The 133855-nt window shown below is 40.6% G+C and overlaps 4 protein-coding genes across 4 annotated transcripts in view; 3 read left to right on the forward strand and 1 right to left on the reverse strand.

The window, feature by feature from the left end:
* Positions 1-38001: 38001 nt before the first annotated feature.
* On the reverse strand, positions 38002-92987 carry rai14 (retinoic acid induced 14). Its single transcript, XM_085358168.1, has 21 exons — positions 92708-92987; positions 91395-91476; positions 66184-66314; positions 63783-63871; positions 63514-63578; positions 62144-62201; positions 61832-61902; positions 49863-49969; positions 49525-49709; positions 49013-49038; positions 48564-48650; positions 46846-46935; positions 46541-46666; positions 45924-46025; positions 41583-42290; positions 40893-41371; positions 40090-40258; positions 39812-39979; positions 39578-39736; positions 39144-39209; positions 38002-38906 (listed from the first exon to the last, which is right to left on the reverse strand). Exons 2-21 carry the CDS (start codon positions 91428-91430, stop codon positions 38820-38822), a joined length of 3009 nt encoding a protein of 1002 aa, XP_085214294.1. The 5' UTR covers positions 91431-91476; positions 92708-92987; the 3' UTR covers positions 38002-38819.
* Positions 92988-100065: 7078 nt separating this feature from the next.
* Positions 100066-121231, forward strand: scarb2c (scavenger receptor class B, member 2c). The gene is made up of 12 exons (XM_085359743.1): positions 100066-100268; positions 102443-102600; positions 105222-105366; positions 106466-106663; positions 106773-106864; positions 107633-107752; positions 108803-108981; positions 109767-109885; positions 112100-112173; positions 115007-115058; positions 115894-116046; positions 118299-121231. Exons 1-12 carry the CDS (start codon positions 100146-100148, stop codon positions 118335-118337), a joined length of 1452 nt encoding a protein of 483 aa, XP_085215869.1. The 5' UTR covers positions 100066-100145; the 3' UTR covers positions 118338-121231.
* A 3272-nt stretch (positions 121232-124503) lies between these two features.
* LOC146628893 (liver-expressed antimicrobial peptide 2) lies at positions 124504-125437 on the forward strand. Its single transcript, XM_085358170.1, has 3 exons — positions 124504-124602; positions 124702-124841; positions 125113-125437. Exons 1-3 carry the CDS (start codon positions 124537-124539, stop codon positions 125144-125146), a joined length of 240 nt encoding a protein of 79 aa, XP_085214296.1. The 5' UTR covers positions 124504-124536; the 3' UTR covers positions 125147-125437.
* Positions 125438-127186: 1749 nt separating this feature from the next.
* The window catches only part of LOC146628894 (AP-4 complex accessory subunit RUSC2), a 14615-nt gene continuing 7946 nt past the window's right edge, over positions 127187-133855 (forward strand). The window contains exon 1 of the mRNA XM_085358171.1: positions 127187-127395. The gene's annotated coding sequence lies outside the window, so the exon portion shown is untranslated. The remainder of the gene's footprint in view (positions 127396-133855) is intronic.

The following is a 133855-nucleotide window of genomic DNA, read 5'->3' on the forward strand; positions in this document are numbered from 1 at the left end:
ATAATAATGAATTACAGTAGTCCAGCCTGGAAGTAATAAATGCATGAACTAGTTTTTCAGCATCACTCTGAGACAGGATATGTCTAGTTTTAGAGATGTTGCGCAAATGGAAGAAAGCTGTTGTTTAATATGTACATTGAAGAGCATATCCTGGTCAAAACAACTCCAAGGTTCCTCACAGCGTTACTGGAGGCCAAGGTAATGCCATCCAGAGTAAGAATCTGGTTAGATACCATATTTCCAAGATTTTCAGGGCTGAGTACAATAACCTCAGTTTTATCTGAACTAAGAAGCAGAAAGTTAGCGGCCATCCAGGTCTTTATGTCTTTAAGACATTCCTGCAGTTTAACTAATTGGTGTGTGTTATCTGGCTTCATGGATATAGAGTTGGGTGTCATCTGCATAGGTGTGGAAATGTATGCTATGTCTTCTGATGATGCTGCCTAAGGGAAGCATGTATAATGTAAACAGAATTGGTCCTAGCACTCAACCCTGTGGATGCAGGTCTAGACTGCTGGGAAAATTCTCTTAAGTGTTTCTTGTTCAGTCACCTTTTTCACTCGATGTGTGTTTATACACCTCTCTGCATTTAACTATTAGTTATTATTAATCTCTGGCTCTCTTCCACAGCATGTCTTTGTTCTGTCTTCCTCCCCTTACCAATATCCATTTTTGGCTGATGGCCTCACCTCCCTGAGCCTGGTTCTGCTGGAGGTTTCTTCCTGTTATTAGGGAGTTTTTCCTTCCCACTGTCACCAAAGTGCTTGGCCATAGGGGGTCATATGATTGCTGGGGTTTCTTTGTGTTATTGTAGGGTCCTACAGTGTAAAGCACCTTGAGGCAACAGTTGTTCTTGTATACTGCTATATAAATAAAATCTAACTGAATATAACTTGAAAAATATTGTTTTTTCTGAGAGAATTTAGCATTACCAAATTATCAATAGTAGATTCAGTGACAGAGACACCAAGTCCCCTCACTGACTGGATCAAGGCTTTTGGGTTTTTATCATTTTAATCATTGGTCTGTACAGTACTTTGCAAAGTGGTTTATAGAAATGTGCAAACAAACATAGATATCAGCTTTAAACACACTGGTTCAGATTTCCAAGATAACTTTTCACCCATGAAAATGATAGTAGGCAACACCTACCTCCAGACATATGTTTTGTTTTTTGTTTTATAATCATTCATGATCAACAGTGTCAAAGGCCTTTTTTAAGACAATAGCCCCGTTGCTTAGCCTATATTACTGTTGTTTTTAATCAACAAACTATTAGTGCATATGCTGCAGTTCTGTTGGGTCTAAACTCATATTGCTGTTAGTGTAGCACATTATTTGTGACAAATACATTATACAGTCTCCTGCAGAATATTTTTTAATTTTCTGAGAGAGTAATGAAATAGATCTCTAGCCTTATAAATTGGTACAATCTGTGTAGCTGTTTTCATTTTTTTTTAGCAAAAACACCACTATCTAAAAACGTGTTACAGATGTAAGTAGATTCAAACCAAGTCCAATTATTTCTTGGCCTTAAATAAGTTTACTCTATCAATGATTTTCTTTTCATCGGTATCCCTCATAAAAACAACCCAATTACTTGTTAGTGTTATTCCTTTTTTTTTTTTCCTTTTTTGCTTCAGTGATCTTCCCTCAGTTTTGCAACTTCTCTGGCCAAACCGGGACCAACACTGACAATGGAGCCATTAAAACGATTTATAATTTCATGTGTCATTGGTAGCTGTGTCTTTTATTAGGAAATTATTTTCGCATTCTAGTTTTGTTTTTTTGGTTCTGTTGTTAAAAGTGTCAATTAATACTTCCCATGTGTTCATATTATTTTGTTATCCTTTAGTAGTAGTAAAATAAATTGATAGTAATCTATTTTAAAATTTCTCACAGTTTTTCAATTTACATTTTAATTTTTATTGGTTTGATCAGGTTTTTTTAATTCTTTACACAGCAGAATTGTTTTTCTTACATTCATGTTGCATTCTCTTAGTCAGCCATGGTTTCTTGACATTATCAGTATAAGTTGCATTGTTATCTGTAGACAATATCGACACCTATGTGTTTGCATAAACTGCAAAAGGCAACCTCCTTCTTCCGCAAGGTCTTTAACCTGGTCATACCTGGAGTATATAAAGAAATCTAACCAGTGAATGTAAAAGACAGTTAACCTGGAACATCAGCTAACAACAGCTAATGAGGGGGGGACTATCACTGTCACTGGTCAGTATCAGGCTCTTTTCAAAACGTTTTACAGCCTCTTCCAGAATAATGGATGCTTCTCATCGTGCATTGACAGCTGAGGTAAACAGTGAACTGACAGCCTTCAACAGATAGCGAAAAACTCTGGGACACATCCATTTATCTCCCATGGCTGACTAAAACATGACTAAACATGACTAAACATGACTAAAAATTTGGAGGTCTAAGAAAGCAGATCTCAGCTGACTGCAATCTGCAATCTACATCTAACAGTGAAAATGTTACACTGTAACTTTAAATATTAAAAACATGCACTTCTTGAGTAAAAAGTTCATGGTTCTGTGTCACTTTGGTTCCAGTCCACATAAATGCACAGTGCTGCTGCTTTAAGTCTTACTAGAGTGACAGTTGTCAAAGTGTGGCCCACAGCTTTTTCATATCTACAGAACGGAAGGAATTGCATCTGCAAGACAACCATATTGTGTCGTTTACTGCAAATAATGTTATTTTGGGTCTGTGAGAAACTATTATTATAGCAGATCACACTGCAGTAATCTATTAGTACTATAAGGGGAACTTTTGTTCTCCCTAAAGCAGATTTGGGTAATTAATTTTCCCAAGGGGCTACATTAAAAACTAGTTCTGTTGTGGAGGACCTGCATATATTAATTGTATCACTTTATAAGCTTATTGGTGTGGCCCTTCACAACAGTCCCAGGTTCTTATGTGACACCCTTGGGAAAATTAATTGGCCACCCCCACTCTAAAGGATACACGGCTTTAAAAGGTTTAAACTCTTTCACAGGAGGATCAAATTGGGATTGTGCTGATTTGGTGTGTAGTCTTTCTGTTGACTTTACTTTATGTAGGCTTTAAATGGAGCTGACTATAGTTTATAGTTTTCTGCTTCACACTGTACAGCAGCTGTAATCTATTCTGCGCTATACAAGATAATGGTATAAAAAATATTTCTTGAATAATACTATCAGTATGCCATAAGCTGTTTCATGTCTGGATGCTCTTTTACAAATATGACAGTGACATACAGTATTTGGAGCTCTGACATATCTGTGTAAATATCAAAGGGGCTCTTCATATGGCGACCAGTGCAACTGGCAAGTTGACTTCTCAGTCCTAAACATCAGTATGTGTCAAGTTTGTCCAAGTCACTCATATGGAGGCAACAAAATAGAAACGACGGCATGAGGTGGACTGCCAGTTTCTGTCCGTCTCTCATACACACTGAGTGAGTCGGCAATATCCTTTTGCAGCTTGTAAAAAAAGGTGTCCAATGAAGCCAAATCCCTCATATGGAGGCAACGACAGAGAAGAGACGAGATCTTTGATGTCTTAGATGCAGACCCAACTGAGGCCACATGTTTCCCAAAGAGATGATTAATGTCTGATAGAACCAAAGAAGGATTAACACAAATGACTGCAGTACTTGTCGTGAACTTTCTGCACAACAAACAAACATGTCGTGTGACATTTGTTTGCATAGTGGTTTGTTTGTCGGTCTCCTCTGAGCTGCTGATGAGTGATGAGGTAACAGGAGCATGTACAGGGAGAAATGTTGTAGTGATTGTCTGTGGTTGTGTGTTACTTCAGAATTAGCTAAGTAATGCACTACCTCTAGTCTAAAATACATACAGAAATCCTTGTTTGGTAAAAACCAGAGAGGTTATATAATAAATAATCAGGTTCAGGTTGTTTCCTTACCAGTTTTTTGGTTCTTTGTACTCAAAGTGCACTACAGTGGTGCCATTGCAAATAAAATATTTAAACTCCACCCATATTATTTTCTAGTTGCAGTTTTTACACCTAACAATGAGTAAATATGACTTAATTTTACACCAAGTCCATTGATGTTTGCAGATTTTGTCCATTTGTTTATAGCTTGATATTCTCTCTTTAGCTTTGTGTGTGAGCAGCAAAACACAAAGTACTTTCCAGACCTCACAAACACAGATAGTTTCCTACATCAGCTCAACACATTCTCTAAAAACGTGGCATGATGATAATAAAACAACAAAAAGACTGGATGCTGTCAGCACTGTCTTTGATGTGATCTGTCAAGCATCTGTAGTAAGTAAGGCATATCATCATGTGAGGGCACATATTTACAACCCTCAGAAAACGGTCACGGGGTTGTTTACAGCCTGAAGCAGCCAAGAGGGAGTGACGTAGCGTGAAGAAGACGGACATGCGCAGTGGGAGAGAAGACGAGCGGAACAAAAAAAAAGCACACGTGTCCGGATGAGAAGAGACGCTAGGAAAGGGCCGCGGTCAGGAAGAGACCCGAACAAAGTATAAACGGGAGGCTAGCGAGACAGTATACGGTACCGCAGCGAGTCTAGGCTGGGTTTCCGTCCGTGTATGCACTCTGACTCCGGCTACAGCGGCCTTACGGGTGTAACGTCGGGGCGAAGTGTCGGCGGAGATAGCGCTAGCAGAGGGGCTAATCGAGAGCTAAGGCTAGCGGCCGCTCCCCTCCAATCGGCCTCAGTTTTCCCGGCGTTGCCAGTAGAGTTTGGCGACAAGAACGTTTTAGAAAGCGAGACAGCACGGCTGGCTGTCTGGCGAAGGACCAGCGAGTTTCCGGGAGAGGAATTGGGCGGCCTCACTTCGCACGGCCTGGGGACTGCCGTAGCTCCGTTAGCCCGCGGGACCGCCATCTTGGGCCCCGATGTCGGCGGTGTTTGGAGTACCCTGCCACCCAGACGACGCTCCGGTTGTTCACCCTGCTTCAGCTGGCTGTGTGTAAAAGTTTCACCTACCTATGGGTTCATTACGCTCCATTTCAGGAGGGGCAAAGGTACAGTTCCTGTGTTTTATTTCCTTGCTTTGATGTGGACCAGAGAATGAACATTCTATTCCGGCTGTGGAAGTTCTGGACAGCCTAACAGACTGCAACTCCGGTTAATGACACATACCCCTAGAACTATCTGTCCGTCCCACCCCAGAGACAATTTACTGGAGTGAACTGTAAAGACTGAAAATGTTCCTTTGGTGTGTCGGACATTGTAAATGATGTGATGAGACTGTGTCGACCATTTTAGACAGAATATTTGCTGTGTTAACTTTTACTGTTCTGCTGTGTTGTGAGTGTTTTTCCTGTGACTAGGGTGGGTTGTGTGGAGTCGAGGACTCCCAACTCTGGGTCTCACCAGTCTGTTTTGATTTATTTTACCTCATTTTATTTCTTTCATTTCTTTGGTCCTGGGGAGGCTCCTTGCTGTTTTCCCTTTGCTCTCCAGGGCCCTGTGGACATTGTTAACCAAGTTTGGTTTTTTTGAGGGCTCTCCAGATAAATAAAAAGAGCCACGTGGTTTAAAAAGTCGTTGTCGAATGCTTTTGTCCGACCCAGGTTGCCTTGGAGTAGGGGCACCCGAGTTATTTGGTTAGGCACAGGACGACGGAGTTAAGTGGGACCGTGCTAGTATTCCGTGTGCAGGCGCTGCTATCATTGCAGGTCCGGGCCTGGAGTCCTCCTTTTGTGCCTACTGTTGCCAGGTAACTAACCCCATTCTTACTGAAGTAAGCGTCCGGGTCAATCGCGCTAGAGGGGGGTACGGACTTAGATCCCACCACCCGCTAGTCGTTCAAGGCAGCCTGTGCGCCCTTCTACCCCTACATAGCAGGGCTAGTAGCCCCTCACAATTGGCGTCACGAACAGGATTCACCCATTGGCTCGGGGTCGTTATAGAGGAGGAATAGAGTTAAGGCAAACATGTCTGAACTAGAAGATTTGAAAAGGAGCTTTGATGAACTACAAGGGAGGCTTGCGGAGCAGGCGGGTGCCTTACAGCAGGCACGAGAAGAACAGAGAGAAGCTCTTTCTCTCGCAAGGGCAGTGATTGATCAACAGGCCCAAGCTTTAAAAGCCCCGGCGGCAATCTATGTCCACCGAGACCGCAAACTGGCAGATTTTAGTGGTTGCCCTGGAAAGAGTGGAGATGATTGTGTGGAAGAGTGGATCGCGGCAATGCGGTCTGCGTTCCAAGTCATGAAGGTGCCAGAGGCGGACCGTGTAGAGCTGGTCAAGCAACACATAAAAGATGAAGCCAGGGCAACTGTTAAGTTCATGTTGGATGGGGCAGTAGAGTCTGTCGAGGGCATATTTGAGGTTCTCCTTCAAACCTATGGAGACAAGGTCCCCATAGGTACTAGGTTGAAGGAGTTCTATGAGAGAAGGCAGATGTCCAGCGAGACGGTCAGAACTTATGCCTATGACCTACAGGAGAAGCTGGCTTTGATTAAGAGGCGAGAACCCAACCGCGTTCCCGACTCAGAGACGGTGTTGAAAGAACAGCTAGTGCTGGGTTTGCGAGATGACCTTTTGAGGCGAGAGATGAAAAGGAGGGTCAAAGAGGAGAAAGGCCTAACCTTCATCGGGCTGCTGCAAGCCGCAGTTGACTGGTCCGAGGAAGAAGAAGCCCAGTCCTCTCTCGCCTCCCAAAGTAGGCTCAGAACTAGAGGTGCGGTGAACGCTGCAGTACCGGCCGAAGATAAACCATCCCCCCTCACCCTGGAGATGCTCCACGAGGAGGTTAGGAAACTAGCTGCTCGTCAGGAAGAGCTGTACTTAGCACTACAGAGCAGGGAAAGAGGGAGCAGCCAGCAGAGTGCACAGCGCAGGCGAACACCCCTGAGGGACAGCGAAGGGCGATATATTTGCTACAGCTGTGGAGAGCCTGGCCACACTAGCCGGCATTGTACCAAAAAGCTAGACGCAGGGGCTCTGGCCCCTATCCCCATAGACCGGGCGCAGGTGGCATTTTCTGGCAATCCAAACGCCAAGGGTGGGGCCAAGAAACACCCCACCACACCGGCCATAGGCCGCCAAGCAGCCGAGTGTCTTCTGACAGAGGTGGAGGAGAGCCTCCAAAGGAGTGCTCTTGGGAGGTGTCGCACCGTCCACCTTAAGATAGGGGGGGTAGACCCCACCTGCCTCTGGGACACGGGGTCAAATGTGACAGCTATTACGGAGTCCCATTTCCGTAGGTGTTTTGGGCCACAGGAGTTGAAGTCAGCAGACTGGATTGAGCTCACAGCCGCAAACGGGCTCGATATTCCTGTCTTGGGCTGCTTGGAGGCCGAGGTTGAATGCGCCGGGAGAGTGGTTGGTAAGAAGTGCATTTTTGTACTCACCGATACTCACCCCCAGGTAGACAAAGCTAATGGGCTCCCAGGGATTGTGGGGATGAATGTTATAGAAGACCTCGAAGCACTCTTTATCGCAGATGGGGGTCGCGTCCACATGGACCCCCACGCTCCAGACGAGACAGAGGCCACCATCCGTCGGTTGATAGCCCGAGCGAGGAAGGAGTTCCCGCGCACGGGTCCGGGTGGCAAAATCGGGTTCGTCAAGGTGGCTGGCAGGGAACCCGTCATCATCCCCCCGAGGAGCGAGAAAGTGGTGGAGGGTCGTTGCGGGGTCTCACCTAGGGTTGAGTGCCAAGTGCTGGCAGAGGCGGCAAAAGAGATAGAGCTGCCGCGGGGACTGTTAGTTGCCAACACTATTGCGACAACCAGTGGTGGAAGAATCCCTCTCAGAGTGATGAACACAAGCGAGAGGGCTGTCAAGCTGATGCCAAGAGCCAGGCTTGCCGTTGTAAGCAAACCACGAGCTGTGCTCCCCAAAGAGGTTGTATGGGTAGAGGAGAGAGAGGGGGCACTCGTGGTTAAACCGCTGGGTCAGGGTGAGAGTATAGCGACAGGGGGCGAGGTTGGGCAGTTGCCGGTCCCTGTACAGGCTAACACCCGGGACCTCACTGAGCTACAGCGTCAAAAGCTTTGTCGGCTGTTAGCCCAACACCAAGACGTATTCTCGGCAAGCGAAGTTGATTACGGCTACACCACCACGGTGACACACAGTATCCCCACCGAGGCACCCCCAATCAAACAGAGGCACCGAAGGGTCCCACCCCATGTCTTTCAAGAGTTTAAGAGGCACGTTCAGGAGCTCGTTAGCCAGGGGATCCTTAAAGAGAGCTCCAGTCCTTGGGCCTCACCTGCGGTGGTGGTTATTAAGAAAGATGGAAGTGTTCGATTCTGCTGCGATTACAGGCGGCTGAACGAAGTGACGTGCAAAGATGCCTACCCACTTCCCCGCATCGAAGAGTCGTTGGATGCGCTCGGCAATGCGCTGTTATTCTCGACCCTGGACCTGACCGCAGGCTACTTCCAAGTGGCCATGAGCGAAACGGACAGGGGAAAAACGGCGGTTACAACACCATTTGGCCTGTTTGAATGGACTCGGATGCCATTTGGCTTGTGCAACGCCCCAGCCACTTTTCAGCGGCTGATGGGTATGGTACTGGGGGACCTCAGTTTTGATATACTCCTTGTCTACCTGGATGACATTATAGTCTTCTCCCGGGACTTTGATAGTCACTGCGAGAGGCTTGAGACGGTGTTCGAACGTTTGAAGCAGCACGGGTTGAAGTTGAAGCCGACCAAATGCTTCCTTCTGCGGCCGGAGGTTAAATTCCTTGGCCACGTGATTTCTGCTAAAGGCGTCCAGGTAGATCTAGAAAAGGTCAAGGCCCTGGAGGCATGGCCGGCTCCAAGGAGCGTGCGAGAGGTGAGGCAGGTGCTTGGATTCATGAGCTACTACAGGCGGTTTGTGCCAAGGTTTGCACAGTTGGCCAAGCCTCTGCATGCCCTGGTTGGGAAAGGGTTGAAAAACACGTCGAGGGGCACCCAGGCGTTTGTTTGGACCGGCGAGTGCCAGGAGGCCCTGGACGAGCTGAAACGATGCCTGGTGTCCCCTCCAATCCTGGCATATCCCAACTTTGGCCTACCCTTTATATTGACCACAGATGGGAGTCTGCACGGACTCGGGGCTGTGCTCAGTCAAAAACAGGAGGGCGTAGAGCGTGTGGTAGCCTACGCGAGTCGGGGGCTGAGAGGCTCCGAGAAGAATGACAAGAATTACAGCGCATTTAAACTGGAACTTCTGGCGCTTAAATGGGCTGTCACAGAGAAATTCAGGGACTACCTGATGTACGCCAGATTCACAGTGGTCACGGACCATAACCCGCTGCGCTACCTGGCAACGGCTAACCTGGGGGCTGTCGAACAGCGGTGGGTAGCACAACTCGCTGAGTATGACTTTGAGGTGTGTCACAAGCCTGGGCGACAAAACACGAATGCAGACGTCCTCTCCAGAATCCCCGACCAAGAGGAACCCGAGCAGGAGGACACAGGCAAGGACTTTATCAAAGTGGGCCCGGAAGAAGTGCGTGCGTGTCTGTGGCCCGCTAGGTTGGAGAAGGATGGTAGGGCTGATCTGAAAGCCAGAGTACAAGCGACTGCTGGGAAAGCTCTCGGTGGGCACAGCTGGGAGGAGGTCGAAGGGGCTCAGAAAAGCGACCCGGTCGTCGGGCCCGTGTATCGGGTGGTTGAGAGGGGCACGGAGATGAGCCATGCCGAGCTCCACGCGTTAACACCGGACGCGAGGCGGCTTCACCAACAGCTCGACCGCCTTAGGCTTTATAAGGGTGTGCTGTATAGGCATGTCAGTGACCCTCGTGATGGGGAGGAGATCAGGCAGCTCATTGTCCCAGAGACCTTACAACGTAAGGTATACGAGAACCAGCATGAGCATGGGGGGCATTTCAGTGCAAAGAGCACCCTCGCGGTGATGAGAAGGAGCTATTACTGGCCTACCATGAGTAGAGATGTTCAAGATTGGGTTCAGCAATGCAGGAGGTGCGCATTGGCAAAGGATGTCTTCCCCAACCACAGGGCCCCCATGACCTGCAGCAATGTCACCGCACCCCTGGAGGTCCTCGCTATGGACTATACGGTGCTAGAAAAGTCTTGTGGGGGTTACGAAAATGTCCTTGTCCTTACAGACATGTTCACCAGGTTCACCGTTGCCGTCCCCACCAGAAACCAAACTGCTGAGACGACAGCAAATGCTTTGCTGAAACATTGGTTTACCTATTACGGGTGCCCGGCCCGGTTGCACTCCGATCAGGGGAGGAGCTTCGAGGCTAGTGTGATAAAAGAGCTGTGCAGGGCCTACGGGATTGCCAAGAGTCGCACCAGCCCTTACCATCCGCAGGGGAACGCGCAGTGTGAGAGGTTTAATAGGACCATGCACGACATGCTCAGGACACTGCCACCAGAGAAGAAACGGGATTGGAAAACATACTTGCCAGAGTTGGTTATGGCTTATAACTCTCGTGAGCACTCCTCCACGGGTTATGCGCCCTTCTACCTCCTGTTCGGGAGGGATGCCAGAATGCCCTTGGACCTCCTGGGAGGGAAAGACATGAGGGAACCAGAGGCGGACAATCTGGACGACTGGGTCCGGGACCACCATGAGAGGCTTAGGACCGCGGTGGAGGTAGCAAGCTCGGCTACTCAGGAGGCCTCTAGGAGGAGGAAGAGGATCTACGACCGGAAGTCCCGCGGCGCCCTGCTTCAGTCTGGTGATCGGGTGCTGTTGCGCAACCACAAGCCCAGAGGCAGGAATAAGATCCAGGACAAGTGGGAACCCAACCCTTATTTGGTGGTGAAACAAAACCACCCCGACATTCCTGTGTTCACGGTCAAGCCAGAGAAGGGTGGCTCGACGAGGGTCGTGCATAGGGATCAGCTCAAATTGTGCACCTTTCAAGCGCCGACATGGCAGCCGAAGCAGGCCAACAGGCTGCCAGCCGAAGTGGAGTCCGATACCGACTTCATGGAGGGGGTTTGTGTTCTACCACTCCCATGTGAGTCGGACCCGAGCGCTCTCGTTGCCCCAGGGGCGGACGAGATCAGCGACTATGTCGCCCAGGGGTTAGAGCCGGATTTAGCGGGGGAGGTACAACCAGTTATGGCCCTAAGTGAGCCAGAGGACAGCGATGGGGCCTCAGAGGCGAGTGATGAGGTGCACGAGGAGCGAGGGGAGGTTTTGCAGTCTGAACGCCCTTTGAGGCGAACCCGAGGGGTACCTCCTGCGAGGTATAGAGATTATGTTACGAAATGAAGCCATGGATTACTGTTATGCTCATTTGCAATGTAATGCGAGTCATATGTGAATGGTATAGAGTGTTACTGAACATGTGAGTTAATATGTGTTATTCTGTGTTTGTTACAGGGATGAACTGCTTGAGTCGTCGCTGGTGTGGCAGGGTTTAGCTGGGGGGAAATGTGAGGGCACATATTTACAACCCTCAGAAAACGGTCACGGGGTTGTTTACAGCCTGAAGCAGCCAAGAGGGAGTGACGTAGCGTGAAGAAGACGGACATGCGCAGTGGGAGAGAAGACGAGCGGAACAAAAAAAAAGCACACGTGTCCGGATGAGAAGAGACGCTAGGAAAGGGCCGCGGTCAGGAAGAGACCCGAACAAAGTATAAACGGGAGGCTAGCGAGACAGTATACGGTACCGCAGCGAGTCTAGGCTGGGTTTCCGTCCGTGTATGCACTCTGACTCCGGCTACAGCGGCCTTACGGGTGTAACGTCGGGGCGAAGTGTCGGCGGAGATAGCGCTAGCAGAGGGGCTAATCGAGAGCTAAGGCTAGCGGCCGCTCCCCTCCAATCGGCCTCAGTTTTCCCGGCGTTGCCAGTAGAGTTTGGCGACAAGAACGTTTTAGAAAGCGAGACAGCACGGCTGGCTGTCTGGCGAAGGACCAGCGAGTTTCCGGGAGAGGAATTGGGCGGCCTCACTTCGCACGGCCTGGGGACTGCCGTAGCTCCGTTAGCCCGCGGGACCGCCATCTTGGGCCCCGATGTCGGCGGTGTTTGGAGTACCCTGCCACCCAGACGACGCTCCGGTTGTTCACCCTGCTTCAGCTGGCTGTGTGTAAAAGTTTCACCTACCTATGGGTTCATTACGCTCCATTTCAGGAGGGGCAAAGGTACAGTTCCTGTGTTTTATTTCCTTGCTTTGATGTGGACCAGAGAATGAACATTCTATTCCGGCTGTGGAAGTTCTGGACAGCCTAACAGACTGCAACTCCGGTTAATGACACATACCCCTAGAACTATCTGTCCGTCCCACCCCAGAGACAATTTACTGGAGTGAACTGTAAAGACTGAAAATGTTCCTTTGGTGTGTCGGACATTGTAAATGATGTGATGAGACTGTGTCGACCATTTTAGACAGAATATTTGCTGTGTTAACTTTTACTGTTCTGCTGTGTTGTGAGTGTTTTTCCTGTGACTAGGGTGGGTTGTGTGGAGTCGAGGACTCCCAACTCTGGGTCTCACCAGTCTGTTTTGATTTATTTTACCTCATTTTATTTCTTTCATTTCTTTGGTCCTGGGGAGGCTCCTTGCTGTTTTCCCTTTGCTCTCCAGGGCCCTGTGGACATTGTTAACCAAGTTTGGTTTTTTTGAGGGCTCTCCAGATAAATAAAAAGAGCCACGTGGTTTAAAAAGTCGTTGTCGAATGCTTTTGTCCGACCCAGGTTGCCTTGGAGTAGGGGCACCCGAGTTATTTGGTTAGGCACAGGACGACGGAGTTAAGTGGGACCGTGCTAGTATTCCGTGTGCAGGCGCTGCTATCATTGCAGGTCCGGGCCTGGAGTCCTCCTTTTGTGCCTACTGTTGCCAGGTAACTAACCCCATTCTTACTGAAGTAAGCGTCCGGGTCAATCGCGCTAGAGGGGGGTACGGACTTAGATCCCACCACCCGCTAGTCGTTCAAGGCAGCCTGTGCGCCCTTCTACCCCTACATAGCAGGGCTAGTAGCCCCTCACAATCAGCAGACCAATAAGCCAGCGTTAGCATTGTGTGTTTTTTAGCCATGTGGGCTGAATGACTGAGACAGCTGAGTAAGCTACTAAGTTAAACCTCTCTTGTCATTAACCACCTGCTGCTCTTATGGACAGGGCTTTTCTTCAGAAACAATCTCTGCAGAGGTTGTATCCTTCATTTCATGCTGTAAGTGTTGTGTAATTTTCCCTCAGCTCAGTTGACTCACCGGGAACACGTGCATTACTGCTGCCTGGAGACATTTTCACACTTACAGCAGGCCTCGAGGGAAACAAGTGTATCCTGCAAATGTACAGGCAAGCTGTAGACTGGTGGAAAATGCTCATTGAGGGTAGAATGCTGTGTGCATTTTTAACAGTTTATTGACAGTATAAAAATGAAAAAATGACTAGTTTTCCCTTGTATGTTAAATATGGACCTGCGAGGCAAGACCACAGAGATTATTTACAGATGCAGTGAAAGAAGGGATGTAGAGGGTTGGTGAGACAGAGTAACCAAGGGATAGGGTAATGTGGTCCAAAAGAAGAAGGGGGAGATGTAATTGCCATTGTTCATTTTTAAATGATAGTTACATACAGAAGTTCAAACACTAGTTGCACCTTCATATGCCCAGTTGGACAGTTTTTTGCCTTCATGGCTGATTTAATTGTTCATGGCACAGATTCAATAAAGTGCTGGAAACATTCCTCTGAGATTTTGCTTCATATTGAGATAATATTGCAGCTGTTGTTGCAGCTTTGTGACATTCTGCATTCTCCTACTCAAAGCAACCAGTAGAAGATGGGTACACTGTGGTCATAAATGGTCACTAACAATAATCAGGTGTTCCCTGTTAGCTTGTAGCTGTCTGGCCATTCTCCTCTGACCTCTGACCAAGGCGTTACTGTGCAATTGAACACGTCCTGATGAATTTATGCCTCAAGTAACCTAAAGGCATTAGCTTTCAAGTCACGGGCATTGCAGACAATTCCCATGAGCCAACACTACTTCAGGATAATGGTCATCTGAAACAATCGTGTTTTTGCACATAGCACCTTGAACTGACAGCCTGACAACCACTCAGCCATTCTCCAATTGTGGACTTTATAGCTCTGTTGAGTTTGTTCCAATATTTCATATATATTGGAACAAACAACCAATGTGACCGTTTACACAGAAATATCAGATATATATATATATATATATATATATATATATATATATATATATATATATATATATATATATATATAAAACAACCAATGTGACCGTTTACACAGAAATATCAGATATATATATATATATATATATATATATATATATATATATATATATATATATATATATATATATATATATATATATATATATATCTATCTCTTTGGATTCTTTTTTACATATTTGATGTATACATGTGAGATTTACTTGTTTAAAGGGCAACAGGGTAATCATAGAAAGTACATTATTGGAGTCCTTAGTCGCTCTCCCACTGAGCCTAAAACAAACACACGTGATTTCATGACTACTCAACCTTTCAGTGGTGGAGACTACAGTGCGCTGTCCCAGTGGGCTGCTGGTTTGAAACCTCATTATATTGTGTCTGGTTATGGATTTAATCTCAGACCTGACATTGACTGGTCCACTGCACCGAGACAAGACTTCCGCTGTCTCAACAGGAGGGGCATGAATATTAGTCTCACATTCAGACATTTTTTCACCTCTTTCCACCAGATGATAGGCAGCTGTTCTTCTGATTTATCAAAGTAACACTTTTACCTAACAAGGACATGTAAAAAATTTTAATGGCATAGTTTAAAAAAAGAAAAAAGAAATTAAATTTATTATAAAAACAATGCCCATGTCTGTTTAGAAAGTCAAATGCCAAGGAGGTTTGCAGTGAACCCAAGTGTGACATTGGTAAATCAGGCATTCATGGAAGGAGGTTAAAGCAGAACAGTAGAGTCAGTGGAGGAGGAGAAAATGTTCAGAGCTTTTCCTCTGCAGAAAAAACTTTCACATAAACACAAAAAAGTAACAAAATGCATCTAAAAGCCTTGATGGGCATCTCTTGGTGTTTTAAAGAATATGGCCATCATATGTTTTCTCCTGAGTCTAAACGGTGCAATGCTCTTAAAGCAAGGATTGTTACTGAAAGTTTGATTGCTAATCCTGAAAAGTCACCTGAGCTCTCAATGGCAGCATCAGTTGTGAATTTTTTGTTTCCACCCAAAGGACTCAGCCTACTAATGCCTGCATCACATGTCATACATCATCTCTCTACTGAATAATTAGTAATCAGTGAAAAAAAGGAAAGACTGAGAAAATACTGTATTTTGCAAGAAAGATATGCAACACAATCAAAGTCATGGACAAATCATTTTGTCTTGCTTGTCTTGAACATGAAGTCATATGGGTCCTCTACACAAATAATGGAATTCTTTGGTTAACTAACAAACAGTGCAGGTGTTTCTTTGCTCAGATCGAATGCATACACACAATTTCACATTACCAAACTTGTATTGTGAGTCTGAGACTGAGCTTTTTTTCATCTTACTGTCACTCTCCAGTTTTCCATCCTCCCTAAAAGGGTCTGTTTTTCCACTCTTAAGAACTTTTTGTTTTCCTTGCTGGCAGTGAATTTTATCCATTTTTCTGTATTACTCTAGCAGACAGAATTGAAAATGCTTGTCAGGGGCAAGTCATGAATTATGTTCCCCTCTGGTGAGTGGTTGAGGTAAATTTCTGTCTATGTGCACGTGTTTACCAATCAGGATTGTTGTGGGTCTTCAGTGATTTGGTCACGTCTCTGCAACCTGCAGACAGAGGGAGCCCGGACCCTGTGTTTTGTGGACATCTGTGGCACAGGGCTGGAAATGCTCATTTGGAAAAATGCAAAATAAGTTAGATAACGCTTTTTGACTGAAATCAGACTTATCGCTCAGATGCATTGTTATACAGCTGCACCCCATTTATTTTGATACTAAAATGTAAAACAGCAAGTGCATATTTGAAATGAGCTTCAAAGTTATCTGGATTAATAATAGTTTAACAGCTTTGTTTGGCTGTGTGCAGCCTATTAAAGGCTTCTAAGAGCTGCTGTCACTTCAGCATGTGAGGACCAGCAGGTCATGCCAGTTAACTCGGTAAGAAAGAATGACCCAAATTCTTTTTACATTGCCTGGATTTCAGGCCCTCTCCAGCCTAGTATGTTGCTTTTGTTTCTTTTCTATATACATATTTTTCATGTCCCTAAAAGGTTACAACAGCATTGTTTGGAAGTGGTGTCAAACTGCCAGCCTTAGTGAATTCAAAGATACTGGCGTACACACCTGTTCCACTGTAACCCCAGCAGATGCGGTGGCCAGTGTGGTGGTAAATCTGTCAGTGCGTCTGGCATCATATACGTCTGTCCGAAACTTCTAGCATATCCAGCCACTAGCGTGAAATCAAGAGGAGTCTGCTTGATTTGGGGAAGTGGGAAAATGATGCAGATGATAGAGAATTCGCAATCTTGTGAATTTTTATTTTAATCTACAAAGTTACCGTTAGTGAACTCAGATCCAAAAGTAGGAAGCAACTGTTTGATCTCAGGTGTAAGTGAATACAATGGGTTATTCATGCTGAAACATGGCATTATTATTATAATCATTACTATTATTTCTCATTTAATCACTTGATTGACACTGCAACTTTTATACAGTGTTTACAGATGCATCTATGAGCATATAAGGATCTACAGGCAATTTTTTATGGAGTTCCCCAGTTTCAGAGGTTGGAATTCACAATTGCCTGACAAACCAAATGCAGCCTGGTGAGGCTAGTTCCCCAATGACTGTGGGGAAATAATTATTTGATCCCATGCTGAATTTGTAAGTTTGCTGACTTGCAAAAAAATAAACTAGACTAAGTCTGTTGTTATAGGGTAGTTTCATTTTAATGGCAAGAGAGCAAAAAAAAAGATTACATAAAAGTTATAAATTGGTTCATTTCTTTGTAAGTGAGGAAACTTGGAAATTCAGTGGGAGATCAAATACTTTATCCGTCCACTGTATTCCATGACAAATTAAGAAGATAAAAAGATCTGGAGCTGATTCCAAGTACTGAACTTGCATTTGGTTTCTGTTCACTGGAAATCTCAGTATGAGGTCCACATAGATGTTGATGCAAGTGAAGGAGGCAATCATTAGGCTGAAAAAATAAACCTATCTGAGAGATAACAAAAATGTTAAGAGTGGCCAAATCAACAATCTGGTACATTCTTAAAAAGAAGGAAGGCACTGGCGAGCTCAACAACACCAAAAAGATCTGCAAGTGTGATCACACAGTGCAGTTTATAGCAAGATGTGAAGACACTACTGAGGGTTGTACTCTCTGGTCAGATTTAGTCAAATGCTGCAAAACTGACCTCACAGTGAAAATGAGTAGCGAGCCAAAAGCAACCCAAGAGTTCCTCAAGTTAAGTCAGTCACAACTCAACAGAGCATGCTTTTGAGTTACTGAGGAGAAATGACCAGTCACAGTCACATTTATGGGTAATTTACAATCTCAAATTAATCTAACCCCACTAACTGCATGTCTTTGGAGGAAGTAAGAGTACTCAGAAGTACAGGGTCAAAACTATAAGAACTGTATTTCTGCACATAACACATGTGCACATCTGGCTTGCCCTTTTCTGTGCCAGATCATTGTATTTGACACCACACACAGAGAATGTCATTTGAAAACAACTTATTTGTGTAATAATACTGTAGTAGTCTCTTTTCTTATTTGAAAGGTAGAGGCTGAATATTGTTTTGGCAATATGTGGCATTTGATGTAGACGGTGATGTCACATTTCATCACATACTGACCATAAATACAGGTGTATGGTCCCTTCTTTACCTGCTAGGAAGATGAAGTCACCCTGCTGCTATTTTTCTTTCTTTCATCTTTTACTTTAGTCACTCAACAAGATACGTTTGTGCTCAGGTAGCTATTTGATGAGTGCTTTTTAGTTGTGACTGCGCACATATTTTCACAAACACGAACTAACAAGGATGAGAAGTGATACTGGGCAATGAGCTGAAGCTTTGGGGATGTCAGCTCTCGGGGCTATTTGTGCTAAGAGGGGGAGTATCGAGATGAGTGGGTGGGCTGTGATATATGAAACAGCGAATGATGTCATGGCAGCAATTTGTCTGGGAGATAAAGACAAGTGGTGAAGCTGTTACCAAAGAAAGATGGGGGAAGAGAGAGAGAGAGGTTAAATGACAAATACATCACCACTGAGATACATTGTAAGAAAACCTCAAGTCAATACTTTATGGGCCGAGAGGAAAAATCCATGTTTTAGAAAACCCGATACAAAGATGGTTTTGGTTTTCTGGGTTAATTTTTCTGCTTATAATCCGTGTGTTTGTTAATAACGTCATCGCTATTAATAACTTTTGTCCTCCAGTGTTGTATATGGAGACATGTCATCAGTGCTCTGCAGATAATGCCGCTGCCCAAGTGCTTTTCAAACTGTTGCAACACTACAGCACGCTCCTGCATTTCTTCATTTGCAGAGCAGAGAGTTCTTGTAAAAGTCCAGCTGTGAAGACAAATTCCAAAGCTTCCAGGAAAAATGCTATCAGACAGCATAAGCCGAAATAACACTGCTGATTAATCATTTACTAACACACTCTGACGTCGCCTCATAAGAGAGACATCCAAAGGCTAAGGCATTACTCACACCGCCTGGTGTTTCTGGTAACACACACATACACGCACACATACATGCATGACATCCATGAAGGAGCGCACAGAGCAACAATAACACCACTTTCGAGCTTGTAGGTGTGTGCGCGCCGCTCTCAGGCTCTTTTGGCCTGTTACCTGACTGCAGCTCGCACACCAAGTTTGGTTTGTAATTCAAACCTAAGCAAATCTCCAGCAGGTGACAGAGACAGAGAGCGCAACGTGGACAAGACGCTGATTTGAGGTGGGCTTTTGTTTTTTTCCCCCGGTGAGAAATAAACTTCAGCCAGATAAACGGTGATTAATTTAACTGATCAGAAACACATGCTTAAGCTGCTGTAAGCCTCTGATGAGAAGTGAAACTAAGGGCCAGATACTCTAGATCCAATTCATTACTGTATATACATCTAAATTCATTCCCTCATTGACATGAGCGGATCAAAGCAGCGCCGTATCTGCAGATTGGATTACCTGATTTACATTAATGATGATTGTTTTTTACAGCAAGACAAAGGGGAAAAGGTAGGAGCTAATAAACAGCAGAATTTGATATCTCTGCCTCAGTAATCCTTTGTCTGATGACATTATTTTCATGCTGGTGTTTCCCACATTACAGTAAACCAGAACATATGTACGTGGTGTCGTTTGTTTGTGCTTGTAATTAAAGACCTGTCACTTAGCGACTTATAGGCCAAGACACACACAAAGGGAGATGTCTGTTAAATAATAAAACTAAATGAATCATTGTAATTATTGTCAGACGGGGGCTGGAAGGAAGCACCTCAGAGGCCAAGACTGTACTGTCATAAAGCCATTGGCACTGCTTTAGTATCAAAGCTCACTCCAGTAGTGGAGTGTGAATGTGTGTGGAGAAGCGCAGGTACCAAGCAAATACAATCAAGTTTTGAAATACTTGTATAAAATAAAGACATAGTGCAAAAAACTCAATATTTAGGTTAATAAAAATAATTTGCCATGAAAAGAAAATCTGAGACAAGCTGAGTCATTCTGAAGGAAAGATCAGGATCAGGTCAGCACACTGAGGAAAACAGTAGTGGAGACCATGGTGTTGACCAAAAGTGTACAATGAACTTGTAATCTTGTTGCCTTTGCAATGGTTGCTTTAGACATGGAGACCAGGTTTGCTACCACTCACAGCAATCTTCAAAGCAACTTTGGTATGCCATGATGGTAATAAAACAACAATAAGATGAAGTCATTGGGGAGACCCAAACATGTGGAGAAGATCTGTCGAGAGCAAAGTGAAGGCCGCTGGAATGATGTGGACCCAGCTGAAGAGAACGGCCCAGAACAGAGTCCGTTGGCGTGGTGTTGTTGCGGACTTATGCTCCACCAGGAGTCTACAGGAAAATTGATTGATTGAAGATGAAGTCATCTGCTCTCTGCTTGCAGTTGAATGGGGTCAGACTGGCAATTGGAATGCAATCTATTTACAGTAACACAGTAATTAACGGATAAACTGGCAAAAAACAAAAATCTCTTTTCCTCTAGATACACAGAAATTCACAGTAACTACTTAAATTCAGAGTCCAGCCACAACTTCATAAATCTGAATTCCTCCGTGAACAGTGATGTAGTTACGGCCTTGCTTTTATATCGAAGGATAACAGAATACAACCAGCCGAGTCGAGTCTTCTACCACAAAGAGACACCTCACAGATTTCACTCACCAGCACACACTGACTCAGACTCATTCCCAGTCTGTCTGTGTTGATAATTTAGATGGCAGTTACCTGCAAACCTTTACCAGTCTGACAGAGTCAGACAAGTCGCAGGTTGAAAAGTTGTGAAAGCTTGTTGTGCACTTAATCTCTGGGTAACCAGTTGATGGTCTGGTCAGTGGAACTACTTGCTATTGGACCAAAAATAAATTCTGTCCAATCACCCCGAAACCACCAGTTTTTCCTAGTAACACGGAGATTGCTGTCCTATTTTTACTCTGATGTGACTGAGCGATTAAGGACTGTGTGGGCAAAACTGTAAACAGTTGGAGGTTTTAATTATCTACATGAAAACATAATCAATGATTACAGTCAGTAATAAAATAAACAATGGCAATGGCCTAAGCTAAAAGCCATGATTAAATGGCAGTGATCTTCAGTGCCTCAGGTCACACTGCATAAAGCACATCAAACTATCTAACTATCTATCATGCAAATAAAAAATGAAATTAAATATTAAATTACAAGTCTCTGAATACCTTATTAATAATCAGTGATATACATATGCAGGTTCTAGACCAAGCTCCATTAGCTTTCATTTCAGCAAGACAATACCAAAGCACATTCTGCTCACATCCCAACAGCATGGCTTCATGGTGGTGAACTGGCCTACCTATAGTCCAGTTCTACTAGCTATTAGAAATATTTTGAGCATTATGTAACAGGAAACAAGGAACGGGGGAGGGGGGGATGCGACATGATTGTAAAGGTTTATGTCTATCCTCACATTTCTTGTGATTGTGGCACTTTCAGTTAAAAATAGTGTTTAAATATCCTACATACTGTATTTATTTACATTTTAAAATGTTTCGCAAGTCATTTGGAAAAGCATTTTCAGCTGAATACTTTGAACTCCATGCTCTGCGTTGTCTTCACATACCCTGCTAGCATGTCATTACACAAAACAAATAGTTTAAAGAGCAATGAAATATGTTTTTTAACTGTGGGGGGAAAAGAAAAGACCAAAGGGCCGTGGGCCAAGTTGATTCAGCTACAAATTACATTTTCATTTTTTGGTGCTGCGGTTGGGTAAAATCCTCAGTGCAACTGCTGCAAAGCCATCTGTCCAACAGGAGTGTAATCAGTGTCAGGTGAAATAACATGGATGGACTATGAATCAGTGGAAATTCTAAAGCTGATTAAAAATCTGTTCGGGAAGTATAAGCAATGTTTTGGACTTTCTTCTTGGACAAGTGTTTTATTTTTTTCCAGGGTTCTAACATCGCTTTTCTGTGTGATCTGACTCCAGCTATTGTCCACCTGTCGCTGTGTGCAGCTCTCTGCATGTGGCTTAAACACCGGGAGTTACCTGAGGTCATGCGTTTGCCGTCACAAGGTTTTCCATTTACATACAGCACATTTATGGATATAAACTACACATTTACACTGTTATAGTTGAGTTTAGGTGGTGCAAACCTCCAGTGCTTTATTACTGCCAGAAGCTTGATCTGTAACTAACACTGGAGACCAAAAAGGTTTTTTTACCCGACAGCAGCAGTATCAGAAAATATGAATCTGTCTCCTCTGGGTCTGGAGTGTTTAGTCTGAGAGCTGCAATCTGCCATCTGCTTTACAGCTGCCTGTCAGAAGACCTAATTGCAACCATGATAATGTCCAATTGTCTATGTTATATTAAATTAACATCTAACACAACCAATCAGAAGGTCAGTTTAAAACTCACCAGAGAATCAATTACTGTCATGTTTTAAATGAACAGTTTTGGATACTGATATAAACTTCTGAAAACTTTTTCTTTTGTTTTTGTCATTTTATTGGCGACTAAGTATTATTTTTACTTTTGCTAATGTGAGAAGTACATAGGTGACATGTCTAATGCTCTTTAAGTGTCCGTAAAGTAAGGTAAGGTCAAAACTACTCATTCTAAAATTATTAGATTATTAATTGTCTGGCTCTTTGATTAACTCCTGATATTCTAGGCCATCTAGTAGATTAGATACAAGGACAGACAATGTAGTGTTGGGCTAAAGGATCACCAAATCCATTATACAGAGAAATCTTGGGTGCACGTTTTTGTGGGAATTTGGATAAAAGATCAAAACACTGACCTGCTGGTTGCATTAAAAAAAATAGAAAGACTCCAAAAATCACTGGGATTATGAATGTCACATTTCATGCCAATCCGCCTATTAGTTGTTGGGACAGTTCTCTTATCTAATGTTCATCCATCAAATATTTACTTTTAGCAATCCCATTACCCAAAAAATACACCAGGATCAGCTACAGTGCGTTACCGCTTTTACGCAGCCGTTGGAGCTGATAGCAGCTGCCTACAACAATGCTGTACTACAATGCAGTTCCACCAAATGAGCTGCTATTTGTCCGCATCACTCAAAAAAGCACCGGGTCTACTTTTGACAAAAGCCATGCTGGTCCAGGGCTCTGTTTGAATTACCCATCCATCCATTTTCTTCACCACCTCTGACTCTGAACTGGAGAAGCTGTGACAATCATGTCTTTGAAGGTTCTCAGTCATCCAGGTCATCGTAGTCTAAGGAGCTTGGAAAGAAAAGCGTCTGGACTTCTTTAAGTTGCTTGAAGACGTTTCACCTCTCATCCGAGAAGCTTCTTCAGTTCCAGGGTCACATGGTGGAGAGTCCCAGATTTAAGCCCTATGGGAGTATATCCCCAAGAGGGACATGGACCCCCTGTTGATCCTATTGTACGATCTACTGTAAAATATAAAGCGCCTTGAGGCGACTGTTGTGATTTGGCGCTATTAAAAATAAAATAAAATTGAATTGAATTCTACCTAATCACACGAGACAAGGAGTGAAAACGGGTGTGGGTCCCAATCAGCCAGGGTTTCGGATGAACCCACTGTGAAACCTGGCCCCACCCTATCATGTGATTTCCTGAGGTCAGTAGGCCCAGGATGTGAGTGGGCGTTAAGGCGTCTGGGAAGGGATCTCAAAACTGGATTATAGATGGCAGAGAGTTGGTGTCGTAAACCCCCGCCTCTGTTCAAAGATGGTCGCTCACAGTGGACATAGATGGCTTCTTTCACTCCTCTTTCAAACCATCTGTCCTCTCTGTCCAAAATGTGAACGTTGGCATCCTCGAAAGAGTGACCTTTATCCTTAAGATGCAGATAGACAGCTGAATCTTGACCCATCGAGGTGGCTTTTCTATGTTGTGCCATACGTTTATGAAGTGGCTGTTTGGTCTCTCCAATGTAGAGGTCTGAGCATTCCTAGCTACACTGTACAGCATACACAACGTTGCTAAGTATGTGTTTAGGAGTTCTGTCTTTTGGATGAGCCAGTTTTTGTCTGAGTGTGTGGCTGTGTCCGAAGTACACTGGGATGTCATGCCTGGAGAAGACTCTCCTGTATAAGCTTCTCAGATGAAAGCTGAAACGTCTTCAAGCAACTTAAAGAAATCCAGATGCTTTTCTTTCCAAGCTCCTTAGACTGTCATGATCCTTGGTCATCTGACCCAGTGTTTTGAGTTTTAATATATTTTGATGTTTATGGTTTATATTTAAGTTCTTTAGGTTATCTAAGTTCATTTCTATTACGCCGAGGTTGCCATCATAGTTCTTAGGTTTATTAGATTCCCCTTGTGTCCTCACTCCCCTGTGTTTAAGTCTCCCTCGCCCTTCATGTGTTTCATGTCTGCGTGTACCTGCATTGTCAAGCTCGTGTTGTCATGTCTGCGTCTCCTGTTTCCTGTTTTATTTTGAAGAGGTCTGGCGTACCATGTTCACTGTTTTTAGTTTCAGTTCCCCTGCGACGTCATTATGTTCATTCATATCAGCTGTTTCCCCATCTGTTTCTACTTCCCCTGATCGCCTCCTGTGTTTATTTAGTCGGTGTGTTTTCATTCATTCCTTGTCCGATTGTTATCCTACCTTGTTTCCGCTTCATGCCATGTCTCCAGGGTTATGAATTCATGTCAGGTTTCTATGTCTATGTTCTTGTTCTAGGGTTTTGTTATGTTTAGATCACCCAGTTTTGGTTATGGTTTAGTTTTGCCTTTGCCTTTTCTGTTTCACCAGCCTTGAATAAACGGCTCCTTTTGTTGCACTCAGGTTTTGTCTATTTTATGTGTCCGCACTTGGGTTCACCTCCTCACTCCACACAGCCAGCCTGTGACAGAAGCTGAACAACATGGATAGATGGATGAATTGTGCTTGAATTGTCACACACCAACAAGCAGTGTACAGAAGCTGTATACTGCATCCATCAACAAAGCCCATCATGCATTACAGCCCGTCTTTCTGTCTTCTGCAGAATGGCAGCTAGATATGGAGCTAATGGGATTTTGTTACTGGTGAGTCTCAGTCTCAGTCGGACACTGGCTCGTCTTTTGAAAAGGAAAAAAATACAAATAATTAGTTGTTCTGTCCCATCAAAAAAAACAACAACATTTAATCACTAATGTGTGATGATGTTTTGTGCAAAGTTTTGCTCACATTGGCCCACCCATTAAGGAAGAGGTAGGGTACATGCATAGTGACAGCTATGACAGCTGCAGTCAGAATTAAAAATCAGTTCCGACATATAGTTTTACAAAAATGGCAAATGTGGCCATAAATGTGCCACAGCCATCAGTTTTAGTGGCAGACAGTTTCGAGCAGCCAGAAATAATTGTGCAGGAGTGGCACATCCCAGTAGATGTACCAGTGGTTCGTACTTGTTTTGGACTTGCAGAAACTATTTGGTGAGTGAGTGAACAAGAAGACAGAGCCCTAGTCTTCAACAAGTGATGAAAGCACAGCAAGCCCTCCATCTGAGCAGTGGGTCTCTAAATTTTTCTAACATGCAAATTGATGATATAGATTCAAAAGAAAATCAGAATTTTGAACTTAAAAAAGCTAGCTTAAATATTCAACTCTATGTTTTTACCTAAACATTCACACTCACCTGCAGTGGCTCTTTCCCCGAGTTTAAGAACCAGTAAGTGTCATGGTGCTGGGTCGTTGACCCAGCATTTTGTGTTTTATGATTATTTTCCTCTGTTCGGGTTCTAGATTTCCTGTTTTATTCTGAAGGTCTCTGTCTGTTGTCATTGTGTTCAGCTTGTGTCCTCCAGTCATCATGTGTATTAGGATCAGCTGTTCTTCCCTCCTGTGTGTGATTACCCGATTACCTTGTGTGTGTATATTTAGTGGGTGTCGGTCTGTGTTTGTTGTTGGCTCGTCTGTGTTTCTAGGTATCCTGTGTTTCATGGTGTCCTCGGCCTCGTCTCGCTGCCTCTCACCCCGTTCATATGATCTCCGGTTTGTTATTTAGCTTTCCCAGTTTAGGTTTGTTCTGTAAATTCTCTTCCCTCACTGCCTGATTTTGCCACTCCACCACTTGTAAATAAACGTCACTCGAATCATCAGTCACTGCCTGCATTTTGGGTCCTCCTTTTCCTCCAACACCACACGGCTCGCCCCGGCAGCTTTGACAGTAAGCTTAAGAATGATATCTCAAAACTACTGTCAACATTGACCTGGGAGACCTTTTATTGACTGCATATAAATGACAGAAGTAGCAGCCATGATGTAACATTTCTGGTCAACTAGAATCCTCAAGTATGGCACTTTGGCTTTTCCATCTTGATTTTTCGGTTAATTAATCAGAACATATTTGAATGGGTGGGCAGCTAATGAGTTATCAGCTAAATGTAGGTCTGGGTGTTAATCTGTGCTAATTTTGGCTAGGAAAAAAAACAGCCTTAAATGAAACATACTTACTAGAGAAACTGATCAGCTGAGTGAGTTTCTATAATATCAAAATGCTGAGGAAGCCCCGCTGCGCCTGTCTTCAACCAAACAGCAGGTTACTTCAAAGCGTTGAATGCTAATTTTTCTTCTCATTGCTCCTGTTTCTTGATGGAAACATCTCCTCTTTACATTCTTTCCTCTGATTTTCCAAAGAGCCTCCAAACATATCTGAAAATCGTGTCTAAAAACATCTAAGAGAGGTAACACTGAGCAGAGATTGATTTTTTTTATTGGTTTTTTTAATTAACTGTGACTTTAAGGGGTTTTTTGTCCTCAGGGAATTTCAAAATGATTGGTATAACCTCTGTCCTACGAATTCCCCTAAACCTCCAACATCAGTTACTTTTTCTTTTTTTTTCCTTCCTCCTCTTCATCTTCATCCTCTCACTCCTCTGCCCCTCAGCTCTGACACCAGCCTCGCTTTGAAGTCCTCTTTTAAGAGCACAATTAACCCCCTCCTCCAGACACCGAACTCACTTCTCACCTTCTTAATAAGGCACTCATAGACAAGTGTTGGACCTTTTTATTCTTGCTCGCTGTCTCAGACGCTGTCTCACACACACACGTGCACATTTACGGCCACAGGTTCATACAACGCGCCTGTAAATTTTTGGTCACTTGGCCACAAACTAAGAGACCCCTTCCTGTGTGCATGCAGAGGTACTGTAAGCATGTGAGTGTGTTTGTGAGAGAGTAGGCAAATGAAAGAGAGACAGAGGTGGTTCCTGGAGGTTTGACTCAGCGTTAATGTAGTTTCCGGTGCTTTGATACAAAGTGAATCAGAAGTGACCGGGGGTGAAATAAGTCATTAAGGCAGTGGACCACCTAATTGCCTCTCAGCATGTGCCCTTTATTTTTGTGCATAATTTGTGTGGAGTTCTGTTCAAGACAGATCATTTGTCTGTTTATTGCACAAACATACACAAAAGTATGTGGATACCCAAACATTATTCCAAATCGAAATCAAGCTACCCCCACTCTCGCAATTTGCCCCCCACACCACCACCACAATCTGTACTTGCTCAGTGTTTCCTGCTCTGGTGAGACACACAGCCTTGGGCTGCTTGAGTAATTTGGTGCAGGTGAATCTGGACTGTGTGACTCAGCTTCTAACAGAGCTCAGCTTGTTTCCTTTGTAATCCAAAATCAGGGCACTGAAGTGATGCACTGCGTTTTAGCCACTTCTTCTCGATTGTGCAGAACTAACAGTGAAAAGTGTGATCAGTAGGTTTTTTATTTTCTTTCAATTTACAGTACTTTGCCTTATGTTTGAAAGCTTCCTCTGTTTACTTGTGGTGCCTCCATTTTTCCCACAGTAATATGCATCACCTGATAGTTTGAGACATAGTCAAACAATATCAAAATGACCTATTCTTTATCCTCTTTTTGTTTTCTGGCTTTCATTGTTGTGTCTCCAGTTTGTTCAGGAAACTGAATGGACAAAGATAGGGATGCATCAAAAACCACCAGCACTGGGAAACAACACTTTTGTTCCAGCACCTTTGTTCCTCGGGCATACAGTCCGGAGGCAGTTTCACAGAGATCCAAGCTAATCTCTGTGAAACTACCTTTTAGCCACACAATATTAATATTATTATTGTTCTTTAATTGCATTTTCTTTCTTTCTTTTTTTGTAAGGCTATGGTGGCTAAATGCGCTCACCTCAATAAACTAAACACCTGACTCCTTTAATGGCTCAGTCACAATTGACGGAAACTTCTTTGTGACTGAAAAATGTGCGGTTGCTCAGTGATTGCACTGATTTATTTTGCTTTGCAGTTAGTTGTAGCAACAAAGTGGTGATCCAGAAGTCAAGCCAGCAACACCGTCAACCTCTGTTTGACCATTCACCAGGTGACTGCAAGGTGATTTCCACAATTTACCTGGTGGGAGGCAAACAATTGCTGTCTATCTTGAACTAATTGCAATCACTCTCAGACAGTTTGGTGAATTTTTGCAAATAACTGTCATCTAATTTATAAGTCTCCTTGCAATGAGGGACTCAACTAATTATTTTATAAAAGCAGGGTTGCTGAGCAAGGTTTGCAGTTAAATTGCCATCCTGCAGCAACTACATCACTATTTATTGAGGAATTTTTTTGAATTTCTGCTGCAAATCTATCAAACTCTGACTGTTAATGTGAATTTCTGTATATATGTAAAAAGCGAGAGATTAGAGATTTTCACCAGTTTGTCACAGTTAATCACTAGCAGACTGCATATAATTGCCTACGCATTTAAACTCAAACTGATAGCAGCATGACTCCATCTTATTGTTGTTGTATTGCTGTCCTAGCACATTGCACATTCGAAGACAGCTGCAAGCGGTTGCCAACCTGATTCCTGTCTTTGAAGCAACCATATCAGAGGCAACAAGACTGGAAAGTCATTATACTGCTGTCTCCATTTACCAAGTCCTCTAGTGCGACTGCAGAATGATTGCCTGTGAGTGCAACCAGAAGGCGAACAAGACAAAGGTTTTGAGTGAAAATGGCCAAGCCTCTAATTATGCATAAAATAACAAATTTTTTGTTTTTGTTTTTGCTTTTTTGTTGTTTCTTCTTAAAATTTGGATATTGTAACACTGGAGTCTGAAAAATAGCCCCTTTTGGAGCCAAATTCAAGTGGCCAATCGAGGAACTGCAGGTTTTAAATGTTTTTTTGTCTTTAATTTGCAGCACAGAAAGTTGTCACTGACAGTCCTTTTATTGAATCCTTCCAAAGTCACTCTCTGAAGCATCAGCTAAAAGATGTCCATGTTACGGGCCAATAGAGCATGTGCATTAGCTGCCTCCTCAGCTAAGCCATCTGACAGCATCCGTGCGCTCTGCTGGCCGTGTGTGCTCACTTTCTGTTGCTTTCCCCACCCACTTGAAAGAGATCAAATAAAGTGACCCTTTGAATTTACAAAGTGGATACAGAACGATTTGTATTCAAGTGTCATTTCTCTCAGGCACACACGTAATTTCACTGAAAAATAGATGAGCTCTACAACAAAAGTTCAAAGAAGGCTACATATATTTGAAACACACACATTTTCCCAAGTCAGTGCATGAACCAGGGTCCATCCAGAGTTCAGCTGCTTTATAATGAGTGACACGGGGCTAAGCCTGGTGAGCACTGAGTTAAATTGAGAGGATATTCCATATGCAAACACAGAGGTGCTCTTTTCCTATAATAACTTCCTCAGAAGCGTCAGCAGCTCAGCGTTGAGCTATTTAAGACCAGAAAGCCTTTGAGGAGGGTGGATTTTCCTCCTCCACTCCCCCCACCCTGAACACCACCCCACCCCACCCTACCTCTCTTCCTCTCTCTCTCTCTCTCTCTCTCTCTCTCTCTTTCTCTGTGTCATTAATAATATGATTATTGTCCCATCTGTCGGGGGAGCCAGCGTGGAGCACGTGTTTCCAGTTAGACTCATCAGAACCTGATGTGTGGAGGCTGGAGTGAGCGAGAGGACCTGAAACTGGGAAGCCTGGTCTAGAGTGAGAATGGCGGGGCAGAGCATGACAATTAAATCACCAGGCATCCAGAATGTCAGTGCATAGATGAACACTAAAGGGACACGTACAAGCTGACAGTCCCGTTAGAGAAAAGCAGCCGATGGGCTTCAAAAGGTGATTCTCCTGCTTTCAATTAATAGTTGTTACAGAAATGTTGTAATTGTGTCCTCTTTTACAATTTGAAACAGCATGCTGCACTTTTTTTTCCCTTTTTTTTGCTGTTGTTGTGGCTCCTTACCAAAGTTTATTTGCACACATTTTTCATGACATACACACGATCATGTGATACTCTTGTAGGATTTGTTTGGTTTTAAAGTGTAGGTGCCCTGGGACACACTCACTATTAACATATTTGTAAGATGCTTTAATGTAAAACATAAACATGAAAATGGTCTGATCAAAGGCCTTGTTCTGCCCGCTGCTATTACCCCACCTCCAGACTGTATTGCTGCAATCATTCTGTGCTAAATCAGATGCAGAAATAAATATCTCGAGGGGTTGCATCTGTAGCCAAAACTTGCTCAGATCAGGGAACTCATCCAACTATCCCACATCTATTTCAGAGGAAAACAACATGTTTAATCTGTGATGCAGCACAACGATTATGGCTTAAATACTATCAATATTTGAATATTTACTGTGCATACACAAACTGGTAGCTGACTTATGTTTTCCTGAAACACAGCGCAGTAAATGGTATCTTCTTCCTTCTCATGTAACTTCAGTGCTAAATCAGAACAGGCACCTTATCAGTAGCTCTTCTTGTGTTTGCAGTAACTTAACCATGGCTTCTATAACCACTCGCAATGCACTGCTTGCAGTGTTTCCGTGGTGGACCCTCCTGCTGAACTTCTCTGTGTCTGCTGTGTTGCGGTCTCCCATAGTGGTGAGTGTAATTGTACCTCAGTGACCTGGGTTGCCACCGCAGTGAGCGCTATGATGTCAGGGAACATCATCGACGTGCCCAGAGATGGTGTAGCATTGTAAAATCCCCTTTTAAGGGACCCAACTTGCTTTTCTCCGAGAGCAAGAAACCAAAGAGTCAAGGACGTAATTTGTGATGTCATTCTAGCGTGCGGCCTGGAGCAACAATCGAGATGATGTTTTTCAAGTCTTCAAATGTACGTTTTTTGTTTGTTTGTTTTTCTCCTCCCCATAGGAAATGTTCCAGTGAACAGCTTTTCCAACTTTCCCAATTGATTCTTTATGGAACTACATGATGGTCACACATTCTTTATCGTTTTTCATCGGCGTGGGACAGCACTAAATGTTCACATGCTGCACCGTATCAGCTGTCCTGGAAATGTTATATTGTAATGGCTTAATTTAGAGGGGATCCCTGTGGTTTTTAAAACTGCTAAAGATCAAATCAGGCCTCTTTCCTGCCTCAATCCCCTCCCATACTGGTCAGCGTTTCTACTCAGTAATGCTTTGTGGGCTTTTATGAAGAGCCAAAAGGAGACTACTCCAAAGAATCTTTGCATTAATATCATCTTTTATCCATTAAACATGGCCGTAAGGAAATGCACGACGTAGATTTTGGATGGGTTTGGTTTGGTTTCAGAGAGAAGTGCTTTTGAGTGTTCCCCATCAAAGGATGGCCTCTTGTTGAATTAAAACCTTGCTTTTCCACAAAAAAAAGAAAGCATGTGAACCCCCTCCTCCGTTGCCATGCTGTCACTTGGTAACACACTTAGACCAGTTTGTGTTTCCTTCAGTGTGTTTTCTACTTGCACACATGCTTGTGTGTTTGTGCTGGCTTTCACATGCATAAATGTGTGCGAGTGTGTTTGTAGGCCGCGGGCTGCAGGCGAGGTTACATCTTGCAGCAATTAAGCTGCATGCGTCTCTTACGCCCCTCCATTCGTCTGCTGCGGGGTCTTATTTCAAGGCCAGCCTGTGTTAGACAAACTGAGAACATTTGATGGCTTGGTGGCTGAACACAGCAAACATGTTCCACACATCACTTAATTATATGACAATAAAATGCGGTTGTATTAGATGGAATGCAAGTTGGCGCACCGCAGTGACAAACCGTGGAGATGTACAGCAGGGCTCAGGGGTGCAAATGTGAAAAATGAGGAGGTTGGAGATAAATGAGATAAAAAATTAGGTGAAGGATGTAAAGTGAAGACAGAAAAATTGGGACTGGAACCGAAAAAGCAGATTGAAATGCATAAAAATGTCAGACGTGTTTTATTTCACTACTATCAGACCTCCCATTAAAATACACATGTAAACACCCCTGTGGTCTCCATGTTCTTCCAAAAAGAGAGAGAGCGAGAGAGAGAGAGCTACGGATCAGTGAGAATTACTCTGGGGGGTTTTCACCGAGGCCGCTGATGACTTGAAAACATGCAAGTAGTTATCATGGCCGAAATTACTGACATACCGAAACCTTTAACTGTTGATAACAGGCCGGATGCCAAAAGCCAATTGTGCCTAGCATTTCTGAGAGGCACTTAACACAACTACATGTCACAATAGAATGGCTGGTCACTGAACTCAGCAGATGAACAACAGATAAACAATCTGTTGGAGGTGTAGAGTCGCATAAGTTGTTTACGGAGACAATGCATCCACCGAGAAGATAGCTCTATTTTTTCCCCCGGAAACTAGTATATTTAGCAAGCTCTGCTAGGCCTGTAGAAGATGGCTGTAAGATATTCAGTCAGGAGATTCTAATAAAAGTAAATGTAGCAAATCATAAACTACAATTAGAACCTGGAATAGGTGGACAACAGTGCCACATGTATAGACAGTACAAATAATGAATGTAGCCATCACCGTAGCCCCACCCTCGTTAGTTTTTGACCCCATCTGAAACTTTACATCAGCCAGCTTTAGCAGCAAATTAAAATCCCATGTTCGTGTTATGTTTTTGCAAGCTTTTTTTTAAAGCTGAATGCCAGTTGGTGACAATCACTAAAATTACTCCTAGGAGATTGAGAGAGACACAAGATATGATCGGTGTTCTCTATGCCTGGCACCACTTATTCATTTTCATTGTTCTGGTTGCATATATAAAAATATATTCTTTGTTAGGAGTAAAATAATCTGTCCATGGAGACTGCAGTCAATGAGAAATTGTAAGGGCTATTGGGGGCTGTTAGTGAGCCAAACCATGTAGCAGGAGGCACACAAGCAAATAATGAAGTTAGGAGTCAGAATTTGCTTGTCAAGCTAAAGTTCAGTTTTTCTTTTCACTCAGTAGAGTTTAGAACAGTTGAGGACCAATCCAGACATAAAAGTATCCCCATACTGTTGATCAGATACCTTTAACCTTTGCCTTTAAATATCAGGGGAGCAAATCAATATGCTTTCAGATGTGTGGCTACATGTTGGTGACCTTTTCCTGGATTATTATTTACTCGTTCGTTTTTTTTTTTAATTATTACTATTTCTCTGCTAATATACAGTACATGCTGATAAATATGTACCAAGCTAAACATAAGAGCCTGCTTAATCCCATTTAATCACCCTTAATTGTTGCTTTCAGGGTCACAGGAAGGCTGGAGCCTATCCCAGCTGCCATAGGGCAAGAGGCAGGATACACCCTGAACAGTTCTCCAGTGTGTCATAGGGCTAACACAGAGCAACAGCGAACCATTCACACTCACATTCACACCTACAGGCAATTTAGAATCACCAGTTAACCTAACCCCACTAACTGCATGTCTTTGAACTGTGGGAGGAAGTCGGAGTACCAACAGAGAACCCATGTAAACATGAGGAGAGCAAGAAGACACAGAAAGGCCTCAGCCAGATGATGGATTCAAACCCAGACCTTCTTGCTGTGAGGCAACAGTGCTGCTTACACACACATTACTGACCAAAATATTTTGAGCCCTGTAAAATTACAGATATATACAGCAATGTTGCTCTGCACACACTTTTACATGTACAGACGACAAACTGTGTGCATCCTGTCTCTTTAACACTGCATTTTCACAAAGCAGAGAGGTTGATAGCAGACAGAAGAACCTCTAAGCACTCACGGCATCAGATTTGATTAGGGCAGACTGTTTTGCCTGTAAATAAATCTTTCTGTAAACTCACAGCAGTTCAAAGACAGGCAAAAAGAGTCCCGGTCCAGATGTCATTATTACCAGCCGAAAATATTCGGAAATAATTAAGTAGGAGAACAACAGAAACAAATACACGACACTTACGCTGACATTACAGGCCAGCTCTCTTAGAGCAAGCATGCGAGTTATGACGCACGTTAGCAAAAAGCCATTCAACAATATTTACTAAGAACACAAATCCTGATTAGCCGGAAATACAGAGTTTAAACAAACAGCAAAAAAATCAACAAAAAAACAGAGGACATTTTAAAAAATGTGACAAGGTGGAAGATCAAAATACACGACTTTATTGCTGCCATTTTTAATCACTAGTAAGTTATGGTTGTCAAGAAAACTAACAAGAGGGCTGACCTCTTCATCAGCAGCTTCCTCTCCTTAGCCTGCTCCTCTCATGCCTTTGGCAGCTGAGTCGAGTTTGTACGCTACTTCACAAGAGAGTCTCAGTGGTGGATTAGTCATCCTCCTGGTGATTCAACATATACACTTGTCCCTCTTGATCTGCTGCTCTTGCTTCTCCTTGGGTTTTTTTGGTATTTTTTTGGCCACAAACTCGCCTCATTTCCTCCCTGAATGGGCTCCTTCAGCAACGGCCTTCCTCTCCTGGGCTTTGACCTTCTGGTATGATTTCTTCCCTTTTGCTTTACTCTGTCTCCTCACTTCTGAACTCTTTTTCACAAAACAGAGTTGTTATTTATTTGTTTGTTTTAGGAAATCTAGATAGTTAGGAACACTATGTTGTAAACACATGCTCAAAATATATCCAGGCTTGGTTTGGAGTTCCCCACGGTTCACCCCTGGGTCCCCAGAGATTTACTGTGTCATGGCTGAATCTTTCAACCTCTTAAATTTTAGTGTGACAGTGGTGTGTTTTTATTGTCAAAGAGTGAGTTTTAGGCATGGAAACATAACTGACAAAATTAACGTCCATGATCACACTTTGATATCTTTTTTTTTTTTTCACAAAAATACAGCTTCTGGTTTTGAGTATTTAAATAAAGATAGTATTGCAGATTAACAGATTATTTCCTAAATAAACCAACTATTAAAAAGGATGAAACTCAAAGTTTTTTTCAGTTTTAGCATATGAGATAAGTAATAATAAATGGCAAATTTTCATACTTAAACAGCTGCAACCATTAGCAGCAATAACATTGGCAGGATTTCACATTTGGCAGTAAAATACCTGAAATATATCTAATTATTTCATGTTTTATTTCCTGCTTTACCTACACTTGAGTCTTTGGAATAAGCAGATAAAGAAAAATCTACCTTTGTGGTGTCTTTATTCAAAGTTAAAGCTTCAGGAAAACTGAAAAATCTGTTGAACTGTAGTCAAGTAACCAAACACAAACTCGTAAAAGTTGGGCTCTACTCATCATAAACCATAGCCTCGAACTTTTAGCCAAGTTCATCCTGCCACTCACAGACTCCAGACTTGGAGAGTTTTCTGCAGCTGTGATGCTTGACAAACATGAGTCCTAACTGGATTAGGGCCCACTAACACCCAAGGCCTGAGGACAGAACGTGTGTGAAAGCAAGATTGAGAGGAAGCTGTCGTGTAAAGGCAGAGGTGTGTGTGTTTTTGCATCCTTATGTGGAAGTGTGTCTTTGCCTGCGGGCAGAACACAGGGCCAGGGCAGGAAACGAAGTAGTTGTGCCACCGGTTAGAGGAAACAGAATGGCAGATACATTACTCAAGAGTCAGACTGGCAGGACTTCTGAGAGCCAAAGCTGAGAGGACATTGAAGGAGGACAGAGTGTTGACATGGAGGCTGGTGGGCCTAAACCAACAGAAAAACAAACAATACATCCTAGATTATTTTTTTTAATTCCCTTGATATATTAAACTCTGAAGTGGAGATTTGTGGATATTTGTTTTTAGGAAAAAACAATCTAATGGTGATTCAAAATGGCCTCACTATATCACATACATACACTAGATGCTCTTTAAAACTCTACTGAAGTTATATAACACCAAAAGACATTCCCTTTTGTTTCTTGATGGTGTTGTTTGAAAGTCTTTTCCATACAAAGTGGTCAGTTTGGTTGAGATCTCAGCCTGCTTTGCAGGGTATCATTGTAAATTTTATCTCACTTGGTTGTCCCCTGTTAGATAAAGATATCTTTGTAAAAACCACCTATTAGGATATGAAAGATCTAGTGTTAGTGATGGCCGCCATCTAGTGGTCATACATTACCTGTCCAGTAATTGTTGGCTGGTGATCTTTGCCAAGCATATGTGTGAGTTCATGTTTTAATGACTCTGAGATGAATGAAGAAACCTTGTGGCTGATTCTCTCAAAGTTGGATCCAAAACGTGTGTTAAATCTAATTTTGCTAGAATGACTTGGTGTTTGCAGAGGAGTATTGTGGCCTGCGAATATTGAAGTTGGTCAATACTGGTAAATACTTACGAGGCCAGTGCATCCTGTTAGTCGAGTCACATATACAGAGGTTTTTTGTTTGTTTTTGTTTGGTTTTTTTTTTTGGGGGGGGGGGGGATTCTACCAGAGGTGCTTGCTGACTAAAGTGCCAGATCCTTAAAGTGTTCTGGTGTACAAGTTCACTACTTCTTCTACGCAAACCAACTATTGAAGAAGGTGCAACTCAACAACCACTTCATTAGGTACACCTTGCTAATAGAATATTCACATGACAGAATCACACAGTAGCAGCACTGTGGCATGATGGTTAGCATTGTTGTCTCACAGTAAGAAGGTCATGAGTTTGAGACCTTTCTGTGGAGCTTGCGTGTTCTCCCGTGTCTGCATGGGTTCTCTGGGTACGTAGTGGGGTTAGGTAAATAAGTGATCCCCCCATACCATTAAACCACAACCAGCACCCTGAATTGTTGATACAAGCCAGGATCGATCCATCTTTCCATGTTGTTTACGCCAAATTACGACATTGCTTTGCAAATTTTATAGCAGAAATTAAGACTCCTCAGACCAGGCAATGATTTTTTTAATCTTCTGTTGTCCAGTGTTGGCAAGTCTGTGCAAATTGTAGGAGTCCATTTCAATAAAGGTTACTTTTCTCTATAAACCCTAGAGATGGTTGTGTAGGAAATCCCAGTAGATCAGCATCAGTCACCATACTACATTCAAAATCACTTAAATCACCTTTCTTCCTCATTCGGACTCTCTGAACTTCAGGGGGTCGTCTCGGACATTTCTACATGCCTGTTGAGCAGTTGAACGTGTGTACCTAATAAATAAACCAATTATGTATTGTGTTATGTAGTGTTCATGTATGATCCCCAATCATATGATTTACTGTTACCTTCCTATTAGCTATAAGCACTCAGTCATCACTCATTTTCTGGTTAAATGCTACTCTTTCTTAATCATAACAGAAAACAGATAAATGTGCAGTATCTTCAAAATTTATTATGTGGATAAAATACAGTTGTCAAACAAGTTTCTCTTTTTACTACAAAAGTGTTAGAAAAGAAACAACCAACAGGACAAGCTGCTTCTTTGTTTCCCTTTCTTGGTAAAAACGTTTCAGTCAAGGCTTAGAGAAAACGAGAAGAACTGAAGACAGGCATACAATCAAACAATTCTCAGACGGGCGATAAAGACCTGGTCAGTGAGAAACAAAGGTCAGTCACTTAGATACAATTTAATTCAGTATGACTCCAGTTAAACAGTGAACGGGTTGTGCATTTTAAAAGTGTCCAATAGAGTACACTGTACAGTGTTTTCCTGCACACACACAAAGGAGCACTGAGAGAAAGAACAGTATTACAAACTGAGGGAAAGGGGAGAAAAATGCAATTTCTGGTAAAGATAAATAAATTAAAAGATGGTACAAAGAATCCTGTTGAAGCTGCTGTAGAACCAAAAAAAAAATACTGTGTGATTACAGGCACATGATAGGAGAACTTGTGTTTTGTTTTTACACAACTCAACCATCTGATATCAAGCAATACATTTTACATGCTTTTCATGTAAGAGATTGCAACTCTTAGAAGAGTAGAGGGAATATAAAAAGTAAAACTCTTATCCCCCTCTGTGTCAGAAAGACAAAAATATTCAGCCCACTGCTGGACTTTTGTTACAATTCAGATTTGTTACTTTTTTACTACAGTAAACAGTTAACCCCTCATATGTAAAAATAATAATAATAATAATATTAAGAGGAAAATGTTCTAATTCAGGTGCCACTGGAACAATAGTGCGTTGTTATATTCGAGGAAAAACATTGACACAAAACAAGGACATCTAAGATATCAACCCTTATCATTTAAGTACAGTTATTTAAAAAAAAAAAAAAAAAAAAAAACACGACAGGGTAAAACGGCTCAATAATGATTATTTTTTTTACATTTTTTTTTTTAACTGATAGGAAAAAATCAAACAGCATTTTGCTTTTTCTACATACAAGTCCAGCAATTTTTGAGCTGCTGTAGAGCAAAGACTCATGCAATTGTTAACACAGCACAAATGATTTTAATTCTATCGGGAAATTGTGGACAGTTAACATTTTACAGCAAACTCAGATAATACTAACACTGCTGTATTATAAAATAGACACTTGAACAGAAACGGACTCACTGTTTTCACTGGGCTGATGGGTGCATGTGTGGAACTGCATGTGATTTAGGGTTACTGCACATCTTCAGTGTAGTGTTAACATGTACACACTTTAAATTTGGCTGGTACACACACACGATAAACACCTGGTTCCTCTGTTTATCTGAATTATCAGTGAGCTGATGAGCACAACCCTGACCTGACAAACATGCTAACATTAACGCCCCAATTCCACCTGGTATGAACATGCACACTATATCTAGATCCTGACAGCCGGTCCATGAATGTTTGCATTCATCCTGGTATTAAAACAGCCTCTCATTGTCTTGATTGTGCATGCGATGTGATTAACAAGAAGATGAGCTGGGAGGACACGGCCGACTTCAACTACATGTGCGTTCACATTACAGTAAGCTACCTAGACATGTTGATACCAGGTGTAGGTTAGGTAACTGGGTCAAAATGACATTAGGTAAAGGCAATGAACACCTGATTGTAAACCAGTTCCTTATAAACAAATCCTCAAGCTTCATCCAGAGGCACCGTGTGTCTGACAACATGCTTTTGGTAAAGCACTCCCTGCTTGTCTCAGGAGGCTTCGTTGGCTTGGCTTGGCATCTTGCACATCATCAGGATCTGCTTCAAGGCTTTCTGGACGTCCTCGTCCATCTGACCCTAAAGGTCCAAGACAGACGGTCAGTTAGTCAACTGACTAAAAATAAAGAAAACAACTGCTAAAGTGATTACTAGGTGGATAATATTAAGTGACATTCATTTGAAAAACCTTCCAACGAATCACAAACAAAAGTATCTGAATGCCTGACTTAAAGTTAGTTAGGGTGACCTGATCCCTTAAAAGTGAACATCATTAAGCTGTAGTCCAAGAAGACATAAACAAATGGATGGACTTACCTGAACAGCATAGAGGAGGTGCATTCTGTAAACTGACACTACTTCACTGTGTTGCTTCTTTGACTCCTAAAAAGACATGAGGCAAACCCAAACTTAACAACTGTACTTTATTTATATCAAAGCTAGTGTAAGTAATTTACAGAGCCCCCAGAAGGTTGCACTGTTGTGACTCCAGTAAGGAATAAGCTCATCAGATCTCTCTGATTATAACTGAAGCCTGGGGGTGGCAAACCTGGGAATGTGGCTGTTTCCATGGCTGTGCTTTGGCTGTTATACGTGTGTGTGTGTGTGTGTGTGTGTGTGTGTGTGTGTGTGTGTGTGTGTGTGTTGACAGATTGTGCTGTAACTTATTACAAAAGCAGTTTAAGGGAACATTTCTGTGACCTTTGTGGAGCTTTTAAACCGATTCGCTAATTATTAATGAGAAATCTTACAGCAAGCTGGTACTGCAGTTGTTTGATTTGCTGCTGCATCGTCTCGAGTTGCTGATTTTGCTGCTGTCGTTTGGAGGGGGAGCAGGAGCTGTAGGAGAGCTGTGATAGGCTGTTTAAGGCATCCTTCAGTTTCACCACCTCTCGAGACAGGTCATCTATCTACAACAAGATAGAACAAGTTGAACAAGTTCACCGTGAAATGAAAATACTTTTAGCTGCCATTTCCTTACTGACCCTCTTGTTCTTTTCTCTCTCTGATGCAGTGTGATTCTCCACCAGCTGTTTGAGCTGACACACAGCATCCTGGGACTCGGCCAGTTTGGAGGTCAGCGTCTGGTTCTCCTTCTCCTTTGACATAACTAGCTCCTGCAGGGCTTCTCGCTCTGCACCATTATCCCGTGCCTGATGGATGGATGAGCGGTTAAGATAAGTGTTAAGAATAGATAGTACTAAATGTTAGAGAGAAAAGAGCCTTTGGAAAGTGGATATGTTGTTTTTGCCTATCCTCCCACCTTCTGCCAGGCATCAGCAGCCTCCAGGGCCATCTCATCCTGCTTCCTGAGGGCCTCCTGGAGGAGGTGTGTCAGATGGTTCACTTCACCTTCCAGCTGCTCCCGCACTGTGTCATGCTCCACGCGGGAGACTGAGTCATCTGGGGTGACATCCTTCTCAGCTGTCAGCCTGTTTGTGAAGGGGACACATGGTAGTAAATAGAAGTACATTTTATTCTAGCAGGGAGGAACATTTAATGGAAATGGATAAACCCAGTAACCCTGTAATTGATGTGAATATATTTTAATATCTTTTATTTTTTTCATTTTCATATTTTAAAAAAAATGAGATAAATGTATTTCTCTAACAATCAAGATTAGTCAGCTTGTTTTTTTCTTTCATTAACTTGCCATTCTACAGATATACATTCCTAAACAAGCCAATTAGTATTAGCTGATAACACTAATACTAGCACTCTATTACCTCATTATGATCACTTTTGGCATCATTATGCTAAACTTGAGGCTGCTACACCACAAGACCTATCGGTGATTTTGTGGTACACTATGTGCATCCTTCTTTTATATATAGTCTGTGCCTTAATTTTATACTCATTTACTGATAATCATTAGTACAATATTAGGTTCTTTTACTTGTTATCATTTCACATTATCCAAAAGGTTATTTATACAGGTGCGTCAATGTATAAGTAAGATTTTTGTTGTAGCCAACCAAGGTGGAGCTCAGTAAAAAATAGGAAACATGTTCATCATCAAAATTTGACATATTTAGTTTTGTGTTTGTGTTGCTATTTTTCACTCACCTGTGTTGAAGAGCCTCCACCTGCGTGGTCTTTTGATGTAGCTCCTCTTTCAAGGCTTCCACCTCATTTTCCAGCTCTTTGATCGCATTACCCAGAGACGACATCACCTGCATTTGATCAGCAAGAGCCACGGAGCTCTGTGCCTGAACCTCTGCCGCCTTCCTCAGTAGTGAAATCTCCTCTTGAGCAGATGAATATTTCTTCTCAGCCTCAGCTAGCAGCCTCTGCAGCTCCTCCACCTTACTGTTTAACACCTGCACCTGTTGTTCCAAAGTTGGAGAGGGGGAGGTACTCTTCTCAGCTTGAGCTTCAGCCAGCTGTTTCTGAGTGGCATTGAGCTGATTTTTGGTTTCACTGTAGGAGCGTGAAAGTTCCCTGCAGCGGAGCTGCAGTCCAGTGATTTCCTCATCTCGGGCAGCCTTCATCTCTTCAAAGTCTTTGGCTGCAGATTCAACAGGCACTGTGCCCTTTAGAGCCTCCTAAGCAACAGAAAGGGGATAAATTGCAGGCCATAAAGATGAATGATATGTGGCGAACTGCATTTTAAAAAGCAGTCTAAAGAAAAAAAAAAAAAAACTCTGCTCCTCTGATATCAGCTAAATCTTGAATTGTCAGCCTCAAGCAGAGATGAAACAGACTACAAAGGTTGGACAAATCAATTTTGTTCATATAGAAGAACCCTGCATTTACCTGGAGCACCCTGACTTCCTCCTGTGCCTCCTTGTACAGCTCCTCAAGTTGTGCTGCCCTCTGTTCTTTCTCTTTAGCGCTCTCTCTATCATCCTCCGTCTTCTTCAGTGCCTCTTCCAGACGTTTGATATGTTGTGTTGCTTTATCTACCTCTGACTCTGATTGGGCGAGCTGGGCCTTTAGCTGCGTTACTTCATGTTCAAGTGTGGATGATGTAAGCCTCTGGCTCTCTCGTTCTCTCGTTCCCACCTGTACTCTCAGATTCTCCACTTCCTCCACAGCTTGGTGGTATCTCTCCTGAGTGTCAGTCAGCTTGGCTTGCAGCTCTGCTAGACTCTCCATCAGCTCTCTCTCTCTTCCTCTCTCGCTTTCATTGTCCTCTCTTTCCCTGCTTCGCTCTGGCTTCAGCTGAGTCTGAAGCGACTGGTTTTCCTTCCTGGTTTCAAGCAGTTTTATCTGAACTTTCTCTAATGTCTGCCTTAACAATCTGATCTCCTCTTCGCCTCCTCCTCGTAGTTTCTCCCTCTCGTCTTCCTCCAGTATCACAGAGTCAGCTCCTGGATCTTCCCCTTCTACTTGAGTGGTGGAGGGGACTTGAGGCAATGACTCAAACTCATCCTGGGTAGAGTGGAAAGATGAGTTGGAGGCAATGCTGTTTGGACGACTCCTCTCCTTCAGGTTTTCATTTCCTTGGAGGGATGGATGTTTCTGTGGGATGAGGGAACAGGCAAAAGTGAATGAAAGTGAGTGAGGCTGGAAATACAAAAAGCTCAGTAATGAAACTGCAGCTATGTTTTTCTCTCACATTCGCTTGGATTGATTAATTACAAAGAAAAAAACAGAGGTATTTATTAGACATGACACGATACCACTTTTTATGTCTGATATCGATATCATAAATGTGGATATCTGCCGATACTGATATGAATCCGATATAGTGTATTTTGTAATCAATAAAACTGTTTTTTAATATCTTGCTGCATTTTTTATAAGTTCATACTCAAGTTTAAATAAACAACAACACTAAAGCTATTCTGTTATACCTGTATGCAAAAAATACACTGCACCCAAAATATTTCATAGTTCAGCAACACTGATCAATCTAATGCACTTAAACCTGGACCATCCTCCCTATTCTGGTGTTTTAAAGAGTACTTAGCAGAAATATTAAACAACCTAACTAGCAGGGTTGCCAACTCCCAGCAAAAATATTAGGGAACCACCCCCCACCTCACGATGCTTAATCGACGCAATCAACTTTAATTTAATGTAAGTGTAAAACAAATGCACAGAAATCAGTTATTTTTCTGCAATAATTAAATAGATTCAACATCTTTCTTCAATTCTTCAATTGCAGACTGCACAGATGGTACCTTCCCAAATGAAAAAGTACTATAGCTTACTAGGGTATATATTAGGGGCGACCGTGGCTCAGGGGGTTGGGAATCGCATCTGTAACCGGAAGGTCGCCGGTTCGATCCCTGGGCTCTCTGTCCTGGTCGTTGTGTCCTTGGACAAGACCCTACCGCCTACTGGTGTTGGCCAGAGGGGCCGATGGCGCGATATGGCAGCCTCGCTTCTGTCAGTCTGCCCCAGGGCAGCTGTGGCTACAACTGTAGCTGCCTCCACCAGTGTGTGAATGTGAGAGTGAATGAATAGTGGCATTGTAAAGCGCTTTGAGGGCCCCGAAAAGCGCTTTATAAATCCAATCCATTATTATTATTATTAGACTTGTATACAATTATGGATTTCTAGACATTTAATCAGATGACCACTTTGGTTGTAAGATTCAGATAATTATTTATTAAAAGTTAGTCATTTTAAATGAAATAACAAAGAAAAGTATTTTTTGTGCCCCCCTCTCCCTGTTAATGCCCTGCCTAGCCCCCCTGGCAAAACTTTGCTAGACCCGCCCCTCCACAGTTACCAGCTGTCAGCTACATAAAAAAGGATCCTGGTGTTATTTGTCTCTCAGAAACAGTTCATAACTTCCCTTCAACTCATTCTTGTCACCTAAAAGGTAAACCTGTTTCTCCATCACTGTTCAGCTTTGATGATTCAGTAACATCAGGACATCTCCTGGTTTCATCTTCATGTTTCCCTCTCACCACATATCCAAACCGATATAATGAGCAGTAGCTTTTACAGCCGTGGCTCCAGCAAACACCAGCGAATACTAGAAAGTAATATTAAATCAATTCTAACAACAGCTGACCACGCTTAAACGTGCTACTGTTGTTTATCCGCTGGTCTCCTCTTTCTGGCGCAAAGTGGGCGATAAACAAACAAGAAAAACGGGACTTGCGACAGAAAAGCCGACCAGCTGATCATTGATCAGTTTCATGGTTGAAGTAGCAACAGGGGAGGAAGGGGGAGAGAATGAGAGAAGAAGAGGCAGCTGTGCAGCAAAAACAGAATAACTCCAGCTTTGTGTCTTTTTTCCATTCTAGCTGAAGTACGAGACAAATCGATTCCTTTTCTCCTCAATATGAAACTCCGATGGCCAGTCCAGCTGTGGCTCCAAATATCAGTTGTTTAGCTTAACGCGGAAATACTATTCAAACATTCAGAGATGAACTTATACACATTTGCTTTACTTCTCTGGGATAGTTTTCTTCGAAATTAAATGCCGCGGTTTGGAAGCATGTAGTGAGGCTCCAAATGCTCCACCAGACCGCCGACAGGTCTCGAAGAGACAGCCGCTCTATCACGTGACACATACGATACATAATATCGGATTGGTCCATCTCTAGTATTTATATAGCTGTGGGTGTCTTAAGAATAGGAGTCAAATTTTTCATATAAAATATTTTTTCCAATTTATATTTATAAAAAAAATTATATGAATATGAAAATACACTATAAACTTTCACTTTTCTATTCTTACTGAACACTTAGGGCACTTCTTACTACAACCCACAGCCAGTGGCCATGTTTTCTTTTTATCACACAATCTGGTGGATTCAATCTCAGCCACATTTACACAATTTTAGGGCACAGTCACTTTATGAAAATACCACAAAGCTGGGTCAACTGTTTAATTTGATCAGGATTGGCAGATTAATTAATAATGCACACACCCACTAAATTAACAATTAAATATAAGATATTACACAAATGGATTATTGCTCATTTACTCAAGTGTACTGAGCAACACTTAGCAGCATTAAGGGAGGACAGGAGGGATAATTAGAGTGTCAGCTTTATTTATTTAACCTCCTAGGACCTGGCGTCCACATATGTGAACATCACATTTTGAGTTATTTAGACCAAAATATTTAATTTTGCTCTACTAGGGCCTGATATCTACTTATGAGGACATTATACTGCTACTGTTTTATCAAAATTTTAAACGAATATCCTCATATGTGGCTCTCGTTTTTCTTAGGAACAAAAAAATCAGGTAAAAAAAAATAAAAAAATCTGGTGATTCTTTGTTTTTACACTCATTGGGTCCCAATCAGCCCAAATATCAAAGAGAAGGTTAGAAGGTTAAACAGAAACCAGTGTTGAGTAATATTACATTTAAAAGTAACATTAAATTAAAACATGTAAAACTTGGACTACGTTTTGGTTACCAGAAATAAACACACACCGTTGCACGTGACACATAAGCCAGTAAGGTCATTGCACTGATGCATATGCACACTATAGGTTGCCTTCTTTTAAGAATGTGCAGTTTGCTGGTAATCCTGTTGTTGTTGTTAGGCTGAGTTTTTCTGCAGTTTTCCTAGTGCTCCCAGGCATTCAGCTAACCATAAAGAGTACACAAGTTATTACCTTTTTAATATGCTTTAAATAAGCTCTAGGACAAAACTTAGAATGGAAACACAAACAAAAGTGTAATTATTCTGTGTGTTTATTAATGTGAAAAACGGAACAAAACAATAGTATACTTGTAAACTGAATCCTGTTGTTCGAAGTCTTAAACGCTTTCAAAAACCACCGCAATCGTCTTCGTAAGCTTTTCAGGCTCCGGCTTAAATCACAAACAAATGTCACGTAATCTGTAGTTAAACTGACACATTCCTATTTCCTAAGTGTAACGAGCACGCTCAGTAAAGAGGCATTCATCATCTTCATGATTTCCCGCCGGGCATAAAAGGATCAAACACCGAAATACTGTAAGCCGACTTCTTCTGTGCTTCTGTTTTTCTCTACTTCTACTACATTATTTGTGGTTTGTTAAAAAACAGAAAACATTTTTTTAAAAATCTATCACTTTAAACAATCTGCAGTAGTAACCTGGCTTAAACAAGCAGTTTACTGTTGTTTCGTTGATTGTTTTTGGTTGTTTATTTCATAGCTAAACTCCTGAGCATGAATGAATGGGTTACATACCTTAAGTTTGCTTGCAAGTTGCTGGTTTTCCAAAGTGAGAGCCATAATCTTGGCTTGCAGAACAGAAACCAGAGCAGCAGACGCTGTGAAACTTTGCTCGGCCTGCCAGGACATACACACACATACATTCACATACCAGACTGAGGCATAAAGACAACGCTAAGGACCACTACCTGCCTACTGAAAAACAACACGAGTCGTGGCACGTCTTAAGCTTAGTATAGACCTCCTTCAAGAATGCTGAAAAGCTGTTGTGTTTGTTTAGCACTAAACTACAAAAGCAGGCTGGCTTCTTTGTAAACATATTATACGTAGAAAACTGTTTAAGATTAATCTAAAGTTAAAATATTCAGTTAAAAATATGCACAACACAAACATCTCTGATTCAAGTTTTTCCTAAATGCATGAAAAGAGATTAACTTTCATATAAAATACATATAAATGCAGTATATTTACTCTATGTGGGGTACTCACATGAACAAGGCATGCTAATACTTATTATTAATTTAATTATTTTTCTCCAGATAATTTGGTCTAGTCAATACACCCGGTTTAAAAACCTGCATATATGGAATTTAAATAAAGCACCAAAGTGTTGTCAACTATATATTAGTCACCTTTGTATCCAGCTCAGGACCCGTCACCGTCTCCACCGTTTGCTTCAGGTCTTTGATTGTTTCCAGCAGCATGTTTCTCTCCTTGTCAACCTCCTCTTTCAATGCTGTTCCTCTGATCTCATCTTCCTGTGAAAAAAAGGGGAGGAGAAAGGAGTGACGAGTGGCAGAAAAAACTGGGAGGAAAAAAAAACATCATATGAAGGCTGATGGAAAGAATTTACCCAAGTACTTAAAATGGAAGCCTAAAGGCTAATGCAGCTTTTACTTTCATATTTCTTTTTTAATACCTTGTGTTTTTCTGTTACCTTGTAGTTGAATCTTTTAGGAGTGTCACTTTTGTTGGATGCTGGAGTGCCAGTAGATGTAACAATTGAAGGGGAAGAGGGTCCAGAGCTCTAAAGGAGGATTGTTGCATTAATTTTCCTGATAAATTACTATCATTGATTTGTCCACTTTTAATGTCGCTACCATCTCTCAGACATTTTACAATCCCTAAGGATGTCCTGTACTGCACTGACTGTTTATAGAAACAGCTTGCAAATGCAAACACCACACTTTCCACAATTTTTTCCTTTGGCCTCTTAATAAAAAATAAAAATAAAAAAAAAGAGAGAGAGAGATATTAAATGCTAAAAGAGTTGTAATCGCTAAACTTTTAATTGAATTTGGATACAAAAACCTTACAATTAAAGCTGATGGTGTGCACTTTGAACCCATATGTATAACATAACTTACTTGAAATGTTTTACTAAACAACTAAAATAACATAAATTATGTCAGTGCATAAAATATACACACTGGCCACGTTAATAGGTTACCTGTTAAACTGCTCAGTATACCTAATACTAAATACCTAATCAGCGAATCACATGACATCAACTCAATACATATAAGCATGTATACTTGGTCAAGACAACCTGCTGAAGTTCAAACTGAGTAACAGAATTTCTGATTATTAAAGAAACTGCTGATCTAATGGGTTTTCCTACAAAAAACATCTCTAGGGTTTACAGAAAATGGTCAGAAAGGGATAAAATATCCAGTGAGCAGTAGTTCTCTGGGTGAAAATTACTTGCTGATGCTAGATAACTGAGAAGCATTGCTGGACTGCGTTAAGCCAATAGGAAGACAGCAGTAACTCAAATAACCACTTGATACGATCGAGGCTTGCAGAAGAACATCTCCAAATCCTCCAAGAACAGGAACGCGAGGCTTTTGATTGGCACAGACTCATCAAAATTAGACAATAGAAGACTGGAAAAAATGTGGCCTTGTCTAATGAGTATTGATTTCTGCTGCAAGATTCAGATAGCAGGGTCAAAATTGTGAGTAAGCATGATGAAAGCATGGATCCATCCTGCCTTGTGTCCAGACAGTCCGCATGTGTAATAAGTTCAAACTGAACATGAGAATGGAGAATCTGATGCTTGGCATATATTCTTTTTTTACTTTGCACCTATTACTAACAACTTAGCATCACTTAATACCTGGGTATTGTTGCTAACCATGTCCTCTAGCATAACATGCCACACCACAAAGCTGAAACAATCTCAAACTGGTTTCTTGAACATGACAAGGAATACAGGGTACTCAAATGACCTCCAATGTCACCAGCTCTTCAGGATGTGGTGAAATGGGAGACTTGCATTATGGACATCTGATGCTAACATGCCAATATGGACCAAAATCTCTGAGGAATGTTTCCAGCCCCTAATTAAATCTGCCATGGAGACTTGTGGCAGTTCTGAAGTCAAAAGAGGCTCCAACCCAGTACTAGAAAGCTGTACCTAATAAAGTGGCCAGTGATTATACATGCACATCAACAGAAAAATTTGGCTGATATTTTCTCACCAGAAATCAGTTAATAGTTTGTCGAAGAGACCTTTACAGATAGTATGTAAATAAGCAATCGCTGATTTTGTTCTTATATTACTTTGTATGAATACACTACAAACATGCATTAATATTAATATGGAGAGTGGCACACTGGTACAAGCTGCCAGACATAGACACATGCATTTACCTGAGGTGGGCTAATGGGAGGTGGAGGTGCTTTTCGTTTTTTGGGAGTTATGATCCGTTCATCACTTATCTTAGCTACTTGATCATGCTGAAGAGCCAGCAAAAGAGGCAGAGAGGGAAGGTGACCAAAAAAAGAGAAAGAAAAGTGGGATTCAGTGCTGGTTAGTAAGAGGAGTCAATCGGTGGGTGCTACAGTAAGAATTAAGGTTTCTTTTTCAAAAACAGCAATTAAAGTTTTTTTTTTCAAAGCTCGGAATTATGACACTAACATATGAGAGAAACTGAACTATATTATTTGTAGCTATGAAACTGAAATTAGTCTGAAGTTGGTTTTATTCCTTATTTTACTTCCTAATTCTATAAATCAGTTGGCAGTGCTAAAATGTTTATTCACTGTCATCCGCTGTGGAATTTCACATGTTTTAGTACTTTTGATGGTCGATATCTTACCTGGGGACTTTTAGGAGACTTCGTATCTGCCAAAAAAGATGGAAAGGTATTGTTAGGTACAACACACTAAACATCTAAGAAAAATTCAACAGTAACAGGAAACCAACTGCAGGTGGCAGTGTTAACTTGTGTTGAACCCAGAGCAGTATGGATCTCTGTCTCACAGGGGCAGTATGTGTGTTTTTATTGGCACTGATCAGGTTTTGGGAGGGCAAAAAAACCCTGAAAGCATTAAGACTGGATCTCACATTGTTTTTGGTTAGGGTTAAGACTGAGATTAGGTACAGAGTAAGTTTCCCTGGAAATGTACTGGTTCACTGCAATGCCCTTAAGGGGGGAGGGGGAAAAAACTAAAAACAAATATGCCTGCCTACCGCAGCCTGAGTGACATTGTCCGCAAAATTTACATACAAACCTTTACTGAATACTTCCTCAACACTTGCATAAAGCCACCTGCACTCACTTCCTATCTTTCTCTGAACTGTAGGTTTGTGTTTATGCACAACTCTTACCTGAGACCTGATGCTTGTTTAGTGCAGCTGAAAGGGCAGTTTTGGTTTCAGAGCTGCCTGAGACCTTAGCGTAATGTAAAACCTCATGGCCTTCTGCATCTACAGCTGACAAGTCTGCTCCTCTCTGAACCAACACTTCAACAACAGATACTGCGTTGGACTCGGTTGCGAGCATCAAGGCCGTCCTACAACACAGACAACACAGCATACTGATCACCACTTCAACATCAATCAAATATCCTACAATGAGCAACAATTTATTTGTAATTTTTTCCCTGTGTCTTATTGTGTGTCGACTTTGTTGGGGTCTTTTTTTGTTGTTTTTTTGTTTTGTATACCTGCCACTGTTGTCAGAAGCGTTGATTTCAGAACCAAAGTCGAGCAAAGTGCTGCATACTTCTGCATGACTGTGTTTGGCTGCCAACAGCAAGGAAGTGAGGCCATCCTATAGGAGAAACAAACATAAAAACGAGAAAACAAAATGACTAAAATCATCCTATAGAGAAAAATAAAAGACAAGACAACATGACACAGATTTAAATGGACGCACACCCACAGCAATATAACTAGTCACAGCGTGGGCCTTGACAGACTATGGTAACTGTGTGTAAGGTGAGAAAAATCTCAGGCCTGTGTGAAAAATGAGTGAATGTCTGCTGCTCTAAATGAATTCCCCAGCAGATAAACAGAAAAAATTCAGATGGTATGTTTAAGATGAAAGAAATAAGAGCATGGGAAAATCCCCCAAATCATATTACTGATTGAGCTCAGCAGGTTGCAGAGAGTTGGTGGATGACTGCAGTATTTCATAAGACAGGCTATCCCATTTTTCTCCAGGACTGTCAGGGTCTGACCCCAAGTGTAACCCTTCACTTAACCTCAGTCTTGTAATGCTCAAGCATAAATATTTGACTGCCTAAGATGGATAAGGGAAATTCCCAGTCTAGAGAGAGCTACTTCATCACAGGCATAAGGGTATACAGTGGCTTGCAAAAGTATTCGGCGCCCTTGAACTTTTCCACATTTTGTCACATTACAGCCACAAACATGAATCAATTTTATTGGAATTCCACGTGAAAGACCAACACAAAGTGGTGCACACATGAGAAGTGGAACGAAAATCATACATGATTCCAAACATTTTTTACAAATAAATAACTGAAAAGTGGGGTGTGCGTAATTATTCAACCCCCTGAGTCAATACTTTGTAGAATCACCTTTTGCTGCAATTACAGCTGCCAGTCTTTTAGGGTATGTCTCTACCAGCTTTGCACATCTAGAGACTGAAATCCTTGCCCATTCTTCTTTGCAAAACAGCTCCAGCTCAGTCAGGTTAGATGGACAGCGTTTGTGAACAGCAGTTTTCAGATCTTGCCACAGATTCTTGATTGGATTTAGACACCAGACAGGTCAGGGATAGTTACTGAGAAATTTAAAGCAGGCTTAGGCTACAAAAAGATTTCCCAAGCCTTGAACATCCCACGGAGCACTGTTCAAGCGATCATTCAGAAATGGAAGGAGTATGGCACAACTGTAAACCTACCAAGACAAGGCCGTCCACCTAAACTCACAGACCGAACAAGGAGAGCGCTGATCAGAAATGCAGCCAAGAGGCCCATGGTGACTCTGGACAAGCTGCAGAGATCTACAGCTCAGGTGGGGGAATCTGTCCATAGGACAACTATTAGTCGTGCACTGCACAAAGTTGGCCTTTATGGAAGAGTGGCAAGAAGAAAGTCATTGTTAACAGAAAACCATAAGAAGTCCCATTTGCAGTTTGCAACAAGCCATGTGGGGGACACAGCAAACATGTGGAAGAAGGTGCTCTGGTCAGATGAGACCAAAATGGAACTTTCTGGTGGCCAAAATGCAAAGCGCTATTTGTGGCGGAAAAATAACACTACACATCACTCTGAACACACCATCCCCACTGTCAAATATGGTGGTGGCAGCATCATGCTCTGGGGGTGCTTCTCTTCAGCAGGGACAGGGAAGCTGGTCAGAGTTGATGGGAAGATGGATGGAGCCAAATACAGGGCAATCTTGGAAGAAAACATCTTGGAATCTGCAAAAGACTTGAGACTGGGGCGGAGGTTCGCCTTCCAGCAGGACAACGACCCTAAACATGAAGCCAGGGCAACAATGGAATGGTTTAAAACAAAACATATCCATGTGTTAGAATGACCCAGTCAAAGTCCAGATCTAAATCCAATCGAGAATCTGTGGCAAGATCTGAAAACTACTGTTCACAAACGCTGTCCATCTAACCTGACTGAGCTGGAGCTGTTTTGCAAAGAAGAATGGGCAAGGATTTCAGTCTCTAGATGTGCAAAGCTGGTAGAGACATGCCCTAAAAGACTGGCAGCTGTAATTGCAGCAAAAGGTGGTTCTACAAAGTATTGACTCAGGGAGCTGAATAATTACGCACACCCCGCTTTGCAGTTATTTATTTGTAACAAATGTTTGGAATCATGTATGATTTTCGTTGCACTTCTCACGTGTGCACCACTTTGTGTTGGTCTTTCACGTGGAATTCCAATAAAATTGATTCATGTTTGTGGCTGTAATGTGACAAAATGTGAAAAAGTTCAAGGGGGCCGAATACTTTTGCAAGCCACTGTAGTTTCTAAAAACTATGAGGAGCAATAGATAATACTCTTCAGCACTGAGTTGTTTAACAGACATTTCCACTGTGAAACATGTTTGGGGGAGGGGGATCCAAGTCTTTCCTGAAAAAAAAAAAAAAAAAAAAGTAGGAAAACGAACTTCAAGAAGCACTAACGTCTGTCAGCATAGTTTTGTGTGTGTTTTATATTACAAGGCTGCTGCTTTCACACACCACAGAGAACAGAACTATGCTCTGGGTTCCTCTGAGCTCTGCTAAACACTTTAACAGGCATGTGTCTGTGTTTGCCCTGTCTGTGTTTTATATTTCTCTGGAATCTAAAAGACAGAAGTAATTTTGTTCTTCTCTGGGTAATAGGTTCAATGCGTGTGTATAAAGGCATGTGGGCGCACAGGTGTATTACTGCTAGTTTGCTGGCATGTGTTACTCGCTGTGTTTCTAACTTGCTGTCATCGTGTCTGACATTTAAAGCCATATTACCCAAATATGGGCAACAGTGTAAACGCTGGGCAGAGGTGATGCATGACAAGTTAACTGTTAGGACAAGGTGTTACAGTCAGAGAGGCCTGTCAATCAAGACAACTAAAATAAAAACACAGCTCTGCTTAAACCTGAATACACTCACCATGCAACAGTATTCTCAGCATTACCATTATATGTTCATTTGCCACCTGAAAACTGGTTTAAATCCAAATAGTGTCTTTGTTTGTATGAACAGGATCCTAAAACCGTCAGTCTGCTGGTTGCATGTACAGTCAATGGCTACTTAATTAGTTACACATTGCTAGCACTGGGTTAGACCTCCTTTTGCTTTCAGGCCCACCATAATACTTCATGGCACAGATTCAACAAGGTGCTGAAAATATTTCTTTAAAACATTTGGTCCATATTGACATGACAGCATCACATAGTTCCTGAAGACTTGTCAGATGACACATCCATGATGACAATCTCCTGTTTCACCACACCACAAAGGTGCTCTGTTGGACTGAGATCTGGTGGCAATTCGAGTACAGTGAACATATTGTCATGCTCAAGAAACCAGTTTGAAATATGAGTTTGGTGAAATGGGGCTTTATCCTGCTGGAAGCAGTTAACAGAAGTTGTCACAAAGGGATACACATGGTCAGTAACAATGCTCAGTTGGTACTAAGGGACCAAAGTGTGCCAAAAAAATATGCCCCCCAAATATTACACTGCCACCACAAGCCTGAACTGTTGATACTAGGCAGGATAGATCAATGTTTTCATGTTGTTTCCACTAAATTCTCATCCAACCGTCTAAATATTGCAGCAGAAATTAAGACTTGTCAGATGAGGCAAACATTTTTCCAATTTGTCCAATTTTAAACTGCAATCTCAGTTTTCTGTTCTTTACTGACAGGACTCGCTTCCAGTGTGGTCTTCTCATGCTTTTTATATTTATAATGTAATAAAACTGAGACACACAGTTGAAACTGCGCTTCTTTTTCTGAGCTATTTCTGAACTATAATAAAGGTTTAATTAAATTTCTTTACACTGACTGAAGGGGCACTTTCACTGGTCCGGCCCACTTAAACTCAAAATGTGCTATATGTGACCCAGAATATAAAATTTGACAGTTTAACTGTTCTATAGTGGTGGTTGTGCAGGAAAATCCCAGTAAATCAGCAGTTTTTAATATACTGAGACCAGCCCATCTAACATCAACAAACATGCTAAATTCAGTCACTTAAATCACCTTTCTTCCCCATGCTGTTTGAACTTCATTGTAATTTTAATATGTTTGTCTGAAACAGGTCTTGCTAGTAAATGAGACATTGAGACTCAGTGGGGCTACCTCTATAAATTAACCTCTATAATTAAAATAATAATAATAATAATAATCAGGTAATCTATATCTTAAAGGCACTGAGTTTCACAACAAGCAGCTGACCAGCTATACCTAATGAAGTTGTTGATTTTGGTCATTAAACATAGAAGATAATGGACCAGACATCTTGGAGCCTAACAAAACCAGATCATTTACAAGTAGCTGCATACTTTCATTTTCTTGTTTCATGTACACACTGATACTGCACATACATGCAGGCCTCTGCATGGGACTATTAAATGTAAGAACAACACCTCTTACTCATGAAAAATGGCAGGAAAATGAATCAGTGGGAAGAGTCTCAGTTCTCAGGTAGTTGAGCGCCATTAAAGACAACAATCATTTTATGTTGTAGAAATATTTATCTTTGTTTCCAATCTTGCACTCACCCAGCTACTTCCTTGTATACTGTATATGGATGTTCTCCACTATACGAGCCAAAATTTGACTCATGCTTTAATTTTAGCCATGCTGCCAGGAATGCACACAAATGCTGTAATTTTGCCATGTAGAAATGTTTGAGCTATGACTCGAAAGCAGGGTACACGTATTACCCCAACGCAGATCACAAACTGTGTTTAACATAAGGAAAATGAGCAGTTACACAGAGCCAGTCATTATAAAGACAGGACAGCTGAGCACCTTGTGATGTGAGCTTTCAAAAGGACAGTTCACTTCAAAATAAAATATAAAATTTTTTTCCTCAGTTTGGTATAATTGAAATGGATCCTAACTGCGCCCACCAACCAAATGAAGGACACAGTTATAGTCAATTTCTACAATTCAAATTCAAATTTTATTTGTCACGTACACAGTCATACACAGTACGATATGTAGTGAAATGCTTGGACAACTGCTCGTGACCTAAAGAAAACAAAAAAGGAAAAGGCTATGAATAAGATAGGAAATAAATATGAAAAATTAAAAAGGGTAAATTTAACTAGGAAGGAATAAAATATAAATTAAGGTTAAAAATGAAATAACTGTACAACACAAATTAGAATGAAGGGTAAATTTAACTGGGAGAATAAGATAAAATATATAAATTAAAGTTGAAAATAAAATAACTGTACAACAAAATACACAATATAGAACTATATAAGAATGTATGAAAAAATATAAATAAATATATACACAATAACAGCAGCATATACACAATAACAGCAGCGTGATTTAAGTAATGAAGTGAAACAATGTCCAGAATGTCCAGTGTGTGTAAGAACTGTATGTGTGGGTCAGTACTGTGTGGTGGTGTGATTGTGGGAAGAAGCTCCTCCTCAGTCTCTCTGTGTTGGTCTTCAGGGAGCGGAATCGCTTTCCTGACCTCAACAGAGAGAACAGTCTGTTGTTGGGATGGCTGAGGTCCTTCACGATCTTCCTGGCCTTGGTCCAGCACCGCCTGCTGTAGATTGAGTGCAGGTCAGGGAGCTCGGAGCGGATGGTGCGCTCAGCTGACCGCACAACCCTCTGTAGAGCTCGTCTGTCCTGCATGGTGCTGTTCCCGAACCAGGTTAAGATGTTTCCCGTCAGGATGCTCTCTATGGTGCAGGAGTAAAAGTTCCTGAGCACCTTGGAGGGCAGTTGGAAGTCTCTCAAGCGTCTGAGGTGGTAGAGACGCTGACGGGCCTTTTTCACCACGGTGTTGATGTGACAGGACCATGACAGGTCCTGCGTGATGTGAACTCCGAGGTATTTGAAGCTGTCCACTCTCTCCACTGGGCACTTGTTGATGACGGGGGTCTGGTAGTTCCTCTCCTGCTTAGTGCTGAAGTCCACTATCAGCTCCTTTGTCTTACTGACGTTTAGAAGGAGGTTGTTCCTCTGGCACCAGTTCTCCAGATTCCTAATCTCCTTCAGGTAGGCCGTCTCGTTGTTATCAGAGATCAGGCCCACCACGACGGTGTCGTCAGCAAACTTGATGATGGTGGTGGAGCTGGTAGTGGCCACACAGTCATATGTGTACAAAGAGTACAGCAGGGGGCTCAGAACACACCCCTGGGGGGCTCCAGTGCTGAGAGTGGTGGAGGCTGAGACATGTCCGCCCATCCTTACTGCCTGTGGTCTGCCAGTTAGGAAGTTGGAGATCCACAGACACATAGATGAGCTGAGTCCCAGATGCTCCAGCTTGGTGGTGAGTGTGGAGGGAATTATGGTGTTAAATGCAGAGCTGTAGTCTATGAAGAGCATTTTAACATAATTCCCCCTTCTAGTGTCCAAGTGAGTGAGTGATGTGTGGAGGAGATGAGAGATGGCATCGTCTGTGGAACGATTTGGACGGTAAGCAAACTGTAGTGGGTCCAGTGTGTCTGGTAGTGAAGAAATGATGAAGTCTCTGACCAGGCGTTCAAAGCACTTCATCACTACTGAGGTGAGGGCTACAGGGCGATAGTCATTGAGAGAAGCAGGGGTTTCTTCGGGACAGGAACAATGATGGACTCTTTGAAGCATGTGGGGATCACCGACTGAGATAGAGAGATGTTGAATATCTCAGTGAACACAGGAGCTAGCTGGTATGCGCAGTCTCTTAGGATACGACCTGGGATGCCGTCTGGTCCTGCTGCTTTCCTGGTGTTCACTCTCTTGAAGGCTCTCCTTACTTCATGCTCGGAGATGACGAGCACGTTTCCGGTGCTGGCAGTATCTTCCTGTCTGCAGCCGTTAGCGCCGCTAACACTAGCATTGTTGGAGTCCTTAGCTGCAGCCTCGAAGCGAGCATAGAAAGTGTTCAGCTTGTCTGCCAGAGTCACGGCCGCGTTCGTCATACCGGTTGTTGGTGCTTTATAGTCCGTTATTGTCCTTAGTCCCCGCCACAGGCTCCTAGAGTCACTCTGTTGGAGTTGTGACTCTAGTTTCCTCCCGTAGCGCTGCTTCGCCTCTTTCACCGCCCTCCGCACGTTATATGACGCGGCTTTGTACGGGTCCATGTCCCCCGTCATGAGTCCCGTGTTGTAGGCAGCGGTGCGGGATCTCAGAGCGTCGCGGATGGTTTTATCCACCCACGGCTTCTGGTTGGGAAACGTTGTGATAGTCTTTGTCTCCACGGTATCATCCGCTAGTTTCCCGATGAATCCCACAACCGCTTCCGTAAACACGTTGACATCATCATCGGAGCTGTTTCTGAACATGCCCCAGTCTGCGTCATCGAGTGCGTCCTGTAACGCGGCCACCGATTGATCCGTCCAGCGCGCGACCTTCCTCTGAACCAGAACTTCCTGTTTCAGCCTTTGTTTGTATTTTGGGATGAGGAAGATGGCGGCGTGATCAGATTTGCCAAAAGGAGGGCGGGATTGTGCCTTGTAGCCGTCCTTGACTGTAGTGTAGCAGTGGTCCAGTGTCCTTTCACCTCTGGTGGGGCAGGAGATGTGTTGATAAAAGTTCAGCGCTGCGCGTTTGAGGTTGGCGCTATTAAAGTCCCCCGTCACAATAAGCGCAGCGTCCCGGTGTTGTGTCTGGTGCTGTGTGAGTGCCTCATGCAGCTCGCATAAGGCGGTGACCGTGTCCGCTTGTGGTGGAATATAAACGGCACTTATAATGACCGATGTAAATTCCCGAGGTAGATAAAAAGGACGACACATGATGGACAGCAGTTCCAGATTTGGTGTGCAGGAGCGTGTGAGAGGAACAACGTTCGCACTGTTGCACCAGTTGTTGTTCACCATTAAACACACGCCGCCTCCCCTTGACTTCCCCGAGTCCCGTGTCCTGTCCATGCGGTGAACCGAGAAGAACTCGGCCGGCTGGATGGCGTGGTCCGGCACCGCTGGGTTCAGCCATGTCTCGGTGAAGCAGAGGAGATTGCAGTCCCGAATGTCTCTCTGGAACTTTACCCTGCCCCTGAGGTCGTCAAGCTTGTTCTCCAGTGACTGGACGTTGGCGAGCAGGATGCTAGGCAGAGGTGTGCGGTGTGCACGAGCTCTCAGCCTGTTCCTGACGCCGGCTCGCTTCCCTCTAGGCCGCCGCCGCTTCCCTTTGTTCTCCCTCAAGATCTCACTCGGCCAGCTCGGATCCGGAGTTAAAAACTTCGAATTGTGAGTACATTGTAAACCAATAGAAACAAGAGTGTCACTGTCATACCTAATGTACCCAATGGTGGTGATTTTGCCGATTTAGAAACGCTGAAAACTAACTTAAAAAACAAAGACAAAGAAAAAGTGGTCGGAGCAGTCGTGACGGCAGCCGACCTCACCGGCGCCATCTTTAAAAATTTATGATTATTTCACAAGCAAGACTCTACGATTATGCCCTCCTTCACATTTTTTAAAGCCTTCCTGCAGTGATAAAGTTGGCAAGTATATCACAGCTCAAAGGGCAACAGTTCCTACATGAAGCGGCTAACAACTAGCAACCAGTTCATGATTTCTGTAAAGAGACACCGCTTTTTCTGACTTTTTCAATGCATTTTCTTTTCTTTTGCTTTGAGCACCACACCTCTGTCTTCAGCAGGTAGCTCCAACATTTAGCAACTGAATCCTAAGCAATCTAGATGAATAAACAACACTACAGCTCAGGGGAACTTGTACGTTTATGGTATACTACAACCTCAGATGAAGCTTAATTGTGTTTGCAGCATTTCTGCAGTCTTAGACTATTTCAAACATATCTTACTACAACACTGTATTGCAGTAGTTGCTTGTGTATGATCAAGTTTATTCCCAGTTGCTCCGTTTAAAGGGGCTCCTTCAGTTATGTAAAAGTAGTGCAGAAATATTACTTTACAAGTAAAATGTAAACATACTTCATTACTCAGGTAAAAGTAACTTAGTTAAGATTTTAAGTGACCACAGTGAGCATACTCTATCCACAGTTGCTCTCTCACTGTGTGATAATTATACATCAGTGTGTAAACAATTTACTGCACTACTTGCTCAACCTAACTGTTTAATAGATAACAGCTGAATGTGTAATACTACATCATATGAATATATGAGCACATCATATCAATGTCAAATTATAACAGGCAATAAAAAAGTATCTAGAAATGCCAAGAAACGGAGAGTAAATAGTAGAGTAAAAAATCTCAACCCACTCAAATCCAAATACACGGATGCTGAAGAATTATGAGGGCATAACAATGAATTGCGCCAAAGCTGAGCTTTAAATATTATGCTAATTTTCAGCTCCACAGTTTTATTCTTGGACTCTTCTACAGCTTTGCAGAGTTCAAAAATAATCCTTATTATATTTTAGTCATGTCTTAATCTATGAATATTTTGGGAAGAGATATTAAAGGCACTTAAAGAGGTATTCCACCAAATGATCTGAAGATGCCACTTCTTCAGATGGGTCAAATATTAGAGGAATACTGATGAAAGAGCTAAATGTAGGCACTAATCAAGTGTAGCACAGTTAGAGAGCTTAAACCTGAGCCCTTCATAGTATACCAATTAGATCAAGAAATAGATATCAGGTGGAACCAACAACATGCTCCCTTAGACTTCAAAAAGATGTCTATCAAATGGAGGTGTCTGACCATGGTGATCATGACTTGGTGATTAGATCTGAATTCAAAACAATACAAGTATTGTTTAGTCCATCTTCTCATGCATACACACAACAGCAGGATTTTCGTTTCTTTCTTCTTTCCCTCTCTTACCATTACTTTTGTTTTTGCTGTTATTTATGTATATTTATTTTAATTTAGTTTATCTATTTAATTTTATACCCATTTCCACAATCTGTGTATTTACTTTACCAGTTTTGTTAAGATTTCAAGCTATGGCACACATGGCTCCAAAACAGAAAAGCATGAATTTGCATTGCACACACTTTAGTGCAGTCCTTCAGTTCATCTTCTGAAATAAGTCGTTTCAGCTATTCTAAGTTAGCCTGCCCTTTAAGTTAGCTTTCTTCTGATTGGCTGCTGCTCTGAAACACTTTTTTTTTTTTTTTTTTTTTTTTAAACAGCAGGTAGATGGGACTGCTGCACTCACAGCCGGAACTGTGTGCCTGAGACGACCATACAAGGACATCCACTGTCAATGACATCATAGAAGAATCAAGAGTAGGAAAAAACTTTGGCTCACAGAGATTACTTGTACATATCCTGGCCTCTTTATCTGAAACTTTAAAAATAAATGACAGAAATCAAGCAAAGGTTTCTCCTCCCCTTTCGTCCAACAGCAGTAAGGTTTCATATTACAGTTTACATTTACCTCTTTTCCTCTATACACATTCTTTGACACATGTCAGGCCTAGCAGCTGTCCCTCTGTTTCTTTCAAGATATTCCTGAGGTCATCTGGATCCGGTCTTTTATCAGTTCCCAGAGTCAGAACCAGACACGGAGAAGCTGCATTCAGCTTTTATGCTCCTTATATCTGGAACAAACTCCCAGAAAGCCTCAGATCAGCTGAAACACTCAGTTTATTTAAATCCAGGTTGAAGACTCACCTATTCTCAGCTGCATTTGAATAAAGCACCAAATCCACACTTTTAAGCTTAAATTTCAAAACTTACATTTAACTACTGATTTTATCTATTGTTGATTTTATATACTGTTTTGTTTGTTTGTTAATTAGTTTGTTTGCTTGTTTTAATCAATTTTAAATCATGCTTTTTATTTGTTTTTGTTTCTAATGTCTCTGTAAAGCACTTTGAATCACCTTGTTGTTGAATTGTGCTATACAAATAAACTTGCCTTGCCTTGCCTGAGTGTTTGTTTAAGTCACAAATATATAATCAGGTACAGAGTTACTCCATAGTGTATTGCAAAGCAAAACATCCCTGGTTAAATCCCAGGAGGAAACATCCCATAAGGCATCCGGCATTTAAAAAAGTAAATAAATACACGCACACACGTGCATGGAGCTACCTGCTGTGGTGACCTCTTGTGAATAAGAGAATAGCTGAAAGTAACTTATATAACCAGGTACAGATATATATTACAGCGTATGCCCGAGGCTAACAAGCCGGCCTGCATTCATGCATTCACAGTCTACATGTCCACAAAACAAAGAAAGAGCTTTGCAAACCTCACATACAGATTTTCAGATTTCGCTGGCTGGACCACTTTCATTCAACAAGAAAATATGAATACCAAAATTCAAATTGCACCACTATTTACAGTTAGATTCTCACCAGTCCAATATGCATCAAGAAAAATGTTTTGTCTATTATTTATTGTCTATTATTGTCTTACTATTTTATGAAGAATACAAGTAAAAGTCACAAGAAACTGGCAGGGCCAGGATTTGAAACTACACTTAAGCTACAACTCCAAAAAGCACACGGTACAAAGTGGTCACAAGAACCAGTTTAAGAAGCTTGAACATACAAACTGCCATTGATTTAAACATGAAAAATTGCTAAAATTAATTTTAATCGGAAACAACAGAACATCTTTTCATATAGGCTGACAGACCATCAGTTTCTGTTGTACACAAATGCACATACACAAAATTTCATGCTCACACAACCCCAGCCAGACAGAAACCACAGGCATGGTGCGGCACTGCAATGGAGACCACATGTCTGCGGCTTGCATTCCCACAGTACGCTGATTTTTTTTACCCCACACACACACACACACACACACACACACACACACACACACACACACACACACACACACACACACACACACACACCAATATTAATCCTCAAGCAGTCAGTTAATGAGGAGCCTTTATAATGTGGATTAACAACTATTTGACATAAAACAATCAGAGTCAATAAACGGACAATGATTCCTCAAACAAATTCAATACATTCCTCCCTGGAAATGGACTCATTGAAGCACTTTTGTGGTCTTTCTTCTGTTTCAGAGCCCCCCAATCTATTGAGCCAGGAAAAATAAGTCTGGGGAATGGACGAAAGAATGGAAGTACATACTGTGTCTTTAAGGTTGATGGGGCTTTTGAGTTCACACAGCAGTTGGACAATCTGGATGTTCCCGCTAGCAGCTGGAAGGGGGTGAAACAAAACAAGAGAAATTAAAACAAGAGAGTGAGGAAAAATAGGATTGTGTTTAACAGAAACTAACTGGGCAAAAATGCATTTTAGTCACTTACGACCAAATATGATGATTTTATTCAAATAAAATTAGAGCTTAAAACTAGTAGATATTATTCCACATCCCCAAAGCATAGCAGCCTTTTTTTTTTTTTTTTATATCAGTGACTCTCAAGATCTTGATATACTTACCAGCGTGATGCAGAGCAGTCTTTCCTGATCCATCTACAGCATCGATAGGACATTTACTCTGGATAAAGTGGGAAAGTTATTAGTAACAATAGCATACAGTATACGCATACAGCATATGCAATGACTATTGTTAATCAAGTGAAATCATGAAAGGCCCCAAACAACTCAAAATATACGTTTTAAATTTGGTTTGAAGTATCTGTGTGTTGCTTGCTTAATTTCAATTTTTTTTATAAACTGTGTATACACACTGGAGTTTATTATCTGAGGAACTGATGCCACAATCTGTTTGCCAGTGGTGCTTCAGGCAAATGCAATTTCATGTAATATTAGGTTATACCATAAATTCATACATCTGCAGTAAACAATTGTGGCGCGGGTGTGGTCTCTGGCCCGCTGCAGAGGAGGGCTGGCATGATGAGCTCCCGGGCTAGTGTTGGGGTCCAACGTCACAACAATATATGACTGAATGTTTTTGGTTCTTCTCTTTTTCACAGTACTGTGTTTTGCTATATACAAAAAGACTTGAATGACTATTTGATCAGCCAGGTGCATGTTGCAGAGATGCTGCCGACTATCACGAGGAAGTGAGGTCAGCAGATCAGAGCTGGATGTGTGTGTGTGTGTGTCTCTGCTAAGATCTGCTGACCAAAACCCAAACACGCACACACAAGAATCAGCAGATTGAAGAAATGAAGCAATAACATTTTTTAGTTTCAGGCATCTTCACTGAACAGTAAGATGATTCAAGATGTGGGTTTCACACACTGTTATTCATAAACAAGAACAAGTGGTCCTGCTGGGTGACACTGACAGTCACAATCAAAACAATCTTAAGTTAATATTTATATCAGTTCTTTGTTGTATAACACATCTTGAAGTTATGTTGCCTAATCATTTATACCCAACATAATTTATAGCCCTTATATTAAGAACTATGTCAGCGGTCCCCAACCTTTTTTGCGCCATGGACCAGTTTATGTCCGACAATATTTTCACAGGCTGGCCTTTAAGGTGTCGTGGATAAATACAACAAAATAACACCAGTACCAGTACAAAAAAGGGAAGATTTATTCATAACACACAGGAAAAGACCCAGGGAAATTGAGTTAACGTTAAAAATGCTTAAAAAACAAACAAAAAACGATAAAAACCCTGAAAACCATAAATTTCACACCCAAGCCTCAACTCTCGCGGCCCAGGGTTGGGGACCACTATGTCTCATCTTAACACTGAGAGACCAGGGTATATGTATTTTAAATATCTGGCTTGACAGACTGAATCAATTTCTTTTTAATTCAAAGGCATTTGGGGAGGGAAATTAAATCGTTTTAACTTAATAAAACCCAACTTCACTTCATGAGCTTTACCTGAATGAGTTTTCTGCAGCATTCGGTGTGGTTGTTTTTGGCAGCCAGGTGTAAAGGACTAAAACCTACACAAAGGGGAAAAAAAGAGAAAAACATGCACGCAGCAAGAAGACAGGCAAGTTGAGATAACGTATGTGAAATCTTATGTATCAGTCCAGACAGTACATTACACCTGTTCATGTTACAGTATTTACAGTATTTATAGAGGGAAACTCTCAAATTTATGCAGAAACTATTTTTGAAGTTATAGTGAATATAGCTATACATACCAGCAGCATCAGTGACTGACAGGTCAGCTCCATGAGCCAAGATGAAAGAGAGGCAGTCTATCTGACCACGAGCAGCAGCTACATGAAGACTACACACACACACACACACACACACACACACACACACAATTAAAAGAACAAATTACACACACAGTACTTTGTTGCCAGTAGTTTTACAGCAACACAGATGCTTTTAACAGTTTTACAAATATTATAAAACATGGTGCAGCTCTGGTGAGAACCTTATGCTGCAGCAGTGAGTGCAAATAAAAGATTAAAAAAATAAATAAATAAAACGTTCATCTACTTTTCTGATTGCTCGGCCACACTAGTCCTCCATCTACGACTCTAAATTACACTGAAGAGTGATTTCTTAGTCTCCAATTAAAAGTTTTCACATTTTAGGAAATAAAGTTATTTGCTCACTCGCCTAAGTTTAGATGAGAAGATTAAACTACTCCCATATCTGTTAAATGCGACGCTCTGGTCCTTATAATGTAATACACTTATGCTTAGTTTCTTTAATCCCTCTCAGCAACTTAGCCGACTCAGCGTCTTCCTAGAGCCTCCTCTTGATTTTCGTTTCTTTTTTCTTTTTTTTTTAAGCATGTGTGTTAATTAGAGGCTGTTGTATTTAGAATTCATAAACTTTGGACAGACCCAGTCTAGCTGTTTCCTTCTGCCTCTGGTCTTTATGCTCAACCAACTTTATATTTAGCAGAAAGGCATGGGAGCACCTCTTCTGCTCCAACTCAACATGAAACAAAATACGTGCACTTCCCAAAGGGTCAAACTATTTTTTTTTTAAAACCGTGTAACGAGTATGAGATTTGATCTTGTTGATACAAAAGCCAGTATTAATTATGCTTACAGATCAGATCCTTTATTGAAAGTAAAATATCGATTTCTTAATTAATATTCACCATGGAGAAGAAAAAAGTAGGTCTTCAGAGCTTTTTGACTGTCAGTGTTTCAGCCAGTCTTACAGTAGAAGAAGGTATTCACGTGACCCAGGTATGCAAAAGCTCCACTGCCACTGTTTTGCAATATGCAACTGCCAGAAAAACATGTCAGCACTGATAAAAGCAATGGATAAGCTTGGAAGTGATAGTATTTTAGGGAAGCTTTAGCTATAGCAAAACTAAATAAGTAAAAGAAGTTATTGGGCACAGCTTCAGTTCTTGCAATAAATACCCATTTACTGACCATTTCTAGAAAATCTGGTAAAGCGCTGACTTGTGAGCAGGAATGCTGTAAGTCGATATGACTGCGTATGCAAAAAAAAATTGCCCTGTGTATGCACTGTGTGCGCAGGTTTGTGCATATGCATGCAGCAAATGATCAATACGACCTCTTTCCACCTCAGTAAGATGAACGGGGGGAGGGCAAGCTCAGCCTTCCATCAGTGTGTGCGTAGGATACACATTCACACACACACAAACACACAAGTATGTCTACATGCCTTTCAGTCAGGTTTTATCACCATAGAGATACTGTAGACTCCCCCTTCGTGCGTGCTGAAAAGATCGGAGCATTGCGATTCCAAGCCCACACATTTGCCATGACTTACAAAGGCTTTGCATGCATTTGGATGTGTGTTTCTGTGTTCTAGCAGCACACAGAGGAAAAGGCCAAGGATGTGAACTACAGGTGAATGGGAAAATAAATGAAAACCTACATATTTGTTTTTCACTGCATTTATTCCTGAGATTTGATTTTCCTGGCTTTGTGAGAGCTGCTCTACAAATCAAGGTCAGAGGTGTTGAGTTTCAGAAAAAAAGAAAAGGGTCAAATATTAACACAAGCCTCTGCGTTATCACTAATACTAAGCGGTGACGCAACAGTAACCTCCACTGGCTCTGCGGAAGTGAACTTGCTTTCAAAACATAGAATCTCAGAGAGGCTGAATGAATGTCACCGTTTCAAGAAAAAGTAAGAGACATATTTTTAGATTGGCCATTCATTTTTAAAACTGTGCTGTGGAGCATGAAAGCAGTTATATAAGGCCATTACTTGAGAATCTGAGCATATAGTATAGACATATGTTTAATCTTTGAATTGAAAGGAAATGAGAAAATTCACTGTGCTTTGCTGGATATTTATTTTAAAAACATGTGCAAGCTTGCCAGACAAAACCATGTTGGTGTCAACACTTAATGCATTTCTCTGGTTTGCAGCCTCAAGTCAGTTTGCTTCCCCCATGTCATCCTCATTCTACAAAAAGCACTGCAGACTGTGATCTCTGTGTGTCTATATCAACAAATTAGTTTTTATTTTAAGCAAAAGTTATGCTTTGACTTTATCGTCACCTCAGGAAAATCAAATGGAATTCTTGCACTGGAAACATAAACATTTAAATACCATCAGAAAAAAGTAAGTGGATAAGTCCAAGACCACTTACGCTGATTTGCCTTCACTGTCCAGCTTTACAGGATTGGCACCTTTCTTGGCAAGAAGGGATGAGACTTTCTCAACCTCGCCATGCTCCACTGCAGCAAGCAAGCGTTCATCGTTTTTGTTCCACTCATTTGTCTAAAGACAGAGGACAAAGAAGGAGAATAAAAGGTGGTGAAGAATATACGAAGACTACACAAAATATAAATATACAAATATATAACCCCATAAGGTTACAGTTAGGTGAGACGCTGTTAAATGGCAAGAATTTCATGTCAGCAACACATCTCAAAAAAGTAGGGACAGGGCCATGTTTACCACTGTGGAGATGTAGCGTTGACGTTGCCTTTCCACAGGCAATGATGCACTCCTGTACCATCAGAGATGGCTGGTCCCTCTCCTCTTTAGCCCAGAGGACATTCTGTCCAGGTTTTCCAAAAAGAATTTTAAATTTCTGACGATAAAACTATGTTTCTGGAAGTGAACCCAAACAGTGACTTCCATGAAAGAATCATGCCTGTTTTTAATGCAGGGCCACCTGAGAGCCTAAATAATATAGACATCAGATACTGATTTTTGGCATTGTCACTTGCACACATAGATTTTTCCAAATTCATAGGATTTATTGAAATTATGTACTGTAGATGATGAGATATTCAAATTTTGCACATTTTTCCACCATTTGTAAATGCAGCTTTTCAGACTGGTGAACCTCTGCCTATCTTTAATTCTTTAAATCTCTGCCTCTAAGATGTTCTTGTCATACCCAATCATGTTACTAACCTGTTGACAATTAACCTAATTAGACAGAAACTATTCTGCCAGCTTTTTCGTCTTAGTACCGCTTACTTTCCAGCTTTTTGTTGCCCCATGTAAACTTTTGAGATGTGTTACTGCCACCACCTTTTTTTTTTTTTTTTAAATGCTACACTATCCCAGTTTAAATATTTTCTTATTTTGTTGTGAATAAACTATGGGTTTTATGATATTTGCAAATCAGTGTGTACTATTTTTATTGTATTGCATACACTGTCCCATATTTTTTATATTATCAAAGACTTTTACTGACTTTAAGACTTATCTCCTATCTACTAACTTATCAAATAATATCAATAATAATGTGAACAAATGGTATGCTCCATTTGTTAACACTCATATCAGCATGTTTACTTTGCAGTCAAAGTCACCGTGATGCCCAAAATGTGAGTAATGTTTCTCACAGGGAGGAATGTTTCTCGGCTCTGCTGTGGCCCACACAAAACATTTGTTATCATATGTGTACAAGAGCACACACTCACAGTATCCAGTCTAGACACACTCACCAAAGAACGCATACACAAACCAAATCGTCCTTTATACCACTGATAGGCTGCTCACACAGAAAGAAGTCAGCTATTGGAAAGCTTCTAGCCTGATCTCATTCAAACACCATCTTGCTACAGAGCAGTTTGATAGTACAAGATACAGCACAGCAAGCTTTAATTGCAGGATACAGCTATGAAATGAGCAAGATTTGGCATAGCTGAAACACTTCTATAATGACCTACTTTATTAACAGGAAATGTATTTAAGGAAACCTTTACTGGGGAATATTGGAAGAGGTTCCTTAAATCTAATAGCAGAATCAGGGAGAGAACTGAATCCATGACCCCAAACATAACAGCAAACAAGTTCATGCGTCAGCTATTCCTACAAACACCTGTGCATATTAGGATGCAGTACAGTATTAGATCTTGACCTGATAGCCCACTGACCTACACGTGACAACGAGGTGAACTCTCTGACTCTAGAAATACCTGTGGTGGTAGACTGGATGCTATTTTAGGAGCGCAATAAGCAGGCAAAGCAACACCGAGTGTAAGTAACCTCTGTGGCAAACACCCAAATGCAACCACTGCAATACATTTTGCACAACTGGTGGAAAAATGCTGGGCTATAAAAATCCTGTCACTCCTGTCACCGAAAGAGCAAAGATGACCACTGAGCTCTACAGCCTAATAAGCCACAAGGTAATTAACAGATTATTGAGTATGAAAAAATATTAAAATGTGTTTGTGTTTTCAAATGTAATGTGTAAGATGGCTGAGAACAGAGGAGTATTCCTGCTATTTTTTAAAAGCTAACTCTGGAAAAGCAATTCTTATCCAGCTGTAACTTAATACCACCCCCACGCACACATGATATCCATGTGGTAGCACGAGAAGGTTCTCTGACAGACTGGAAATAACAGATTGGTTAGAAAAACATTCAGCTGGACATTGAGAAGACACAGGAAAAAAAAATGGGGGGGTAAGATTTGAGGTGTGCAAGTTGAAGATGGGCTCTATCAGGCACATGTAATACATCCAAGAACCATTACAGATTTGATTTTAAATAAATTACAGAGAAACACTCCCTTAACACACATGGTGTTAAAATATAGCAACGTAACAAACAAGACTGGAAAACACCTGCACACATGCTGTACATGTGACAAAACATTTAATAAAGGGCTTTTAAATGTTTTATTAATCTCACCACACCACATACAATTATTAGTTCTTTCATTTAACCAAGAAGCCCCACTGAGAGCCAACTTCTTTTAAAAGGGAGAACTGTTTAAGGTGGGAGCCATATAAACTCAAAACATGCACAAAAACAAAAGTGCACATTATATGTTAATAGAAAAAATACATGCAAATATAACTTCTGTTTGTTTACAAGAATACACAGGAACCTTTAAATTAACAGGTTTTTACAGCTTTCGGGTTTTATTTCCACCAGAGGACTTACAACTAAACCCAAAATTTTGGGAGGAAAAAGCAAAACAAGGCTATTTTCACACATTAACTGCCATATATGTCACATGTTGGAAATTATCTGAGACATGATATTAATTAATTATTAGTTAATTAACTAAAATTGCTTTTTACTTTTACATTATTGTAAGTCTGGTGATTTCCTACATGCAGAATGTACTTCAATCACTCATACAACATAGTTGTGCTTGGGATTGGAATAGAAATGACAAAAATGAGGTTAGAAAATAGAAATTAATACCAACTCTGTGCTTGTTTCCCCAAAACTTTGACTAATATAAACAAACAAATATAGTTTATTTACACAATTCAAGACATTTAATTAAACAGGGACAGTACTTGTTTAGTGTGGCCAGTGCTTTCCTTATCTTGTTTTGTGGAAACCAGGAAGGGCAGAACCTACTGTGGTAATTGAGTGCCTTTGTAATCCAGAAATAGTAGCAAAACAAACCCACCCCCTTGGATGACAGACTGAATATCAAAGCAGTCAGAGACACTTATTACTTAATTATAAATACTTGCAAAAACCCACCCTATGTGCTCTCTGGGCACTTTTTCAAATTCTTCATTTCACATTTACTGGAGAGTTGAACAAATTCCAGTATGAATGCAAATTTTGGTGAGTGTTAAAGTTACATTTGGTTGACATACGCTGAACATGTGACATGAATCAAATGCAAATGGAAAATGTAACAATGCATTTGCAGGGTTATGATGAAATGAACGTAATGTATAGGAAACTCAAAAGAGTTGGTATTTATAATAAACATGAAAACATATAGATGTACATAATTGCTATATGCATGGCGATGTTTGTGCAAAGTTTCATTCAGATTGGCCCACCCATTAAGGAGATAGACTAGGCTATTTAATACAAGCTGAAATTAAACTAATGCCTTTTCCTTGAAATGTGATCACACCCAAGGAGGAATAAAGCTCCCCTTAAAGATGGTCGGTCATACAAGCCTAAGGATCGGTGAGCTGAAGTGATGTATTTTTTTCAGTCAGGAGTTTTACTCCGCTATAATAAACGCCACTAGTACAAGCGTAGCAGCACCCTGCATATTTGCTTCAGTGGACATTTTTTCATGCTTTTGTTGGTTGTCAGTTACTTTGTTTCAAAGAACTTCAGAATATTTAGGTCAAAAGAACAGAGTAGAATGGCCCACTATCCCCATCTTTTAATTACTGCCTACTTCACAACATCTTTCACTTTTAGTACACTTCATCTAAAAGCCTACAATGTCTACAGTGTAGGGCGACACTTTAAATCATTTTTACCACTTCGCACTATTTTCAAGCAAGTCTTCCTTCCTGTGCAATAAAGTACTATGCTGGTTCTTAAACACCTACACAACAGGTGATGATATAGTTGGGATACAGTGGGATAGTGAATGCTGTGGTCCCATTAACAAGAACTGCATGTTGGGATAAAAATTGCCACTAGCACTGATGTCTAGTATAACATGATCGCTCCTAATGGCCTACAGTATGTGGCTTTGCAAAGCCGAAGAAAGAATGAAGGGCAGTCGGATCAGAGCAGCATGACAGCAATAGCGTTAGACTACATTGTATTGGACAGATTTAAGTGGAGCGGAATGCACTGCTCCACTTTCAGCCACATACACAACCGGTGTCATCAACGGGAGGCTGATGAAATAATCATGTAGTGGCAGAGGTGATGTAATATCAGCAAAGATGTAAGCTCCAACAAAAAGGTTGAACAAGAAGACCCCTGGGGTTCTGTGGGTGCTCCGTCTCTGGGCTGGGGCCCTGGCTGGGCCTTGGGGGCTTGGGTCCTGGTTGGTGTGTCGCCGGGATTGTGGGCGGGTGGGTGTATGGGGGCCTGGCCCTGGCGCAGGGTTCCGCCAGTGCATCGAGCCACCTGGGGGGCTCTTCAACTGGTGGGGGAGGCTGTTACATCATGCAGGAGGTCTCCTCTCTTCAGGAACTCACTCTGCAGGAGGGGGAGATATAGGAGAGGTGGAGGAAGATCTCAGCCTGGGCGTCTATTGTCTTGTGTAGTCTGGAAGCTGAGTGGATGACGGGGTGGGTGCAGTTTTCTCTGTGGTGGGGCCGGGCGGCGCTGCTGAACTGGGCCCCGGTCCGAATGGGCCTGGGCCCCCTTTCCCTGGCGGGTTGCGAAGTATGGGGATGCCTACTGGGGTCAGTGGGGGAGCTGGCCCCAGGGAGGGGTCACTTGCCCCTCCCTTCCTTCCCTCCTCATCTCTACAGGGAGTGCAGAATTATTAGGCAAGTTGTATTTTTGAGGAATAATTTTATTATTGAACAACAACCATGTTCTCAATGAACCCAAAAAACTCATTAATATCAAAGCTGAATGTTTTTGGAAGTAGTTTTTAGTTTTAGCTATTTTAGGGGGATATCTGTGTGTGCAGGTGACTATTACTGTGCATAATTATTAGGCAACTTAACAAAAAACAAATATATACCCATTTCAATTATTTATTTTTACCAGTGACACCAATATAACATCTCCACATTCACAAATATACATTTCTGACATTCAAAAACAAAACAAAAACAAATCAGCGACCAATATAGCCACCTTTCTTTGCAAGGACACTCAAAAGCCTGCCATCCATGGATTCTGTCAGTGTCTTGATCTGTTCACCATCAACATTGCGTGCAGCAGCAACCACAGCCTCCCAGACACTGTTCAGAGAGGTGTACTGTTTTCCCTCCTTGTAAATCTCACATTTGATGATGGACCACAGGTTCTCAATGGGGTTCAGATCAGGTGAACAAGGAGGCCATGTCATTAGTTTTTCTTCTTTTATACCCTTTCTTGCCAGCCACGCTGTGGAGTACTTGGACGCGTGTGATGGAGCATTGTCCTGCATGGAATCATGTTTTTCTTGAAGGATGCAGACTTCTTCCTGTACCACTGCTTGAAGAAGGTGTCTTCCAGAAACTGGCAGTAGGACTGGGAGTTGAGCTTGACTCCATCCTCAACCCGAAAAGGCCCCACAAGCTCATCTTTGATGATACCAGCCCAAACCAGTACTCCACCTCCACCTTGCTGGCGTCTGAGTCGGACTGGAGCTCTCTGCCCTTTATCAATCCAGCCACGGGCCCATCCATCTGGCCCATCAAGACTCACTCTCATTTCATCAGTCCATAAAACCTTAGAAAAACCAGTCTTGAGATATTTCTTGGCCCAGTCTTGACGTTTCAGCTTGTGTGTCTTGTTCAGTGGTGGTCGTCTTTCAGCCTTTCTTACCTTGGCCATGTCGCTGAGTATTGCACACCTTGTGCTTTTGGGCACTCCAGTGATGTTGCAGCTCTGAAATATGGCCAAACTGGTGGCAAGTGGCATCTTGGCAGCTGCACGCTTGACTTTTCTCAGTTCATGGGCAGTTATTTTGCGCATTGGTTTTTCCACACGCTTCTTGCGACCCTGTTGACCATTTTGAATGAAACGCTTGATTGTTCGATGATCACGCTTCAGAAGCTTTGCAATTTTGAGACTGCTGCATCCCTCTGCAAGATATCTCACTATTTTTGACTTTTCTGAGCCTGTCAAGTCCTTCTTTTGACCCATTTTGCCAAAGGAAAGGGCGTTGCCTAATAATTATGCACACCTGATATAGGGTGTTGATGTCATTAGACCACACCCCTTCTAATTACAGAGATGCACATCACCTAATATGCTTAATTGGTAGTAGGCTTTCGAGCCTATACAGGTTGGAGTAAGAAAACATGCATGAAGAGGTTGATGTGGACAAAATACTCATTTGCCTAATAATTCTGCACTCCCTGTAGCTGCCTCCCTCGTCCTGCTCCACCACAATCACCCACACATGCAGGGCCTTGGGGTAAAGGTGTGTCACCAGGGTGCAGGGGAGGCATCCCCCCCTCTGTCCCCTTCTGGCTGCCTGTGCCTCAATTTTATCCCACAACTTAAAGACATTCACATTATTCACACTCTCATAACACATACATATACGATCTTGGGGGTGGGCACGCTACACCGAATCCAAAAGACCATCAGGGTGTACAACCTCACCCCTGGCGTTGTCGCCCTCCTCTCAATTTTAAATACACGTAGACATTGAGGGCTATCAGGAGGGGCTGTGCGCTTACCAGCTGCTCTCTGGCAGGTAGCTCCATGCCCTCCTGGGTTTTTAATGCACCTTAGAACACACATGCATCAACACTACATATGAGCGGGCGGAGGGAGGTTTGGAGTCTTCACACACCCCTGTTCTCTATTGCCTGTTGGAGCGGGGGGTCTGTGAGGAGGAGTTGGCTGTCCGATTGGGGTCTGGAATGTGGGGCCTCCCTGCTGCTGCCGAGGCACCTTGCCTCTACTCTCCTTATGTATGGCCTTATATAATCGCTATTACATTAACTGTGAGTCTGATCTCTCCCTTTCTGTTCCCACCAGCCAGCCAAACGTCTTTCATGTGGGTTGTTTGTTGTCTCTATGCTAATCTTTTTCCTCTATGCTCACCCTGCCCCAACCAGTCATGGCAGATGGCCAACCCGTCTCACAGCCTGGCTTAGGCCTATAATGCCTGAGGTCTTCCTGTTAAAATGGAGTTCTTCCTCACCACCACATCCAAGTGTTTGCTCACAGGGGATTGCTGGATCACAGGGGCTCTTTCTCTAATATTGTAGGACCTTGACCCTACACTATATGAATGTTTTTATCTACACCAAAAGGCAGACCAGTCCAAGTTTTTCTCATTAACCTTGAAGTGCTCATTAGAGCTGAAACAATTAGTTAACAGATTAGTCAACAAATATGATTTTACAGTGTTTTAACATAAACAATTATTAATCTGATCAAAGTAAAACTTGGCAGATTAATTATCACTGAAAAACAATAGATTAGCAGAAGTTTTGTTCCTTGTTATGTGTAAGCTGGACACAATGAAGCAAAAAGCAAAACAGATTTGAAAAACACTGACATAAGTGAGTGCACAACACATGAACCCTGAATAACTCTGAATAATATACACGTGCTTTGCCTAAGCAACATGTCACAGGTCACTTATTCTGAGATTATTAACTAGTAAGACCCCGCCATACTGCTTCTACTATGGGTTGTTACTTCCTCTCTCTCTTGGTTTCAGTCAGTTTCCCCTGCCTTTGGCTGTTTGCCGGTGTTAGTTTTAAGATCCCCCTTCTTTCTATTTCTAAGTCTGCATCAAGTGTTTACACTGCACTCAGAGTGTGTGTTCCCTCTCTGTCTTTGCCCTGACGCTCATTAAGACACACAAAGACTGTGCTGATAACACTAAGCGATTCCTGTTTGTCCAAGCCTGAAGCAGGCAGAAAGGGCAAGAACAAGAGAGCAAGAAGCCAGCATTTAACAGTAGTAAAGACCCAAGAAAAAGGAACTACCGGTACTGTGTTAGAAAAGATACTGAGGGACAGAAATACTAAAGTGGCATAACTCTGACTTCTGTTAACTTGTACTCTTTTCAAAGACTCACTCTTTTTCTACATGTGTTTCACAGGTATACATTTCTCTGTCAAGCTCTGAAACTCCTCTGCCCTTCTAAAGTAAATAGCAAACAGATGCCTATCGGTTGTGTGTGTGTTTGTGTGCCTGTTTGTTAACCTAAAGATCTGTGCATAAACAATTTGTGTTTTCCCTTCTTAGTTCTCAGAAGGAAAAATAAACTAATATCAGGAAGTAGTAATTCCTACATCAGATTCTGTATGTTTGTAGAGTTGCACTGCTAAGAGCAGATGTAGTTTAACACATAAACATTTACTTTCGGAAACCCAATAGTATTACCCTCAAATGACATTCATGTTGATCTAGGAATGAAAAGGTGTTTGTTCTACTTTCACTTTTCATGTAGTTCTGTTTACTTTCAATATGCTCTAAATCACTCAACCAAAAAAAAAAAAAAAAAAAAAAAAAAAAAAAAAAAGAGAACAGGACATCAACTTCTCTGAGCCAGCTGGTTAAGATTGACCCAAGAATCAGAAACACCAGAAGGCATCTGAGACGCTATTGTTCAACAGATCTATGCAAAACTTTTCCCAGGAATTCTAATGTATATCCATGGTAAATTTCATTGAAATACAACAATTGCTTTGCCAGATGTCCTGTCAAGGATTAGGGAGTCATACAAGGAAAACTCATAAAAAGCAACATCTGTGTCTGTATAAGTAGGTAACAGACAAGATAAAAAAACTAGACATTAGAATTTAAAAAAAAGAAACACTGTGCCAGACAGGTAAATTTATTTAGTCACACACACACTACACTACTCGATTTGAAACTTGCACCAGTTAACTCACCTACATTTATCTTCATTATGTTTACTGGAGATAGAATCTTTTTAGCTTTACTCACATTAAAAGTAGGTCAGACACAGATACAACAAGGTTTAACTGCAGTGGGGAAAAACACATCTATACAAGAAAGGGTATTTTCAGCTTGAGAACAGTTGAGATTCAGAAGAAGGCAGGACATACAGGAAGTGGTCAAGAGGATGTAAGAAAGAACAGTGTACAAAATAAAAGGAAAAGAAGCAGAAGAAAATACAGAGATTGGTGCATCAACAATATCTCTGCCCTTTGATCAAGCTGTGGACGTTAACTTCAAACCCCTTATCTGTAACAAAACAGATCCTCAAATGTCCTCAGACAATACATCCTTTCTCTAAGGCCACAGCTGAAACTGCTTACTGCCCTCTGTAGTACAAAAACACACAAGCACAAGTCTACACATACACATCACAATGGTTTAATAGACTCTGAAAGCAAGAATAGAAAGGGTTAGCATAGAACTGTCAAACAAAGACCAGATGGTTGCTTTTGTAAGGAAAGATGCTGCCACATATTTCACAACACTGCCGAATGTGGGCCGCACGTTTAGATAATCAGACAAATTTACATCATGAGAGTATTTTCTAGTTTAACGCTCTTGTTTATAAATCTCCAGCAACATTTAGCACCACCCTTTCTTTACAAAAGATATTCCGCTCTAAAACTAGAGCATGCTGTAGTGCCCAACATAACATGTTTTGTGCACTGGACCATCAGGAGAGAGATCAGCACAAAAAAGCTCATGTAATTACTTTTTATGCTTCTATCTTAATCCATAGAAGCATAATTTATTAGACTTATATTTTCTATTACCAATCCTAATATGCAAATTAATTAGTAACCTAAGCTTTAAAATGTTATATAGACTCAGCTCTGCTGCAGGGATCACCAAATCAGCAGTGGGCAGGAGCAAGTGAAAAGATGTCTTTCATTCCCATTTAAATGGTTCGATGAAAAACTTTTATTCAATTATATTCCATTTTTATTAATATAGTGCCAATTTACACCAACAGTTGCCTTGAGGTGCTTTATATTACCAAGTAGAGAACATATAATATTAGAGAGAAAACCCAAACAATCAGACGATCCCCTGTGAGCAAGCACTTGGCGATGGTGGGAAGGAGAAAACTTCCTTTTAACAGGAAGAAACCTGTAGCAGAACCACGCTTAGGGTGGGGCAGCTGCCTGCCTGGTCCAGCTCGGGGTGGTGGGGGAGTATATAGAGATGAGGACAAAACACAAACTGGTAGACACTAGAGCAGGGTGATATGACCAAAAATATTTATCACGATATACACTTGAAAATTTGCGATAATGATACATATATATATATACACACACACACACACACACACACACACACACACACACACACACACACACACACATAAATATAAAAGACACACTAGACAAAATACTTTACAACTCCACAACTTTATTAGTGCAAAAAACCCCATCAATGTATTTTCACTTAAACAAGCAGCTGTTTTTTTATGTGCATTAAAGTTATATAAAAAGTTTACAGTGCAAATGCAAATTCCTTGCTGACAGTTAAACCAAAAGGCATTTCCAGTGGAAATTGGCCGACATATCCTCAGCATAACCATGTATAATATCCACAAAACTTGAGTTATACACATACAATACCGTAATATTATGTTGAAGCACAGTATGTATCACTCAGCGAGGCTCCTGCCTACGATAGCCGTAATGCTCCGACAATCCATCAAGCGGTGCGGGTTCGTAGCTTAGCAAAGTCATACTAAAACATTTGACAGATTTTTGAGCGCCGTGTACGACATAAAATCATTTCGAGGTCAGTAAACACAACTAGAATTCATACATAAGGCACACAGGATTATAAGGGGCACTGTCGATTTTCAGAAAAATCAAAGGATTGATTTTAGGTGTGCCGTATTTTCCAAAAAACATGGTAATAATGACGGCCGGCTAGCATGCTCTACCAAAAATAGTACTTTGTTGTGTATCTGACGGACGAAAGCTAAACCAGTTCCACACCACTGAAGTTGCAGCATTTTTACAAACCAATTCTGGTTCATCCATTTCATTCAACGATCGGCTTTCGCCCTTCTCATTCTCCGCCATGCTTTTTCCGCCATGTGCGTATGAAAATAAAAGGCACTGCACATGCGCATTTTACCCATATTCTATTGTGAGATTTTATTTTCTTATCGTTGCCCAACATTATACCGGTATTACTGTGAACGGTATGATATGGCCCAGCCCTAGCAGACACATTTTTGTTGAAAAATAAATAAATAAATAAATAAATAAATACATACATACTTGTAAGTGAGCACTCAGCCAGCTTGCTTCACAGGTGACTGTGAAAAACTGCCTGACATACTTTACTACTGACCGTTAACTAACATTAGTTAGCTGTGTAGTTACAAAGACTACAAGATTCACTATAGTATATCTATAATACTGTCCAATTCCTGGTGGACAGTTTTTGGAGAATTAGAATACAAACTAAAGAAACGAACAGAAAACACGAGGTCTTCTTTCTTGTTCAAACCTGGACCTCACACTACAACTCAACCGCTAATAGTTGCATCACAGATTTGGGTGTATTACACTAGTGGTGGTGACTAAAGTGGTCAGAAGCCAACAAAAACAATGACCTAGAGATTTTCTTTAATATGTTGAACCTACCCATGCTTATTTAATGGATTACTTACATCAATTTATCAGACTCATCAGCTCCCTCTGACGCAACAAAAAGATTACACAACTTCCTTCCCCCAAACGTATACAATATTCACCATGACCTGTAAATAGACTCCATTGTATAAAAATAGTGAACTTAGTTAAATGGTGCTCTCATTAACACCTGATGTCGGCCAATGAAGATGATTTATTTATTAATTTGTGCCAACGTACCCAAAAACCAACACTGCCATGCAGAATATCTGTCTTGGATTCAGTGACCAAACATACATTTCAAATGCATTACATCTGCATGACTATGTTGGCCTGCCTCACTGTTATATTTCCAGCATTTTAGTACATTTCCGTTTCAGTCATAGAAGTCATTAAATTTCCACAGTAAGTAGTGAATGCTCTGTTCTTTGCATTGTGTTTTACTGCATAACTTTTTGTTAATCAGAGGGAAGTAGCTAAAGTAGCTGACTTGTGTTAAAACAAGACATGACAATGGTTGACATGTTTGCTTTTCTTTCCATCTTTCCCAGTTTTTTTAAAATCACTAGCCAATAGGGCTGGGCCATATTATACCGTTCACGGTAATACCGGTATAATGTTAGGCAACGATAGGAAAATGAAATATCGCGATAGAATGGGAGTAAAACGCGCATGCGCAGTGCCTTTGTTTTCATACGCACATGGCCGATTGTTGAGTGAAACAGATGAACCAGAATTGGTTTGTAAAAATGGTGCAACTTCCGTGATGTGGAACTGGTTTGGTGTTTGTCCGTCAGATACACAACAAAGCACATTTTTTTGCAGAACATGCAAGCGGCCGTTGTTATTGTCGTATTTGTCGGACTAAGATGCTCTTAAATCTGGGAGTAATCTGGGTCCTAAACTCCGTATACTTCAGGTCAAACAACACTGCAGCATCACTTAGAGTTAAAAACTGTCTAAATTCTTTCATCTTTAATAAAACGATCAGCATTGCTGCTTTACCAGGTGTAACTATAAAGTTTAACTTCCAGGCATCCATGAAAACAAAAGTTATTACATTTAACGGAGTTAGAAGTTAGCAGGAAGCTAGCGGAAGTTAGCTCGCTAGTTTCGCTAGTTACCTAAGCATGATATTGCATGTTCTGACTAAGAGATTTCTGAAAAAAATCAAACGTACAGCTCTGCTATCACTTCCAACATAAATGAAGACAGGAAACTAAACAGCAGTGACGTTTGTAGGGTTACTGAAGTTGGGCTAGCTGGTATATAATGATGTGCTACGTGATCGCTAGCGACACAGCTATGTTAGCATAACATAAACAGTGAAGCTGGAGGACGAACACTAACACTTTTCCACTTATAAAAGTTAACGTGAAGGTTCTTCATGGTTAGAAACAAATGCAATCGCATGGCAGGGTGCTGTAAACGGACCAAACTTCAGTCAGGAGAACAACTGAGATAATCCATCCACAATACGAGGTTAGTCATTACTATACTGCAACAACATGGGAATAGAGCAGCTGCCAGAGAATTGAACATTAATGAATCAATGGTACAGAAGTGGAGGAAGCAAGAAGAATGAGTTTAATAAAGTTTGATTTATCTGACTGCTTTGTTTCGCTTAATGTGCCTTATAATCCCGTGCACCTTATGGTCCGAAAAATGCGTACTGCACACTGCAGTTTAATGTTGCAAAGCACCTCTTTTTAACTTCAGTGGATATTATACATGGTTATGCTCAGGATATGTCAGCCCATTTATACTGGAAATGCCTTTTGGTTAAACTTTCAGCAAGGAATTTGCATTTGCACTGTTACATTTTTATAAAGCTTTAATGTACATAAAAACCAGCTTCTTGTTTAAGTGAAAATAAATGGAAGGTTGTCTTTTTGCGCTAGTAATGTTGTGGAGTTGTATTTTGTCTCGCATCAATTATATCGTCGGTTATATCGTTATCGCAAATTTTCAAATATATATCGTGATAAATATTTTTGGCCATATCGCCCTGCTCTACTAGCCAACACTGCAGTACACATAAAGACAGGAAAAAAAACTAAACAAAAAACAAAACTGTGAGCACATCCATAAAATCCCTCCATTCTTTTCACTTCATCACTAAGCGCTGTCTTATTAAAACACACACACACAAATTAACAACACAAATTAGTTAACCTTCCTAATTGCCTCTGCTTTTATAGCTTTAATTGTGCTCCTGTCATAAACAACTTGTGCAGTTACAGGAACAATAAGACCAACTGTTGAGCAAAGCCCACTGTAACTATGTGCTCATTCACATCTGCTGTGAATACAAGGATCAGCTAATTGTGTACAAGCTAAAGCTTTAATGAACCAACTGTATTACAGACTGCAACCTCCTTAGACTATAAACAGGCAGTAGATCACTTGAAACCCATTAACAATTTTTTTTTCAATAAAATACACTACTTCGAATCAATTTTAAAGCCAAAGGACTGCATAGGATGTCCAGCATGGGGGCTTTGTGTGTGCAAGGGGACCTCCAGTTAAAAAATAGTTCTCGTACAACACTTCCTCCTGACACAAATAGCTTTTCCTGCCCTATAAATAAACACTGCTAGACTTGGAAAGCGACCAGCCTCATTACACTAGAGGGCTGCTCATAAAGTTGAGGGAGTATAAAAAAAATACACAGTTCCACTTCAGTCAAGATAGGAGCCAGTTTAAACACACTCAACTGTAGACTCGCATGTGTATCAAGTTTTGGGTTTTTTTTGTTTGTTTTTTTAAAAAAGACATTGTGTTGAGCTAAAAGCTAGAACTCTTTGCGCCAATCTTATACATAAACCTGTCTGTTGCTTCACTTAATTTTAAACCACTACACAGAACAAGAAACACGTCTCGCAAACTGTTCTCAGAAGTACAATGCCAAAAGTCTCTTAAAAAGGAAAGTCTCAGTTTTTTCAGATGAACTGTGTCTAACCCTCCCTCCATCCATCTCCTAGCATGAACATTGTTCCAGTTGTTCAGAGAAGGCCAAACTAAACAACCCGTCTGAACTGAACTGGGGGCAGGGAGCCTAAGTACCCTTCTCAGAGAAATAGGCTTTTTCTTACACACTTTCATCCTTTCCTCATCATTTACAATCACTATTTCTTTGCTCTTGTAATATCATCTTTTTGTCACATTTTGCTCAGGATGACTTCATCGCAGTATTCATTCCCTACTCCCCATTAACTGAACTCCTTTCACTCACTTTATCGGTTTCTGTCTGTTTTAAAGGTTCCGCCATTTTTATCAGTGATTTGTTGGGTCTTACTTACTTCATTACTTCATCTACATGTAGTGCAGTCATGCTATGCTGGATGTAACACATGCTTTTTCCTAAACCCAGTCTGATAAATGTCCTTTCTCTCAGACATGATTACATCAATACTCACACAAGGCAGCCAACAGGCTAACCTTACATCACCACTGATGTCTTCACACCCACATGAGACAACAAACTAGCCCATGCACAAACATACACCCACACATAAATGAGCATGCAAACACATGCAGGCACCAGGTTCGTCATACCCGGCTCTTCTTTACACGCTCTGCGTTTCATGTATTTGCTGACGAGCAGGTTTTCTAGCAGTGTGTCTGCAGTTCATGTGCACAGGCGATAAGAAATAAAGGGATCCCATGGGAAAGTCCTGTTTTAATTGGATCCATGTTTAAGCAGACCCTAAGCTATTTTCTTCTGCCTTTCCTTGGATTAATTGAAACTAGTTCAAGGCTGTATTCTTTAATATTCTTGTGGAGTAAATCTGGAATGATGAGAGCATTGCAAGTGCTGTCAGCAGTTGACTAACTCCAGCCTATAAAGAACCAATACTGGTATACTAAACATGCATCTCAAAGGCTCACTATCCAGCTAGATGACCAATTTTCAATCAATTAAATGGTTAAGTGATGAAAGCTTTTAGCTCCATTTCATTGTTCATGCTGGTGAGCCGTACCAGGTTTCTAAAAGCTCCTGTGACTATATGGCAAGTGTTTTGAACCTATAATCACCATTACATGTGCGTTTTGACATTTTGGAATATTCTCTCAACTGATTCTAAGATACAATATTTTCAGATTGTATGCAGCAAGTGTCATAATTATCTGTTAGAGTTGTGTACTCCCTAATCTCCTGCTGACAATTGACACACACACAGACAGATGCAAACCCTTCCTCCTAGTCTCCCAGATTAATGCCCGCCTGTCCCTAAGGGTTTACTGTCACTCTCAGTACTAATACCCTTTTCACTACACCCAGCCAGAACAAACCATTAAATGCCAAACCAACTTAGACTGGGCCTAATCAAACACTGCCAAGTGCAGTCTATGGCTTACTTACAAGGAAAACTTCTTTAATTGAAGAACAAATATATTACAGTGATTCTTACACTTTACAGGGGGGAAAAATAGAATGTAATGTTTTTCTAAGATTTTCCTTGATGTTCTGCATTTATAACCCAGTAAATTCTTTTGGTTCAATGTTTAACCACCCAGTGCAAAAGGCATTCTTTTATAAATGTTTTCAGATGATCAGCATGTGATTATGATTGCATTGTTGCACCAGTTAACACAGTGGACACATTTCATCACTCCTGATAAGGACTGATGAAATGGACATCCATTCCTCCCGTTTTTGCACAACCACATACAGACGCTACATATTCTGAATATGGCAAAAATACAGCAAAAGCTACGTGTACAGTTTAGATTCTAGCAGCTCCGTTAAATTTATGCTATGGAACAGCTGTGCCAAGTGAGAGGAGACCGCATAATCCACACATGAATTAGACACAGAGAGGCTGGATGATAAGGCATGGGTATGTGTGTGTCTGATAGTGGTCTTTGCGCATGAATGTGAATATATGCATGTGTTTGAATGTGTGTGAGTGTGTAAGCCTTGAGTAATCCTGCTTAGTCCAGCAGCTGGGGGAGCAGGTTTAAGCAGTCTGGCAGTTTGAAGGGCTGGAAGAGGATATAACACCAGGACCACTGTCAACAATAATTGAATACACAGACAATAACATGCAGTCAATCAGTGTGTGTGTAAGTATGTGTCTGCATCTCAGTCCACAACTGTCCAGCTTGTGAAAATGTGCTTGGGGGAGGGTAGTAAGACGCTGAGTCAGATAACAGCTAAAGCAAGGTAACTCATTTATAGAAGCTTTGCTCAAACCGCAGGGACCAAGCTGTTAATGCGGCCTCAAAAGGTCGAAGCACACGAGAGTCAGTAAAGATTTCTCAAACTATTGACACAATCAAGAAAAAGTATGCTACAAAAATGTTACATGACACTGTAAAAAGAAAATTACGCTGTTTTGGTGAAAGGTTAAATAATTAAAAGAATGCCTTTGAGGAAGAAACAATACTGACAGTATGCTACTGTAACTTTTAATGCCATATAATACAATAGTTTCTTTCTTTTCCAAGCTTTAAAACTGATGGAAACACTGTTCTTAGAAACCATCAAAACGGTTTCTAAAAAGAGTGTTAAGGTTTAGCTAGTAATAGGCAACCAGACTGGCCAGCAGCTGTCTTCAGGATGTTTGTTAAAACAGCAGCATTATCATAACTCTGCAGTGCAGGAAATAGGCCAACTAGAACAAAGACGATTTCTTGGACAGTACACCAGTAAACAAGCTAACTGTGCTAAAACGGTTGTTTTAGATTACAGATTACAATAGACAGAGTGTAAAATGAAAGTGAAAAGCTATCAAATCTAGCTGCCTGTAATTTACAGTTTAACAGGGAAATTGTGTAGATTACCTGGTGCACAATAGACGTGATAGGCACTTTTTATACAACAACCCAATGCTGCGTTCAATTATATTTCTGTTGTGCATATGCCATGTACATCGAGTATTTTTATGCAAGTTGTTTTTTTGATATGTGGTTATGGTAGATACAATAGATAATGAGTGACATTGTAACACTCAGGAAAGTGACTACAAAAATGTACTTTTCTAATGCTAATTTAACAGTAACAGTTTTGATCAAGCACTGCCAATTCCTACTGTGTTTGCAGTAGCTTCAGAGTTTACAGCAGGAATACTGTAATTTTATTTTTACAACAGCAACAAAGCTGAGAGTATTAGACTGTAAAGTCTATATTCTAGAGCAAAGTACTACTTTTTTATAGTAAGAATCTGTTGCCATAGATTTGAATAGGTACGCTGTAAAATAACAGTTAAAACCTTGTAAATGTAACCGTGTGTACTGACAGTTTTTAACTGTGACATTAGTTAGAGTGTACATGTTTTTAGAATAGTGTTCATATCATATCACTGTAACTATGTATTATACTGTAGTAGCATTTGGGAGGTGTTCTGAAATCTCAGTTATTTCTGTTATCAACCAAAAAGTGTTTGCACGACCAAGAACTGAAAGAAGCTACTCAGTGCTGGAATTAAATACTTGTTCTCTTCCAAATTAAAAGCCAAAAGGCTGCTTTCTACACAAAATATTTAAATCCAAAAAACAGTACATAGTTTAAGCTTAGTTAAAGAGAAAACAGACTTGCACGAAACAATCATATTAAACACACAGTAAGGAAAGCTTACTATTGGTATGGGTGGAGAAATTCAAATGTGATTTTGCAATACTCCCATATTGAGTACTTCCATATTCATCTACACTAATACAGAACTAAGATAATACTTGCCAACACATTATTTCAACACAATATATAACACATGTATTAAATATACAGATTATATGTAACATATGATAGAAGTGTTACCACATATGGTTCTGAGCATTGGCCTATATTCTACACTTAATTAATCTTCGACAGTTCAGCTTAGATTTAAATTAATTAAAAGTACATTAATATTACATTGCAAAGCTGGTTATTAATAAACTGAAAGGCGTTTACATCCTTAGGGTACCTTACTTTAAAGAAGGTTTTGGGCTTCAGTTTTTTGGTTTTTTTTACATGTTTAAATAAAGTAACATTGACCTAACTGAACTTAAATTAAATTATGTTTTAATTCATTTTAACAAGACAGTTAAAATATTTTTTAATAACACTGCCAATGCACAGTTTTTGAAAGCTGACTGTTCAGACATGGCTGAAGCAGAATGCTTTAAATCTCACTGTGGCTATTTGCCAAACTCATTCCCAGAAACCAGATTACACCGTCTGCTTTTCTTAAACACAAGTCTCTCTCCAACACACACACACACACACACACACACACACACACACACACCCCCTCATTATACTGGTTGTTTGGGTAAATAGGCTTAGCTGAAATGATCCATAAATTCCAAAATGTCAGTAGCATAGTCCAAAGAGATGCTCAGGCACAAGGACTACAAGGCAGACACAAAGTCTAGCAGACAAGCTTACAGCTACAAACATAGTTATTGTGATATTTCTCCATTTAACAGTAAAGAGAAATTCTTCTGATTCACTGACCTTGCATAACTGCACACCTGCTCGCAGATTCTGATAAAGCAAAAATGGCACCACTCCCTCTATATCAAGCATTGGTATGCACTGAATTTGTGTCAAAAGACAGAGCACAGCTCAGCCATGATGACCCCAGTGCAGAAAAACCCATGTTATTATCGCTGCTGTATAATCTGTGACAAAAATCACACATTTAGCTGTGTTCGCAGTCAATTCTTTGTACAGCATTAACGCTGTTTAATATTAAACTTGGAAATGCATGATCACCTCAAGCGTAGGAGGCATTTTCACACTACTCAGCCTCACAGTGCATTCACAGCGCAGCATTTGAGGAAGCTGATCTACTTAACCTGCCTGCATATTCTGCTGAGTGTGCCTGGCTGTACAGTTTTGAGCTGGTTTCTACATTCATGTCTATTATTTCATCAAACCTGTTGTTACATGCTGTAAAATAATTCAAGTAAATGATACTGGATTTGCTAAACATAATGGGGAAAGAAAGCCCTGGTTTCTGTCATGGATAATAGAGATGATGACGTCAGTTTAGTAAAGCCATAGTGGAAAATGGCAAATGTTGACTTATGATAGAGGTGGCATTTCACTCAAACAGTTTTATATGCCACAATATCAGATTTTAGCTGCATTAGTAACCAATTACAATGTCTGGGCTCTATACCCACTGTTTCAGTGAGTCTATATAGCACAAGGATGGCAAAAAAAAAAAAAAAAAAAAATCCTATCACACAGGGGCAATGGTTCTTTCCTGTGTGGTTAAAAACGGATCAATTAACCCCAATGGCTTCTTCCCATCTTCTCTTTCACAAATAATCACACTTAAGCCTGAAGGTGACACACCCTGCCACAGCAGCCTAAACATTAAAGCAACACACCACAAAGACAGAGGTGTTTTAACTATTCGTGCCAAGTTTGACGTCATCAAAACTGTTAACTTTTTATTCAAGTAAACACAAAGTCAAAGAAAGATCACACTATACACTGGTCGCAGAATTTTTTTTTGTGTGTGCAATTTTGCATGCTTTTTTTTGTAAAAACAGCATGTTGTGTTCTGCGTCCTGATTGTCTGTAGACCATTGTCAATCAATCCTGTGCCGTGTCTCCTGTACAGCACAGAATGCATTCAGCTTGTCAAATTTACATAAATCTTCGATCGCTAGCAGTGTGACTCTGAAGTGCTGTAGCGTATGTTTGTAAGTTTTCTCCCCAACAAACACAAAAATGTCCACAAAATGTTTTGCACCGTCAAAGGCGCCTGCGGTAGCACCCAAAAGGCAGATGAAGATGCTAACCATCGCACAAAAAGTTGGACTTCTGGACATGCTAAAGGAAGGTAAAGTTACCGTATTTTTCGCACCATAAGGAGCACTGGATTATAAGGCGCGAATCAAATCCGTCCGTTTGACTTATCCGTCAGATAAGTCAAACGTTACTCAACTTGCTTCCTCTACTTCCGTACCATTGATTCATTAATGTTGAATTCTCTCACAGCTGCTGTATTCCCATGTTTTGGACCTGAAAACAAGGTTTGATCTTTGGTTTCATTCTATAATACTGGACTTATTTTTCTACAAAGGTTTGAACTTTGAGAATGTTTAAACAAGAGAGAAAAGTGTGAAAATGTTCGTGCCTGTCTGAGAAAAGTGTATAAAGTGTGTAGTGAGGGGTTTTAAAGCCTTAAAACATCTATAATAATTGTAAAAAATAAAGCTGGGTACTTCGCGGATTTCACCTATCGCAGGTTATTTTTAGAACGTAACTCCCATGATAAACACATTTAATATTCACTATTCATGCAAAGTGTTTGTGTCCGTGTCTTTATCGCAGATTAAGTTGTGCAGGGGCAACTGGCAAAAAGGGAGTGTAAAGGGTGATCAGGTGTTATGTCATATAAACATATTAGTGTTACTGTATACTAGGTTTAAATATTAAACTTTAAGATTACACTTCTAGTTGTTATGCTGCACTAAATGGAAAATTCTGCATGTCACATTTGCACAATTTCTGCAAGTAAGCATGAGAAGAAGGAAGAGTAGCATAAAAGGGTTTCACTTATTGATACAAATTACTTAGCTTTTTTAAATGGGGTTTAATTTGTTTATAAAATACAATTTTGTATATAAAATAGCCAGAAATAATAGGAAAAAGCACAGCTTTCTCTCAAGTGAAAGCCTATTTTGAACATTCAAATTCTCTCCTCTCTGTAGATACAGTTGGTGAGAAAGAAACAAATAAGTTTATTGCCCCAATCCAGATATCATGTGAAACAACACATGAAACAGCTTGAGAGCATAGCATTTGAATGCATTCTTTTTTTCCACTTCTTCACTTGTTTGAGCAGTTATATATAGTTAATAGTAACTTTAATAGTAATAGCAAGTTTCATTATTATTATTATTATTATTATGACGGTAAGGAGGACAGGACGTCAGAAAAAAGCAGAGTGCAATCCAGTAAATATTCAAAATAAATGACCCCAGTTTCTAACAATGCAATGGTTAGAACAAAACTGAGTGGGAGACGTGGCATTAAAGACACGAAAAGGGTGTTTTCCTGGTTTTAAATAGAAGTTTAATTTTGGTAAAGTAATCTGTTTCACGTGCTTTTCCTTATGTGAATAAAATGTGTCATTACAAAGTTTACAGGTCATATACAGCTACGCTACGGCTTGAATAAATTTTCATCATGAACCCTTCTCAAACTGGAAAAAAACATGTATTCAATGTGTTATAATTGACCTTCTACAGCTCATAAATCACACTGTGACATTAACACAGGCTGGTCTTTTCCTGTTAAGCCTCGTGTTGTAGGCTTGTTTGGCTGAGCTGGAGAAGGATCGTTAAAGTGAAGCATTTATTTAAGATTTGACACTGAACCACAGTTTCCATTGCACATTGTCTGGAAATACCTTAATGTCATAAAAAAGCTATTTATAAACTTTCTGTTACTATTGTTTTTTGATTTTCTCTTTTAAAGGAGCCTCTGTTTTTCAGGGAGACATTCCTGAGCATCTGTCACTGCCAGACTGAAATAGTACTAATGGCTGTTAAGGGTTTCTGTAAAAAGCAATGGAATGACTATAGGCTAAGGTAAACACAGCAGCCTGTGAAACTTTGGTGCCGCATATCCTAATCACGACCAGTAGGTTTTATCACTCTGTGTGGACTGAAGTCCTGGTACTGTTTCAACCAGTTTTCTACAGCATAAAAACAAGTGTGTGCTTTACTGAAAGTTTCTTGCTTTTAAAATAAAAAATTAAGTAAGCTTCTTTTAAGCATCTGTTCTTAATTAAATGGTGAAAAAAAATCTAACATTTTAGAAAAAAAATGTTGGCTACTGTACTTTTCAAGCAGCCAGTAAGACAGAAACAGTTTTTCTGAATATAGTAAAATCAATACAAGACACACTGAGGGTGTTATACTGACTGATGGTGAGGAACGTGTACCATAAAGAAACAGACACTTTTGCAGGGAGATCAATGAGGTTATTAAATTATTTAAAAATATGGCCTACTTTACAGCAAAACATTGCCTGAATATAGTCAATTTGACATGGAATTTTACAAGAGAGACAGCTATTATCAAAAGACTGTCTATGACTTATGCATGGCACAGAAGTGCAGGTCCAAACATCAAATTACAAATACGAAAATGGGGACCAATTACATAAAGTAGGAGACAAACCAATGAATTGTCCAAGCAATCAAAAGTGCAATAGTGTACTGTATGTGGGTGGCAGGTCTGCAAAGGCATGCATGACAGCAAACGGCATCGGTTCTGTTTCTAAGCAACGCTCACATCCACAGCTCTCTCTTTCCTCTCTCATTCCACCTACGACTGGCTATTTTAGTGAGGATGGGCATTTCACTGTAAAAGCATCTCGAACAATTTGCAACTGCTACTGATATAACAGGGGCTTAGACAGGAAAACACCTGGCAAAGGTGACGCAGACACCATCCATTACACGCACTGTGAAGGAGCTGTTTGACCTTGGAGCCCAGTGCTGGACTCCACATTTTCAAGAACAATTGACACTATTGTACTCCTCCCACATAAATGAATGAATTTGCAATAATTTACTGATATTCGGCAGTAGAGACAAAACAGAGAAAACTGGGTCATTTTTGTGAGAAATCAGCACGTGCTAAGACCAGCCCACATGGTGGTGTGACACTTTAAAGGTTTACCCAAAATCACTTAGGTATTTTGATGTTTTCGTCAGTTAATTATCAGAAAACAAAGCAAAAATCCAGGGTACCAATGCTTCTTTCTGTTACTTTCTATCACAGATGCTAATTCGGTGCAGGCTTGCTACTGAAACTATAATGTATGCTCAATGTCGCTTGCAGGAAAAAAAAATTTAGCTGAATAATTGTGATTTAGGGTTTCGAGAGTAGGTGTAAAATTGATTTCCATTCTGACAAACCTTTCAGCGGTGTACCTAAAAAGTTATGAAGGCTCAAAATGCTTGAAAAAAATAACTCAAATTAAAAAGCACCAGACTTTGGGAACCATTAACTGACAAAATATTCATAATAACAACCATTTATTTTTAATGGTTTTGTTAAATATTCTGATGTTATTGTACAAAAACAGAAAATGTATTCCAAGGGGGGGACCTTATCTAAGATTTGATTGATTTTGACTACACGTTTCTTTTCCAGCTATTTATTTATGAGTGACTTATGTATGTATGTATGCGTGTGTGTATATATATATATATATATATATATATATATGGTACTATTCTTAGTTAGCGTATTGTCTGTCTTGTCTTAATGTTGGTTTATAATGGAGCACTGTAACAAAAAATAATTTCCCCCAGGGATCAATAAAGTATTCTGATTCTGATTTTATATGCAATGATGCAGCTTTAAAAAAAATGGAATCAAACATTAGGAATAAATTGCTGATAGTTTTGTTGTTCCCAGAATAATTTTAAGTGCACATTTGATTGTTTTCCTTGATGTTTTACGTGTGGATCTCGAGGGGGGTTTCATTTTCTCCATACTAGCACACATCTAGCCCACTACACAATAATCCCGAGTCGTGTTATGCCTTGCAGCTCATGTTGTGGGTATAATTGAATAAAAGGGTGCATGTACTTCACCTAATTCCTCCTCTGCAGATCAGTCTCTCTCCCTCTCCCTCAGCAGAGCATGCCATTAAATCAGAGCTCACCATCCTGCCCCACCACACACTTGATCACATGGAAACTGTTTACATAAACCAAGCGTCTCATTTAGATACCATTCCTCACTACAGCTGCCAACGTCTCCACTTCTGACACACCCTCCTTAAATCCAGTAAACTCTGCAGACCTTTCCTGTCTTGCCGTTTGGCTCTGTGTCATTAGGGTCACTGTGACAAAAGATGAGTCAGACGCTGTGGAGACGCCTAACTTCCTGTGAGTGTGGAGCATCTCAGACTGTGACCGAACAAATGACTGAACTACCTTGGAGCAATTCCTCCCAAAAGAATGATTCATAGTCAGCAGGATCAAATTCTCATTCGGAGCAATGCAGAGTCAGACGTATCTGTGGTTTTTGTAGGATTCATTTAAAAAGTTTCCAAAGTGACTCAAAGATAAACGCATATAGCTTCTACGTTGTCAAGCAGGGTAAAAAAAAGCAAAAAGCTACCACAATAAATAGTTCTGCATCCTTTTTTGGGCCCTTAAAATCCCATGACATGCCAAGCGAAATCAAGTATGTTTATAAAGAGCTCCAAAATGGATTACACGGGCATCATGATTTGTTTTAGTTCTCTAAACCCATTTATTTTTTTCTACAGAAAATATCAAAATATCAACAAGCCACAGGCTTCTGCTGCAGAGTCCAAAAACTGAGGAATTCTGCCAAAAATCATTGCCGACTGTTCAAGACATACATGCACAGACAGTGACTCATCCATGCAGACATGCACATGTGCACACACGGTTGCATGTACAAAACATACATAGCCAGAAGCACATGTTACATTACTTACATCAGTTTTTCTAAACTTGGCTTTGAGGCTCTTCATGTTCAGTCCGACCCATGCAGTCGCTCACTCAATCGCTCAGTCGAGACTGCGAAGAAGAAGGGAGGGGAAAAAAAGCCACACAGATGTTTAAACTTAGCCTCTGTGATGTTAGTTCCCATTTTAAATGTGACTCAGTGTTTCTGAAGACTTGATTTTTGGGCTTTTTGTAACATTATATTCGCATAGGTTAGCCTTGGTGAGCTGTAAACACAGAGCACAGAAGCAGAGACAAAAAGTAGTCTGTAAAAACTAAAGAGCAGTGTTTGCTAAAGCCTCATCAATGAGTTGTAGTGTAGCGCTAAGGGACAAAAAGAGTCCTACATTTGTTATATGTCAGAAGCACTTTTTCATTTAATTTCTCCTCTTTTATAGTACCACATGCAATTCTCTTTTAAACCTGTTGCTGATTACGATGCCTCGCTTTCTATCGTTTCCTACAAGGATGTTATAAATCACAGCAGAACCCTTGGGGATGTCTGGCGACTGTATTTTTGCAGCCTGACTGCCTCAAGTAATTTTCAGTTCCTCAAGTCTGAAATGACCTTGTCAGTGATTTAACCCCCAAATATCCTTTGGCACATTCCTGCCGAAATTGGGCATCTAACTTACTTCATTATTTCCAAGGTCTGCTTGTATTACAACTCAGAGCACAGTGTAAGCAATTTGAGATTCTTTGCAAACATTACTGGCAGTCTGGGGTGCAGGAATAAACATATTTTAAATGTGTAGAAAGCACAGAAACATAAGTTAAAATCTGATTAACTCTTTCTAAGTCTTATTAGAGAAGTGGGAGGGTGCAAAATAACCCCTGCAATATCTAGCCAACATTCAAGCTATTTGCCAACCGCATTCATAAGGCAACCTTAATCCTGCTTTGCGTACAATGAAACTGGCGTGTGCTGTTATAATTTCTCAGCAGAAAACACGGGAGTAGAATAAAAAAATAATTGTCCAGGATGTCCCGCTGAAAAGCAAACTTCACTACTGACTGCTGTCAACAAGCATCTCTGACCCGAGCGTCTCAAGCAACTAACCTTTGCATATTTGCCTCACTGCACATCAAACAACCACATTTCTTTTTTCTTCTTCTTCTTTTTTTTGTACACGGATATTATGGATACGCGGAGAGACACGGTTAAAGCTTGGATATCAGATTGGACTTACACGAGAGCGGTGCTCCGTTTAAATTCACCAACGGGACTCACACAGAGTTCAACTCTTAAGCATCATTTCGACCTAAACTGCTTACATGATGTGAAATTACCGGACACACTTACCCTAGTCCTTGTGCCGAGAGTCGCGGGGAGCGCGAGACACATAAAAGAAGAGACGAGCGCTTTTTAAAAATAGCTAAAACCAGATTAGCCGCTGAACAAGTGTGAACACAGCGAGTCTTTGTGGAGCTATGTCGACCAGGAGGGAGCATACGGAAGGCGAAACCGGCGCGACCCTTCACGGCGGCTCTCCTCGGCCCGCATTCATTAAAAGTTGAGCTGTTGGTGGACTCCTGCTCGTCTCTGGTTTGGGACTCAACTCAACGGCCGCTGCCCGGTTTAGGAAAGTGACGTCACTCCCCTGGAGCTCTCGTGACCGCGGCGAGCGAGCCCTGTTCTGTTCTCTATTGTACCCCCCATTCATGTTGTGGTTAAAGGGGCATTTCCCACAAAACCCCACCGGAGGGGTGCACATTTGAGAACATTTGGACCCTCGCCCACTGAACACGCGTTTTCATGCATTAAACTTCTGCTTCAGCTATTAATTCAACTACATAATAATAATATTAATGCAAAAAAAATATGTCTCGAGCTTTTATAGTGATATTACACTTGAAAAACACTTTAGGGTTACAATTTATTTATTTGTTAAAACAAAATAAAATAAAATGTATTTTGAACAATTACAGCTTCCTTTGCCATCAGTGCCACAGGCAGGTATCATGCGTAAGAGCTGTGCTTTTATCAGGTCAAAAATATGTTTTGGTTTTTTGACATTTAAAATGGTGTAATTATATAAAACTATCAAATATATTATAAACATGACATAGCATGTTTTTGCTTAAGCATTTATACAACATGTCTCATTTCTTCCATTCACACACACATTCACTCTCTTCTACATCTATGTGCTTTCACATTCCAATGAATGCATCAGAGGCAAGTCAAGGTTAGGTATCTTGCCCAAGGACACTTTGGCATGCAGATTGGAGCACCCAGGGACTGAACCTCCAACCTTCTAACTACAGGTTACCACCTCAATCTCCTGAGCCACAGCGACAAATGTTTTATGTATGTATGTAAGCTAAATGTTGTAAAATAATGGTCCCCTGGAGATGTGCCACTGATGTTACATTCTAAGAAAAGTCTATTATTTAGAAAGGACACATCACAGTGATGAAACCCTATAAAGCTTTCCTGAAACTCGAAAAGCATTGTTTATGGTAAGTCCAGTGTCTCTTTTCTTTTTCTTTTGTTTCTCTTTTTTTTTTTTGGAACATAACTCAGGAAATTTACTCAAATGCTTTAAGGGGATGTGCTTTATTTAAGTAATTCTATGTAATGTTTCACTATATTTTAGATGCAAATGTTGTACTTTGTACTGAAAGAAAAACATTGATGTATGGATAAATCCTGAGTAAAACCCAAAGATGATTACCAGACAGAAAAGCAACAGAAATAAAACTTTGATTGTATTTTATGTTGGATGGTGAAGATCAGCACAGCAGGACTTAATATATCATAACATTTCTGCCCTAATATTATTCAACCTCCACAAATCTGGACTCTGCACTTCAGTGCCCCAAAGATTGTGAATGGGTGTTTGTTTAAGTTGTGCACAGGGTGTCACCTGGTCTCCAGGCTGTAAATTCAGTGTGCATAATCTCTGAAGTTGAGAAATGCTCCTAGCTGAACAAGTCATGTTGATGTTATGGGTCTATGTTGCAACAGGACTGCGGTGAAACGTAATAATACAGGTGTGAACCTGTCTGAGCTGTAAGGGTTTGACGTTTATGTCATTTGTTAAGATGTGATAATGTATGCTAGGATACAGTGGGGCAAAAAAGTATTTAGTCAGCCACCGATTGTGCAAGTTCCCCCACCTAAAATGATGACAGAGGTCAGTAATTTGCACCAGAGGTACACTTCAACTGTGAGAGACAGAATGTGAAAAAAAAATCCATGAATTCACATGGTAGGATTTGTAAAGAATTTATTCGTAAATCAGGGTGGAAAATAAGTATTTGGTCAATAACAAAAATACAACTCAATACTTTGTAACATAACCTTTGTTGGCAATAACAGAGGTCAAACGTTTACTATAGGTCTTTACCAGGTTTGCACAAACAGTAGCTGGTATTTTGGCCCATTCCTCCATGCAGATCTTCTCGAGAGCAGTGATGTTTTGGGGCTGTCGCCGAGCAACACGGACTTTCAACTCCCGCCACAGATTTTCTATGGGGCTGAGGTCTGGAGACTGGCTAGGCCACTCCAGGACTTTCAAATGCTTCTTACGGAGCCACTCCTTTGTTGCCCGGGCGGTGTGTTTTGGATCATTGTCATGTTGGAAGACCCAGCCTCGTTTCATCTTCAAAGTTCTCACTGATGGAAGGAGGTTTTGGCTCAAAATCTCACGATACATGGCCCCGTTCATTCAGTCCTTAACACAGATCAGTCGTCCTGTCCCCTTGGCAGAAAAACAGCCCCATAGCATGATGTTTCCACCCCCATGCTTCACAGTAGGTATGGTGTTCTTGGGATGCAACTCAGTATTCTTCTTCCTCCAAACACGACGAGTTGAGTTTATACCAAAAAGTTCTACTTTGGTTTCATCTGACCACATGACATTCTCCCAATCCTCTGCCGTATCATCCATGTGCTCTCTGGCAAACTTCAGACGGGCCTGGACATGCACTGGCTTCAGCAGCGGAACACGTCTGGCACTGCGGGATTTGATTCCCTGCCGTTGTAGTGTGTTACTGATGGTGACCTTTGTTACTTTGGTCCCAGCTCTCTGCAGGTCATTCACCAGGTCCCCCCGTGTGGTTCTGGGATCTTTGCTCACCGTTCTCATGATCATTTTGACCCCACGGGATGAGATCTTGCGTGGAGCCCCAGATCGAGGGAGATTATCAGTGGTCTTGTATGTCTTCCATTTTCTGATGATTGCTCCCACAGTTGATTTTTTCACACCAAGCTGCTTGCCTATTGTAGATTCACTCTTCCCAGTCTGGTGCAGGTCTACAATACTTTTCCTGGTGTCCTTCGAAAGCTCTTTGGTTGTGGCCGTGGCGGCGTGTGGAGTCTGACTGTTTGAGGCTGTGGACAGGTGTCTTTTATACAGATGATGAGTTCAAACAGGTGCCATTCATACAGGTAACGAGTGGGGGACAGAAAAGCTTCTTACAGAAGACGTTACAGGTCTGTGAGAGCCAGAGATTTTCCTTGTTTGAGGTGACCAAATACTTATTTTCCACCCTAATTTATGAATAAATTCTTTACAAATCCTACCATGTGGATTCATGGATTTTTTTTTCACATTCTGTCTCTCACAGTTGAAGTGTACCTCTGGTGCAAATTACTGACCTCTGTCATCATTTTAAGTGGGGGAACTTGCACAATCGGTGGCTGACTAAATACTTTTTTGCCCCACTGTAGCTCACTGTGTCATATAGTAGCCATTCTTTCAAAGTTTTTTTTTCTCCTTATTTTAGGGTTTTTGTGCTTGTAAACTATACATTTTTACTAAATTGTTGTTTGTTTGTTTTTTATAATAAACTAATATAAAGTGTGTTCTGATCTGCTTCTCAGATGAAAATGAGCAGCATTTTTTTTTAATGAAGCGGTCTAATTTGGGAATTTCTGATCAGAGAAGAAAAAAAAAACAGAAAACAAAGTGAGACAAAGACTGACACACGTTGTTACTCATAGTTTAGTCTGGTTAGACGAATGACAACCCCGGTATACGGTCCGCTATAATTTCAGGTTAGAGGCAGCAAAGAGAACCAAAAATCTTAGTAAATGGTAAGACAGGGACATCTAGTGGAGAAGCTGTTTACTGCTATGCCACTTCCTAAAACGTAGCGCCTGGTGTTGTGTGAATAAAGAACTGGGCCCTGTTTCAGGAAGCCGGTTTAGAAAACTCAGAGTGAAAAACGATACGCAGGGTTGAGTAACCCCGAACTGTCCAACTCGGAATATTCGGTTTCAGAAAGGCTGATAACAATTAGTTCAGTCAACGCGGAGTTGCTTTAACCCCAAGTGAAGCGCGCGGACGAGGATACATAAAGCCCTGATCAGTGGAGCACAGATTAAGCGAGTCACCATGGAGACGGAGGGAAAGAAGGCGCGGTCAATGTATTTCACAGCGCTTGAGGCCGAAATTCTGATGGCAGCATATGCCGATAACATGCAAATTCCGCGGAAAAAAGTAACACAGCGACAGCTGCAAAAGAAAGTGAGCATGCATGGCAAACATAGCCGACAGAGTCAATGCGTGAGTGTTAATATAAACATTGATCGAGGGATTTCCACCCATTTAACACGTTATTTTATCATATGTTATTTTATTTGTTATTTTATACATTTTATTTTGTGACGTGATGTGAGCGCAGGTGCAACCCAACAGGCCCCAAACGTGCCTGGCAGCAAGTAAAAATGAAATATAAAAATATAGTCCAAACAGGTGAGGTGTAATTGTATTATGAGCCATAGTGCTTGGTCTGTTTGTCCCATGTAAATCAATTGCAGTTAGAGGCTACATTAATTTTCTTTCTTTAAGCACCTATTGAAATTATCTGAGCACATTACAAGTACATATTTGCTTACTCTGTATGCTCAAATGTGACCCGTTATAGCCAACAGAAAAAAAGCGGAGGCCCGAAAAACAGGTGGGGGTCCTCCACCACCACCACTCACAGAGGCTGAGCAGTTGGCCCTCAGCCAAAACAGTGGGCGCCCTGTGGCTGAAGGCATCTCTGCGGGGACATCCTCTGAGTCAATAACCCCACAAGACACAAGTGCCTACATAAGGGGCAAATTCAAAATAATACATGATGTGCATACATCCTTTCTTCACAGTCACCTTTGCAGTGCTACTCATTCATTTGATAAACTCTTTACCATAATGAATTTTTTTGTAGTGAAGTTATTTTCCTACTGATTTTGCCTTCCCTCAGTCTTGGTTGTCTTTGAGAGCATAATGACAATGAAGTGTAAGGTGATTGGTATGTTTGTTAATTGCCATTTGGTCCCTTGTAAGTTATAAGTGACCTGTATAAACCTCATATTCTATCAGTTGATGGTGATGGTGTACTGCATCTGGTGCAGCCTCCTGTTGAGCCAGACCAACATGCAGTTGTGAGTAATACTCCACAGATTATATGAGTTTACAGTAGAACAGCAATGTTGTTAATTTCTTTACTACAGGAAAATAATGAAGAAACATTGACAGCTGTTACAGAGGAAGAAGCAACAGAGACACTTTATGAGGTTTACATCCTTTAATACTTTGTGTACAGGAAACACAGGCGACCAATAAAGCCAGTTGAACAATAAATCTGTTTATTCTTCTTTCAACATGTTGAGGTGATGGGTCAAAAGAAATGATTGTGACATATGGTGTCTCTGACTGCTCTTCCATCTTGTATGTCCGTGGGAGGGTCAGGATGTTCATGGTTTGGATCACTGCTGATGTTTGGTTCAGAAGGACAGTGTTCTCCTCTAATTGTGGCAATGTTGTGAAGAATCACACATGCCACAATAATGTCACATGCCCTTTCTGGGGTGACCCTGAGTCTTTGCAGGCACTGGAACCGGGCCTTAAGCATTCCGATAGTCATTTCAATTCTGGCTCTTGCCCTGCAATTAGCCAGATTATATCGCTGCTGTGGGCCCGGTTCAGGGTCAGGGTAAGGGGTAAGCAAATAGGGTAAACATGGATACCCCCTATCACCAAGCAAGTAGCCAGTGAACTCTCCTAAGACAGAAGGATACACTTCAGTTCAAATGTCCCTGAAGCAATTGGTCTTTATATATTTTACAGTATTCTCAACTCACCATGTCCAAATTTTGTGCTCAGTGTACATTCACGGAATATTTGTGAGTCATGGACAGAGCCTGGCCACTTGGCTTCCACATTTGTGATAATGTTGGCAGCATCATATATGATCTTCACAGTGCAGAGAACACAAATTAGCATCCATTACTATGATGAAATAATTTGTTAGTTTGAAATGCTACAGGGAACTATGTACCTGTACATTAATGCTGTGGAAAGACTTCCTGTTCACATAGTCTCCTTCATTTACTGAAGGAGCAATGATTGGAATGTGAGTGCCATCTGTACAGCCAATCACGCCTGGGAACCGTGAAAATAAATGTAAAATTTAAGTAGTAGTTCAAGTATCACCACATCATAAATTAAGTTTTGGTCATCCTGCTACCTGCAATTTTGTGGAATCCCTCTTTGATAAATCTTGTGGGTCTGTGACCGGGGAACACCACAGACGAGTACAGGAGACGTTTCAGTGCAACTGTAACATTCCTGACTGCCCGACAGACGGTAGCCTTGGAAACGTGCTCAGCATCACCAATATTATACAGAAAGCTCCCGTTTGCAAGAAACCGAAGTGCAATACAAATAATATGTACAGAACTGAGAGCATGTCCGCGATGTGTCACATGCGTAATATATGGCCTGAGGATGTTATCCAAATAAATTATAGATTGTGCTGAGAAACGGTGACGTTCACACAGAAAATCATCAGGAAATGATAAAATGTCCAAACGCGCTCTGATCACTCTCTCCCGGCGGAGAGCCCTGCGGAGAATTTGGGCTTCACGATCTACTGGCTCTTCAAGGAAGGGGCACGCCATGTCCGACACTTCCTACTGTCAGGTTTCCGACAAAGGGGCGGAGACAGTCAGGGTTAGTTGTAGTAAACCTGCTAGGGGGCAGGTTAGCTTCACGGAGTGTGTCGTCATAGTGACTCACTGAGGCTTCATCTGAACTCGCTTTCTGAAACCGAAAACCCAGAGTTTTCGTTAACTCAGGGTATACTTACTCAGTTTTTCCACTAAACCGGCTTCCTGAAACAGGGCCCTGTAATTTGTGATTCACAGACTGAACCTGTCCGTCCTGCCCCTCGTGACAGTTGGCTTGTCTTGGTTCTTTTGTCTTTTTCTCTTGTCTCTTTATTGCAGTTTGTTGTTTTTAAAAAAAGCTTAGTCCGAGTCGCACTGAAATGAATGACACAATTTTATACTCATATTTAACAAATATGTTTTTTTTTTTTTTTTTTTAAGTCCGTAACAAAAGGTTTAAACTGCTACTGCTTTAGATAAAAAAAAAAACAAAGAATGTTTGCCTTCAAGATAGATAGCCTACTCGTTCTGCGGTTCAGCTATAATAACGACCAGCTCTTGTGGAGGGAGTTTAATTTGTTATGTTTTTCATACATCATATTTCACCATTGAGCCCCATAACAAAGGTTAAACAGATTATTTAAAATCACTGCAGCTTCTTTTTTACGGCTGAATGCTCACTGACCCTATCGACTGTCTATGAAACCGGATGTGGTAGGAGCGAAGTGTCTTATTCCGGAAGTGAGTCTTTGCTCTACCGAGCAAGTTCCTGGCTTCTCAAAACAAAAACAGCAAACAGTGGGTAGCTGCTGTCAGTGAAAGCTGAGAGACGTGTTTAGCCTTCTACTGCCTCGTCATGGTGCTAAAGTCATGTTGCGTTTACAGCGTCGGAGTTGTTTCTGTACTGATGCTGATTCTCGGCATTTCGTTGGTTTTGACCAGCGTGTTTCCACATTTAGTACAGTCAATGGTTAAAAAGGTAAGCATCTAATTTAGGCTAGCCTTTGCAGTAGGCGTTAACCTCAGATAAGCTAATATGAGACATTGTCATAGTAGCTAAAGTTAGCTCATTTAGCGTCTAAGAAATACAGCGTGGAATTATTTATGGAAGTGTTTTTAACAGTTTTAAGCGTTTCAGGTTTGAATGTTTTACAAATGGCTCGCCTTAGGATACAATTTCAGATCTGTTCTGTCACCCATTTACTTAAGTAGCAGTGTTTATTTCTAGGGTTGAAAAGATGAGATCACACAATGTGTACATTTTGTATCCTAAACATGCGGAAATCTTTTGGTAGCACAGCTAAAATTAACACGGCTTGAAATAGTTTAAATAAATAGAATAATATATCAATAAACGCTCAGTAAAAGCAAACATAATTTGACAAAACCCAAATCTCAGTATGGTTCAGACCTATTAAGTAATTGTAAAAAAAAAAAAAAAGCGAAATGGCGCAAATTCAACAAAGTATTACAGAATGTAACACGTCTTACTAAATGTAATAAAAAACCAGGATAGTAAATCAGATGATTTTAAATGGGCACAGACAGTGCTGTGCAGTAAGAGCTTTGAGTTTGTCTTAACTGTTTTGATTGTAGAGGGTCTAAAAATATTTACATGAGAGAACAGGTGATTATCCGCTAGACAGATCTGTTGTATTGTAGACCGTTGAATTAAATTAAATTTTGTGTGGATCAGTTGAAAAAAAAGTTCTCCACTGCTTATTCGACAATTGGCACAGAGAGTATTGTATGCTTTTATAACATTCATTGCTAAATATAGTTTAACATGTGACATAGATGCCATCTCAGTATTTCGCATTTGATCATTTTGCCTTTTATTTGTGCTTTGTGATTGTCACCAAATATTGTGTATCATATGTGGCATAAACACTCACTGGACACTTTATTAGGTACACATTACTAGTATCAGATTGGATATCCTTTTGCTTTCAGAATTGCCTTAATTCACATGGTCAAAAAAGGTGCTGGAAACATTCCTCTGAAATTTTGGTCCATATGATAGCATCACACAGCTGCTGCAGATTTATCGGCTGCACATTTATAATGTCAATCTCATGTTTAACCACATCTCAAAGGTGCTCTACTAGATTGAGGTCTGGTGACTGTGGAGGCCCTTTGAGTACAGCGAAATCATTGTTATGTTCAAGGAACCAGTTTGAGATGATTTGTGACATACTGCGTTATCTTGCTGAAGCAATAGCCATGGTCACCAACAATAATCAGATAGGCTGTAGTATTTACATGATGCTCAACTGGTACTAAGCATTGACTGTAGAAAACTGTTTTCTACAGTCAATGGTACTAAGAGGTCAAAGAACATATCTAAACACCATTACACCATCAGCTCCAGCCTAATCCTGCCCCTGCCACCTGTATGTTGTAGCAGAAATCAAGACTCCTCAGACTGGGCAATAGTTTTTCAATCTTCTATTGTCCAATTATGGTGAGTCTGTGTGAATTGTAGCCTAAGTTTCCAATTTTATAGGTTGTGTTGATGTGTTATGGGTTTAGAGATGCTCTTTATCATACCTTGGTTGTAACACGTAATTACTGTTACTGTTGCCTTTCTATCAGCTTGAAGTGGTCTAGTTATTCTCCTCTAACCTTCACAATCACCAAGAGAACTGCCTTTCACTACATATTCTTTCTATTTTCACACAGTTTTCTGTAAAATCTAGTTGTTTGGGGAAAATCCCAGTAAAACAGCATTTCCTGAAATACTCAAACCAGCCCATCTGGCACCAGCAGTCATGTTCAGAGTCACTTAAATCACGTCTCTTTCCCATTACGATACTCAGTTTGAACTTCAGCAGGTCCTCTTGAGAATGGCTACGTTGCTAAATTCAATGAGTTGATTATGTATTTGTGCCGAAAAGCAGTGGCCTGTGAGTGTGTGTGTGTGTGTGTGTGTGTGTGTGTGTGTGTGTGTGTGTGTGTGTGTGTGTGTGTGTGTGTGTGTGTGTGTGTGTGTGTGTGTGTGTGTGTGTGTGTGTGTGTGTCATGACACCAAATGATGATTTCATCTGTTTCAGCAGGTTCATACCGTGTAACGTGAAGTGAAACTGCATATCATCAGCACAGTAGTCATCTAAAATAACATTTTTAACCCCACCGCCCTTTGTCCCCCATTAGCAAGTCATTCTGAAAAACGATACAGATGCGTTTGAGGCCTGGAAGGATCCACCGGCACATATCTACATGCAGTTTTACTTCTTCAATCTCACAAATCCCCAAGAGGTGTTGGATGGGGAGAGGCCAGCTGTGGTGGAGATTGGACCGTATACATACAGGTGAGGGAGGGAAAGGAGAAACGCTTAACATTTGTTTCTCCATTCATCTCTTGATTTAAAGAAAACAAAACAACAAAAAAACCTAAGTGTCAAGTTACTGGAACATTTTAAGAGGTGGAGGCAAAGCAATGATGTATCAGCACCCATAATGGGAGCTTTTAAGATTCAGTGGTGCCAGTCTTACGATGTATATTAAGAATAAATGTGATACAAATTTATTGACTAGTAATAAATTTGACTAGTGAAGGTGTTGAGTTAGATGAAAAAGGTTTATAAAAGCACAATACATCTGATTTGGAAAATCAACAACCTGATAAAAGTAACAAAGCCAACGCTGCTGCACGCAAACTGTGGAGCAGTTAAAAAGATCAGAAAAAGACACTGCAATAGTAATTAAGCAGGTAAATAGCAGCCAGGTCCGGCTAATCAGATGGCATTAGTTAGCATCTAAATATTACACTTCATGACAGTTGGAAAAAGACTGAACAAGCGTGGCTTGTTCAGCAGGATTCCCTGGCAGAAGTCTCTTCACTCTAAAAAAAAGAACAAGACAGCACAGCTTATGTTTGCAAAGTTGCATCTGAGCAAACCACAAGATTTCTTGAACACTGTGCTTTTTTTCAGATGGACCAAAGAGATGATTGGCCACAATGCACAGCCCTACTTTTAGGAGAAAGCCCAACACAGTGTATCAGCACAAACGCCTCATACAAATTTTCAGCCAGTTTTGGAGGAGTGATGATTTGTTCTTGTTTTGCAGTCATTGATTAGATCATGAACTGCTCTGTATACCAAAGTATTTTAGAGCCAAATGTGAGGCCATCTGTCTGACAGTTAGCTTCAGCTGAAACTGGGTCGTGCAGCAGGACAATGATCTCAACCACAGCAGCAAATCTACAACAGAATGGTTGAAAACAGAAAATGATCAAAGTGTTGCAATGACCCAGTCAAAGTCCAGACATCGACCTGACTGAAATGCTGTTTCAGGGCCTTAAGAGAGCTGAGCCTGTAAATCTCAATGAATGGAAACAATGCTGTGAAAAGAGCAGGCCAAAATTCCTCGACAACAATATGACGAAGTGATAAAGTCAATACAGAAAATTGTTACATCAAGTCATTTCTGCTCAAGCTTTTGAATCCCAGGGTGTGCTTAGCTCTCACAGGACACTGTCGTCGCACAGTGTCCTTGATCCAACACAGCTGATTTAAATGGCTAAATTACCTCCCAACATGTCTTGAAGTCTCTGGACACATGTCTCCAGAGGCCTGGTAAGGAACTAATTATTTGATTCAGGTGTGCTGATCCAGGGTGATATCTAAAACCTGCAGGACACTGGCCCTTGAGGCCTGGAGTTCCCCACCCCTGGTCTATAGTGTGTTTAAGAAAAAAACATGTGAATGTTGTTAGAGATAAATTTAAAGAGATGCAGAGCAATCCTGTGCTTGGATACCTGTAAGCACCTGAGAGACAGCATTTTTGTACTAGTTTTGGTGCTGAGACTTACGAACTGTGACACGGAGATGTTTATTTTTCCGAAAGCACATTTTATTGTTTTTTTTATTGTGTACATTCAGTGTTATTGTGCCATGAAAGGTCAATGTGCAGTTTATTTTCTACCCAGTCCACACCCACAGGATCTCGACATTCATAAAACTGGCTTTTGATTAAACGTGCTTTACATATATTACTTACTTTGTTTTACATTTTTAACTTACTGTTTGACTTGATGTTATTTCATTGTTTTCCCTTTTCAGATCTTTTTATTTTTATTCGCTGATAGGTTAATTTATTGGTTTAATCATTTGACAGTTTGGTTTTCCTGTTTTATGTAGCATTACGTTTTTAAAATGAATTTTTATTGGCCTTATTTTGTTCACTTGGTGTATACATGTTCTAAAGTTTATTCTGTTTAATTTTCTTTTAATATATGCCAATTTTAATTTGCCTTTTTTTTTTTTTTTTTTACCTGTAAAGCACTTTGAACTAGATATACGTGTAAGGTGAAAAGAAAGTTTATTTGATTCATATTATCCATATACCCAGTGATAGTATAATATATCGCTGCACACAGCTGATAACCATCTTATCTCTTTTGGCACTGACTTGTTTTCAGTAGCACTGAAAGCTAACGTAAATACTTACATACGTTATCTGGGTCACCAAATCAGTTAAAATAAAGCAGTTTTAGGAAATTGTTATTGAGTTATTAAGAAACAACTCACCATTGACACGTTTTATGGTTTAAAAAAAAAAAGCTTCTTCTTTTTTTTCCAATAATTGCATCACAGTCACATGTCACAAACACAGTCACAAACTGCACAGATGTGTGTCAAGGGAAATTGAGCCACAATAGACGAACAATCTTCAACCCACTTTTCATGTAGAGTAAATGTGACATTATCAGTCATGTGAAGAACTGCATGTCTTAATATCCCCACACTTTTTTCATGTATTGTGCTTTATATAACATGGCGTGTTAAAGAGTGCAGATGCAAAGTAGGGAGTTACGCTATAGCTTTTTTTTTAAAATCACAAACAAAGCTAGTTGTTATATTTGGCTGCAGCTCTGTAACAAAGAATCTTTTCTCTTGTCTAAAAATGTTTTGCTTTTCCTCCACAGAGAGTACCGGCCTATGGAGCAAATTGACTTTCAGGATAATGGCACTAAAGTAACAGCTGTCAACACTAAAACCTACATTTTTCAGCGTAACATGTCCCGAGGTCCAGAGAGTGACCTCATCAGGACAGTTAATATCCCTGCCATGGTGAGCAATAGTCTACAGCACCGATCTGATCTGCCACTCACAGTATTATAGTTTTCTCACATTAGGACGAATATTAAGGTTTCTCACATGTGGGCATTGCTCATGTGTATTCCTCAACTGGTTGTTGAGTGGTTCACAGGAGTTGCTGGTTGTCGGTTGCATGTTGGTTGCAAAGAAAGTGCTGCAGAAAAGACCTCTTAGGGGTCTTGCTCTGGTTGCTAGTAGGTTGCCCAGTGCCTATAGCATTTCCTGTGGAGCATTTCCTATATGGAGAAGGTTTGTCTTCAAAGTAATGTTTTGCCTCAGCGCTACAGTCAACATGTTTCAAAGGGGGTAGATTTCTGGTTTGTGCTGCACTTTCTACGGTTTCACTACAGTTTGGAGAGTAGTTGGGTAGTATTTGTTGACAAGTCTATCACTTCCATTCAGACTCTAAATGGAGGTTAAATGGTGATTCCAAATGGCCCACGGGTGTGAATATGAGTGCGAATGGTTCTGTCTTTCTGTGTTAGCCCTGCAACATATTGGCGACCTGTCCAGGGTGTACCCCACCTCTCGCCCTATGGCAGCGGGATAGGCTCCATCCACCTGTTGACCCTTAATTGGGTAGGCAGAAGAGGATTGATGGATAGCAGTCAAATGGAGGTTTTTGCTTGGAGATGAGATGTTTTTCCCTAGCAAGTGGTGGTTGCCAGAGGGTCAATATCTAGGTCTGTGTGACTGGGGGCTTAGTCACTTGATCCTACATTGTCACCATGATTGTCACTTGTCCAAAATTGTGGAGAAGTTCACGTAACATGGTTAATGGGCACATGGGCATGTGGTTTGTGTTCACATGTCTGCAAAACCTCAGTCAATCAGCAAGATTAAATAAGGAAGTTGTTCTCTTAATATGTTTATATATATATATGTGTGTGTGTGTGTGTGTGTGTGTGTGTGTGTGTGTGTGTGTGTGTATACATACATACATACATACATACATACATACACACACGTATGTACTTACTTACTTACTTACATGGCCTGCTTTATGTTTATTCAAACTAATAATCCTGTAACGGCGTTCTTCTCCCTTTTTTGTTTCTTTTTGTCCTGGTAGACAGTGATGGAAAGACTCAAGGATAAATTCATTGAAGCCAACTTGATCTCTGCCTACATGAAGGGCACCGGGCAAGGCCTTTTTACCACTCGTTCAGTGGGAGAGCTGCTGTGGGGATATGAAGATGGACTTCTTAAAGCCTTGAAAACCATTACACATGATCTGGATCTGGATGATGTTTTTGGACTTTTCTATAAGGTCTCTTTAATGCACATAAATGTGTAATTGTGTTCTTTGTGTAAACCATATATATATATTTTTTTTAATATTTAAAAAAAAAAAAAAACTTTTTCCCCCCATCTTACAGAACAATGCTTCCAATGATGGAGAATATGTGTTTTTCACTGGTCAGCAGAACTATAGGGACTTTTCCAGAGTGGACACGTGGAAAGGTGAAAGGTAATTGTCTCCTCTCACCTGTAGCACATGTTGGATTTACAGTTTAATTGTAAAATTGTTCATCAGTGAGTTTTGTTGGTGACATGAAGTTAATGGATGCACACCAAGTGATTTGTGTCATATGATCAAGGTGGGTTTAACTGTGTTCCTGTTGAGTTTTCGTTCTCTTTCTTATATCACCGCCGATAGGACACTGAAACTGAGTCTGTTTACAGACATGTGACCAAAATAACCACTGGCTGCTAGTTTGGCTTATATACCTTTTATAATTATCATTTCATTTCATAGCCATTAAATGAGGAAAGTCAAATCATGTTAGCCAAATCCCCCCAACAGCAAAACAGAATCACTCACTGCAGGGATCAAACGCTGATGTTTCTCCCTTTAACATCATTTTAAAAAATGTAATCAATAATGAAATAACTACTTAGGTAAAGCACCAAACTCTCTTATCTTTGTCACAGAGAAGAACAGCCAACCATCGGCTCTGGATCTGTACTCACTAAACCCCCAAAATATGATCATCTTTCTTGCACTGCCTTTTATCTCTGCCTGTCTTACAAACCTAATTGTTTTAAGACTAGGCTGTTGTACCTTGAGCAGCAGTTTTGGGAAACACCCTTATTTTATAGTGTGCTTCCTAACCTACAAATATATCCAGTCCTCTTTGCCCAGCAAATGGCTTTCCATGGCTTTTAGCTGGGCGTGCTAAATGTCTGAAACATTTTTAAACCTTCGAACTTTGTAACATTTTGAATATCTGTGCAGCTCCTTGAATTGGTGGACGTCTGATGAGTGCAACATGATTAATGGAACCATTGGAACAGGCTTCCATCCTGTAATCACCAAGAATGATATGCTCTACATTTTCTCGTCTGACCTGTGCAGGTGAGTAGAGCAGAAAAGCTGTACCAGTGAAAGATGCAATCTTTTGATTGCATATACAGTACTGTGCAAAAGTGTTGAGCCACCCCTCATCTCTTACTGGTGTGCTAGTAAATTGGGAAATAATTGCAGTAATTTAATGAAACACATGGTGGTATGACCACCTTTATTCTTGAACACAGCCTTGTAATTTCTTGAAGTAGTCTTCAGGAAAAGTTCTCCAAGCTTTTTGAAAGACATGCAAAGCTCTTCTTTGGATGCCGGTTACCTTTTGTTCCATTCTCTGTCAAGACGATCCCACACTGCTTCAGTAATGTTGAGGCCAACCTCCAAAACCTTCAAATTTGGATTGAAGCCGTGCGACTCAAAATGTAATCTTTATTGAAGAAAGACACATTTAATACGTCACTTGAATTTAAAAGGTTGTGTATTTAAAAAACCCCCCAAAAAACTTAAATGTAAATTTAAACTATTTGAATTTAGAAATGTATAAAACATTCATTGTAAATGTTTGTTTCTATTTTAGTCATTGTAGCTGAATGTGTTTTTCAGCTGAGCATCTGGACTTTTGTAGTTTCATATGAAGGTTATTTCAGTTCAGTTTCAAGCCATATTCTGCTGACTCATGCAGCATTTGCTGTATTTTCCCTCTTGGCTTGAGCTAGTGAAATGGCTCCCCCCACAGCCTTCCTGAGCCTTTCCCTGGTCTGAATATTGGATTAAGGATCCTAATTTAGTTTGGCTGGTTTCAAGGCTGGTCAGTGTTAGCCTCCTAAATGAGGCCACAGCCTATTTAATGCTGCTTAAAACAACAAATGTCAGTCCTCTGTGATTGTTAATATATTAGAAACAGAAGTCACATTTACAGGTCATCTAACAGCTTGGTTAATAAGAGGTGTCAACACAACCGTTGAAAAACTGGTATAACCAGTTTGTTCAATGCAGGTTTTCTGTAAATCAGTTTATCGCTGAGCTCATGAATTCAAACCATGTGTCATTGTCCAGTAACGCAGTGCATCCAGAGATTAACAAGCATGTAACTCTCTTTCTAAGGTCTCTGTACACAGTGTATGAGGAGGATGTGACAGTGAAGGGGATCACTGGGTATCGATTTGTTCCTCCCAGCTCAGTGTTCGCCAATCTGACTGTGAACCCAGACAACGCAGGCTTTTGTGTGCCTGCTGGTAATTGCCTGGGGTCTGGCCTGCTGAATGTGTCTGTATGTAAAGAAGGTAAGACAATGTTTTACTGTGTTAAACATAGCCAAATGATCTTTGATATGCTGCTTTTTAAGTTACATTAGTTCAGACTCATTTCTTTCCCCCATGGTGTGATTTGTGTGGACAGGTGAGAACAAAGAAATTGTGTTTCAATTGTGTTTAAAACAAAATAACTCAACCAATGAACTCTGGAAATGTTTATTTGCGGCAAAAACATGATCTGACCGAGTTGTATCAGTTTGTACCAAGTTTCAGCTAACCGCGCCTTTTGTCAGGCGTGTGTCGTCCCCCCCCCACACACACACACACACACAAAAGGAGTAATGCTTGCTAGCCAGAGACCGTCTCCATTACAAACGCATCCACTAGTCGAAAGCACGAGAACTTGTTCCCATATTTACTTTCTGGCTCCTCAGACACGGTAGAATAAGTGAAGTGAAAGTTCTCTTGTGGTTTGTTGTGATGTGCTCTGGTGCATCTGATTTAAAGCAAACAAACTATGGTTGTTAGTGCTGAGTAATAACTTGTATCAATTCCTCATTGCACTGTAAAGAATATGGAGTCAACACTTAGCAAAAGACTCCCTGAAATTAATTCACTGACTGTCATTTCTGGGGCCTACTTTAGCAGTGTCCCTGACAAGTGTACGCTGTGTTTATTACAAGCCATAGCATTATTAGAATATTGATGTTTTACATTTACAGGTATATTTTACACATGGCATATTTTCCTCAGGTCGAGTAAGATGTTGTCCCTGCTTTGTTAATATCTTCTGTAATGTTTTTTCTGCTGTTTAGGGGCTCCTATCATAATGTCTTCACCACACTTCTACCAGGCAGATGAGAAATTTGCTCAGGATGTATTCGGAATGACGCCAAACAAGGAAGAGCACCAGACTGCCATTGATATCAATCCGGTAGGAATCACAACTTTAAAGCTTAAATGTTTAATTCGTTCTCGTGTTGTTGTGAATCTCTCTTCAATTTATAATACATATTTTGTCTAATACAATTATGATTTATATAGTATTAAATCTTCAACACTAGATGGAGTAGTGTCTCAGCTTTTTTTTTTGTCATGACTAGCCAATAGTTGAGCTTCTGTTTAAAATAGTGGTTAAAAATTAAATCAGAGGTACGTGGTACGGGGCTGTCACGAAAGATAAGCTCTAACTGCTCTTATCATGATAATAATACTCTAATTACCTGGTTGAACTTGTAGTAAAGTCTTGATAGCGAGAGACAGACTGAAAAAAAACACCTCCAGCAGCACAACATGTAGCTGAACATACTGTGTAGTGCTTAACAAATGTATTAGACCACCATCCAATGAAAGATTTATGCCACAGCAGCCAAAAATTAACAATTGCTATATGATCTAATTTTCTGATTTTATTTATTTATTTATTTTTACAAATTTTACATGATACACTTTCAGAGAAAACAGAAAAAAACGATGAATGATTCTGTAATAGTTAAAAGTTTAAAAAAAAGTGCAATTCCCAAAAATAAATAAACTGTATTACATTCACAGTAAAAGACAGAAAGCATTCTTCTTCTTCATGATGCTCCAGATGTTTTCAGTGGGTTTACAGCTGTTGTGATAGATGCAGTATGGAGTTTAGCATTGTCTTGAAGAAATATGGCAGTTCTTCCCAGACAAGATTAGAGCATATGTTAATGTAAAGCCTGTGTATAGCTTTATATATGGCTTCCATGGGCACTGATGCACTCCCATACCATCAGAGATGCAGGCTTCTGAACTGAACACTAATTTACAAGCCAGATGATCCCTCTCCACTTGAATCTGGAGGATGCAGCGACCATGTTTTCAAAATTTAAGAGAAAATACTTTTTTTTTCTTCTTTTTTTGTTACACCAAAGAGATTTCTCCAGATTTTCTGAGTCTTTTGATCATGTTATTAGATGCTGAGATACTTGAAGTCTTAGCATTTTTACATTGTGCAGTATTTTTCGGATTTTTGTTCACAATTTGCAGATGCGATATTTTGCAGATTGGTGTACCTCTGCTTGTCTTTACTGCTACGCCACTCTTAAGATGCTCTTTGTACACCAGTCTAACACAGAACTCCTTCTTACAGTCGCTCTCACGCTTTCGTACAAAAGTACACTTAATTATTTCACACATCCACATATAAAGTGGTGGTTTTACAGTTACAAAAGTATTGAATCCAATAAACAAGCTACCATTTTTTTGTGTTTATCCTCCTTGATCACTCTGCCACGGCATGATATCATTAAGATTGATCAAAGTCCTGTGAATTTTATCATAACTGCTGAGTTGTGATGCCCTCAGCTGTCTTCCCTGCTTGCCCAGAGCTGTGAAGTTATTTTTGCCTACAGTAAAGATATTAAAACTACAGGCAGTACTATGCAAACAGTTTGGGGTAACTTTAGATAAATACATGATACATCCTGAGATTTTTTTCTCTCTTTTAAGTTTTTCAAAATGCAGAAAACTGAAGAAAGAAACGACTAAACTCCCAATTAGGTTTATTTGACAGCTGCCATGTCTCACCGTCTTCCGTTTTTTCACATAATCTCAGATTAACTCAGTTTATTTCTTTTCTTTTCACTGAAGTTACCTTTTTATCACTCCAGCTGTATGTTTGAGGTCATTCTCAAGCTGCATGAGGAATCTGGGCCAGAGCACATGCCTCCCTGATGGTATTATGTAATGGATGGAAAATCTGCTGTACCTAACTAAAAACCTTTGCATAGTTCTGTGTTTTTCTATCCAGTGGTTTGTTGGTTTACAAATAATGTCAACATGTTACTATAAAGATTATGGCCATAATACAGTGTGGGCAGAAAACAATTATTTAGGTGTTTAGGTATACGTGTTCATACATCAGGAGTGACAGGAGTTTTTCCCACATTCTCTGTGTCCCTAACAAAAGTGGCCCGGGGAGCCACTAAGCAGGCTCCCCGGGCGCCTGCTTAGTGGGCTGCCCACTGCTTCACTGAGTGAATGGGTCAAATGCAGAGAAAAACAAGTAATTTCCCCATGGGGATCAATAAAGTATCCATTATTATTATTATTATTATTATTATTATTATTATTATTATTATTATTATTATTATTATTAAAATGAATTTGTGTTTTACAGCTGACAGGAGTGGTTCTCCAAACAGCCAAGCGACTCCAGATTAACGTCTATGTAGAGCAAATTCCCACCTTCAGGTAATCAGCAGCTCTTTCCATCAGTTCAAGCAGCTGAATAATCTGATTTTTCATGAATTTCACTTTCACTATATTAGTATGAAGAGTGAAGCCGCAATAGCTGCATGAGTACCCATGTCTGTGAAGGGCTGCCAGTAAGCTAATTGTAAAGCAATAATGCCACCATCATCATTATGGGTGGACTTTTGCACAGACCTGGCTCACTTGTTACGTGTTTATCTGAATTCAGAAGGAACTAGCAGCAAGATAATGAGACTGTATGTGTTTAGATAGTTACATATTACTGTTATTTTTATTTTTATTTGAAATAAGATAAAATAACAAAAGCTATATTAAAGTGGCAAGTCAGCTTTAATGTGAGTAGGTTTACATCAATATTTTGAAATGTATAAGGTTGGAGCCCTCAAGACAACATTAGTGGCCAGAATTTATTATACTGAATAATGTTAACAATGTCTCTTAAACGTACTGACATCAGTAGATAATTGGCTCTGGTTATGAGGTTTGGCTTTTTTTTTTATGTACAAGGAAACACATTGGCCTACATCCTGGAGAATATTTGTAATTTGCCATAGAGTCATGAAGGGGCCTTTCTTTCCCATGCAAATCATTTTGCTTTCATCTACAAGATTTGTGCTCTTCTGTCCACCAGGCTATTTTGGATCTGTCCTGTGCATGCCTTCTGCTTTTAGAATATACCTCTTTATTTTTGGCAAACTAACTTTTGCGAATCCATCCATTTTGTTCCGCTTATCTGGCGCCAGGTCATGGGGGCAGGAGCCTAAGCAGAGAAGGCTAGACCTCCCTCTCCCTGGCTACCTCCTCCAGCTTATTTGGGGTAAAACCAAGGCGTTTCCAGGCCAACTGAGAGATCTAATCTCTCCAGCGTGTACTGGGTCCGGACATGCCATGAACACCTCACCCAGGGGGGGGTCTTTGTCAGATGCCCGAAACACCTCAACTGCCTCCTTCCAGTGTGGGGGAGTAGCAGCTCTACTCTGAGCCCCTCTTGGATGGCCGAACTCCTCACACTATGTCTAAGGGAGAGGGCAGCCACCCTTTGGAGAAAGCAAATTTCTGCTGCTTGTATTTACGGCCTCGTTCTTTCAGTCACTACCTAAAACTTGTGACCATAGGAGAAGGTGGGGACGTAGATGGACCAGGAAGGAGGAGTTTCCCTTTTATGCTCAGCTCTCTCTTCACCACGATGGATCGGTACAGCGTCCGCATCACTGCAGCCGCAACATGAACTTTTGTATCATTCTAATAGATTTTTATTCTCATTTTCATTTGCACAGTCACTTTATTTATGACTCGGAATGACAGAAAACTCTTAACTTCAAGTAAGCTAACTGTAGGTACTGTAGTCTCGAATGGGTGCTACACAGTCCACACTTACTTTTGTGAATGCAACAACCACAGTGTTGTGCATTACAAAGAAAATGATGCCAGTCAGTGAAGAAAACCTCTTTATACTCTCTTTCTTCACTGTAGTTAAACTCAGATAATAAAAGTATTTATGCTGTTGGTAAAAAACTGTTCAAATCTACTTTTTTCCCATGGAACAAATGCTCATAACCCCCCAGTAACTGAGGCTTAGAAACCAGTCTCTGGTCATTAGGGAAAAATGTGTTTTTCCTGCTTGGATGACGAGCAGTTCCTGGAGGTTGCTGTGAACTAGATTGCAAAATCTTTAGACAAGTAAAGGTTGTGCCTTACTGCAACACACCAGCATGTTTCAAAAGGTGAAGCTTTTACTTTAAAGTAGTGCTGCCAGCGTTAATCTTGTTAAAATGACGTTAACACCATAACTGCAATAACGTGGCAAATCTCAGTTTGCGAGTTAGCGCGGATCGCCCCGTGCGCGGGGCTATACGGTACTAACGCGTAGATGAGCTAACCGCGCTAACTCACACTGTTTCTAATTTCACTACCACTTAGCAAGTATTTGGTGAGTGTTTTGCACACGAGTGCAAACTACAGGCAACTGCTGCTATCTGCTAGCAGCAAAAGCACTCACAATGGTGAATACTTTGGTCAGAGAGAGGCTGCCCCCTGTCTCTGGGGCCTAAGGGAGTAAATATAGAATCCAACTTATAAACAGAACTGATTGGGGCTGATATCAGTAAAATCTTATCAAATTGAATCCCTAGCCAAGCGTCGGCTCTTTTGTGCAATATTGAACTTTGAAAGGAAAGTTTGTGCAGTTCTTTTGATGCCAACAAGCCCAGATATGGCACTTTTATGTTATATCTGTTATTCCGTTTCAAATTAAAGGTGCTAGAGACAGAGCTTGAAGTCCAAAAATAAATTATGTAACTCTCCACATAATTTATGGTGTGAGATTAATACGTAATCAAGCTTTATTTATGGGGCTCAGGGGGTTGGGAAGCGTATCTGTAACCAGAAGGTCGCCGGTTCGATCCCCGGGCTCTCTGTCCTGGTCGTTGTGTCCTTGGGCAAGACACTTTACCCTACCGCCTACTGGTGTTGGCCAGAGGGGCCGATGGCACGATATGGCAGCCTCACTTCTGTCAATCTACCCCAGGGCAGCTGTGGCTACAACTGTAGCTGCCTCCACCAGTGTGTGAATGTGAGAGTGAATGAATAGTGGCATTGTAAAGCGCTTTGGGTGCCTTGAAAAGCGCTATATAAATCCAATCCATTATTATTATTATTATTATTATTATACAGATAGTATGAATTTACAGAACATGCCCGGGAAGACATTGTATAAGTATATTTATATTACACAAGTATATTATATTGTGTTTTCCAAGTTGCTATTTTTCATTACATCATAGTTAAAGATTATCATGTCATTCTCTTTCAGTCAAACGGGAAATGTAAGGACAGTAGTCTTCCCTGTGGCTTATCTGAATGAGGTACAAACTCTCTCTTTCTCTCTCTCACTCACTCTCCCACACACACACACACACACACACACACACACACACACACACACACACACACACACACACACACACGTACGTACGTGTGGTTTCCCTAGCAACTTACCCTAATCCTAACCATCAAAAATGAATGCCTAACTCTGACCCTTAGCCTAAACCTAACCATAACCTAATTGTAACCCTGACACTAAAACCACATTTTGAGTCTCAAAAATGCCTTCAAACTCGTGGGGACCGGGATTTTGGTCCCCACAAGGGCTGTCGGTCCCCACAAGTAAAGTAAACTTCCAATTTTTGGTCCCCACAATGATGTTAATACCCGTACACACACACACACCACAGCTCTGGTTTATATACATTTTCTGTTATAACTCTCAGTTAAATACAAATGATTCAAAGGGAAAAGACTCCCTTGAGTACCCTGTAGTTAAAGGAGGCATTTTTGTTTTCAGTATGTACCTCGTGTTTTTCTCTTTTATGTATTAAAGCATTGTGTAATCCTGCTCAGACAGACTATAAATTAGTAAATCTAACTTGTGTGGAGGCAAAAAAAGAAAAATACAGAGGTAGATACTATGATTCCACAGAATCAAAGCTACAGAAGACTAATCTAATATAAATCACTAATTAGTAAATTTAATATTACTTGTTTATAGAATTCTTATGGTCTCAGTTTCTTCATAAACTTGAACACCAAGATGAACAGACGGTAAATGAAAGGGCCGTAAATGTACCATTTACTTTTGTAGGGGCTGTGTTTGTGTTCTTATGTGCTATAACACAATATTTTCTCTTACCGTCTTAACAGAGCGCCACCATTGATGACACAGCAGCCAAGAAGCTAAAGGCGATTGGTGTTCAGCAGAACGTTGTGGAGAACATTCCCTTCATGCTGATTGGCCTAGCCATCATTGTGGGAGGAATCTTCATGTTCTTGGTGTGTCAACAGAAAGTCCCCGAGGTGAGCTTGTGCAATAAGCAACTGTGTGATGTCATTATGTTGGGACAGATGGCCTGAGCCTGGTTCTGCCAAGTGCTTGCACATACAGGATGGCTCAATTTTTTTCATTCAGATTTATGATGGTGTATGTGGTCAATTTAAAATAATCTAAAAAATAGTTCAAATAAATTGATTTATTTTTCATTATGAAGCACCTTAGATTAGTCCACAGCATGCCCCAAAAGCCCTATAAATGCTCAAGAAAAATAACTTAGAAAATACAAATCGAACCTGTTTAATTAATGCCATGCTGCGCTCCACTCTAAAGAACTACAAACTACAACTAAAAAAAACGAATTAACTGAAATAAGTTAATGGGTGAGTCTATTCAAATTAGGGCTGCCACGATTAGTCAACTAGTCACGATTACATCGACTATCAGAATCGTCGACGACTAATTTAATAGTCGACGCGTCGTTTGAAGCTTTGTAAGATCCCAAAAGACGCAGGAATAAGTAGCAGGATTTAAGAGTGTAATAACGGACTGAAACAGAAGATGGCAGCACTGCATGTACAAGGATGCCAGCTGCCGTTAAACCCCGAAGAAGAAGTAGCTCTGTCCCAGAATTCGTAGCGCGGCCCTGCTCAGTTGTCAACAATGGCAGCAGCTAGTTGGTTTTAATATTACTCTTATTATTCTTTCTGGGTCACAAAATAAACGTTTAACATATTTTCAGGCGAGAATGTAGCTGTGTAAACCTCAAATATCTGCTCAGTTTATCAAGACACCACATATTTTCAAAAGCGCTCCCACGTTTTCAAAGATGTCTGTTACCCACCAGCTCCAGTGTTAGCTAGGCGGGGGCAAGGCTCACTAGAGCCCGTGGGAACAGCGGACTCCCGGCAAATCGTTTTCAAATCCACCACCGTCTTTCGCTACTCAGGTTAAACATGATATATAAGTCACTTAGATAACTTAAAATGTTATTGTTTGGCTTTTTTTTAGTATTTTATTTGTTCCTGAGTAAATCGGTTTGGCTGAGATTAAAGTTATAGTTTTTAGACAGCTGAATAAACATCAAGCAGACAGCTGATTATCAGAAGTGTGAAATGGTAGAGAGTTTACTCCGGTGTCCTGTTATATTTTAGATAGCAAGGAGCAGACGGCTGAGTTTATTAAAATTTCACCAAAACAATCTGCAAATTTCATTAAAATTTAATAAACTATCATCTTGTCTTTCTTGTTAGTTAGCACATACCTTAAACATGCATGCTGGTGCAATAAGCTTTACGTCCAATGGATGCATGATCTGATTGTCGACTAATAGCAAAAATAATCGGTGACTAGTCGACTATCAAAATAATCGTTTGGGGCAGCCCTAATTCAAATATTGTAGTAGATTTTAAGACTATTCAGAGCAGATACTGTTGCCTTCCTATGAGCTAGCAGCAGTCTGGCCATTTTTTTGGCAATCCTCTGGCATCAACAAGCCACGTGCACCCAGAGAACTGCTGCTTACTGGATATTTTTCTGAAATGCCCAGCCCAGCCCCACTGGCACCAACAATCATGCAATGTTCAAAGTCACTCGAATCAACTTTTGCCCCCCTTTTGATGTTCAGTTTGAACATGAGCAGCATCAGCAGCTAATCAATTGCTGCCGTGTGATTGTGTGAATGTGTAAAGCGCTTTGGGGTCCTTAGGGACAAGTAAAGCGCTATACAAATACAGGCCATTGTCTGATCAGATATTTAGGTATTTGGATCATCTGCCTCCATCTGACCTTATCCTTAGCATTCTCTCCTGTCACACCAATCCTCTGCATGTCCCTCCTCCATTATATCCTTGTGTGAGGTTTCCCTCTTTTCCTCCTGCCTGGCAGCTCCATCTTCAGAATCCTTTGTCCAATATCTCCACTACCCTTCCCCTTTAAATGTCCAAATCATCTCAGCCTCGCCTCTCTAACTTACCTTAAACCCATTCCCCCTAATTAGCTCTACTTCTTGCATCTTTATCGATCTATATGCATCTGTCTCATTCATACACATGCATTTTGTCCTCTGTGAATTTAAATCCCTCTTCTCTCCGTTGCATATTTCCACCACTCCAGGATCTCTTCCATCTACTCCTTACATGCATGTCCTGAACAACCCTCACATACTTCACTGCCTTTCCTGACTTACTCATGCAGCATCACAGTTCCTCTCTCAGTACTTTAAATTGTAATATATTTGCATTTTATATATATATTTTTTTATATTTTTCTTTTTCAGAGCACTGCTGCCGAACGACAGCCCCTGCTCTCATCGTAACAGCAAACAGAACGTGGAAAGAGGAAGATTGCCTTGGTTGCAATACAATTCAAGGGGTTCACCCATTAATTCTCAAGTAACACTAATACAGTGGTTTTCATATTTTAATCTACTTTCGCATTCATGGTTGTAAGAAAGTGGTAAAAACTGTCTTTTTGTTGTGTTTGTTGCTGGGTTTGGAGGATAATGTCTTCATTTCAAGTTGTAATGATGCTGGAATCCAGATTTTCCAGTCAATCTTAAATTGAGCTTGTTTTTATTTTAACTCCTAACTATGGGATTTTTGAATTGGATTAACACGGGGTTAGTTAACCCCCTTAAACAACCCAGCTTTGAATTAATCAAACATCCTGGAAGTGGGAAAAACACTGTACTGCAAAGTGGCCATATATGTGTGAGCTGTTGCTGCGTTTCTGAATATAAAAGACGTTGTGTCTATCTACAAGGCAACTGGCTAGAGCTTGAACAGTTACTAGATTCCCAGACTAGTTTGGGAGTCAGAGTTAGTTTTAAAAAGCAAGAAAAAACAGTATTAAGAAGCCAGGTTGGTTGTATGTTATAATGAAGTGGATGTAAAAAGTCAGGCTAGTAGTGCAGCCTGTTCGAAGTGCAGATTACTTTGGGCTTGTCTTTCAGCCTTTTGGCTTCAGATGCTATGGCGATGTGGTCTTGTTCATTTTAAAATGATGTTCTGTGTTGTAGCCAAGCTCAGTAATCTACAGTGTATATTAGGGCTGCCACGATTAGTCGACTAGTCACGACTAATTTAATAGTCGATGCGTCGTTTGAAGCTTTGTAAGATCCCAAAAGACGCAGGAATGAGTACCGTAATTGTCGGGCTATAAGCCGCTACTTTTTGCACAAGCTTTGAACCCTGCGGCTTTTAGTCAGGTGCGGCTTTTCTATGGATTGTCCATGATTTTTGTCATATCGTAAGCGGATTTGTTTTGTTTGTTCCGCTGTTGTACGGCACTACGTTGCCTGGCGGAAGGATCGGGGTTCAAGAGTGGTATGTTGGTCACATGTCCGTCTGCCAGGCAACGTAGTGCCGTACGAAGTAGCGGGAAAAACAAACTTCAAAGTAGCGCTATGTGTTCAGTTGGAGGCGTGGATGATGAGCGGCGGTAAACTTGCGAAAAGCAAGTTATGCTCAACTCCACCAGTAGATTCTGACAGCGTGGAAAAGTGTGAAAACATCCACGATCACCAACGGATTTCGAAGGGCTGGACTGCTGCATGATGGAGAGGAGGACACCGCCACGGCCCTTCTGAGGGTGTTCGACTCTGACACTGACAACGAGGATTTGTTTGGTTTTGAAAGTGACAACAAAGGAGAGAAGCGGAGAGTGGATGACGAAGCCACCCTGAGCCTGTTCGTATCCGACACTGGAGGAGAGGACTTTGGTGGTTTTAGTGCACAAGAAGAAGAGAAAGATGGTGTGCTGTAGGTTATTATGTACTACATTTGTTACTCATTTATGAAGCACAGTACATGTTTCGTACTTGTAATTACCGCTACTTGTACATATACCTAAAAAGTTATGCAAATATGTACCCATAACTTGTTTTTCAAAATATCGTTTCAAAACCCTGAAGAAGAAGAAGTAGCTCTGTCCCAGAATTCATAGCGCGGCCCAGCTCAGTTTCCAACAATGGCGGCAGCTAGTTAGTTTTAATAGTACTCTTATTATTCTTTTTGGGCCACAAAATAAACGTTTAACATATTTTCAGGCAAGAATGTAACTATGTAAACCTCAAATATCTGCTCAGTTTATCAAGACATCTCATATTTTCAAAAGCGCTCCGACGTTTTCGGAGACGTCTGTTACCCACCAGCTCCAGTGTTAGCCGGGGTTCAAGGCTCACTAGAGCCGGTGAGAACACCGGACTCCCCGCAAATCGTTTTCAAACCCACCGCCGTCTTTCGCCACTCAGGTTAAACATATATAAGTCACTTAGATAACTTAAAAATGTTATTGTTTGGCTTTTTTTTTTTTTAGTATTTTATTTGTTCCTGAGTAAATCAGTTTGTCTGAGATTAAAGTTATAGTTTTTACACATCTGAATAAACGTCAAGCAGACAGCTGATTATCAGAAGCGTGAGATGCTCGAGAATATACTCCGGTGTCCTGTTATATTTTAGATAGCAAGGAGCAGACGGCTGAGTTTATTAAACTGCACTGAAACGATCTGCAAATTTCATTAAAATTTAATAAACTACCATCTTGTCTTTATTTTTAGTTACCACATACCTTAAACACTTAAAGCTGTAAGCTAATGATAGTTATATAAGAGCAGACTCATGCTGGTGCAATAAGCTGTACGTTTTACGTCCAGTGGATGATGATCTGATTAGTCGACTGATCGCAAAAATAATCGGTGACTAGTCGACTATCAAAATAATCGTTTGTGGCAGCCCTAGTGTATATATACATGTGTGTCCTCCTTGTGATCCAATCAGTATTAACCCAACAATGACAGGATGGCTTTCTTCCTGTTGTGAATGTCTAATACAATATTATTTCATTTAATTCCAGTACTGTCATAAATATGTTAATATAAATTATACTGATTTACATTGCTGAAACCGGAATATGAAGCTTTGTGGTAGTGACACTGACAAACACACAAAAACTTTTGAAGCACTTAGACTGATTTTGTTTTTTCCCCAGTTTAACTTCTGTGGCATTTTATAACTTTATTGAAGCATTTTTAATAATAAAAAACAACAACCCCACATTGTTTTCCTATTGGCCTATGAATTTTTAGAGCACATATGACTAAATATGACTGGAGAACTGGACAGGTCTTTCAGGAACTGTACTAAACTGGTTCAAAACATACGTAGAAAACAGGAAATACTTTGTATCAATAGGTAACTTCACATCTGAGCAGACAAGTATCACATGTGGAGTTCCCCAAGGTTCCATCTTGGGACCCCTTCTGTTTAACATCTACATGCTCCCACTGGCACAGATTATAAACAACAACAAAATAAACTATCACAGCTATGCAGATGACACACAAATATATATCACAATGTCACCAGGAGACCGAGGCCCTGTACAGGCTCTTGGTAAATGCATTGAGGAAATCAATGACTGGTTGTGCCACAATTTTCTCCAGCTAAACAAAAACAAAACTGAGGTAATAGTCTTTGGCGCCAAAGAAAAACGATTACAGGTCACCAGAGAACTTCAATCTATACATCTAAAAACCACAAACCAGGCGAGAAATTTTGGGTGTAGTGATGGATGCAGACCTAAACTTAGAAAAACACATTAAGACAATAACAAAGTCAGCTTACTATCACCTCAAGAATATATCAAGGATAAAAGATCTGATGTCTCAACAGGACCTGGAAAAACTAGTCCATGCATTCATCTTTAGTAGGCTTGATTACTGTAACAGCATCTTTACAGGTCTACCTAAAAAATCAGTCAGACAACTACAGCTCATTCAGAACTCTGCTGCTCGAGTCCTCACTAAGACCAAAAAAGTGGACCACATCAGTCCAGCTCTGAGGTCTTTACACTGGCTGCCTGTCCGTCAGAGGATAGACTTTAAAGTTCTGATGCTGGCCTATAAAGCTCTGAATGGTTTAGGACCAAAATACATCAATGACCTCCTGACCCAGTATGAACCATCCAGATCCCTCAGGTCATCTGGATCCGGTCTTTTATCAGTTCCCAGAGTCAGAACCAGACACGGAGAAGCTGCATTCAGCTTTTATGCTCCTTATATCTGGAACAAACTCCCAGAAAGCCTCAGATCAGCTGAAACACTCAGTTTATTTAAATCCAGGTTGAAGACTCACCTGTTCTCAGCTGCATTTGAATAAAGCACCAAACCCACACTTTAAGCTTAAATTTCAAAACTTACATTTAACTACTGATTTTATCTATTGTTCTGATTTTATCTGTTTTGATTTTATATACTGTTTTGTTTGTTTGTTTGTTAATTAGTTAGTTAGTTTATTTGCTTGTTTTAATCAATTTTAAATCATGCTTTTTATTTGTTCTTGTTTCTAATGTCTCTGTAAAGCACTTTGAATCACCTTGTTGTTGAATTGTGCTATACAAATAAACTTGCCTTGCCTTGCCTTGCCTAAATGTTATTTTTCTATCCAACGTTGCACACAGTTTCACTATAATATAGATGTTTTTGCTATTTCAGTCATTATTTTTTGCTGACAAAATCTTTTGTGTTCAATTTCTTTTTTTGAGTGTGTGTGTTTGTTTTGTGCCTAAAAGAGAACATTGTTTACACTACTACTACTCCCTGGCAAAATCAGTACTTAACTATAATCACGATTTATACGCAAATCTCTCATTAGGGTCACATGTATGACAGTTTGCACGTTGTCGTTTGCTATGACTCAACAATAAACTTTCTATGCTATTCCCTGAAGGTGTGTTTGTAGTTCCTGTCTGACATTGCAAAAGTATTGAATCATTGCTCTGCAGATGACCAATAAAGCAAGACGGGCTTTATGACAAACTAAGGTCTGACTAACTACGGTGCACTGCTTTTTCCCTTCTTTAATATAGCGCTGTATGTAGGTTGATAACCAAAACATCTTTTTTGGTTGTAACAACAATATAAAGATATATTCAGTCATTGTCTTTGCAAGCTTTTGAGAAAAGCTGATTAGTTTTTAAGGAGAAAAAAACTTAACCTGTAAACCTTGGGTTTTAATGTTTACGTGGAAAACCGTAATACCATAATGTTGGTGTGACCGGTAGTAATCATTAAAAAAACACACACACACACACACACACACACACACACACACACACACAAACACACAAACAACCCAATTGTATTGTAGCCTTCTGGATTCACATCATGGCTGCTGATCAAAGTTTGCCCACAGGCTGATCATTTAGTTTAAAATGCTGCCTTCACTGTCTTTCATCTATATTTTAAATCGGTATATGCTACATGCAGAACAGACATGTGTAATATAGGAATGAATAACAACAATTAAAGGTTTACATAAAACTTAGCAGTACTTGCCGTAGCATTCACGCAAGTCCTGATGGTCGTCGTAAACATATTCAGTATCGACAGAATTAGAATTTTTGTCTGTTATGTATCTGTGATATTTAAAGACTTTATTTCTAATTCTTCAAACAAAATTCGTCATGAATACAAATATTAGTGACCATTGTTACATATGGGCAACACGTGAAACAATAAATCTTTTTTTTTTTTTTTAAACACATAGATGTTAATAATCAATGTGTGGTGATGGTCATGAAGACTTTTGTTCAGAATGGCCCAACCATTAAGGAGGATGTAGTAGTAATAATAATAATAACTTGTAATATTTATGATGCATAAAGACATGCATACGCTTTAAATACGCTTGCTATATCATAGCAAGAAGATATTTATGAAATCATTTTTATATATTGCCCCAAGTGGTCTGTCAGTGAACTGCAGTTTAACCCCTGATATTTACGGGTGCATATGGTGTAATTAATTTTTTTTCCATTAGAAATGGTTGTTTATATCTGCATTAACTGTTAGTTTCTTTTTGCCAGCTTCATGTAAACTTCAGTGCACAAAATCCTAAATTCTTGAATATTTTGATAATTTGTGGGAATTGCATATTCATATCTGAATGATTTTTAAGTTATGTTATTAGTTAGCTTAGCTTAAAGTCTGGAAGCGGTCTCTCTGTTCGAAGTTTTGTTTGGGCAGAAACTAAACTGATTGTAGGGAAAGGGGGGAATTCAGGGAATCTTCGGGAAGTCACTTCATCAGATCTTGGACATCTGATGAAGCAACTTCATTTAATTTTTTAAGTTCCTTCCGGCAAGACTCCATGGGTGGAGCAAATGGCTAAATGCATAGTGGTCTAAAGTCACATTAGGGTTTCACTTAGAAACCTCCGACGTGGAGTTGGCCTCATTTAGTAGGTTGAGGTCCAAAGTGTACTTTGGAGTCACATAGATAAACTTTGTCTTCAGCTGTGTGATAACTACCACTGTGCAACAGATTCCCATCAGTGACTTTGACTTGACTTGCTCAGTCTGCCAAACCTTACGCCTTAGTCAATAAAGTAACAAATTAATGAATTATTCAGAAGGTAACTCCTCCCCAACCCAATTAAAGCCTTTAATACAGGCGTAGCTCACAAACCAAGCCTGCAGCAAAACAGCCCCTGTCTTGAACGTCATCTGTAAGCAGCATGAGGACTCTCCAGGAAAAAATTATCATCCTTTCTGTTTTTCTGTCTTTGTTATGTGTCGTTCAGGTAAGTTATTTATTGTTTGTTGAACTTTCATGGAAATATTTTTTTTCTAATCAGTGTTTTATATGACAAAGCTAAAGGATCAAGTATTTGCCTTTACAGGTTCATTCAATGCCTGTGCCTGACGAGTGGCATGGCTTAATTCAGCGAACCAAACGTTCACTGTTGTGGCGCTGGAACAGTCTGAAGCCAGTCGGTGCCAGCTGCAGGGATCACCTAGAGTGTGGCACAAAATACTGCAGGTACAGCTGAAGCTTAAATATTTCATGACAGTCCATCGGTTTACCTGTCTTCCTGATACTCCTGATCATTTTTTGACTATTTTACATTAACTCTGTGTAGCTCTTAAATGTCAAACTCAGCATCATATTCTTTAAAAAAAAACAGTTTTCACAGTGTGTTCATTACTATGCTGTACATAGGCAGTGTGAAGGTGTGTACACGTGTATTTTGCATGCATGGTCTGGATAAAGTCAAAGGGTAATAATGGTGCAATCATTCTTATCTTTACAGGAAAAATATCTGTTCTTTCTGGATCACCACCTGAAAAAGAGATGCACAAACACCATCAGAATCTACAACAGACATCTGCTTTATGGACCACAACTGCCTGTTTTGTTTTGTTTTCAAAAACCTGCCCGCTCCTTTATTCTGGCTCCAACATTCATTCTGAGCAATCAGATCTTTTTCCACCGCGCTGTATCAAAAACAAAGCTGTAAAATCCAGGCATGCATAACCAATCAAATGGCACCACCTTAAGTGATTTGTCTAAAACGCTGCTGCAACATCACACAAGCTGTGTAATCTGAATGTGTTTTATAAGAAAATATAAATATCCATGCAAAGTTTGAGCCGCTCTGGGTTTATTGGTTCAAGGTTGTTGCTGTTGTTTTTTTGTTTTTTTTTAAAGAGATTTTTTTAATGTATTTATTTGTAAATATTGTAAATAATGTAAAAATTCAAATATACTATACATTTTTTTTGAAGAGGTTGTACTGCCCACATCTTCATTTTCTTTTTTAGTAGTAAAATAAATTCAAAACACATTTATATATTTCTCACACTTCCTGCTACTCTTTCAGTTGAGGAGCTTGAAAAACAGCTTTCCACCCAGCTAATGCGTAAGCTGCATTACTCATCCAAACCACAGCGCTGGGGATGTTGTTTTAACTTTTCCTGCATTCATAAACCTTATTTTAAGGAAGAATAAGAAAGATTATAAACGCATATTCATAACCACTTCCTGTGTTAAAAGTGCCAGCAAAAAGCTTACAGTAACCCAGACAAAGGCCACTTTTATCCTAAGAGAAGTAGTAGTACTGAATTACAAACCCTGAATGTAGTCGATAACAACAGCAGGGGTGAAAATGGCTGATCTTAGGGCTCAGTAGATGAGAGAAACTCATTTTGCATCTACCTAATCTAAGCTTTGCAGGAAGGATAAACAGTCATAAAACAAGGAGTTGCTGACACTGAGGTCGTCGAACCTTTTCTAAAAAAGAATTTGGGCTGGAACTTTGTGCCAAAATCTACTGTCATTACTCATACCTGCAGTAGTACTTAGTACTTATGCCTCTGTAGTTATTCTGACATGTTTGGCAGCTTTTTAAAAATGCCACAAATACTGCCTGAGCCCATGACCTCACACCAATGAGATTTGAAGATACCTGCCCTAAATGGTTTATATCTCGCATTAATGAGGAGAACTGATTTGCCCTCTGAGGTGGCCTTAAAACTGTAGATTCAGAGCTGCGTCCTCACTCTTATTATGCTTTGATAGATGCCCAATTCTCTCCTTCAAAATCTGGCTTACATATGAAAGCAGAGGTGGCCATATTTCCCACCAGTTGGGTTTACATGGGGTCAGCCAGCAGAGCGTCAGCCAGTATTACAGAAGGTCTTGAACATATCACGTCTCTTACTTGGACTGAAGCTGTTATTGATACCCTCACCTAAAAGGGGTTTTAGAGCTGTCAATCACGTGAGAATGGGAAGTGAAACACATCAACAACTGAACCCTAAATCCTCAGTTTCACCGCTAGAGGGCGAGCTGGGGCTGTTTAAGAAGTGAATATGCTATGGCAAAAGCACGTTTGAGACGTACAGGCCTGCTATCCGCCAAATAATACTCTATTATTAGAGCAGCAAGGGCGTATAGTTTTGAGAACCAATGGATCATGCCTTCACTGTTTACTACACCCACCACTTATATTGTTTATTATGAGTGTGGATAACAATAATAATAATAATATTTATTCTTGAGTAAGAAAAATAGATGTCAGCAATCAGACGAGGCACTGAACAGCATGTTTATTTTTATCGTTTCCACCCCCGCCAAAAACAAAACAAGACAAAACAAAAAACAACAATAACAAAATAAGAAAAATCGAAGTATATTAGGTTTTACTTGCTTCCTACCGGGTGTCTTGGATACTTGAGTAACAGGAACTTCTCCCTCCTCATTGGCTAACCTGGTCGTGACGCAACAACCCATCCATCCTGAGCGGTGGAGAAGCGGCGGCGTGGGGACCGCTGTGTCTGTGGGGGACTTCAATGCCGGAGCGGTTTCATATTACCCTAGTGTTTATTAATAGTTATGAATAAGAGGTTTTAACCGGAGATATCTGACAACATAGATGAAAACATTAGCTTTCATAATACGCCTTTGACGGCTCTAGTGCGTCGAATAGTCTCGTCCGTAATAATAAAAAAAAGTGCATGTTTTTGGACCAAACCACATCCACATGAAGCACCTGCTCGGATGGAGATCACCTTTAACTGACGGCTGTTTTCAAGTAGGTGCTGCTTTGAATGCGTTTTGCGCTCCTGCTATGTTGCCTTTCATTAAGTGCTTCAGCTCATATCTTGTTCTCGTATTTGGTCACTTCACATTTTCTTGTGTGTGGGTTTGCTATTTCTAGAAGCTGTGTGCCCTGCCTCTTGTTGTCTAACGTGTCCCACTTAAGCCACTTTGAATATTTCTTTGCCATTGTGTAGATGCACACAAACACCTGGCCGCAAGGTAAGATGCAGGTCAGACATCATCTCTGATTCTCGAGATCCTCGTGAAACTTTCCCTTCACATTAACTGGAGACCACGATGAGCAGTCACTGATGTTGTCTAGTTACAGGGCATCGTCGCTCTTAACAAGCACTGTCTGGGCCTCTTTGCTTTCATGTAACCACAACATCCATCCTTCAGGTTGATGCTAACTAGACCTGACAGATATTTCTAGAGAAGCAGCTCAGTTAATCAGAACCATGTCCATGCGCTCCAGTACGCAGAGGGCCGGTTTGATTGGCTTAGATATTTGAGATGCAAGGTAGGAGGACTACCGGCAAAGATGAGGAGTTGTATCCACTTTGCAGTGATGTTGTTGCAGACAAGTAGTCTGAGGTTCTGGCCTACATTCCTGTTATATTATAATACTGAAAATAGGGTGACTCAAGGGAAACTAAACTAAAGGACTGATATTCGTGTAAGGTTCCTAAATGTTGACCAAATAACTTAAACTGATTTGTTTATTACGAGTATGGATAATACTTTAAATAATAAACATAACTATAGTTACATTTTATGAGCAAATTCCTTCATAATATAAGGTAGACAAGGGTTAGAAGTCAGAAGCAGCATGTGCTGAGGTTTGGGATACTGACACTTGATGTATAGATGTGACTCGTGATAATTCAGGGGTTCAGTGGGATTCTGAGACCTTCCACCATACATACCTGGACTGAAATTCATAAATGCCTTTATTTTCAGTATAGCTGTTGATACTAATGTCAAATGTAGCTATAATATCTTACATGTTCCAAGACCATCAGGGAATGATGCCCATGAACAAGGCTGTTATGCAGTTGGGAAGTGGAAAAGCTTTCATTTCTAAATTAATCATGTCCTCGTATTTAAGGAGCCAAAAATGATCTGCAACAAATGAAATGAAGAAATAAAGACAAACACAGAAAAACATATTCAGGTTCATAACTTGTTGGACAAACATTGTTGAAATTTGCCTCTGTACACCACCACAGTTGGTTTCAAATCAGACAGTCAATGTGTGACTGAAGCGCAGACTTTAAGCTTTAATTCAAGGGGTTTACTTTTTTAATACACAGTCCTCATCTCCAGAGGCTCAAAATTAATTGGACAAACTAACATCATTTTAAAAAAAATAAGCATTATTTTTAAAAGTTTGAAAATCCTCTGCAGTCAGCGACTGCCTGAAGTCCCCACAAAAACAGTTTCCTCCCACGAGATGCTCTGCCAGGCTTTTACAGCAGCCACCTTCAGCTGCTGCTTGTCTGTGGATCTCTCTGCCCTCACTTTTGTATTTAATAACTGAAAAGCTGAGATCAGGTTAAAGACTTGGCCATTGAAGAATATCTCGTTTCTTTGCCTTGACAAATTCTTGGGTTGCTTTTGGAGCATGTATTGGGTTTTTGTCCATGTGCACAATCAAGCTCTGTCTCATCAGTTTTGCAGCATTTAGTTGAATCTGAGCAGAGAGTGTAGCCCTACGCACTTCACAATTCATGCTCCTGCTTCTATCAGCAGTCACATCATCAATAAACACCAGTGACCCAGTTCCACTGGGAGCCATATATGTCCATGCAATAACATTGACTCCACAAAAATTAGACAGGTGATGTGGTACGTTTCAGATAATGAGCTGTTTCACTTCTTCTCCAGACTTTTCTCTTACTATTATCATTCTGCTGAAAAATTCATCTTGGTCTGTCTAAAATGCTTTTTCCAAACCTGGCACTTTCAGATCTTTTCTGGCCGTCTAATCTGGCCTGCTAGTTCTTGAGTGTAGCCAGTGGTTTGTGCCTTGTTGTGAACTCTGTATTTACATTCATGCAGGCATTTCTTGATTGCACACTTGGACCAATTCCTTAAGTTGTTGCTGTCTCTCAAAGCTTCAATTGCATGATTTTTACACCCCCCCCCCCCCCCCCCCCCCCCCCTTACTGCCCCTGACACCTCTTTTTGTCAACATGAGGTGAAATATATAAAATATGAGTACAGAATTTCAATCAACTTTATTTGTCATGATATAACAAGGGAGCAGGCCTCACCTGGCCATTAAACTGTCAGTCAATTGAAACGGTCAATCTTGAAAACCAGGTTTATTACAAAGAGTTGAAGTGTGACATGCACTAAACAATGTTATATAATCATTCAAAAATATTTACCAGAAACAGGATTTTGTGTCATATGATGTGATTATATGTTATGTGCAATAACCCACAGAAATACACAGAATGTGCTTTAATCAAAGATAACTCGTCTATATGATGGTGATAACTGTATGCCTTTTACTTTATGGCCAGGCGTGACATGCATATTTTAATAATATATATTTTATATTACCTGAATTATGATAATTGTAAACTGTGTAATGTTGTTTTATGAGCACTGCTGTCCTGCAACTGTTATTTCAGTCCCCTAAGTGAATTTTTGCCATAATATAAAAAATTAGCTGTCAAAAAATTAGCAAAACTCCTACAAGAAACAAAAAAGCGTACAATTGTTATTTTAGTATGTATGTGTTGAATTACATTACAGTTACATTACAGTGTTTTTAAAAAAGCGTCTGCGAAATCCAAATCTGCGTAATCTGTCCCAATGGATGGTTTTGGAAAATGTAAAAATTGTAACGAACTCATTAATCGCTTACATTTTTCAGTAATATGAACTCCTGTTCCTCTTGTGGATTATACAGGAGTGAAAATGGTTGGAAAATTGAAAGTATTTCTGGATGTAGACAAGATGCTTGACTATAAAACATTAATGTGCAGTTACTAAATATCCACATGTGGAGGATTTATCCCTTCTTACTGGGATTCCACTGTGTGTTCGTGTGTGTGTGTGTTCACCTATCTCTGGTTGTTAATCAGGTTTTGTTAATAGATCACACACTAAATGACACAAATATATTAAGAAGATTTCGCTGAGGGACGTCTTTCACCGTTCTTATCGTTCTTATGGTGTCAGCTATTTCAAAATTTTGACTGTGGTAAATTGAGTTTGACACCTCTGATATATAAAGCCTGTATCTGAGCCAGAATCATAAAAATGGTATTTTAAATATATTTTTCTGTGAACCTGTGCAATCAAATTTCAAATAAAGAAAATAAGAGATCTAAAAAAAAACCTTAATAGTTAATCAGTAACACATTACACATTTAAATTTGAAACAATCATATCTGTAAGTTCTTGACTCTTGAAAGTTTTCACTGCGCGTGTTATACGAGTCAGGGTAGGAATATAAACTGCAGGCTTTATGGGTCAGTGAAGGCCTATAACTGCAAGACGGTAATCATAGCCACTCATCCATCAACATAATCTCCATTACTGACTGAGCTAATGTGGGTGAGGAAAATCAGACACTTGTTTTGTTTTCAGGAAGCTACTTCACTTGTTCCTAAACCTCTATTCTACTTTGTTCTTTATTTTTCCAATTTCAGTCTGGTTTAAAGTCATAAAACAACACTACAACAACACACTTTTCTTCTGTGACTGAACATCATTAGCGCTCACCACTGGATGAATATTTTATATGTAGTTTGCACTTGCTTTGTATTTATCTTTTTTTCTTGTCCTCATTATTTTATTGCATGAAGGGGAGATGTTTTTATTTTAAACGAGTGTGTGCAAAGTCAGCAGCACTACACGTGAACATGATGGAACACTTTCAATTAACTAAAGTGATGTGAAAGTGTATTTACTCTTAGGAGTGCCAGCGGAGCAACTCTGCAGTGCAGCTGCCCTAGTTACAGAGCAGCCAGATGACTGTGAGTGACTGTGGTTGGCCCAGGCTGAGAGAGGAGGAGTTTGTTATGGTTGACTGAATTATGGAGTGTAGGCTGCTAGAAGCAGACTTGGATGGCAGGACCGGCGGGGTAAATTGAGGGAGAAGACTGTGACAGCAGTAGCTTGCAGATGTGTTTTAGGTTTTTATCTTCTTCTTTTTTTCTTCTTTTTTTACTCCAGATTTGAAAATGCATTTTTTTAAATCTAACACTAAAATGTTTAAGTAGGCCCCTGAGCTGCATATACAGTTGGAAAATCCACTTGATAAACTGTACACTCTCGCTTTTCTCTTTAATCTGTTCACGTCATAAAACATTGAGCTGCAGTAATCACTGAGGTAAGAAAACAGAAAAATGAGAAGCACGTATGCAGTAATAGACAAATCCTCATGCAAATGGCAACAGCAAATATATTTTTTAAAAAGATGTAATTGTGCTTTGCACAAAACTCTAAACGTTTTCAGTTATGATTAATGCTTGTCAGTGTTAGCTGATGGCTGTACATAGAGACTGAGCATTCCATCAATGTAGTGTACTTAATACCAGTGTTGGGTAAGTTACTTTAAAATAGTAACTTAGTTACATTACTAGTTACTTCTCTCAAAAGTAACTCAGTTACTTCAAGTTACTCGTTACTTTCAAAGTAACTAGTTACTAGGGAAAGTAACTTTGGTTTTACTCAGAATTCTCTTGTTAATGTGTTTCTTCCATAACTTTGCCAGTCTTCTAGCTTGCTTACTTGCCACAAGTGCACTGTGCCACCTACCAATAGAAAGGAAAATATAATGTATAATGTATAATGCATATTTCCACGAGAGAAATCCCACGCCTGGACCGTCATTGACTGCTGCCATGATTCTAGCCTACGTCACAGAGTCATGTGCGCCTTTTACATCCAACACAAAAACTGCAGTCGTGGTGCTTTCGATTGTACTCAGAACTCGGAAATTCTGCCTTCTGAATAGGAAGATGTAGGCAACACCAGACTGCAGATGAGCTGCATACAGGGCTGGACTGGGACAGAAAATCAGCCCGGGCATTTTGACTAGAAACTGGCCCATCATTATAGGAAAAATCATAAAGCCTTTGAATGAAAATAAACACTGTTGTGACAGTGTTGTACACTGTTTTGATGGTATATATGCATCAATCTATCAATCGTTTGTTGTAAGATTCAGATAATTATTTTTTAAAAGCTAGACATTTTAAATGAGAATAAGAAAGAAAAGTATTTCCTTGTGCCCACCTCTCCCTGTTAATGCCCTACAACCCCCTGGCAACACTTTGCTAGATCCGCACCTGCACAGTTACCAGCTGTCAGCTACCTAAAAAAGGATCCTGGTGTTATTTGTCTCTCAGAAACAGTTCATAACTTCCCTTCAACTCATTCATGTCACCTAAAAAGTAAACCTGTTTCTCCATCACCTGTTCAGCTCTGATGATCCAGTAAGGACATCTCCTGGTTTCATCTTCATGTTTCCCTCTCACCAGATAACCAAACCATATCATGACCAGCAGCTTTTTTTTTACAGCTGTGGCTCCAGCAAACATCAGCTGATACTAGAAATTAATATTAAATAAATTCTAACAACAGCTGATCAAGCTTAAACGTGCTGCTGTTGTTTAGCGCGACATCCGCTGGTTTCCTCTTTCGGCGCAAAGTGAGCGATAAACAAACAAGAGAGCCGATCAGCTGATCATTGATCAGTTTTCATGATTGAAGTAGAAACGGGAGAGGGAGGGGGAGAGAATGAGAGAAGAAGAGGCAGCTGTGCAGCAAAGACACAGAATAACTCCAGCGTTGTGCCTTTTTCATTGTAGCTGAATTACGGGACAAACTGTTCCTTTTCACCTCAATAAGAAGCGTTTAATATTTTCTCTGAATACCAGACGGGACGGCTGGCAACTCTAATAACTTATGAACAAAATAAAGTTCAACATCATTAACTTCATAGCACCCACCCAGCTGTATAGAAACTCCGTCATGCTAGCTAGCACGCAGTACGGAAAAAGTCAGAATAACGAAAATAAACTCCACCTAAACTTGGTTTATATCTGACCCAGAGAGACTGCAGGTCATAACTTCTTACCTGAAGTTCAGTTCACACTTGGACCGGCGGCCGCCTCGGGTCTCTTTTCCTTCTGCGTCCCTTTTCCTTCATCCACCTGCTGGCCTCCACCACTTGCTAATGTTACTGAATCTGTGGAAACTCCGCGATGCCACCACACGAAGTAACGAGTAACGACCCTATCTAAATCCCAGTAACGAGTAACGCGTTCCTGATTTTGGCATAATAACTAGTTACCGTGCTCGTTACCACAATAATAACGTAGTTACTGTAACGCGTTATTTAATAACGCGTTAGTCCCAACACTGCTTAATACTGATTTTATCTTCGCTTGTACAAGCTTCCTGTTGTATAATTCTGAATGAATTTC

This window comes from Diplotaxodon limnothrissa, linkage group LG7, assembly GCF_057381915.1.
Source record: "Diplotaxodon limnothrissa isolate DT_005_m linkage group LG7, D_limnothrissa_male_GT1.1, whole genome shotgun sequence".
NCBI lineage: Eukaryota > Metazoa > Chordata > Actinopteri > Cichliformes > Cichlidae > Diplotaxodon > Diplotaxodon limnothrissa.

What these genes read in the sequence shown, in the direction of transcription:
- rai14 (XM_085358168.1), bottom strand. Translation starts at nt 91,430, where the DNA reads ATGAAGAGCCTCAAAGCCAAGTTTAGAAAAACTGAT. An exon ending in AGTCTCCTAAAAGTCCCCAG is followed by an intron (nt 48,651 to 49,012) that starts GTAAGATATCGA and finishes CTGGCTCTTCAG; the next exon opens with CATGATCAAGTAGCTAAGAT. An exon ending in AACTGCAGTACCAGCTTGCT is followed by an intron (nt 39,210 to 39,577) that starts GTAAGATTTCTC and finishes ATGTCTTTTTAG; the next exon opens with GAGTCAAAGAAGCAACACAG.
- scarb2c (XM_085359743.1), top strand. Translation starts at nt 100,146, where the DNA reads ATGGTGCTAAAGTCATGTTGCGTTTACAGCGTCGGAGTTGTTTCTGTA. An exon ending in TACAGTCAATGGTTAAAAAG is followed by an intron (nt 100,269 to 102,442) that starts GTAAGCATCTAA and finishes GTCCCCCATTAG; the next exon opens with CAAGTCATTCTGAAAAACGA. An exon ending in TTTTTGGACTTTTCTATAAG is followed by an intron (nt 106,664 to 106,772) that starts GTCTCTTTAATG and finishes CCCATCTTACAG; the next exon opens with AACAATGCTTCCAATGATGG.
- LOC146628893 (XM_085358170.1), top strand. Translation starts at nt 124,537, where the DNA reads ATGAGGACTCTCCAGGAAAAAATTATCATCCTTTCTGTTTTTCTGTCT. An exon ending in CTTTGTTATGTGTCGTTCAG is followed by an intron (nt 124,603 to 124,701) that starts GTAAGTTATTTA and finishes TTGCCTTTACAG; the next exon opens with GTTCATTCAATGCCTGTGCC. An exon ending in TGTGGCACAAAATACTGCAG is followed by an intron (nt 124,842 to 125,112) that starts GTACAGCTGAAG and finishes TTATCTTTACAG; the next exon opens with GAAAAATATCTGTTCTTTCT.